We start from the raw sequence: 121,896 nt of genomic DNA on the forward strand, positions 1-121,896 counted from the left end.
AGCTATTCATTTTCTGTTACTGGTGGCAGGGGAAGAGAGGGATTCAATGAACAGGGCCAAAACAGCCTTTCTGCAGTACCACAGTGTCAGTTCATTTTGGGCATCAGGGAATGCCAGCAGAGGTAAAGCTTCATGCAAGTTCTCACTAGTAGTTTAGAATAATATTGCTAATGCAATCAAATATTTGTTAAGATTAACTCCAGAAGGAAGTGAGCAGTAACCTTTGGAATAATTAAATTATCACCTGAAAATTAATATGACATTTTTTTCTGCTTGATTTTACCAACTGTAAAAAGCATGAATCCAGCTTGCCTAATACGACCAAAGTTCTCTATGTGCTTCCTAGAGATGGTATGTGACATTGGCTAAAATTCAGCAGGAAGCAGTGCTACGTTCTTCATAATTTCCAAACACAACTACAACCCCATCAGACAGATCCAGCCAATTCAGCTCATATTCTATCAATCTTATCCACATAAAGTGTAAGTTTATGAAATATTTACCATACCATAGCACAGGTTAGCTGAGCTATCCACCACAAGGCAAGTTCTGCTGGACAAGACTTTGTGTATGCTAGTTTGGTGTGACTGAAAGCTTCTTGCTCCTACAGTAACAACAATATAGGAAATAAAAAAGGTATAGCTGATTCAAGACAGATTGCAGTGGTTACCACAGCCATTTAATATAATTTCTCACAAGTAGTAATGCAAAAAAAACTGAGAACATGACAACGAGGACTTGACATTGTTCAAGGAATCTAAACAGTTAAAGTTCCATTTTTGCCATATAGAAGAGCAAAGAAGTTACCAAATCTTATACAGGAGAAGAATGACAGCTTTTAAGAGGTTCTAAATTTAACAACAACAGAAAAAAATCTTTGAGAAGTGGGACAGCTAAGCCCAGGCGTGCCACTGCTTGTCCCCCTTCCTCAACATTTGCTCTCAAAAGAAGCAAGCTGGCCTTGAAAAAGTGGTTCAGTGCTGAGTGCTTCCGTGACCTAACATGAAACTGGGGCAGTTAAATTTGACAGCAGTTCCCTTCCTCGCATTTGGCTTCATAAGCAAAATCCTTTTCCCTTTCAAAGATGTTTTTGACTTACCTCGGTATGTTGCCCCAGTCAATATCATGACTGTCTGCTGTAGCCCTTTGGACTCTGCACCCTATTCACATGATGTTCTCACATTCCTCCTCGTGGAGGCAGAAGTGCAAGTTCCTGCTGCTAGGGAGTGGAAACTCACTGATTGTACAGAGGTTGGCAGCAACTCCCAGCTGCAGTAGCTCTTGTTCCAGCCTTCTAGCAGAAGCAGAAACACAGGCTGCATTTTTGTAAGTGCTAGGCCAGTAAAAACCTTCCTATCTCCACAAGATGTTTCTTATCTTGCTGTCTGTCCCTTCCTCCGTAGTGATGCCAAGTATGGAAAGCAAGAAGGCTCCACGTTCCTGTGTCTGGCCAGTGACACTGAGGCAAGGTTTGGAGCGAATGGAGTCCAGTCCCGTTATAGTAACATTTCTGCTAGAGCCCCGCAAGTGGAGCTGTCAACAGCAAGTGTGCAGATTACATTTAATGTCTGGCATGTCCATTTACATTAACATATTACAGCAGAAGATGGAACTGTTCCTGAGAAGAAGTCCCCAAACGAAATAGCAGTGCAAGCTGGTTTTCTAGTGCTTGGAGCTGTGTGCTTGGAGCACTCCACGTTTTAACCCCGTGTTAGCCTCAGCCCAGGCCATGGAGACAATTGCAGTGATTCTGTGAAGTGGCTGCTCTCTACTGTTACGGTTCAATGTTTGCAGATGCTATTGTTTTTATTGTAATATCCATTTACTTAAGCTATCGTCTGAAATGGAAGTAGGTACCTGGGTATTGCAAAAGCTCTATCGGTGTCTGGCTGTTTTGGAAGAGAATAGCTCAATGCACAGGACATAGCCCCCTTGTTTTTAAAGCATTCCCACAAGCAAACTTCAAGAAGATAGCTGAAACACACCCACTGACCTAAAAGCCATAACTGTAATTAAGCTATGCAGATGCTTTTGGGGAAGGCTTGGTGAGGTATTCCTGGAGGTTCAGAGCAGAGTCAGCCAGTTTCCACCTTTTCTTTCTATTGCTTGATGTCTTTTTTAATTAAAAGAGGTCCTTTAGGTAGTAATTGCCTGACAGGACTTCTTAATAAAGTCCTATAAAACATGCATTATGCATGAGACCAATTATGGGAAGAGACATGCACGATGATCAGCCTTAAAGGTTTATCTCCAAACTTTCATCAAAATATCCAACGTTAGCTTTTCAGCCAGGTTGTTAAACCTTTATTTTTGCAGGCATGCATTTGCGTCTGGTATGCCTGCATTTATGATATATATAAACCAAGCAAAGCAAAACCTTTGTGATCTGCAAATGTGCTATTCAAACTGCCGATCAGATACTTAGAAATTTAAATCTGAAACCAGACTTTTTTCTTAAAATAATTCTTGCAGAATAGTAAGAAATACTAAAGAACTAGGTCTTTTGAGTTTGGCTAAGTTGTAGCGCAGGGCTGAATGTAAATATACTGTCAATAAATCTCTGATGGGTATGAATGCCAAGGGAGAGGAGAATTGGTGTTGTACTAGTAGTTATGTTGAGGTGTACTTTGATGAAGTAAGAATGTGAAAAACTATTTTTGTTATCAGCAAAATCCATAAAGTTGAGGTTCAGTTAAAAGGTTCTGCTTTCTCAAGAAATATTTAAAAATCCAGATTTGGAAAAAAGCCCTACTGAACATAAGGGCCTGGCTTTCACTTCCAGGAAGATAAGGCAGATGAGCTAAGGCACTTTCCCTCCCTCTCCTTTTATGGCTTTATCTCCTCTGCTTGGCTGCTGGCTGTGGCCGTGGGGTGACTCACAAGCCACCCTCCACCCTGAGCAGAGGAGGTGGCAGGGAGCGCAGGGCAGCTGGATAGGGAGACCCTGGCCCCCCTCTTGGCAGGGAAGAGTACGTGGCACCGAGGGAGCGGTCACTGCTGGGCGGGCAGAATAGTTACAGTTCAGCCCTCTATTAATTCAGAGAAAGAAGGTACTGAACTTGCTAGGTTTTGCAGCACAGCATGGATAAAAGATTGGTAAATTTGTTCTTTTTTCCCTACCCTTGCCACTGTCTCCCCTTCCTAGCTGCACACGGTCATTGCCACGATGTCGAGGCAGATTTGTTGTCTACCATCCGTGCTGCATCACCTTCCTAAGACGCAGGTTTCCCCTGGAAGTGCTACCTTGGCCGAGAAGCCTGAACCTGTACAGGTCATAGTTATTTCTAAATGGCAGAATAACACATGACAGTGAAGAGGATAGCTTGGCTAGATGTAGGTAGCCTCTGGTTATAACCTCTATAGCACAAGCAGGGGGGAGATAAAGTGTCAAATAGTGGATGGACAGACAGACAGCTTGAAGTCCAAGATCTTGCATTATTGTTTGGGATTTTGATCATAAGCAGTGAGTATTTCCATTTTCTTTCAGCTGTTTATTATGTGCTGGCAAGTGGTTCTTGCACTGTTTACTTTTTTCAAAATACAAAATATTTTTTATGGAGAGCGCTGGGAGAACTTAAAAAATTAAAAACAAAAAGAATTTATTTTATGGAGCTAGGGCCAGTATGAGACATTAGATATTACACAATTCATTAGCTTAAGAAAGTATTTTCCTTAGTTAAAAATTTTGAGAGCAAGTGAAACTGAGAAAAATGGAGAGCTTCTCAATGCATTGAGTGATTAGAGGCCTTGTTTTGGACAACTTGGTTGATTTTAAGAAGGAACAGGAATTTACAAAGAAATACAATGCTATGGAGACAATTGTTTGAACTTCGGATTTGCTAATGCTAACAGCCTGCTGATATCCTTGAGAGGAAATCCTTGGTAATAGGGCAAAACAAACCCCAGTGCTTTGCTGGCAACAGCTGTGCTGAAAACATCACTGCTGTGAATAAAAGAGGAAAGAGAAAGAGTTACTGTCTGATCTGCCTAGAAGAATAACAGAGATGAAGGAAGCAGTGTTCTGAGTTTGATATGGATGAAGTTAAGATTAAGCACTTGGATTTGGTTGTCCATCAGCGTGGTGAACAGTTCTCTTGAGAGTTTGATTGTGTTTTAGGGGAAAGGTGGTGTTTTATTTTGAAGTTAGATTGCACATTTATCAGTAGGAGATATATCTATAAGCTTATCTAGGAACAGCACTTAGGGGCTTAGCATCTTTGGGGACGGTGTAGAGAATCTCCAAAAATGTTGCAAAATAAGAATCCAGAAATTCTGGTTTAGACCAGAAGTAATATTCAAGCCATAATGTAGGCTTCTCCTCCTTTTAATGTGTGACAGGATTTAGATCTGGCCTTTACATACTGCCTCCTATCTGATGTGCTACAGCTCTGTGGGAAATTGCTGTGTCGAGAACTCCTGATAAGGCCAAGCAGAACTCATGCTGAAAATGTTAGCTTTTTCGCTCAGCTATCAAAGTCCTTGCAGCTCCCCGTCAAAGCAAGCAAATCCACAACAACACGTACTGAACACGGTAGTTAATCCTAATGCTTAAAAACAAACTAACACAAGGCATCCACATAATCTCCTTGACTGATGCCAACCATTATTTAATCGCTATGTGCGTTTCCCACCCATCACCTGTTTCACTTGCTTGTCTTCCATCTTGCTTGGAAGTTAGCATCTGCCAAGCTTTGAACTGTGCTTAACAACTCTCTTTTGAACACAACTTCAGCTGAAAGCAGTCCCAACCTGTGGTAGGAAGGTCCTAAAACTGTCTAATTTGTTATAGTAGAGATATATTTGACCGGAAGTTACAAGGATGTGCTTTATTAAGTGTTACACTTTCGTTCTTCCTTCCAGCAAATCAGAGCTGAAAACTGAAGCCCTTTTAAAAGCGGTAATATTACGTCTTTTATAAATGCTTTAAAAAACATTTACTGAAAAACAGCCAGTTCTGTTACAGCAGCATTGCTGCAGAAGGCAGTGTAAAAGCACAAGCTGTCACATTTCAAGAATTGTCCACACAGGACAACTGGATAACGCAACTGGAAACACCACCACCAAGATTGGTGTATAAGGCACATACTGGACAGATACCCCCAAAAGCATGATAATAGTACCTTCTAGTTACTAAATGTGCATCACCTATTAAAAACTTATTGCTACTACTACTACTGAGCAGATCTTTCTTAAGGACCTAACAACAGTGTAGCTTTTGGAAAGCCACTGCTGGTTTCCACTGATGAGCACAGGGACAGGCACAAAATATTTCACGGCGTATTTTATCAAGACATAATGCGTGTTATAATTTGAGAAAACAACAGTTTCATCTACATTCCTTCTTTGCTCCAGCAAAACTCCATTTGAAAAGACTTGAAAACTATGCTCTCTAAAGTCCATCTGGAGCCCATGTTGTTGACAGAATTGTTCCTACTGACTTCATGGGGATCTGATCTAAGTGTATGTATGTAATGGAATTTGTATGTTTTATAAGAGTTAGATACCAAAATAGCCTTACAAGGAATTTGAAAAAAAATATACTCCTTCTGTTACAGTCTACACTAACAGATTATTGTTTATGTAAAGATGGCAACAAGCATTTTTTTTAATAATCCCACAGTTCGTCATTTCTAATATTAGTAACAAATTATATAATTCCTGCTGTGTGAGTCATAATGAAATCTGGATCAGAGACGTCATTTCCCAAATGATGACTATTCAGAAAGCTTCAGTTCATATGATTCTGTGGATTTTTGCTCTAACAGTGTGAACATAATATCACAATAATCAGATGCCACATAGAGATTCAAACAGCAAATAGATTTAATAGTGGCCAGGATGAGATGAAGCTTATTTTTTTGGCAAGAGAAGAAAAGGGACAAATGAATGATGTGCAGCTTCATGGATGCTGTTCTGAAGCCTAGGGCTGGTTCATATTCCCTGGGGTTGAAGGCATGTACTTCACTTACTCCAGCCTCTTTATTTCACCAAATCACCATATTGTTTGGCTTGTCGATGCCCCTACGCAGACAAGACAGCCCCTACGTGCCCCGACGAGATAAGACAACGGCAGCAGGGTTGCTGCATTCTAATAGTGAGGTGCGTTGGCACAGAGGTCTGGAGTAGCTGTCTGTAAGACTGTCTGTCTCCCACGGTGCCAAATTCAGCACGCACCCAAGCAAATTCTCTTTAATTAAACTTCAGAACTCAGTTTCTCAAATGCTCCTCAAATATTCGAAGTGCAGATGGCAGCACAGGAGAAAAAGGCTGTATCAATTCAACTGACCAAGCTTATTTTAGTCATTAGGCAGGGAAAGAAGCAGTTCATAAGAGAGCAGTGCCTCAGGCAAATACAGATGCTATTCTATGCATGTATAAGGTTTCCTTTTTGAAGCTACCATCACATATCCTGGTTCTTTTGCCTGTACAAGTGAAAGGTGGTCTCATATATCCCCTCATTACACGGGGCATGCACACAGCACTTCATCAATAGTGTTTGGTGTAACTTTAATGGCTATTCTGATCCCTTCCTTCATCACCTCTTCCCATTTGAAAAGCCTGTGTGATAACTCTGCTGGCAGGAAGGGATTCAGTTTCCTCAGAGACATAAGACAAATGAATAAACCAATCTGAGCATGAATCACAGCTGAAAGGGGCTGGGTCTTGCATTCAGCTCCCACTGCAGTAATTATACACATAGATGCATTTTTATGTCTATATCTTAAAGTGTTGTGCAAGGATTATCAGCATCGAACATGCAACATCTGCATCAGAGATGGAAGTTCATAATCTCTTAGAAATCAGAATGACAACGGTCATGGAGAACAGAATTATTTCCGGTAGAATTTGGGACGCAGAAGAATCCCTAGTCTCTGGAAAACGTGGGCTGAGCAAAAATCACAATGGTAGTGCTTAGGAGAATGCGGAGACGAATGATCTCCCGCAGATGTTTGCTGCATCTCAGGAGGTGGGGGTTGGATTGAAGCTTAGGAGGCTCCATTACCAGAGGGGACTGCATATACAGGGTTGGAGGAGGTGAAATAAGGGGAATATGTTGGCCCACATCCTGGGTTACCTCATGGGGCAGCTTTGTGCTGCTCCACACGACGCTACACTAAAGCAGATCAGCCATGCTCACAGTTGAGCGGACCAAGAATGCTTCAGGGCAAACATAATTGGTAAGACTGTGTAGGCTCAACCTGTTTATTCGTCCTATCATAGAGGATGAATTGCAGCTACATAAATTGAATTACTTTTAACTGCTTGCAAAAACTTAGCTCCCCTTTCTACAAAACAGCGTAGTCTGCAAGAAACATTTGAAATCAGATATTCATAGAAATTACATTTACTGACTTCTGACTTAAAACATGCCTCACAGCGCGAAAGAGTCTCAAGATGTCTGGAAAGCATAAAGCAAAAACTGCATAAATGATTTGTTTGCCTTCACTAGGATTAACATCAGCATTTACAAGTTAGATATTATTACAGTTGTTTACCTGGAGGCATATGAACTAAAGTAGACTGAACCGCTTATCAGAAACATTCCCTTGCCTTTCAGATTGAGATCTGACTGACTTGCTCAGGGGCCAGAACAGGAAAATAGCAAGGCAAGGAAAAAGATCCATTTTGGTGGCTCAGAGATCACTATTCTTTAACGGTTGCATTATTTCCCTTCTGCTCTATGAGCGATAGGCGGAGAGGTAGAGGTAGGCAGTGATGTTGACATAGGCAGCCAGTGAAAGCATCAGCAGTGCATGTGATGGCATTGGTTACTGACCAAAAGGGGAAGGCAAGGTAGTAGCGTAGCTGGCTTTCAAAGAGTTAACAAGATAAGAGCCATGCTTCGCTGATCCTACAGGCACACTGAAGTTGCTCTGACAACAGCTTTTCTGCTTCCTGGTGTAATCTGCTCTCACCCCTACCTAGTTTTATTCATATCACAGAGGTACTTTGCGCACAAAATATGCTACTGCGATGGCTTTACCTGGCCACCAGATTGGGGAAAAAAAGTGACCTTTGGTATAAAGTAGGTGTGGGGAGAATGGTATTATTTCAGTTCTGCTTTGAAGAGAAACTTTTCAATTTAGTTCCCCGATTGAGTCCGCTATAAATCAGAAAGTGTGTGTAGTTTTGGGACAAATTCTGTTTTCACTTGCTCTGACTTAACAGGTCTCATTCCCGAATAGGTACATACAGTGGCATAACTGATACAAATAGAAGCAACCACCAAGCTTTAGACTTTGAGATGTGTGTGCAACCCTTGGACCACTACTTGACTTCATTTGCAATAGTTCCCAGGGTCCCCAGATGCTGAGTGCGTGATGTTCAGCTACTGCACCAGTGAAGCTAGCCTCACAGCGCTGCTAAGGAGAGAAAACTTGGTTTTAATTTTGTGTGCTGAGAAACAGAAAAAATAAAGGTAGTCTGTGCTGTCCTTTTAGATACATTTGCAAAGCATAAAACAATTATTGGCAGAGATATTGCTACCTGAAAGCAAGTCTGTTTGGTCATCAAAAATAGCAAAGTCCTGTTAGCGCAGTTTTCTGACTGGCTGGATTAGCACTGTTGCAACACCAGGCCACAGTGGCCAGCATGTATTTAGCAGCCCATGCAATGATGTTCACTGAAATGACTTGCTTAATTCACATGCGATGCCCAGTTCTTTATACTGAGCACAAACTCTATCCTTTCTCTTGCGCGCCCGTTGCTTACAAAGCTTTCAGAACACCACAGCAGTGCTGCAGTGTGGAAACACTTTCGTCTCAAATTAAGGTCAGTGTTGGTCCTCCTCCCATAAGGGAGGGAAAGCTAACGTGTTAGAAAAACAAAAGGTGGGAAGTTGGTTTTTCAAGATGTTGTCAGGTCTATTCTATAACATTAGTTTAAGTTAACAGAGAGTTGGTGAGCAACTTTTTCAGCTGTTGCAAATGTCCATTGACTTTGGAAGAGTTATGCCCAATGTACAGTGCTGAATTTGGCCCACTCGTTTAACACATATTTGTGCATATGAATGATACTGTTGAAGGGGAAGCTTAAAAGTGAAGTCACTGGAATTAATCAATCCAATAGGGAGGATGAATATTCAAAAAGGTAGAGTAATTTTATGGTCAATTCTTTGGACCTTGCAAGCTCAGAGTAGTTAGATTTCATGCTTCACTTCTTGCACCTGAGCTGTTGCCTAAGGGACAGCAGAATTTTCTCTAGTGTTGAGAAATCCAGTCCTGGCTGGAGAATCTTTGGACAATTCACATGACAACTTTCCAGCATATTGTTTTCCTACTGCAATGGTGCAAGTCCCAAATGCTTACAAATAATTTATTGTAATAACCACTTTTGCTCAAGAAAATCAGATATATGACCTTCAGAAGCAATCAGAAGGCCTATCCTGGATCTCAGAAACTTTCCTGTTTTTTTTTTTTTTTGAAGAGTAAAATAGAAATGTCTTTGAGAAAGGCAGAACAGTTCCCTTCTGTGAAAAGCATTCATCACTGAAGGGTTCACGCCAGCTCTGGAAATCGCCATGCAGTTGGGTGCGGTATGGAAGAAGGGAAACAGCAGCTCATAATGCTGCAACTGGGAGGCACTGGTAAAGTCTTGGAACTGGATGTCAAACTTAACTAGACAATATCCAGCTCTGTGCAGGTAGATCTTTGATTTCTTCTTTCCGTCTTGAAAACAGAGCCGGATTTCCTCTAATGTGCAGAAAAATGCAAAGTGTATGCTCTAGACAAAGTGAGGGCAAGTCTATTCAAAATCGAATCAGCGACACCTAGCACCACTTCTGTGTGAGTGGCTCTCAGTCAAGCCAGTGGTGGTGTTCTCTCCTTCTTGGATCCAAGTCAGTTAATATCAGATACCTGTAATTCATTTGGAAATAGAAACAAAAGGAACGCTGTTGTTTCGGGAAGAAAATGACATCTCCCTAACATTTTCTTTACCTCTATATGAAGGCAGAATAAATTATATGAATTAGAACCAACAGTCTAAGCTTTCAGTTTATTTACTTTGCATATTTGGAAGAACTATGTATAGTCAACTTCTGTTTATTTTGCTTGTATTTTTCCACAAAGAAATAAGAAGCACAATTTTGGAAGCACGTACCCCTCAACTTCCCCAGAAGAGAGAATATTCTCAGGAAGACTCAAGGGCAGCTGATTTAGAACCTAAACTTTTAGCACACGCCATGCTCTTTTTAATTAAGTTAAGCTAGTAAGAAGATACAGTTTTCATGAAATAACCACACAGGTTTGGAACATTCACAGGCAGACGTTTATCAGTCTCCATTCTTAGAGATAGGCCACCTTAGGAAAAACACATAAGAACAAATAGGACAGAGAAAAGAAAGGAATTAGCAAAGTTAAGATGTAGAGTAAATCATATGCTAATAGGAATATGTTCCTTAATTTTGGTAAACCTATAAAGTAGTAAAACCCCCTCCAACACTCACACTACGCTATTAAAGAACAGAAGGGTGTGCTTTTGGTACAATTATGAGAGCTGTAGGTGAACTACGTAGTTCTAGGAAATGAGGTACATCTAGGAAACAGCACTGAAATCCTTGTGTTCACAGAATGAAAGGGCCATCAGCAAGCATTTTACTGCTGTGACTAATATCTGGCTGTCAGTTATCTGCTGACATGTGGTTTAGTGTATATGCTCTGCTTGGCTGGAAATTGGAAGCAAAATAATCCAGAACTATATTTTTAAGGAACACAAGATAAGCAGTTCAGTTCTGAAACTTGCTACATGAGTACCACTCACAAGTTATTACATATGAATTAAAGAATTTCTGTAAAGATAGAACTTCACCACTTCTGTACAGTCCAAAGGCTGGATAAAACTTCTTTTACTGATTAAATAAATTTACACCTTCAGGTAAAAAAGCTACTTCTGATATATTGAATTTCCAAACTGTTTAACCCAAGGAGAAAAAATCCCAAGAGCAAGCAGAGAACTAAAGTAAGAAGTGTCACGCTGATGTTTGCAGTTACTGCATATCTTGATTTTGTTTCAAAACCTGATTTTTAAGAAGTGTAATAGAACTGGGCTCACTGGTGTTTAATTTCAGTTGTAACAAAACACGAAGATTTAAAACCGTAAGAAATACCCTACTAGGTCAGAGTAACAGTCCGTCTGGGCCAGTATTCTCTCTCAAACTGTGGAGAAAGGACATGCTTTTTAGGGAGGCTGCAGCAGCCTGGCTGCCACACATCCCTGTGAGTGCTCCCAGCCTCCACAGTTTCATTAGGGATGCCAGAGGATACATCCCCGCCCGCTCTCTTCAGCATCCATTAATGGAGCTGTTGTCCAAGGATTACTGAATTCCTTTCTGAACCTGCTGATACCATCTGCCTCTAGGAACGCCAGTGACAGCAGGCTCCAGAAGTTTATCACCCATGGTGTGAAGAAATATTTTCTTTTTTGGCTGTTCTAAACCAATCAACCAATCTCCTACTAGATTCAGTGAATGCCAGTTATATGCCAGTGAATGCTAGCTAGAGTACTGCAGAATTTGATGAATAGTTCTGCGTTCATAGCTGCACAACCTTCCATAACCTTCAGGATTTCGTAAACCTCAATCGTATCCTTCCTCAGCCGCCTTCTCTCTGAACTGAACAGTCCCAGCCTTTTAGTCTGTCTTTATATGGCAGCTGCACATCCTTGTGATGTGTTTAGTTGCCCTTTTCTTTATCTTTTCTAACTCCTCTCTGTCCTCGAGGTGCAGAGACCAGAACGCATATTGTACTTTGGATGTGTGCAAAGCAAGGTTTTATGTAGTGGCAAAATTTTATATAATAGTGCTTTCAAAATGTTTTTTTCCAGAACAGAATATTTTGCACCTTATACCCCTTTATAGTCCATTCAGAAATCAGAGTCCTAGAAAAGCAGTTATTTACACAGCTTTTTTTCCTCTGACTCAGTCATATGAAGTACAGATTGAATTAGGCGGCAGCTACGCACCTTTAGCCTAAGCCTTTTACATCAGTGATTGGAAGGAGGAGGTGAGATGGCAGCAGCTGCATTGCTTCTGTGCTTGAAGTCACTGGATCCTCATGTGTGCCAGCGGTGAGACAAATTTGCTGTCTCACTATTTCCCTGCAGGACAACCCATCTGATAAGGTATCTGGAAGATATTAGATGTCTTTTAGTGCAAGTATCCCACATAAACAGGAAATCTCAATTTATGGCCGTTTTGTGGCGCTGGAGTGGCATCCAGCAGTCTCGGCGTAAAGAACCGGACCCTGGACAATTAAAGCTGCACGTCACCTCTGTTTGCACAGTTTGTCTTGATGGAGCTGTGGATCAATTATCTCTCCTTTCTAGCTATAAATAATATACTAGAGAGGAGCTTATTGCCAGTAGTTACTGAGAGATCTGGCAGTGAATTATAAAAAAAAAAAAGTTTAATTAAAAGATTTATTCAACCTCATGGCCAGACAAGCTCAGAGTAGGCCGTCTGAACGAGGGAGAACCTGTTAAGACCAGTTTGTTCGGAGCACCACTCACAAAAGCATTGGCAAGGGAATTATTTTAAGAACACTGCTTCATAAGGAAGAAAAAAATTCCCATTTGTTCTTATCAGTGCAGGGTCTGTTTAGCAGCTTCTGAAAACTGCTTAACCCTTTCGTGGAGGTAACATACATTTATTGTTACAGCTGCATTTTATTTATTTTTTAACGTTACTGTTGGCAAACACTTTTAATGGAAAACTTTACTAAGTAGGATTAAATAGGACTTCATCTAGGTCCAGTCCTCCTTCTCCCTGTATTTCTCATAGCTAAAAGTTCATTCTAACTCAGCAACACTCCCTAGGTTTCTTCCAGAGCTCCAGGATTTCTGGAGCTTGGTTTGCTCATCATTAGATGCTAGAATATAAACAATCTTGTTTATTCCAGTCTTCTGCCAAATATCCTTCTCATGTCTCCTTCAAACATTTGTTCAGAAAAAATTATCTTCCCTTTTGCTGATGATTCATGATTCTATGATCTTTCTTACGTTTGTTTGTTTGTCTTGTCATGTCTTAATTTCTCAGAAAAGTAACATTTTACTGGTCCTGTATGCTTTAATCTTCCTTGAGACCTCTGTGTGGTATCTTCTGTCTGCAGCCCAATTCTGTCTGCTCAGGAAGCACAAATTTCAGAACAGAAACGCCTTTGGACGTTCGAACAACTTCTTAACTGAAGGGCTTGATATAATGCTCAAAATCTTTAGGTTCGGATTCTCTGAACAACCTTGTATTCCCTCTCTTGCTCAGTCTTTGAGACTGAGAGTCTTAAAGCCTCTGTTGAGTTACCCTTTTCTTTATCTTTTCTACCTCCTCTATGTCACTGAGATGCAGAGACCAGAACTGCGTGCTATACTTAAGATGTGTGCAAAGCGAGGATTTATATAGGGGCAAAATGATGCTTTCAAAATGTTTTTTTCCAAAACCTGCTATTAATTTATAATCAGTACACCCTTCTGTCAGGCACATTCACTGCCTACTTTGGATAGACTCTATGATGAATCTTTTAGAACCAAAACAGGAAAAAAATCCCTCTTGTACACTAGGAGTGCAGAATCTGCTCCAGCAATCAACACTTTAGACAAAGAGATTGCCTGTGCAGAAGAGCAAATTTTACCCTGTACGCCATGAATTGTATTAGACCATACCCACTGTAGTTTTCCAATATTTAAAAATATTACTCAGGGACAGAGTTAAGAAGATGTAGAACCAACCCTGTCCTAGAATAACTAAAATATTCAGTCTCGGTTGGGCAGAATGGCCAAGATGGCACAGAACCACAAAGATACTTCCAGCTTTTCTTGAAGCCTTTCAGAAGGGCTTCTTCCCCCTTCCATTTGATGATCCAACACAGCATCCTGGCATCTCGCATCCTTACACTTAGCACAAGGCCTCCTGCCCTTCTACTCGCCCTACAGCAAAGCAGAAAAGTTTCTGGTACGTCTAAAACCTGGCCATGTTCTCAGCCTCAAGGAGGCTTCTTTTTCTGGGTATACTAAATTCCTGCAAAAAGCAGACAGATGTTTTTCTCATCAAGGTGCAATATTTTTCTGTTATTTGTTATTACCTTTGTCCTTGGTATGGCTGAAAATATGTTACTGTCATATTCAGTAATTGTTTGACTATCATCTCCTGCTCTCCCTTCTAAAAAACTTAGGTCATGCTCATTGTGAGCCTTATTACTTTATAATTTCTATCTAATTGTTATATTTGAGCATTCTTCACTGTATTCAAGCAGTTTTCAGGGTTCTCCTTACCTTTTTGTGCTTTATTCTATATTCCTTGCTATCTGATATCTGTCCCTTTCACCTTTGAGAGTAAATGCCTTTAAAATTCTCCTTTGATATATATATTTTTCTGCCAAACTTTTGAATTTATTACTTAGCTCGATATTTAATTCTGTGGAGTTTTTAAAAATTATCATTTCTTCTTTCAACACTTGTCTAGAAGGATTTTATATCATCTCTGTCTTTCTGATCTGAATCAAAGTAGTTGTTCATTTTTGTTATGTCTTGATGCCTGAATTTTTAGGCCTATTCTTTGTGCATGTGGTCTTTATGCTGTGCACTGGTTACTTATTAGTGAACTCTCATCAGTGCAAGCCCTACATTTTACACAAGCTGACTGCCCGGTAAAGATACGATGAAGCATCTGTACCAATTCCAGGTCACTTTCTGTTGAGCAGAAATGAATGTATATCTCTTGAAAGTGTTGCTTCACTTTCTAATTCTTGATACAAATCTGGAGAATCAATCATTGCTTCCTCCATTCCAAAGATACTTGTTCCATGTGATGACATTAATCATGACTAACTTGATCTTTCAGCATTTGAGCTAGGTCTCTATTCTGTCCACACTGATTCCGGTAAGGATTGCACAATTGCAAGCCACCGATTCACAGAGAAAGAGTTTTCCGCAGCAGCAACATTTCCACTGAAAGGATATTGGAGGATTTACTTGAAAAACTGGTAATGCCACCCCTTTTTGTTTGACTGAGTGAAAACTAGTAGATATTTATTTATCTTTGGCCCTAAGATAGTCCCTCTGATGGCTGTTATTTACAGTTATTTTACTGCTATAGATTTACTATTCTTCTATCATTTTTCCAGATACTGCATGTTTATTTATGTTAGAACTCCTCCTGCTGTTCTTTTTCCAGATTTTAGGATAGAGCATACCAGAAATGGAGAAAGCTTGCACTTAATCCACAGCTCTGGATTTAGTTTTGCACGTTCAAAGGCTATGTTGAACTTCATGTGCGGGCACGGAGAAATTGAAAGTTTAAGACGAGAAATTCAGAGTATTGATTAAAATCCTCCTATTGTTCTTACACCAATTATAGAAAAGGAACAAACGCTAATAAAGTATTCGCTGAGGACTCAGGCCTTAGGACCATGGAAAGTCTTATTAGGCAAGTAACACACTTACTCCATTAGGCTTCTCAACAGCAATATTTATCACAGTGATTTGGGGTGATTTGAATCCACTCGAGTCCAGCAGAATTCAAGGGAGAAACTAGCTTCTCAGAGGTCCAATGCTTCATGGAGAGCTGGCAGCCCACTCCTCACATGGTTTGTGTGCCTTCAGAAAACAGAGGACTGGCCTGGGAAGGTTTGTGGCCCTTTGGGATATGCTGTGGGAAGAGCTCCTGCTCTTCTCTGTCTATTCTGAGTTACCCACACAAGGATGGAGAACTTCCTGGCCTCAGTATGAGATGTTGGATGAACCCTGTTCGTTTCGTGTGCCTGTTATAATTTAAAACTTGCTCTTAGAATAAGCCATTTTTTGCATCTGTCTGTTACAAAGTACCCAATATAATTTCTTACATGTGCATAGCTGCTGGCTGGATATAAATTGTAGCAGCAAGGCGTTGCAAACTTCTTTTCACTTGCCACAGGTACTAATCTTATGCTGAAAAGGTATGTTTTATCATTACCAATGATGTATGCCTACACATTGTGGGAAGAAGAGAGCTTTAAAAAAAAAAAAGGCAAGTAGATTCTGCGGAGACACATTTGTGGAGAAGACTCCTGAAACTAGTGTTCTATGTGTTCGCGGTTCCACATGAAATCCAAAAACTGATTGTTTTGCTCCTTTTGTGTATTGATTGATTTTAATTAGGAAAGCCAAACTTTTTAGTTATAATAGATTTACAAGACTTTGCCTTACACGAGTCTATGAGTGTGTATTTAAGACTTCTGTTACATAAGTTCAAAAATCAAACACATTTGAAAAACAGATGTTAAGTTTGCAAGGATTTCATCTTCTGCCTTCAGCAGTTATAGCTGAACGATTAAAATAATATTTCTTACTCTACAACATGGTACATACCTCTGACTGCTAAAAACGCTCAGGATCATAGATGACTTGTGGATGAGCTAGAAATTTTGAATGCTTTTATCACCTTGGCAGAAGAGAGAGAAGAACAAGTTGACAGATGCTTTGGCTGCGGTATTTCTTATGTTTTTTCCTCATCCAGGTCTTGCTTTCATTTCCCAGCCCTCATTGCCAAGCTCGCAGCCCCATTGGTGGTTTCAGCAAAATGCTGTCACACGTCACTGAATGTCAAGGCAGGAGAGCACATGCTTTCCACTCCTTGTTTCTATTTATGTCTTTCCCTGTCATTCCCCTAAGCAAGTGTCTACTCCCAGTTGCACCACCTATACTGATACAGCTGGTCCTACACAGAAAGCCTATTTGATTTGTTTTTCTACTAGTTACAGAAAGTGGCTAAGGAGTATGCACTGATATTTTAATACCTTAACCAGGTCTTCAAGCGCCTATACAAAACACTGAAGCAGAACCGTGCTTTTGCTTGGTTATGAGATAGTCTCACATTATAAACTGTTTGGGGGTGGCTCTTCAAATGGTGTCCTTATTTATTTTGAATTGTGTCATTTGAAGACACATCCTGAGATCCTTATACTTTACATTATTTCTCAGTCTTTACTCTCATTTTCCACTTCCCAGTTCAGGTTAACACATGTAAGTGTAGGTGAAATATGTAAACGAATGGTAGGAATTGATTGTTTTGCTCCTAGGGAAAGCAGACTCTAGAAGGTAGATTCGCCACTGAGACCTGTCAGATTTAAGTTAAGTGTTTCGTGTCTCTCTGTTCTATTGCAGCTCCTAGTATGCTCCTTGCTATGAGCTCTAAGCCCTGTTATTTCGTGGTGATCGGTCACTTCCTAGGAAATTATTAAGAAGTCCTAAAAAGATAAATATTGTCGCTTTATGATTTTTTAGTCAAAACAAACTCAAAACTGATCAGTGTTGGAGGTAATGTAAGTAAAAATGCCATATTTTGCCAAGCATACTCATTTCTTATTTAGTTGTAGAAGAGCTGTTCAAGAAAGACATTGCTGTGTGAGCTAATGTTTCTTAAGGTTAAAAAAATGTTTTGCTTTTTACAGCATTTTTGAGTGCCGTCTAGTACTTACCTAGAATGTTGTGAAAGCACATATATCAGTTTTCTCCAGGAACTATATGTATGATTAATTCACAGAACTGAGATAAAAGTCCCCAAAACATTGCTGTTTGGGCAGGTTCATCAATGGGAGAGAGAGAGAGAGAGACACCCGTAACAGAAAGCATCCACCATGCTAAGTGTCCTCTGAAAACAGATGCTGGCGGGAAGAAAAACCCTTTCTTCATTTAATGTTGCCTTTAAGAGGAAGCCTAATTAAGTATATAGGGGGGAAAAAATTACCCTTAAAGCTGTGCCGATCTACTTTTGAATCATTACGCTGCCCTAAGCAGTGAGAGGATGGTGCCTTGTAGATCTGTGTATTTGTGACCAATTGAAATTGTGGGCATCAATTCATTAGCAAAGCGCAGAAATAGTTTACTAAGCTATTTTGCTGAAGCTGAGACACAGACATACGTCCTACGGGGTATTTTTGTTTAGCCGTAGTTATAGAACAATTTCGTTCCGGTTTGATAACTCCAGAATCGTTGACAAATGCCAACGGCAGAATCTCAGGCTACAGCGGAGATGGCGGCGTCTCCCGCGGTCCGTTCCTTCTCTCTGGTGCTTTGCAGGCTTTTCAATATTGCCTAAGTTTTGGGGACCCGATTTATCCTTTCCTTCTCTTATTTAGGTGATCCTAATTGTTTTCAGGAAACTTTGTGTACTTTTAAAATGAACAGTTTGGATACATTTTTTACTTGTTCTTTTCTTAAGCAGTTATATGGGCGCATCTTGCCCTCTAGTGGTGAAGAAAAATCAGACCTTGGAAGAGCTGTTAAAAAAGATTAAATCCAGCTGCACTGGGAAACCAAGGGCAGAGAACACCACACTGTATGGGAGCTATGCTTCAGGGGTCAGTGAGCCAGCAGGATTAATGAGTTGTGAAAATGCCCTCAATGCAAGTGATTATTTTATGCAAATAATGAAAGTTGTTCTAAAGTGTCCAAGCTAAGCTGTTTCGGTATTAATAATAATTTGGTTAAGGTGATCTTTGTTGTACAACAAAGAGAAAGGCTAATAATGATAAACACCTTTTAAGCTATTCCAAAAAGCAAACAAGCATGCTACATCAGTGTTATGATCAGCCCTTGGACTGGAAAGAGACAAGTTTAACCAAATTCTAGCCTAGAGAAACGCCTCTGGAAAAGCCTTACCTCTGAAATTACTTTGTCCAGTTAGAACAATTTTAATCCTCAGAGTTTTGCCGATTTGCACTAGAAGCTGCCTTTTTTTAGTTGGTATTTTTGAGTATATTTTCTTATCAGAGAGAAATCAGAGAAGCGTCAGGATTACTGGCATGTTGTTTTGCCTCTGGTGATGCTTGTGGCTTCTACAGTGCACACAATTTCCTTTTGCCTAATCTCGAGATATTTTTGGGCAGGAATGAGTCAGAGAACTGAGTTGGCAAGCTGCTTGTGGGCCGACCACGGCCAGTCCCTGGGCAGGGCCGTGCCAGCCTGGAGGCAGGCGCTGTGGCTGCAGAGCTTGCTACACGGTGGAGACGTGGAGACGGTTGTTTGTTTTATGCATGGCTGAGCACTGGCTGGGGTGGGAAGGAAAGGATGCATGAAGTGGTTACAGGGGACCACATACGTGGTCACTGAAGTACTTTCCGCTCACAGGTATTGCAGCTATTTTGCTGGTCTCAGTGTCTGCCTTTTGAAGATCAACAGGCTATTTGTTTTGGACAAGTTCTCTCCTTCCGGCACGGGATCTCACTAACCCAGCGCTCCCTAACAGGAGTCCACAAAGAAATCATGGGCCGTTTGCACAGAGCACAGCACATAAAACTCCCACCTTTTAAAAAAGGTTGGTAAGTAGCAGGAGCGTGGAGGGAGTGTGGGAAGGAGGTGTGCAGCTGGCAGCAGGAGAGCCCGCAGCTGCCCTGGCGGGAGGGCTTGTGCGATGCTCTCTCCCTTTGGGCCTGGGGTCCCTGACGCCTTGTTCCCTTCAGCCCAGCAGTGTGCTGCGGAGGGCACTAACCACTGGGAGGCAGAGCAGGCAGCCTTTAGTTATTAGGCAAAATTTTCAGCATGCTAAAAGTTACTGAACTTAATACATTCAAAAAAATGCAAAAAGGTTGCCCCTAACTCCTATTAATGGGCTATCATGCTTGTGCACTAATTAAGACACAGAAAAAGAACATAGGCAAATGATCAGAGAATTGTGTTCACTGAAACAGTGAGAGATAGGGTGGAGTTGCTTGATTTTTTTAAACATAGCGGAACATTAGCTGGTGTGCAAAGGAAACGACACAGATGAAACAACGGTGATGAATGAAGTGGCTTTTAGGAGACCACGTAGGCAGTCACATTTAGTAATTTCTATGCCGTAACCTTCAACAGGCATTTTAAAATTCACATGCAGTGATAGCCAATTACAAAGGAAGTTGGAGGGTGGAGGGAGATTCCCACATATTGTTTCGTTTCTAAAACTCACTGTTCAATGCAATTGAAGCAAACAACAGGGTTCCACCGGCATCAAATGAGAAAAAAACCAACTATTTTTAGAAGTCACACTGTTTCCTCTAGCTTCCCCTTAGCTAAATTAAATTATAGTCTTTGCATTTCCAGTGTTAAAGTGGTCGCTGGTCGCTGGCCAAGATTTGCAACACATTCCTCTCACAGCACTACATCAGGTGCCATAAACGCAACAGCTTCTTCCAGAGCGGCCTCCCTCAATCTATCGTGAAATGACAGCCCCATCCAACATTTCTGAAGACAGTTCAGTTCATTTCTAGACTGTCTCTGCTGCACTAATCATTTTATTCCAGAAATGCTTCTTCTCAGTTAGCTTTGCTTACAGCACAGAACATAAAATAGAGTTGTTGAGTGAATGGCATTTCTTTTACTGCAGTGAAATCACGATGGATTTCAGAGGAACTCAGAAACTACTGTTTTTTCTTCACCCTTCCTTGTCTGATGACTGTGTACTCTGTTGAGTGCCCACAGATTTGCCAACTCTTAAAGTTTTTTACTGCTTCAGAGAAATTAAATGGAATGCTGTGGAAAACGGACAGAAATCTGGTTCTCACTTCCTTTTCTGTCTTGCTAGCTATCCGGACCAGTCTCATTAAGGAAGAGATCGAACTATTGTATTTCCCTTTCATCCGGACTTTGGTGGAGTATTCAGAAGACAGATAACAATTAAGCATAACAAATAGTAACATAGATCTCAGTTTACTGTAATCACATTAATATCAAGGGGTTTAAGAAACCCAGGTAGTATTAGAACTGTGAAGACACCCGGATGATCTGCTAAAAGAAGGATGTCAAGTTTTATTAGGGTCCAAGGAGCCACAAGAAGCATCAATTAGCTGAAGCCTGCTAACTTGTTACAGTGCAGCCTGCACTAGGGACCACATCCAGTAAACTTTGAATTCTCTGCAAGTGACCACTTTTAAGGGAAACTTTTCGGGATGGTTTTTATTCAAACTTTATGTGGTGATTTAAATGTTAGCACCTACTAATCCCCTAACCTACTGCTTAAGACAATTGTTTGAAACAGCAGACTATCAGTTCATCACTATAAAGGTGCCAGTTGCCCAGCAGATAAATCATCTGAGAATCTCAGAGCTCTAAAATGTCTTTGATCATACACATGCACTTTAAATAGCAGCAGTAGCCTTAACCATAGCCACTGCTATTCTTAAACTTCATAGCATCCTATAATTTTATCAGCTTTTTCTAAGCTTTCTTGAGCACAGAAAAGCACTGGTGTACATAATCTTTTAAACAGAAACTGCACTGTGCTGCAAAGAGACATTCATTACCTGCCTTGAAAAAGTGCAAGTTATCACTTCATCTGTTCTTTTTTCTTGAAGGAAAAGGACAATTGTGCCATTGTGTTCTTAAGAAAAGTACCAGTATGCCCCATCTAATTTATTCTGACATCTCTTTTATAGACATATAATACAGCTCATTAAAATATCCACAGTGCAATAGGACATTTCTACATCTATCTTCCAGAGCTGGCGTCTTCACAAAGACCTGGCTCCCTCCTCCATCGGGGTATGACAAAAAAAAACTATCCTCACCTTCCTGAGAAACTTCTTAGTTGAAACTAAAAAAAGGAGCAGGGCAGTTTACACTTTTGGGGAGGAGTTATCAGACTGAGTAATTTATCACTTTGCCAGTTTGGAGTACTACCAAAGAAGTGGGCAGTGCAGGGTGGCGGGAGATGGCATCCCTTACCTTTGCTGAAGGAGAATGGGATTAGCCCAAACTGAGGAGACAATCCTTGTCTCTGCTGAAGGAGAGGGAGAGGTACTGGGGAGCACTTTGGGACACGGGGCGGAAGTATGCCTCCTAGCCCCATTTCCTCCTCAGCCTACAAAGCAAGCCCCAGCTCCTCTCAGGCCAGTGCTGGTGGAGAGTGGGAGTTGTTCCTCACAGAGCTGGCAGTGAATAGAAGGGAACCCAGACCTCCAGGCGTGAGAAAGAAATTAACTTTTCCAAGTCTTTCAAAGCCTTCTACAAAGTCCCAGACCTTGCTGTTGTGAGAGCTCTTGTCTGAAACGTCACTGACTGACTCTTTGCAGTTCACACCTGTCCTCAGACTTCCCCCAAGATCATGCTGACTCCTTATAGTGTCTTCTCCTCCCAAACCCTATTGACCATTTTTGTTCCACAAAGCACCATTGGCCTTGTCCCCCTGCCACCTCAAACGTGCTGCACCTCAGCAAGGTTCTTGGGATAGCAAAATTCAGTTTGATCTGTTTTTGTGGGGATCTTTGAACCTGCTCTGACCTATCAGAACTGGAGTGGCATTACATTGTGTCTTGGAATAACCCATCTCTGCCTAGATAGCTATTTAGGCTGTTAAACGAGATAAGGGTCATCAGCTGATGAAATGCGATTTGCATTTTATACAGTAGCATGTTTTATACTGTCTCCCTGTGAGTATTTCCTCTACTCCTTGCTTAGCTTAGCATTCGCGTGGAGGAAGCTCTGGTTCACGCTTTTCCCCATCAGTGGTGTGGCAGGGAAGTAGCAGTCTGTGCAGTCCATCCACCTCTGCACATTACTAGAAATGTATTATCTTCTCTGACTTTCACACAGCCTCTACTCCCCTCTCAAAGAAAGACATGATAAACAAGGAAAGGAACTTTACAGAGTTTTCTTCTGCTTCTCTTTCCACCCCGCTACTCTCAGAGCAGTTCTCCTTTAGAAGAACAATTTGCTCAAATTGTGAGTTCCTGTTTTCTACTCTATTGGTCCTTTGAGGGGTTATGAGAAAAGAAAATTGTCATTTGTACTCATTTCCTGCATAAGTTACCAGGATCTTTCAGAGTCAATATTCACATTTGCCTAAAGTCATTACTGAATCTGCTAAGTAGTGAGTAATGAGTTTGCCAATAGAGCAGCACTTTATTCATTTCATGAGGGAAATAGGCACTGACACTTGGATAGGAGTCTATTTTGAATTTTTCTGAATATTGATCTACATCCTGAAGCGCACCTCAGACCTACTGTCTCTTGACCCAGTCATAACTTTTAGCCCTTCATTTACCATGAATTAAAGAATCATTTCCAGTAAAACCAAGCACAGCCCTGGAATGTTGCCTAATTTGCTGGGAAGTACTGTAACTGCTGTTTTCAGAAAGACGTTTGTACTTACATTCTTAAAACAGAGGCTTAGGGCCAAATACTGACTTCATTTGTGCCAAGGTAAGGCTCGAGAAATTGCTTGGTTTCCAGTGGAATCCTTCTCTCTCACCATCCTCTCTGTGTTTGTGATTTGCAGAACACTTCTCAGGAGTAGTAACAAATTCCCATGAAAATGTCTCTCGGAAATGGTCAAAAGACCACTTGCACCAGGAGCGGCAAATCTCATGTGATTTCCCTAGATTAGTCAAATAAAAGATAGATATATCGAGTAAGTTATTGCTCGGCCTATAGTACCTTGTGTCTCAAGATCTGTGCTTGTATAGCATTTCTCAGAAACTAGAGAAATATTGAGAGCCTACCTAGCTCCGTTGTTAGCAAAGAGGTTCTTTCACCATCCTCACTGGATTAGTCTAATTCTTCCTTCCAGGAATGAAATTCTGTCTGCTCAGAGAACAGAGGAGAAGGGGGAGCTGTAGATACATGGTTGGGGTATAATAAAGCACCAAGTCTCAGCTGAACTGTGATGACTTAGCCATATTTGCAAGCACGAGGTAAATGACTTAGAGTGTGAAGGGAAATAGGTGCCAGTGTAGAGGGCACTGAGAAGTCAATACACGCATTAGGATTCAGAGCACTGCTGTGTGCTTTCTGTCCCCCGAGACCCAGGTCACAGCTGGCTTGCAAAATGTGCCTCCGACTTTCAAACATGAACTTAGAGCTGCCAGCTGATGTCCCATTTCCTGCTGCTGGTTGTAGAGGCTGCCTGCTAGAGATAAGACAATATTACAATTTAGAATTGCCTGATACAGCTCCACCACATGATTACTGTTTAAAATATACCCTCAAAAGCTCTAACGTAAAAGCACAACCACATACTCCTCGGGCTAAATCACAGCAGTTAGTGAGCATGTGTAAGGGAGACCAACTTCTAGGATTTTGCTTTCCGTGTCACAAATACCATTTTAATTACACCTCTGCTGGCCAAGCAGCACCTAGAATACTGACTCTAAACATAAAAATGTCACTTGATAATTTAAGAAATGACTGCATATAGGTCCATTTTGGCTTGCTCCCTTGCTTTTAAGCATAAGATTTGCTCTGATAACATTTCCAAATTTTCCTCTGAATCTGTTAAAACTTGAAAAGTTGATAAATGCATCACCTAACACCTAAATACATAACCTAACTGAAGGCCCCGGAGCTAGGAGACCAGCAGTTTAAATTCAGAACACTAACCATGGATGAAATAGTCAGTGTCTTCCAGGGAAATCAAACTTACAGAATCAGACACGGAAATTTAGTCTCTCTAATGAGCGGAAGCAAAAATTGGATTGAAAGAGAAAGACATGTGGCAGCAAGAATAAAACAAAGGAAAACGAGCTATTTATATATGACATGATAGTGGTCTAAGGGAAAGGACTTGCTCTAGGAAGGGAGCTATACGGAAGAGGAAGGAAGTACCCGGGGGGGCAGAGGAGCCTTCGTTATAGCCTTATGTCCTAGGAACAGACCTAGCCAAATACTAGTCTGTCCTTTGTAGTTCTGGTAACAGCACAGAGATAGAAAGATAAGGCTGCCTTAAATCTAGCTCTGTTGTAGTTTACCCCAACTTGGAGCAGGAACAAAACTGGTTATTTACAATCTCTGCATGTATACGCACAAAGCAGGTTGTCAGGCAGGCAAATTTATGAGTTGAAATGCGTTTTGAACAACACTGACAAAAACTGGCAAAAAAATCCTTGTTCTCTTTCTACAGGCAATTAAACAGGCCACACAAAGCCTCTTGTTCCCTCCAAGGGCGGTGCAGCAGCCCTGAACAGCCTCAGTCCTCATGGAGGCTCCAGAGGCCCAGCTGTGCCCAGTCACCTCACGGATGCTAACGTGGGCCTGAAAAGCCCAAAGCGCCTTGCAGGACTCTCTGCTGCCGTCTCTTCAGCTGGTAAGGCAGGGCAGTTGTATCGCGTCTGAACAAACAATATTCTTCAGGTTTGGTTCAAGCCTTAAGGGGAGTTTTGGAAAATTCAGAAAAACCTGTTCAGCTGTTCTTGAGTTGCATGAAGGAAGAGGGAGGAGGCCATGCCAAGCCAGTAACTGGACTTCAGTATTTGGATTTCAGTGTTCAGCCAAAGCAGCTGGGAAACAGTCGTCTGAAAAACTCCAGACCTACAAACCGATCTTATTTGTGCTTTGTTTGTTAGAAATGTCTAGTAATTTTGACATCTACAGTTTTAAGAGCAGCGCTGTGTGTGGACCCAGACGGCCTGTCTCTTCAATGCAGGTTACCTAAAGCCTCTACTCTATACAGTCACAGCTCTTGGGCTTTCTTTCTCTGTATTTTCTCCCTCATCCCCCCCGCCCCCAAAAAGGCATATAGGATCCCAGTGGAAACGAGGAGTAATAACAAAGTAGGAGACTTTTCTAGTTGAGCTGTTCCCATGTTGCGGTGTGGGATCCAAGGTAATTTAGACAATTAAAATAGAGCCTGCACTTGCTGTCAGTAGCAAAGTTTAAAACAAACTGGCCAGGCAGTCCTGAATGGACTATGTCACATAAACACACTTTTGTCCTTTTTTGTTACTTCTAGAAGTAACAAAAGTACTTTTGTTTACTTTCTAGAAGAAGTAAAATCAATGCAATTTTAGGATACAAAACTAAAGAGCTGCATCTGGCAATTAGGAGAATTGGAGGAATGGAGCAGGATCCGAAAGCCAGAGTCTGATTGTCGTATTCTTTACTGCCTTCATTATGTTGCTGCTGTGGAGATGGGGGCACGTTTGTGCTTAGTGCTTGTTTACAACTCAGATGCAGCTGGGAAAATGCAATCAGTGCTTCCTTAAATGAAAGGGGAAGATTCTGCATTTTATGCATGTGCTGTTTGCTCTAAAATTCCACCCCTCTGAGGTGTTTTCTGTTTTTCAGGAGAATTACGCTGAAGAATTCTGACATCCTGTTGAAGGCTTCCTGCAGGAAAGGTGAAGTTTCAAACCCGTGTGTTGCCTGAACCTTGATCACACCTTGTCTGCTATTGAAATATATCACCCAGAAGTGCTTCCTTATGAATCAGGCACTCATCATGCTTTTTAACTCCCTTGGAGAAAATTATGCAGTGCTGAGTTGCCTGCGTGAGTTATCTTTTATTCATTAGAATCCTAAATGTTATTGAAATGTATTCTTAATTATTCCCTGCTGAAAACAGTAGTGTTCTTGAACAAGTATTTTGCATTTGTTATGTCCTGCTGCTAACATAGTTAATAACCTATATAATAATAAAATAAGAAACTCTCAGTGCAGAAGTAATAGAACTTATTAATATGATGCAATTTAAGAAAATTGTTACTTCTGGCTTTCATGGCTTGTGACCAACATTTGTTGAATATTTCAAGCATGCAGAATCTTTGCTGTAGGTCTAGCATAGAAATACCAACATTGCTGAAAGGGAAGCTGGTAAAACATTACCTACCATCCCTACAGTCATATCCTCTAAATCATTTACTGTAGCAGCACGGTACCTACTGCTGTTGCTGAAAGCTTTCAAAGGCAGAATTTGGACATATTTCTGGAATTAATGGCTCTTTATCCAAATAGAAAATAACATCCCCCAAATTTACATTGTTGCTTCAGGGTTTCCATTGTCTTTCCTCTCTTTTCATTGCTCACCCTCTGGGCACACACAAACACTTTTCATGTGCTGTTACCTGTATAGGAAAGAAAAAGGGATGTACAAACTCAAGAGCTGATTCTGAGGAACTGTAGACTATTCAGGTCTCTCTCTGGTAACAGATAGAGAAATATCAAAAGAGTCCCTAAAAATTATGGTCTTTTATTGAGCTGTATTTCTTGTGCAGCTGCATCACACCCCTTTGCTATACATTACACAGTGCCTGTGATTTGCCAGCATGGCCAGATCCTTCCCCTTAGTCATTTCCAGCTGTTTGCAAGTCCTTAAATGCATGGCTTTGCATGCTTTGCTATTACGTATCATCAAGTTTCTATGCTGTCATCCCCAAGATCTTTCATTTCATTCTGTGGGTTATTTCAGTCCTCTCTGATATTGATAATACGTCCTGTCTTTGGCAAATGTTACCTCCCTCTTCTTTTTACTGGAACTGGCACAATTAAATATTAAAGGGAGAGCTAGTCCCAGTTCAAGGCCCTGAAAAGAGCGGCTAAGAACCTCATTTCAGCCTCCACCTTTTGGCATGAATTATCAATTCCTTAGTTTAGTCACTTCCTTAGCTGGGTTATACTTACTGTACTAAACGTTTTCCTCATACTGAAGAATTTCCAGCATAAAGTGCTGTTTAAACACAGCAGGTCTCAACTCCCTGGTATTTCTAGTCAAAGAAGACGCTAGGATAATCTGAAGGATGTGCTGCTGGTAATCGGATGTCGAATATTATCTCAGTGTCCGTTCACCCCTTGGTCTTCTGTATTTATTGCCTGTAAGATGTATCCTGAATCTTTCAGCTTACTAAAGACAGACTAATAGACTCATAGTCTTCCTCTTATTCTCCAGCTCTATGCAGGTTAGCTGTCAACAGTTCCCTGTAGCATTTCTTCCTGTATCTAGGAATCATAGCATCATAGAATAATTTGGGTTGGAAGTTCCTGCAGAGGTCATCTAGTCTAGCCCCCTGCTCAAAGCAGGTCTAATACATAGTAATGAAGGACACATCAGTTCCTCTACCTGTCCTAGAAGTAGAATCCCAAACAAAGTGGCTACTGAAACTTGACAGCTGCTGATCAAATTATCCATTTCTTTTAATAATGGCATAAAGGTTGAGAGTCCAAGATGCTTTAGTCAATCAGTAGAAAACAAACAAAATCAACCACTTGCGGGTGTGGAAAGGATCTTTGCCATGATTATGGTTTTGATCTGCTTGTTTCAAGTCATAAGCACAAATTCTGTCATACGCGTCACTTATTCACAACACAGCAGTCCATTTCCTTACCTCAGATGTTACTCACCTCTTAGGATTTCTCTCCAGACACACCAGAAACCAGCAGATGTGAGAGAGATTCATATATCTTATTCAGACTTGTAACAAGATGACCAATGAATAAGACAGATACAGTCTGTAAAAAGTATTGATTACTTTACTAATAATTTCCATGGTGGAGCTTAGTTTGAGAGCAGTTTCTGGGAACACCGTTCAGATTATATGATGCAGTTTAAGTATGCTGGAAATCCAAAACATTGTCTAAGAGTAAAGAACTGAACTCCCTGTAGTACCCTACTACTAGCAGTACTACTGCTGCCTTGTTCCTGCGGAACATGCACCTTTCATCACGATCTAAATACTTGGGTCTTCATTGCTGCATCTGAAGATCGGCATGTTGTTTGCGGGTCCTGACTGCCTTACATCTTTTTACATCTCCTCCGCCTACTTCGAGAGCAGGTCTCTGTGGTGCCGTGAAGGTTTTGCCATTTTGACAGAATGACCAGGAAGCAGCCTGTGCAGTAACGTCCATCCAGGAGCTAATGCTGTTCCTGGTAGCATGCCTTCTCACAGTCATGACAGTCAAGGCTTGGCTTTTAAGAAAATTATTACGGCTTTCTCTACTTTGCCCTGAGGAGAATTTCTTCTTCCCTATATTTCACTACAGGGCTTTTCATTTCCCAAGTTAGCTTCCTGCCAATTTTTGTGAATGTACAACTCAACTTTTGATGCTTGAAGAGATACATCCCACAGAGACTGCTCAGAGGCAAAAGTGTCAGTGCCCAGCGGGTGTTACCTGCAGTGGTATGAACATGAAAACAAACTGAAGGCCGCTGGCACTAGTTTCATCGTTAGATGTGTAGTAACAACAAAAGCAAAGACAGCAAACCTGGCAAAAGCTTGAAGAGGGGGCATTACAGCATCATGGAGAGACGGTGGCTGGAGTCCCAGAAGCAAATGAGCTGCTTTAGAAGGATATTCTGCCCAGTTAGGTGTGCTAGGACTGGAACAAAACTTAGTAGTCACTTTGCTGCATAAGGAAGCTAAGCCCACAGCAGAGTTAATTTCATGTTTGAAGCAACAAGATATTATTGGCTCTGTAAGAAGGCTCTGCTTCCTTAAATATTAACCATCAAGTTTTACAGCGTACGGTCAAAACTAGGTGAAGAGAAGCCAAAGCAGAGTGGTTAGTTGTTGCTAAAGCTCCAGTGAAATTTTTATGCTAGGGAAAAAAAAGCCACCACCAAATTATGTTGTTCTCTGTTTGCTTACAGTAAGTGCAATCCTTTGCATTGAGACTTCCTGGAACAGTTTTACACTTACAGGTTTGGTCAGACTCTTGGCTGATTCCACACAGTCAGAAGGAAGAAGATGTATCAGCAGGAACTGTTACATTTTAAAAAAACAAATAGGGCAATTAGTCTGTTATATTAAAGAGCAAAAAAAATGCCAAGAAGAAAAAGATATGGAACTCTTTCCAGTAATGACGATACTCCACCTATTCATATTTTTTAACCAAAATGGATACAATTAAAAACATTTTAGCAGAATCCATCTGGAGATAATTGAAAAGGCCAGCAAAATAAAAGGCAGCAGTGGACTGAAAACAAAATATTTTTGTAATCAGTGATAGTAAATGATCCCTTATAATGTTGTCTCATGAAGGAAACCAAAAGACAAAAAGCAAGAAGCAAAACTGAAAGCAGAGTATATCGTATCATTCTGGACCCTTATGTAGACTTTTCAGAGTTATTCACAGCCAGAATAACTGGCTGATGCTGAAGCAGTTGTTTGCCAAGAGTAACAAGAATCACTAGCCTAAAAAAAATATTTTGACACTGCATTTGATTATAAGCATGACTAGATATGGGACTAGTGTTCTGTCACCAGTTTTGACAAAAAAGAGGAAGCAATTATAGAGCTGAAACATGTTTGCCATCATTTGTATTTGAAAAGCCTTCAAGTTAAAAGTCTTTATTACACCCCTGAAGGAAAGAGATAAGGTAATGTGTTAAAAGGTGCTTAAAATGTACAGGAATAAAGATTGAGTTAAATTCTTTCCTTATAATGCTCGTTAACTTAAAGATATAGGTAAATAAAGGAATAGCTGATGGACCATGTGTTAACTAGTATTTCTGCTCTTCAGCAGCTTACAAATGACCTGAAGCTGGAGCTCTGCAAGAGGCCGTAGGTGCGGGAGTCTGCTAACCCCTGCAGAATTCTGCGTTGCCAGATTAATCTCTCAGCTACATGTGTAAGCTGTGTCAGAGGAGAGGAACACGCAAAAGAAACTGAAATAATTAGAGACAAGGCTGAAATGCTAAGCGCAGTCTTTTGTTATGCTGCATTTTTGGAGAGAAACTTTGTTGGACAGATGTTTCAGAGGCATTACCTGGGATCGTGTAAGATAAAATCACCCTTGCAGGCAAATCTGTCTGATCTGAACATTTTCAGACTTTTTAAAGCAGGCAAGCAATGAAATTGTCTCATTCAGTTCAGGCAAGTAAATTCTCAGCATGCAGCCACAGTTTTAGCTCATTTGAGTCTCAGGTCTCATCCCTGTTTTATCAGGGTGCTGAGTTACGAATGCCTTTGTGTCTATGTTCTGTTGACTTTGAGGGTGAGCGCAGGGCATAATCACATGTGCCATATGGGCTGCAATCCCCAACAGGAGGAGGCTGGTCCTGTAGTAACAATAGTATGTGCTGAGAAAAGGCAGAGACGTTGTAATTCCGACTCCTTTTATGTTTGGTGGATTAAGGTCTGATCCTTCTTCCATTTCTCTTAGGTTTTTTTTTTTTTTGGTGCTGGTTTATTCTAAACTGTGCAAATTTAAACCCACTCTGCCAGACTGTTATTCTAATCTTCATGTGCTGCTGCCAACTGACACATAGCAAAGTCTTTCAGGGGATGAGATTAAACACACCATGAGTCTTCATTTCTAATGCAAGCTCCATGGGAACACTACTGGGAACCCTGCTACTTTGCCGCAGTCAGAGCTGTATGAGCCCGTGTGCCATCCCTTTGTGTATTAGTGAGACAGCAGTGTCATAGCTACAATGCAAACTATTCTGCTTTCAGTCTTTGGGACATTCATTGTCCAGAATAGCAATGTTTTCCTCTTGTCCTCAAAGCTACTTGCTTACCTACCTCCTTCTGTTCAGAACTGAAACATTTAACTTTAAAACCAGAGAGGAAAACTGTCGTTCTGCATTTATCGGGAGTAGGAAAGACACACAGAATCTCTGACTGTTCCTTATTAAGCATTTATCTGAGCAACTGGAGTGTTAAATTAGCTTTCTCACTTACATGTTGTATAAGACCCCATCCACCTATTGGCTTAGAACAAAACAGGCGTAAACACAATATTGTCTACTGTGACAAATGCTATGATAAATTAGATCTTAAAATGTCACATAATGAGAGCCAGGATCACAAGGGCGTAAAGTCTACCAAATCCTGCAGTGACTGGATTGTGAATTGCACATTTATGATGAGAAGAAGTAATTAAGTACATGAGAGAAAGGAAAACATCTGTTTACTACTGCCCAAGACTGCTGGTGCTGCTTTTTTGGGCTAAAGATATATTTTATCGAATCTGCTGCCTAGTTACCATTTTAAATGAGAAAGCTATTAAGAGGCTGAAAGCTACTACACTTAATCAACAAATTAATCAGTGCAGGATTTTGAAGACTTACTAAAAGTCTGCTATTAAATATCCCCTGCCCCTAAGGGATTTTCTAATTCGTTAGAGTAGCACCATCTAAAAGAAAAAGTACTTTTAATGCATTATAAATAGGGGCTTCTAAAAGTTAGACACAATACCCTTAGGGAAACGTGTTTTGTCTCACAATCTGTTTTAAAAAAAGCATTTGCTCCTCACATGCAAAATATCCAATAAACACATACAAACAATGCAATCTCACTTTACTCACGGAAGGTTCAGTGCACAAACCTGACCAGGGCCTAAACAATAATTTTACTTTTTTAAGTATAGGCAGCCAGAAGAAGACGTTTGAGTTTCATAGCATGCCCTGCGTAGGTCTGATTTTAGTTGTTATTTTTCCCAATTGCATATGGTCGCTCCCTTGAAGGCTTTACCAGAAAAAAAAGCTGTACCAGAATTTACCTGAAAAAGCTGACACAGTTGGGCTCTCTGGTGCTAACTTCCTTTGAGATACTTCAGATCATCTTCATAATTCCCATTTGGCTTTGCATTTAAGAGCTAACTTGCTTTGGATTCATGCCAATTGAGAGCAAGTTGTTTTTAAAATAACCTTTAAACATGTACGTAATTTAGCAGAAGTTCAGTGGAACTCAAATATATATTTAAATGTAAAAATGCTTTCCTCAGTCAGAACTGGTACGTTTTTTATGGGAAACATGCATTGCTGTCTATCTTTTAAAAGGAGGGCTAGTTCTCCTTCTGCTAGTCATGCTGATGTAAACCTGAAATAACCCCGCTGAGGGCACTGGGGGACACGGCAGAGGCCTGCCTGCGTATCGGAAATCAGCCCACAAAATAAGCACAACCAATACACGCTACTTTAAAAGCTCAAAGAATCTACTAAGACTACCATTGCATACTGGAAAATATACACTTATATGCTATTTCAATTTCAAATTTAGTTTTAAAACATCAGTGTCTGACAAAAATGAAGGACAAACTTCAGTGGTTAATCTTATTTTCAAGCTGCTGGAGAGGAATATCAAACTATTGGAAATGGAGAATGGTAATGAAAATCTCAAAACAGAAAACGCTATTCACTTCAGTGCTGTCAGGGAAATAGCCCCCCGGTTTCCCGCAGCTGTGCAAGCACTGGGAGCTCGCTTAAATGACTGCCAGCGAGATAGAGTCAGGCAGCTCCAGTTTCTCTGCACTTGGGCTGCAGCTCTCATTGTGTATAAATGTGTAGTGCTGGGACCCGGACCCAAACCCCAGCTTTTCCACAGCACAAACGTGGGGAGGAGGTTCCACATCAGGAGCTGTTTGTAGCCCTTTGCACGCGGCAGTGGCAGCCTGAAAGGAGAGTGCACGCGCTCTGCCTGCCTGCCGGGTTGGGAAGGTCTGCGGCGTGTACGCCTTATTGCGCTGCGCCGAGACAAGCAGTTTGATGGATCCCTCAGGCCTTGATCCCTGGGTAGGTGCTGCGATAGCTCAGGTACGAGCCCTAATGCATATTTAAAGGGGCCTGCAGATTTTTTCTGCCTAGCAGCAATAACGTTCTCCCTCTCTCTCTTCTGTATCTGAAAACAAATCTATTAAGGCTGCTGCAGCTGGGTCACTCTTCATTTGAGGTTGTGGGATTAATCAGTTTCTTACTGCCAGCTCCATTCATATGAATATGTTTGTTTTCAGACACATCCTTGAGCTAATAAGCATTTGGGCAATTGCTTGGTTGATTCTTTTCATTACGGGCAATATGACGCTCATGCTTGCAATTTGTGTTATGTAGCTATTCTCTGCGGTGACTGTTATTAAATATTCTTTTTTTTAATCGACACACACTGCATAATTCATTTCTCTCTCTCACATTCTTGACTCAGTACCATCTTGACTCAGTACCATCCCATTTTTTCTTGATCTCGTCCTGCCCTTGAATCATGCTAGTTAGCTGTATGTAAAAACTAACCAAAGAAAGAAGTCACATTTTTCTCTGAAAAAAATTGTGAGTTCTCCAAATGACAATGACAAATGATTTATACTAGCAGGCACTCTTCATGGACATTGACTGCTGACACACTCTATGTTCATGCCAGACATTGGTGATTTCTACCACTGTTATTTGATCTATTATTAGTTCTTTTGCCTAAAAATTATGCTATCCTTAACATACTAAAAATATTATAAAAATAAAAATAAAATATAAATATGAATATAATATTTATAAATATAATATTATATGTATATAATATATATAATATAATATATAAATATAAATATAATATTTATAAATATAAATATAAAATAAAAGTATTACATTTCCCTTTTTGACATATGCAATAAAGGACAATCTCCAAGTAGCCTTCTTAGCATCTATGATTTTATAGAGCACTTCAAAAGTTACAGATTTTTTTCAAGCAATTGTCAGCTGCATCAAAGCAGATTTTGTTGCCACCCTATTGCATGTAGGGGCTCCTCAGCTGCGGGGAGGCATCGTTCTCCTGAAGTAGTGAAGCATTTCAGCTTTGTATCCTGGTGCTTTGCCTTTTTGCTTTTTGTTTGCACTCTTCACACGTATTTGAACTGACGGTGGAAATCTCTTAAGAGCTGCTTGTTGAGAGCCAGTGATGCTATTTGGAGAATATTAAAAGAACTGATTAATATGCAGCACGATTCACTGAGGAAGAAGCCATTGGACACTGCCACAAACAAGAAATATTGCCAGAGGTTCACATGGGAAAGAAGTATGTGTCAGGGCCCCGAGGGCACTCAGAGGCCTTAATGGCCCTGATCAGCCTCAGCTGAGATCCCCACCCTACCCTCCCCCCCCGGGGCCTGTGGGCCCAGGAGCCTATTTAAGCTCAGCCCATGGTCCTCACTCCCTTCCTGTGCTAAGCTGGAGAGGGCTGGTCCACCATGGGTCTTCCCCTGCTGGTCACCAGGCCTGACCTTGACTTGTAGATTGGCCTTCTGGCTTGATGTCAAACCTGCCTCAGCACCAGGAACTTTCCTTAGGATTTGGGCACTTGGTTGAACCTGGCTACCGCTGCTTGGCCTGCCCTGCTTGGGGGGGGGCAATGGGATGGGACACAGGCTGGTGAGGTTCTGTCCTGCTGGCTGGTTTGTTGCCCTCCACTCCCTGTCCCCTAGGGACCAGCTGGTCCTGCTGTACTCTGACAGTCTGCAGCTGCAGTATAAGAGCATGGTGAATGGGGTATGCACTAAACAAGTCACCAATAACAGAGGGTTTGATAACCGGATTTCAAAACCCTGAGGTCAGTACACCTCTTTCTAATCTGGATTATGCTGCTATAAATCTTCAGTAGTGGTACTGAAGGTAGTAGAATTGTCCCTGTATGTAATATGTGGTGCTAAATGGTATTTCAATAACAAAGAAGAGGAGTCTTAAGCAAGGGTTATGGAGGCAGCTTTGAGAGGTAGCTAGATTTCAGGAAAGCAATGATTCTTATGATGTGAGGATCTAGTAACATGCTACTGAGTTCTTACCAAAATCTGAATGGAAACTTTCCAACTGAAAACATCTTTCCAAATTATGATCCTTGGATTTGCCTGGTTCATCTTCTGGTGAGAAAAAAAAAAAAAGCCTACCTAGGGCTTTACCTGCTAGGATTGGACTGGCTATTTTCTCTACTAGGAAAAATGATACTGGGAATGGTCTTAGGAGTTTCCCTCTTCTGGGAGAGGTCCTGCTTGCTAGCATCCCGGCTTCTCTGAGCTGCCTAAGCAATGCAAAATGCCTAATATAGAAGGTCCAGGGTCTGGTCCATCACCTCTGTTTAAACTTACTGTGATCTAGAACTTATTTCCTAAACGTCCATGTGTCTGAATGAGTGTGTGTTTACTTTCACTTCCTATTTTTGTTTAACAGTCTTTGTTCTCTTTCAGTTAAACTGTCAAAACCTAATGCTGATGAAGATCTGGCTTGGATCCCTGAGATTTCAGCTGTGCAGTATATGAAAAGCATGTGTGGAAAAGCCAAGTACTCTGGTCTTGTGAAAAAAAGGAAAGGATTAGGAATTGGCTGGCTACAGAATCCTTATGAATGGGATTTTTCCCAGACTGTACTGTGTAAGGATCTGTAGGAGAACAGGAGAGGCTGGAATGATCTGAAATGAATTGGGCACTGTTGCAATTGCGTTTTCCTTGTCTGTAACTTCCTGGAATACTATACTTTGCCTGCTCATCACTGGTGTTAACAGTAGGCTCATCTGGGCTAGATGGAATATCAACGCGTTTTTACTTTTCCTTGTTTGAAAGCAAGTTTTGTTAGAGTTTGAACAGCACCTAAGGTTGTTGGCTTTGTTCATTTGCTTAGCATCCTAAAAAAGGAATGAGGAAACTAGTATTTAAAATGTTCACCCTACATAGGAATAGAAACAGAAACCCATCTTAACCATACTCTGCCACTTCCTCTCTCACTATGAGAAAATGCTACACTACTCATTCACATTCTGTGTGTGAAACCCTAGTTTTTTTACCCCTACAACTCTGGAGAGATGCCTTATGTTTATTAATAGTGAAGGAGACTGCAGAATGAACATATGTGTTCAGGCTGCAGGAGCAAGGCCTTAAAGAGGTGTACTTCTGACCTGGATGTTCTTAAATAGGATTTAAAAAAATTATGTTGAAGTGACTGGCTTTCTGTTTAATACACTGCTACTCTTACCTGGGTACAATTGTAAGTGTTTGTGTTCATGCTGAAAGCTTACCTGATGCAACAGTATGTACATGTGTAGGAGAAGCCTTTCATTGATTCACAATATATCACAGCCAGTGTTAATTTTAAGGTGTAAGGATTAAGTCTGAGAAGGTGAGTCTTAACTGTGCTATTCATCTTTACTTAAACTAGGATACAGCTCCAGGCTATACATGTCCTGTATCCTCAGCCAATTGATTTCTTCACAGAAATAGGAAGAGAGCTCCTCATCAAATTATTTGGTGTTCCTTATATTTCAAGTAATACAATGATTTATTATCTTCATTCAAATGGTGTCTTTACGACACATTCACATATCTATATTTATTTACATTCCTGTATGATGGAATATCAGGTCAGTATGCCAAATGCATCTATACCTACCGGGTTTAATGCAAACCAGTGTTCCTGACTATAGGCTAAGGAGACCAACAGGAAACATTTGCTGTTCTATGTGAGGTTTTTATGGTGCCAGAGGTATGGAATGAGTAGTAGTTGTATGTCAACATGAACTTATCTGTATCTCCATTAAGTGTCCTAAGGTATTTCTTACATTTTAATAGAAATACGTTAGTGTGGCACAGATATTTTGCTATGGGGCGTCCTTGGTGTTGACTTTAACAGAAGGACAATGATTGGAAGGAACAGCCACCTCTTCCCATATCTCATTGGGGCCTCTCATGAGCAGGGCTGAAGTGTATCAGAGAATGCGGAAACTGAGTAGTTGATAGTTATAATTCCAGTGCTGAGGTCCTCCCTTGCCCTGAGTGTGTAGAATCCCTAATGTGTTTAAAATTCACTTGGTTTCATGGACAAATTTTCAGTTCTGTCTACCAGAGGGGTCAGATATCTTCCCCAACAAGGCATCCAAGAGTTCCTCTACTGCAGGAAAACAGGCAGATACTTTAAAGCCAGCTTTGCTAGCATCTGACCGTCCACTTCCATATCTTCCAGTGGTGGAAGGCTAGAAAGCCGTTGCTCTGAGTAACTTCGCCTACCACTTTAGCAAGTTGAGTCTGAATTTAACAAAACAATCGCAGCTTGCAGGAAGAACTCATGAACTAGGAAACCCTCACGTGAATGTACAAGGGCATTTTCATCTCCTTCTCCTGTGTGCGGCCCCCCCCCCAATGTCACTATGTAAATAACGAAGCATGTGGCTGCTGTGGTTGCCTAGGAAGCCGATTGCTGCTCCCAAGGGATCTGTTAAAATTTGCAATCCTGATTCTAGTCAGGTTTGTGAGACCCTGGGAATGGAGCTCTTGAGTGGGGCATGTTGCATTTTTTTCTTCTCTCCTTAGCTCCTTTGGACTGAGTGAAGGCAGCTGTGCTGCTTTGCTAGACAGAGCAGCTGGACCTTGGCTACTCTTAGAAACTAATGAAGTGTTACAAGAATGGCTTGTCCTATTCCAGGGAGACAGAAGGAGCTGGTTCGGTCTCATAAATGATACTGGAGAGTAGTTGTGTATGTATGCAGTTATTCTGAGGGCTGTTTTTGAGGTCTTTGCTTGTTTTAAGCACCTGCTTACTTATAGGGCATTTGTACTTTCATCTGAGTTGTCTGAATATATATCATTGCTTTTATTTGCACTTCAAACAATTCCTGAGACCTGTGTTTTGGAGGACTATTAAGCCCTTTGGTAGAATTTCTTTTCAGAGGTTAATGCTAGTGGAAAACTACTGAATGGAGCTTTAAATCAGTGAAATAACAAACTAGCAAAACAGCACACCTACTAAAGAGGCAAACATGGGTGCTCTCTCTGCCTCTGTTTCCATCACATGGCCCTGTGCTGCTGGCTGCTATGTGGGGAGGCAAAGCAGGGCAAACCTGGTGATTTATAAGGGCAGTCAAAGAGCCTTAATATTTAACACTGCTTTAAGGCTGTTTGAGAAGTTGTCTGGGTCTCATATGTGCTCTTCAAACTTGAAATTGAATTTGGAATAAACCTGGATGGGAATCTATTATTAATGTAATAGCTGATTATCAACATAATCAGTACTCGGTAGAAGAGATTTTAGATTGTGATAACAGAAGCTAGAGTTTAAGTCATTTATTTATGCTCCTAAGTAAGTGTAGGATCTTCTTATTCATAGCTACTTTAAAATGTAGATTATGAACAGAAACTTTGTTCAGAACTGATGCATGATGTGTCATAAGACATTAAGTCAATGTCATTCAAGCACCCTTTCCAGTGGTGCTGAGCAAAATGAGTTACGGGTCACATTGGGTCTTGTGCGAACATGTCTATGATGAAGCAATTTGGCTACAAAGAAGATTGCTAAACCTCTGCAAAGTGGAAATGGGAAACTTAGTTTTCTGCTGGGGAAAAATCAGCAGTGCATGATATGGGTATTTTTTAGCATACTTACAAAGTCTATTTATATTGCATGCATTCCTGAGTGTGGTCCCATGCAGACTTCCTCTTTCAAAAATTTCAGCTGCAAACTTATATATGTGGTTTCTGCTGCTTTCAGTGATTTCTCTGTTTAAAAAATGACTGTACAAACTTCTTTCTCTTCAAAATACAACCCCTTGTCTGCACATTCAGAAAAAGCGCAAGCAGCTGGTGTACCAACCCTACAAGTACTACAGCTACCTTTGTAGGTAACTAACTACAATGTTGTTAAACAGTGATTCTTTCCTATTGGAGAGACTATAATTACAGAATAAATTGTTACATTTAAGTAAATTAGGTACTTCTGAGGTGAACAGCATCTTTGTCCTTCTGTAAAGGTTTCCCACTCCATTGAAACTGGTTAAAAACTATGGTTTACTTGCTTAGAGAGAGCTAACTGCCTTTTATTTAGCCTTCCCACCAGTTGATGTCACATGGACGTTGTTTTTGATGTGCCTTGGTCTTTGACTGTATGGCTGTAGATAACAAATATTCAGCAATCCTTGCTAAATTACTGCAGAGATTAACTGGTCTTTTTTATTCTGACACGCACTCACACACCTCTTGTGACCATGCAGGGCCTTGTTGAGACAAAATGTGGCCCTGCTGGGGTGAGATGCCCATATTTTAATCCTATGATTGGTACACTTCCGGTTGTATGGCGGTGGGGCTTGGAAAAGGAGGGAAGAGGGAGTAATGGGCCAAAGTAACTGTTGAAGCTGCAGAAGCTGTATTTGTTCAGAGGTTCAAATCTATTTTAGAAAATCCTGCAACTAAGCCAGCTGAAGTTCCAAATGAAAGATTAGTTATTTACTAGCAGATATCACATATGTCTATATTCAGGAAGTTCGAGCCATGCACAAATAGCAATCCTCTGCACTCAGAAAAATAAACAAAGGAAGGTTTTTATGATGCTAGGCAAAGGAAAGGGGAATATTGGCAAGTACAGGTGAATAAGGCATCTTCTGCCATGTCCATTTAATACCCCCTTGAAACAACATAGGGACTTATGTGGGGTTTAATCAACCAGTAAAAGAGTAGAGGGGGAAAAATAATGAAATACATGATAATGTTCCTAGAGACCATATACTTTAATTACTGATTGCTTGATTATTGCTGAAACGGATGAGGCTGAGTGGGATATCATCAGGAAGCTACGCCTGAGAACAAAAGGTGAAAACATGACATTTAACTTGAACATGATACGCTACAAAATAGCGTATTTGAGGGCTGAACTGAGTGACTCCCTGCAGAGATAAATTTAAATGCTGTGAAGCTGTATATATAGCAATGATGAATAAGATAATAGGCATCCTCCTATTATCAAACAGAAAATGCTGTAATGCAGTAGAACAAGTGCAGAAATCTAGGTGAGTAGCTTTGACGTTGTATTCACACCAATGGTTATGATATTATTAAAAGATATCAAAAGACCTGATGAATCTCACATTGAGGTAATCTGGTGAGTGACAACACTAGCATCCCAGGAGGTTGTAGGAATGTAATGTTAAAATACACATGTGAGTCATCAAGATACTCAAAACTGTAAAGCGAGAGCTAATTTTGCCAGGCATTGGCTAGATGCATCACATGGCATTTGGAATGAAGCAGAAACATGCACACAGCAGCTGAGAAAAAGGCGACATCACGCTTCAGGTATGTGGTGGCAAAAAGCAGGCATAAGTAACTGATTTCAAAGGGTTTTCTTCCAGAACTGTCAGCAGTTTCTTTAAATACTTAAAAGCACTGAGAATGAGACACAAAGTATCTTGCCTGTGATTAGCAAACTGAAAGTCGTACTTTCTAGGAACGGGCATCTCCTTTTGCTAGATGGAGAGTAAAGACGTTGTAAGGCAGCCAGGAAGGTAGCCGAGAAACCCAGCTGCAGCCGCAGTCTGACAATGGCATGGAAAGAATGATTCAGACTGCTAAAACTCTTGTCTGTTTAAAAAAAAAAAAAATACAGCCTCAAACTGTTAAATTGGAGAAGTAGCCCTAGAAGTAATATATCGTATTTTTATGCTTATTCAAATATTACTTCAAATAGAAGTCAATAGGTTTTCACATAGTTTGACTCTGCTATAGCTTAGAAGTGACTGAAACACTCTTCTAAGGACAAGACTGCAGCCTTGTGTGTAAGGACAATGACAGCCTTCTCTCTCTTTCCACTCACTTGCGCTTAGGCAGTAAAATGATGTGAGACTGAAACCCAAGTTTCAATGTGCCTTCCTTTGATAGATGTCACTGGCTGAATTAACCTGAGTTGTTACATGTTAAAATTCCTGACGATGCAATGCTGTTGAAGGAGGTACAAATACAGGACACTACAAATCCTGAGAAACTGGACTCGAGTTGTGCAAACATGAAAATGGATGGTGCACTAACTATCTAAATTGCAAGAATGGAGATAGCTGTAACACAGGAATCTCTCTTCTGGAAAAAAAATCAAAAGCTATTCTGCAAATCTTGTAAAGACTCTGTCTCGGTAGAGAGAGATGCTAATAATCCATGGCTGATTTAAAGATAAGAGAAACACGGTGCTGAGCTAAGGCAGGGATGATTAAGGATAAGAAAGGAAAACCCAAGATGTAAAGCTCTCAGTGCTATGAGACTTAAAGTATTTTTGTCTTGAATCTGTTGTTGCTAGAAAGAGTTTTGGCAGTGTGAAACAGCCGTTTTTTCTGTTTTGCTCTTTCCTTCATTTGTTCCCTTTCGTTACTTTAACTGGTTCCTATGTCAGAAACTCCTTACAGTTAAAAGCTCCAGCTCAGAGTTCTTGCTAATCATCATCAAAGAGCACTACTAAACTGTATCTGCAGCCTAAGCTTTAAAAATTTTAAAGGGACGCAGAGCATGAAATGTTAGTATAGAGGTACAATTGCTTGAGTGATTTCAAAGAACAAGTCAGCTTCCTGTCTGTGATTTTTAATTAGGACAGTGACATGAATCAGTCGTTTCTCAGCAAACTTTGTTACTTAGTTTGCAATGTGCTTTGCACCTTTCTAGGAAACCCAAGTATTCTTAAATCTTGGATATGAGAGGTACATGAGGACAAATTTCCTATCTGGTACAGTCTAACAGTATGTAGTTATGGTAAAATGATCCTCAAATAAATATCCATTATGTTTACTATTTCCTCTTAAATATATGGTATGAAATTTGGTATAGCACTTATTTTTTGTTTTTATCTTAGCTTCTTATTTACCAGTAAAATTCAGATATAGTGTAATCCCCCTGCTGTAAAGTGCGAAGACTATCAATTAAGATGTCTTTCCTAAGGAGTATCTGTATTGAATAAACATGTAGACTGGTAAAATATGAAGCCCTAAGGGACGGATATCTAGCTGATATGCTGCCATTAGTTTTTTCTCTTTATCTCTTCTATTTTTCAGGCTATCCACTGGAAGACAGCAGAGTAATACAGAAACCGTTAGCAGAGTTGAAAACATCATACCCCCTCTTCTCCTCCTATGTTATCCAAAAAAAAAAAACCTCCTTAAATCTGTCCTTTCTTTCTCTTCTCAGCTGGGACAGTGGAGCCACACGAAGTCCTTTTCAGGCAAACACTTTGTGCTGTAGCTTCCGACCAAGTTGGGTGTCCAGAGCCACGATGCAGAGGCACTGTAGAAACTCCACTGTTGTCATAACATTTAAAAGTAGTACCTGGGATCAATTTGTTATTTTGGGTAAAGTCTTTGGCTTTACTTCCTGATTAATTCTTATACTTTTCTTGAAAAAAGAAATGTATTGTATACTGTGAAATATAACTGATTGTGCACTGTGTGTGTTACCATTTGTCTGTTGGACAGCCCTGAGCCAAACTCTCTCTACAGAATTTCCCACTGGAGAATGCAGCCTGTCTCTGGAAAACTGAAGGATGTGTCATTGCTCTGACTCTGTGACTAGGGAATGAAGACGAACACATTAAAAGGTCTTCTAATTGCTCTGACTCGCTGAAAGGGTCATATGAGAGATGAAGAATCAGTTTTAAGAACAAATTCAATAGTTGCTTATTAGTTGCTGAGGCCTTTCCTAAAAGACAAGAGATGTTCTTCAGAGCGATAACTAGATGCTGTTTCTTTGTGAATTCACTCTCAGGAAGAGACTGGTAACACCTCTTATCATCATTGGAAAAAAGCCTGATAATCCTAGTTTAAAAAAAGAGGGATGGGGTGTTTATGCCTTTTTTCTTAATGTCTTTGATTTTTGTATTCATCGTTTATTCCTTTATAGATCATCCCTCTTGCACAATAACATTATATTTGTCGACAAACGTCTGTTTTCCCAAGCCCCTGCTCATAACAGGGGCAAAGAGAAGCTCAGTGAGATACCAAAGAACAAGGGGACAGAGTTTGCCCACAACACACATACGAGCAGAACAGTTGGAATATACTTTATCCTTCTTAAAGTAATGTAGAATTAGGATCAGCAACTTAAAGTCTAACTAAACCATAAAATTGATACTAGTCTCCCTGGGTAGGGATGCATTTTACAGCGACCTGTCTTCTGTAATCTGGGTTACTAGCTTATCTCTTTGGATTGAGGTCAGATAGAGGAACATTACAGTGTTCTGACCACATATAATAGCGGATTGTCTCAGAAGCAGTTGGTGGAGGTTAGTGAGCTTGCTTACCGCTTTAGCATCCATACATCCTCACAGCTAAAGTTTGGTTAGTGCACCAAAATCTTTATTAATTTGTAGTCAGTGAAATTCACTCTACTGTAAGGACAGCTGAAGATGTTGCCAGAAGAGCAAGTTCTGTTGATATGAAATAGTATTTCTGCTATTCAGAGAACTATGAATTCATAATGGTGTGTACAGGAGGAAGTAGATCCAGCTGATGAAAATATCAGGTGAAGTGATATGGTGGGACTGTCCATAAGCCCAAAGACAGTAGTGATTGTTGCAGCCTGAGTGCTCTGCCTTGTGAGTACTCAGTTTGTCTCCTCTAATTCATCTTCATAAAATACAGATAGATGGGGTTTATGCAGAGGAATTTTCAGGATATTAATAGCTTTGAATGCATATGTTGTTGTTTATGTTATAAATAGCATGATTTTATCTCTAACAAAGTTTAAATGTCTTTTGTGTATACAGACAGCTGTATTTTACTTTCCGAAGCAAAAAGATTCTGTGAAGAAAATTAAATCCTTTTATTACATGGAGAACAGATTGGAAGTTCCTGAATTCCAAATCCTTTGTGAATTGCACTTTGTTCTGGATGCAGATGGAAGTGTAACTGTCCTGGTGAGCATTTGCCATCATCATAAATCATTGTTCCCATATGGAGGTGATTTTTCTCTGAAGTATATATTCAGCTTTGTGGGTAGTGATAGGCCAGATTTTTTGTGCTACTACTGTTGGGCTTAATGCAATCTTACAATGCCCCGAAGCAACCTAGGTAAGAGCAATCAGAAGTCTCGTTGTTCTCTATCTGGGGGTCCCATAATTTGTCTTTTACTCTTCTGTAAAACATTCTTTTTCAGATGATTGGCACTGCTTTTTTTTTTTAAAAAATCTTTATGATAAATTAGCTGTAATCTAATGTAATGCTGGTAGCTGGGAAGAACAGCAGCTTCTGTGTATTTGGTGTGCAGCTGTCAGTCAGGAGGCCACTCACCATGCTACTGAGCATCTCTAGCTATGTGTCTTAAAGATCAGCAGCGGGTTAAGGCTCCCACTTTCTGCCCTGCAGATGGACCACCACTCTCCACACCACGAGGATGATATCGTCACACACCCGGGACTCTCTCAGGCAAAACTATGTGAATTCCTACTTCTTTTCTCAGAAGGCAAGAAGATGATGGGCTTCAGCGCACATCCAACTGCAATCACACCAGTCGGACAAGAGTACTAGTCTAGCTAGGAAAACTATGCCCAATCTTTTTGCTAGGCATGTGGGCTCTGGGAATACGCAGTATCAAGGAAAGCAAATTTGGCTGCCAGCCATTACTAACAGAACAGTGATCTCTGGTCATCATGACCCCAGGACAGCACAGGCCATGCAGATAAGGCGACTGGGTGGTAGAGGGGTGTGATAGTGCAGGTGGGAGCTGGCTGAAATAGCTGGGACTGTAAACGAAACCGCACTGAAATGACTTGTAATCGCAGCAAAAGCTCGAGCAGTTCGTGATGAACACTGGTGAGAGTTGTCTGGTGTCACCGCATCTTTCTACTTTGATGGCCCCTGCTTGCAGAGGTCCTGCACAGACATGTCAAAGTAGGAGTGAAAAAGGAGCTGAGTTTCAGCACTCCACCAAGCTGCAGGATTAGTTTTAAACTCTGTTTTAGGGATATGTGAAAAATAGGGATGTTCAAAAGATGATCAGCTGTAGGATTAAACATGCCATCCTGACGGCAGAGACGGGTCAGGTTCATCAGGGAAAAGACTTTGTGTTGTCAGATAAATGTTGCCAAATGTTTTGGTGTGAGTTACAAAATGACTTAGCTTGCATTAACTGTACGAGGCGGCACGGTTATTTTATCTTTTAATTTAAATTACACAGACTGCTCCTTTGACAGGAAGAGGAAAGTGGCATTTCTTAAAATGGCAGTTGGCATCAACCTCCAGCTGCTCTCCTCAGTCAGCTGAGGCGACCTCACTAGTGCTTTTGCATGTGGTCATTAGCAGTAGTAATCATTTTTCTCAGACTTTTGTCCCATATCCACAGGGAATTCACTGCCACCTACTTAAACCCTGGGACTGGCGGGGGGATGTCGCAAAACGGCACAGATCTGCGGGAACTCACTCAAAAGGAGTGTTACTACAGCCGAAGCGTCCCTTTGGGGTCTCACAAACGTAGTCAAGAGAAAGAGGGGGAAGGGGGGAGGAATTACAAAAGAAGAGGCGCTCCGAGGGCGGCCGGACCGACCGGCGCGACGGGGCCGGGGCCGTTAACGGTCACCTCGGCGGCGCCCAGCCCCGGGGGGGGAGGGGGCGGGGGAGGGGGGCGGCCCGCGCTGGCTGAGGAGGCGGCGCCGACCCCCGCGCGCCGGGGCGGGGCAGGGCGCCCACCGCTGCAGGGCGCGGCGGCGGGCGGCAGGGGGCGCCGAAGGGCAGCGCGGCCGCGCGGGGGCGGCGCTCGCCACAGCGCGGGGCGCTCCGCGGGCTCCCCAAGCCGGAGCCGTGGCTGTGGCTGTGGCTGTGGCTGTGGCGTGGCGGGTCCTGCTGCCGCTCCGGTCGCAGCCCCGGGAGGAGGCGCTGAGCGCGGCGGGGCAGGTAGGAGGTGCCGCGGGCGGGCGGGCCGGTGGGACGGCACCGCGGGTGTCGCGAGCCCCCCCCCCCCCGTTAAACCCGCGGCGGCTCCGGCGGGCGGTTGCTGCGAGCGGGGGCGTTGGGGGCGCGCGGCGGGGGCGGCGGCCGTTGGCGGCGGCCGTTGGCGGCGGCCGAGCCGGGCGCCCCTGGAAGCGGGGCGGCGGCGGCCCGGGAGAGGCCAGCGGGGCCCGCGCCGCTCTCTCCGGCTGCTCGGCCAGAAACTTGGCGGCCGCGGGCTTCACCGCCGGTCGGTGCGGGCCGGCGGCGCCAGGCAGCCGCCGCCGCGGGGGGGTGCGCGGGACGCGCCGCGCCGCTGCCGGGCTCCGCGCCTCGCCGCGGACCGCGTGGCCGCGGCTCGCGGGGGTTTCTCTCTTGTTGTCGCTTCTTGTCTTGAGCGTGTGGGAGAGCAGCCCCTTCCACGGCACGTATTTTAACCTAAAGTTTTTTTTTTTGAATGTATTTCTTTACTCCAGGTTCCTGGAGCATATTTCTGGACTGTTTGAGAAGCGTTTATTTTATATATATATATATATATATATATATACATGAAATACACACACACATTATATACGCATACATATCTATTCGCTGGGAATGCATTCTGACATGCAGATATTCTCAGCCTTCACGCAGGATATTACATTAAAAATATTAAAGTTTTTTTTTTTTAGTGTTAGAAAGTAAGAGGTTAATGAATGCGTTTGTGAGTATTGCAATATGAATTTCTGGGCGGCTGGCATTACGTAAAGGCAGGGACAAGGCGGGTGATGAGTGTGGGGAGAGGAGTATGTGCGGTGACCTGATGTGCCTTGTGTTTTGTCTGGCACTGAAGTCCACAGTGAGCATCTTGTTCTGATCTTAATTCTTCTCTTTTACAAATTATGCATGCAGAGTTCTGTGTGGATGAAAAAAACTACAGAGTAAGTGGATCTATCTTTGAGTAACTGCAAAAGCTGTCACGTATAATAAGTTATTGTGCTAGTATTACAACAGTAATGGGATATTAAGGCAACACACTTTAGTAATAAGTAGCTGTAACACTTATGCCCTGTTTTGACGTCTGTAGAAGGAGGATTAGCTCAGACAGAATTTGTAGTGGGAGGGTGTGAGTGGGATGAAAAGCAAAAGCTGCTTAATTTTAATCTTCTCAAAAAGGTAACTAAGAGTAGTGCATATGGTTAAAACACATACGCTTCTCACACTAACGTCTTTTAATTGTAGTTTCTTAAATATTTTATGTTAACTCAGCAGTGCTGAGACATAAATTTTCATAAGATTCAGTGCATACTGAGGCAGCTCCATGCTCAGCAAAAAAGGAAGTATTGAGAATAGCTGGGACTTGTGTGAAGCTCTGACAGCAGAATTATAAAACTGCTTTGGTACAATATTGTACAGAAATTATCTGTTTATTTAGACTTTAGACGGTTATATTGTTTCAGTTTTATAATTGTGAATTTGCTTTTCATTACTAGCATTCATCTGTCTTTTGGGCTTTTTTAGCTTAAAAAATGGATGTCTTGGAATGAACGCACAAAAAAGCAATGCTTCAGGGTGTGCGGTAGAGCTGTCCCCCATCAAGTGTGTGCTCTCCAGTGATTTTGCAATGGAGTCTTGCCTGCTTCTCTTCCCCTGCAACCTCCCCGGACAAAAGAAACCCTAAATGTCTGGCAAGGCTTCTTATGTAGGTCTTTGTTGCTTTCCATGATCTCATAGGAGATGTTTGCAGTTAGATTTCAATTGAATTTTTCTGGACAGTGCCTTTCTTGCTGAAGTTGCAGGTCCATTTTTATTATGAAAGCATTTGATCTGGAGTGTATCTGCATATCATTGCCCAGGAGATGAATGCCAAAACAGTGTAGTCCTAAGAGTGGCATCTATTTGGATTTGTGGTTAGTTCTAGTTACATGTTCTCTTCCTTTCTCCAAGGTTCTCGTTCTGTGTTTAAGTAATACAAAAAATCCTGGCAATTAATATGAGAAAAATATTGAGAGATTTGTGTTGCTCCCAACATTCCCATGCTCAAGGGAGCACAGGAATGAAACGTAAAGCCACCTATGTTATGTATGCTTTGTATTCCTCCACCTAGAGGAGTGTGGCTTGTGGTGGATGCTGCAAATGAGAGGGTGGCACCCTAACTCTTCAGTTGTGCATACAAAGCATGCAGATATTGCTTTAAGTGTTAAAGGTGTTTGATAGATGGAGTGTGAGAGGACTTCAGAAGATGGAGTTTGTTACAGATAATACAGGTAGATTTCAGGGCGTTACTGATAGGTGCACTAACTGGTCGCGGATAGGATGGGAAAAAACACAGCAGGGCGGCGTTGGCCTGCAGTGGACTAGTACATACAAATGCCGCAAGGCAGCGGCCTCAGAGGTGAGGAAGGGTTTGTTCAAAGAGAACCTCGCTGGTGCAGACCAGACACTGGCCAAACAATGTGGTGTGGTTGTGTTCAAAACTGTTAAAGCAGCGGGCTGCATTTGAATGGCATTTGAACACAGCTTTTATATCATGACTCACGGTGAGAGAGAGCAGAGTCAGTAAGCGAGCTGTGTGTTGATTCACGTTCAGAAGGTTGTCTTTAAAAATACTCAAGCTTGGCTGAAAAATTTAGTTTTAAATAAAAGCTTAAATTGTGTGGAAAAATGGGAAGAAATGCCAAGTGCCTGGTGGGAGACTTTAAATGTAGATTTCCTGCAAGATTTCTACTTGCATGATTTCTAGAGTTGTGGTAGTTTTGCTGAAATTGTACTAAAATATTTCAGTACAGATAAAAAGACTGTGCTGCAAAATACACTTTCTTTTGCAGTGCTTTTCCAGAATGCTTTCCATAATAAATGCAGGCTGATGTATGGTATAAATTACACAGAAGTAGAAATGTAAATGGAAACAGTTGTTCATAAAGCTACATGCGGGATGATGATGATGACGACCGCAGTTTTACATAGGAACTTTCCAGAAGGATGCCAAAAATGTTGAACAGGCCATGACTTGCTGCCTTTGCTGCTAAAATCAGGCTACACTGTGGTGAAACCCAGGTGGTGTCTCCTTAAACAACCACTTAGCTTTGTAAACAGTTTAGGGCTGAAAGTTAAGGAAATCTTATCCTCTAAAAATTGCAGTGGAAGATACGTGAATCTTGACTCACGGACTTTGCCCATGTGCTCCTGCACAGACACATGACTTGCTTTGTGGCATCAAGATTCAGTTTAGAATTCAAAATTAATGTTCTTGTTCATCTTGAAAGTGCACGTGGTCTTTCGTTACAGCTGGGTGTGACACTTTCTCAGTGACAAATTAAGGAGTGGGAAAAGGTACTGTTGGAATCACTGTTTTGCTATGTATTTTTTTTATCGGATAATGATATTTTACTGTGTTCAGATAGTACCAGTGTTACAAGTGTAAAGCTTAATCCTAAATAGCAAAAATGAACAAACATGCTTTCGTTGTACAGTGTTATATTAAGGAACGTTTGCCAGGAGAACTGCATAGGTGGATGATAAACATGGTTGTCTGCTAGATGATTTAGATGACAGGGAAGGGATTCAGAGCAAGATTGATGGACAGTTTCATATTGATTAAAAAGGGAGGGAAAAAATGGACATTGAAAAGCTAGATTATTCATAGGCATTTTTTTAAAAAACAACTGGTTTGGAAGGCTGAAATAATTAGGCTTATTTATTCATGCCACTCAGAAAAGACACCATTCAGAAATACTAGCCAGTAACTGATTTGCAGCTGTTTTGTCCATACCTCTTGCAGCGTCCTTACCATTTCATGTAATAAGAATGAAGTCAATGCTCACAGAAAGTTGTCATAGGATTAATGTTTTCTGCTTTGAAAATAAACCTGGTAAATTTGTCTCAATGCCTGCTATGATAAATTTCACCATGCTTATGCAATGGGAGACTACTATACGCTATTCTCTACTGCTGATACTCTCTGGTTATTAGAATAGAAGCACCATGAATATTCTGTACGGTCTGTTGTTAATGGTTATTTTGAAAGCACAGACTAGAGCTGGCATTGTATCTTACGTCTTTCTGTATTTTTCATACTTTGTTCCCCTTCCTCACGTTTCTGGTTGCTGAGCCGGCTTACTAATTGTTCACGAATTAGCAGCCTGAACACAGGCTTGCATTTTTCTGCATGCTTTTGGTTACCTTCATGAGGAGCTTCTCTCTGGCCTGTCAATTGCTAATAAATGTAATTGCTAATAAAATCAATATCAGTCCTCCCATCCCTTTCTCACAAGCATTTCTCATATCAGGTTGTTGCAATGCTGTTTTTCATGTATATATGAAGTAGGGGGTAACTTAGCAAAATTGTGCTTTACCTTATGGTAAACTTTCAGTAATGGCCAAGTCAGCAGATATAAAATGCTACATCATCAGGTAAGCTGAAATCCTGGCTAGCTAGTGGTTACAGCTAGTCTGGGGTGAATTGCCAAGGGAACATAGTGGGTTCAGATTCTGGAAGTTTTCCAGAGGGCGAAGGGCCTGAAGAGGGGACACAAGGTGGGATGGTGAGTAAGCTGAAGAGCTTGGAGTGTTGAGTCAGCTAGACCTTAGATCTTAACTAGACTCTCCCAGAGTTTGTTGAATTCGAGTCATGGGAGCAAATGAGCCCAGTTGTGTGAACCTGTGAGAGCCACGGGCATGGGACCTTTCAGCAGCAGAGTATGCATGCGTGTGGGCAGGTGATAAACAGACCCAGTGTAAGAATAGGAGTAAATTTGGGAGCTTAGGTCCTATCTTCAAACTGACCTTACTTGATCTCAAGGCAGACATGTGGATAAAAGTATTGTCCTTCATGCTAACATCAACTTAACTGTTGGGTAGGATATATTTAGCCTGATTTAGGAAAATAAACTATTTAATATATTTATGAGTTTTCTAACCAAAACCTCTGTACTCATCTGTTTGTTCTGCCTGACCTTGTGAATTGATTGCAGTTAGTTCTGAATGAATCTCTGCAACGTTTGCTTTCTAAGTTAATGCCAGGAAAGGGTATTTGCAGCAGAAAACAACCCCTGACACTGGAGCAGGGGGAGGCAGGTTCATGATCGGAGGCATGTTCAAAGATTAGTTTTGGAGATGCAGCCATGGCGGAGTGTTATAGGAGGAGGAGTCATTCAAAAAATTTAAAGTGGAAAATACGAAAGCTTAACTAAATACCCTATAACAACTCAAGCACGCTAACTGCTTTGCCTTTATACAGATTTTGGAGCTATAACTATCTGACCAGCCACTGACTGTGATCTGTATGTGATTATAATCTATGTGTGTACAATTATGAGCACATGGGATGTTATTTTAAATTTAAAGTTTAACATAAATATTTACATGCTTAAAATAAAATAATTATCTTCTAGTGCTGTTTTTTAAAGAATTATTTAATTGTTTGTATGTTCTAGAATGGTTTTTCTGCCAGTTAAGATTCAATTCATTTCTGGCCTGGAGCCATCAAAAATCTTAAGGTTTCCTCCAAGTTCTTTATTATTGTCGAAAAAGAGTTGATCTGTTTCCTTTAAGGAAGTAAAAGCACTTCCTTTGTTGTTGTTTTTACTTTCCCTGCGGTTCAGAGAAGTGGAAGTATATGACCTATCATGGGTTAGGAAAAGGAGTAGGAATATGGTGATGCTCCCGAAGCTGAGGGCAAAGAATTGGACTCATGATAAATTCCTAAGTATTAAAATTTTGTTACCACAGGGCCTCCAAAGTGAAGTGCTATCACTGATACATATTTTCAAACTTCTGCAGAGTAACTTGTCTGCGGCTGTTAAGCTGTAGGATGCTGACCTTATTTCCAACCTAAAAATACTAGTCAAGGCTAGGCCAAAGCGCTTGTCAAAAGAGCTCCAAAAGCTGGGTCAAAAGAAACCTGAACTAAGGATTCCTACTTTTAAAAATATTTCATACTTTCAGACATTTGCTATTGAAACAAGTAACTCATACAAGACCTGTGAATTTATCACAGTTGGAAAAACAAAGCTTGGAAAATTTCAACAACTTTTAAAAGGAATGTGAAAATGAGAGCAGAGGCATTAAGCTAGCAAAGCAGTTAAAGTAGTCATTTCTGACGTAGCTACTGTACTTGTGGCTTGGGTACACCATGAAGTCAGATTTAAAAAAAAAAAAAAAAAAAGAACAGTTTATGGTCCAAAGTTATGTAAAGACTGTTTAAGGCTTTGCAATTTGCTTTGATTGTAGACTGGATTGTATTGGTAGCATTTTGCTACAACAGTGAACCTTCCCTGTAACGTGAAAGAAAGTAGTCCATGTAGTCCATCATGTGCTGTTAAGATGTGAATTTTAAGCTACACTGGAAGCTTAAAACCGTATCCATCTTAACAGTAACTGCTACGCTTGGAGAGCTCTTACAGCAGCAGTAGATATGTGGGTTTTCTTCTGTTGAATAACATGATTTTTCTCAGTCTTCATTTTGGTAACCTAAAATGTGTACGTTCCTCAGACTTATTTTTTTTTTTATTCATTTAGGCAGGTTTGTAACTGGCATAGCATAAAATGAGTAGGCCCTAAAAGGACAAGGGAGGGAAAAGAGGGTCTGGGAAGGGAACTGCAAGGGAAATTCTGAAGTGTTAAACAAATGCAAATAGCAGCAGCATGTGCTTCTATCTAATGCCATCATTGGTAGGGGTTTTTCTGTGTGGTTTTTTTTTTTTTCCTTGTCTTAGTTAGATGCAAAGACAATATTCTAAAATCTTTTCTTCCTATAGCAAAGAATTAATGTGCTGCAGATATGTTTCTGTATAAAACCTATCCTCAAAATAGCGGTCAAAGGAAGAATAGTGTGCCCTGCAAAATGTGAAGTTTTATACCTATATGTAGTTTATCTGTGCATTGGTACAGAGAAAACAATTTGTTTAAAATACTCAACTTTGTTTTCCAAATCTTTTTTTTTTTTTTGCCCTCCCTATGGAGGAATATGCCAGTGATGCTACTTATTTCTGCTACTGAGTAGTCTTTATGTCCTTTCTGTTAACTAATAGGAGTAAACCAAATCTTGATTTTTGTGCTCAGAATTAGGAAAACAAAAAGATATTGCATATTTAGTTTAGATTTTTTCTATGTTGGAGAAATGCATAGGCATGAAACCCAAGAGTGTGTGAAAGCCCACATTTTGCTCTCATGTTTATATAAGTTGGTACTACAGCCAACTTAAAAAACCCTGAAAACAGCCGTGTAAATTGATTGTAACAAGAACTGTAATATTTGGGCTTATCACCTATCTCTGTAAACTCTGAAGTAGAAAAGCCCAAGAAAAATCTGTTGTAGCATATTTTCACTCTTATGTTTAGGTGGTTTTCTTGGGAGTGTACTGATTTAGAAACAAGCCCAGTAAGCTAACCTAGATAAGTCATGTGGCATCATAGCATCCGTTGCTATTCCTTTTGTGGATGATTCCTATTCATAACCAGCAGGTGTAAAGTTAAAACTTTAATCATATTTAGTACTTGCACTAAAAAAAATGTTGCTGACCAGAAGATAATAAGTAATCTCATAAGAGCTTCTTCGGGTTTGTGTATCTACAGGTTTTTTGACATATAACCAATGAAAGAGAAATATTGCATACAAACAGTATATTATGTATACCTTTGGTATAGGGAAGTGTTGCATATATAAGCTACGTTCTCTGTTGTTGTTGTGTGTTTTTTTGATATACATGTGCTGATAGAATTAAGATTGGCCAAATCCTACTAGAAGGAATGAGAAAGATAGGTGGTTGGGACTTGAGACTACCTAGAGGGACAAATTTTGCAAAAGGGACCAGATAAAAGGGTAAAGAGATAGTTCACGGTGGTATATGGCAGAATGAGGGCCTCTGGAAAACAGCGACTAGGGAGAGAACTCACTGGCACATATTCAAGGAAATATATTTGCCTTGTGACACCTGATGAAAAGTGGGATCAGCACGATTGAAACTTGGAGTCGATTTGGAAATCCAGAACCCTTGTGGAAGGGCAGACATTCGTAGAGAAGTCAGTACTCTGGTAGAACTCTACCGCTGTGAGTGCAGTGTGCAGCTTTGCCTGTTCTCCATAGTGCAGAGCAGAATTCTGCAGGAGGCGGCTCCTGTCCTGGCCCTGAGCCCCCCACAGTGAGGTGATGTGACTGAGTGTCACCAACCAACAAGCATGACTAGAAGTGCTGATGCAGAGGGAGCAAATGCACCAGCATCAATTTTGGTACTGACCATCAGTTTGTCCTTTGGTCTAAACATATGTCCAAATTTGGCGCATGAACATACAGGAGAATAATGACAAACTGCAATAAATGTTTCGTAATTGCTTCTTTGTGCAATCTTTTTTTTGTTTATTTCTTACTGTCAGAGCTAATGTAGACTCTTGTAACTTCCTCCAGGCGAGAGCACATCATCTCTGTGCTGTGGCTGACAGGAGCACTTGATGTTCTTTATAAATACAATAGTGGAGTCGGTGGGAGGAAAAATTCCTGCCATCAGGATGCTGTCAGAGTTGAGGCGCAAGGCAGCAAGTTGACTCCAAGTTGAACCTCTTCAGTGGGGAGTATTCTGGGAAGGAAGGAAAGGAGACTAAATTCAAATTGAGATTTTTTTCTTTCTTTCTTAGGGAAGGACATGCAGGACGTAGAAATGGTGTTTGAAGTGCAACTATTCAGAACTGCTGTGGTATATCCTGATTATAGTTTTATGAAGAGTGAAAAGATTAGAGAAGGATAAGTGGTCTAGGACAATAGCATGCTCCTAGAGGAACTGGATGTTTATGGTATCGTATGTATTGGCACTATACTTGCCTTCATCCTTGAGAGTTAGTTCATGCGTTTACTTATTTTCTCTTAGTAGTGCTGCTGTCTCTAAGAACTATTGATATTCTTTAATGACTTCATAAACTAAAAATTAGTTAGTTTGACAAAATACTGTTTCAGTGTTCAAGTGCTTCTTAAGTGCAATTTTGAAATGTTACTCAATAAAAAGCATATAGTTACAGGTTAGGCAGAGATTATTTTTCTTTTAAGAAAAAAAAAAGGTGCTATTTGAATTGCCAAAAAAATTTAGTTTTGGAAATAGTCCCTTGCAAGGTGATACGTGGTCAGAGTACAGGTGAAGTAACCTGTTACATCTAAATGCTATTCTGTGGAAGTGTGAGAGAGATAAAAGAATCAAATTATGTAATGATCTCCTCATTTCCTTTAACAATTTTCACACTTTTTCCATTTTTTTTTTTTTCAAAAAAACATAAGCATAATTTCTTCAGAAAACTGATGCAATTCTAAGGAAATTCCAGGAACAGGAGCTCTCTGGCTCCAAAATAAGTCAACTTTAAATACAGAGCAAGCCGTAAAGGAGACTTGTAATGTTATAACATTGATGAGCACTAAAAATAACTCAAATATAGACATCTCTGTATGGCTGTATTTAAGACCAGTTTTAATAAACATTCCATACTCTTGGTTTACATTAAAAACAAGCTTACATAAAAAAACTAGTTTACATTAAAAACAAATATTCTAAAGGACTTAGACTAACAAAAATCAAGTGCAAAATTAAATTGTATGTAGAACTTGTCCCGCTCGCATCTGTTAGCAGCTGATCTGCCAAAGAAAGCAAATCATCATAATGATTTCTGAGTAGCACAGAACTGAAAATCTGGAAACTGCTGTTTGAAAGATGTACTTTGGTTGCAAGCTGAAAATTGCTTTCCCAGAATTTGCAATACAAAATTGGTGTCAGTCCTGCCCAAACCTGAAAGCTGGTTGAACTAAACAGATGGTTAAAATGTTTATCATGGTATCTGTTTGCATACCTCGAAATTTAAAAGCTAAGGTGTGAGAGTTAAGTGGACCTTTTCTTTGAGCATAGAGGATCATCTTTACGGTGTGATCAAATTTTAGTAGGACTAATGGTTCCCTTCATCACTTTTGAAGGCTAAGCAACTCTTCACCTTTACATGTAACTCAGTGCTAGCGTTGTTAATACAGGATGTCACGTGTCAAATCTTAAAAGGTTACTTTATTAGCCTACAGCGTTGTTTGTTTTTTGTTTTTTTTTTCTTCTTGAGTTTCCTAGGATATTTTTCAGCTCGGAGTTTGCTAGGATTTTTTTTTTTTTATATATAGTGATGATGAATTGTCTTTAAACTTTCTCTTCCATCCATTCTTCTTTCCCTCCCAATGTTTTTATGGTTAAAGCATTGAAACTAAATTCTGAACAAGCTTATGCATGAAGATTACTATATGTCTCAGAAAAGCATCAACCTCTTCCTTCCCTCCAAGTCCTTAATGTCAGTTGGACTACTGGTGGGGAGAGAGGCCTTAAGAGTATTTTTTCCAGCCTCTTCAAATTTGGCTGTTGCAGCAGTACCAACCTTGTCTAGTCTTTTGACCTTTGAGGTCAAAATACAATATGCTTGTATTCGACCTTTGAGGTTGAACATTGAAAGTGGTTTATTGCACTGAGGATATTGGGAACAGGAAATTGTGATTCCTTGGGCTGCCTTTCTCCCACCTGCTTCTCCTTCAAAGACTTTTGCTGCTGCACTCGAGTAGTTCTTGATCTCTTCCGGCTGAACTTAAGGTGCTTGCTCGGATGGATTCTCCCGCAGGGGCCTACTGTGCTCTTTCCAGCAAACAGAAAGCTTTGAAACAGGTGTATATTTGCTGCCTAGTCCAAATGATGAGCACTGCAAAGAGGGACAAAACTTGAGTAAGAGCTCTATTTAATTCCTTCATGTTTATGAGGTGAGAACTTGTGTGTGTTTTTTGTGGCTGTGCCAGTATGAGGATTCTAGAAGTAACTAGATAAGACATTTGGAGCAGGAGAAAACGGAAGTGTAGATGTGGGTATTTAAATATTTCAAATAGCAAATATATATTAAACTTGAGTAATTTAAACAGCTGTTCAAGGTTTTTTTGTCAGATTCTTGCTGCTAGAATGTTAAGTCAGGTAATTTGAAAAAAAAATTAAATCTTTTATAAATAGCTATTACTTTCTACATATTAAAATGTAATTATGCTTGGTTACATATGAACTGCCTTCTGTCCTTTGTGTACATGATTACTGTAGAGTCATCTGTTGTCTTTTCTTATCATGGCTTTCCCTATCTTCTCGTATGCTTTCTCATATGCCTCATCACCTGTTTATATTTTCAGTCAAGTTCTGGGTTTTCTATAAATACTAATATACTTCCAGATTAAGCCATGGGGTGGACTAACATGAGTAATATTACTGAGCAGATTTTATTTACTGACTTAGATAAACAGGTTTTACTCTTCTAGAAATTTGTTTTTTATCTCAAGAGATGTGATCTGTTTCACATTAAAGAAAAAAGCTTTAAAAAAAATTGAACGCTCGTTTTCCAACGAGAAGATGAAGACATTGAGAACTGCGATTAACAACATTACAGGTGCTAGCTTCATTGCATCATGATGCTATGCAAAGTGCAAATCCAGCATAGCAGGAATAGCATGTCCACTTTAAATGACAGAAGTTATAATTAGCTGCTGGGGTTTTATAAGGGTTCTCTCAATGTGACAATTACAGGTATGAGTAACTCAGCAGGTTATGCTGGCCTCAGAATCAGTTGTTGTGTGTGTTCCTGTTTCTTTTCTAGTACTTGCCTTAGGTTTTTGTAGCAGTGGTGGATTTGGTCGTAACTGCAAGAAGCCAGACGTTATTTTTTATTCCAGCAGGAATATTGCCTGGTAGGGAAAAAAACAAACAAGCCCTTATTTGAAGCACCAAAGAAAATGTTAGCTTGCTCCACTTGCTGACACTGTTATTTTCTGTAATTTCCAATTTAAGAGTATGGAGTTCTTTAGCTGTCTGAAACTGTCTAGATGCTGGACTCGTGGATGGATATTAGGAAATAGGAAAAAAAATACTGCCTAGTAGTCAGCTGCCAAATGACTGGGGAATAATTGATGGAGTGTCACTAGTTAACATGAAAGTAAAAGCAAGAAGTCTTTCTTAAAAATCATATCAGAAGCTGTCACCTTCATTTCAAATGCCTTCAAAACAGGGCTTTTGTGGGGAAATAATCCTGCGTATGTAGAAGAAAAAAGAAAGATGCATCTAAAAGCATTTCTAATTAAAAACTCTCAAGCTGATGGATTTGTCGTCTGCAGTGTAGAGACATCAGGTTATTAAGTGGGTCCCTGTGTTCTTCTATGACTGTATCTGTGAATGTTAGTCCAGATAACCCTTAACATACTGTGTATAGGCTTTTTACCCTCTGTCATAGGCTCTGTGAACTTGCTGCAAAATAGACTAATCTTTCACCTGTAGTCAAGTACAGACTTAATGCTTCCTTTCTTTTTGGAGAAAGTCACCATTTCTCTCTGACGTTTCATTGTGACCCTTTTTGCCTGCTTGTATTTCAGCAGTCTGTGTCATTTTAATGTGCCATATCAGATAAATGAAGTAATTTTATTGAAGCAGACTTTGAAGAGTACTATTGATTATTTATGGAGACATGCTATTTTAATCAAAGTTAATTCATTTAAGCTGTCATGGTGATTCAGTGTAGTAATGTGCTTACGCTTCATGCTGGATAGTAGGTTTGTATTCTAGATGGATACAACCAATTCAGAGGCTGTCATATCAGTCAGTTGGCATAGAAGTTTGATGGCAGTGGTGGTTTAACGTCGTGACTGACTCTGCAAGAGACTTGAAAGCATTCATGTCAAGTTATTTAAAAAAAAAAAAAAAAAAAAAGGAATAGTTTGGCTAATAACAACCCTGCGAAACTAGAGTGTTTTCTCTACCCTTTGCGCACAAGGGGGTGCGGAGTTGCATGTGGAGCATTAGCTAGAAATACCCGGCTCCTTCTGAACAAGTAGGTTAGCTGTGCACTGGGGAGCCCTATGCTTGGTCTAGAGTTTCTGCACTCTGTGTGTGTGTGTGTGTGTGTGGTTTAGATGTGCTGCTTTTGCAGCATTTCTAGGTAGTTATTAACTTTTCCAGTCAAATGACCTAAAGGCGAGGATGTGGCTTGACTGAATTGTTCCAAGAGCCTGGCAGAGGCATGGGAGAGTCTCCCGACTCCCTGGCCTGGCCTTTTAATGGAAGACCATTTTTACCCTTGTGTGAGCGTGCAGTAGTCTAGCAGCTTACACTAGTTTGTGTTGGCATCATCTTGCGTGATTAGGTAAGAGCTGAGGGTACTTCAAATGCTATAAGTCATTCTGGCTTGTGATGAGTTGAATCTTCTGGACTGTTTTTAAAAGAAAAAGACAAATTAGGTAGATGTACCACAGTAAGTGACTCAATAAATAGCCTTTAAATTATCTGCATTTAGGTATAGGATGCTTTAATAACAACTATCCTTCAGATCATCTTGGCTGCTTATGTGTGTCACTCCTAGAATTAATGTTGTCTAAATAAGTTTCTGGTCCTACAGGTCTTTATCCAGTCCTGTGTTCTGTCTGGAGTAAAAGAGCCATTATCAGCACTGTGCTAGGAAAGCAGTGACTTAGGTTTGCTTCTGAAGTGAGTGACAGAGCCCTAGTACTCAAATGCTGACTTCTGACTGTTTTGCAGCACAGTGGTCCTTATTGATCTTTGGAGTTAGCAACTACTTACTTATCTGTGAGGAAAAGACCCAAAACCCAGACCTGGACATTTGTGATGCAGTGTTGTCAGTTGCTGATAAAACTGACCTTTGGGCATACCGAGAGCTTACAAGTGGAGATGATGAGGCTAGGACGTGACCTGCACTCTGGCCTGTCCACAAGTTAAACAGATAAAGATCAGTATTCTCTGAATGTCATGTTAGCAGCAGACGCTCTGCAACACTGCAGCCTCTTATGTAGTAGTAATTTCTGAATACCCAAAATGTGTTTTGCTGTATGTTCTTTTTGTCACTGTATGTAGGCAGATGGGTTTTATGGGGAGGTAAGGTCATTTTGTTTTGTGTGTGTGTGTGTGTGTTTATTTTTCCCCCCTTCTTAAGTTCCCCACTTAGGGTATGCTCCTAAGTGCTCGCTTTGCTGAGTGCTCACAATGCTTATTGTATCGTGTCCACTTAATGTTTGCTGAGTGCTGCTTTCTCCTTGGAGCCCAATGGGTGCCAGCACTGAGGAGCAGTGGCGTCAGTTCTCAGCCTTACACAGGCTCCCTGGATCCCAGGATGTTTACTAGCCTGACGAATTGTGTTGACAGGCTCTTATTTATCAGTTGCTCAATGGGAACTTTTCCTACTCCTAATCAGATATGATACAGCAACTTTGGTTTGTTGACAGGCAAAAGTGTATCTAAAAGAAAAATCTTTCCACCTGGTTTATAATGTCTTTAACTATTTGTACCTGAACGTCTTAAAACTTTTGATCTTACTATTAAGGTTTAAACTTGATTAAACTTTTTTCTAAAATGATTAGCTAATTTAAGGTGTGCATTGTCTTCTCATTCTTAGATCTTGTCATCTTTCTTCTTATATGGTAACTTTTATTTATGCAACAGCACTGTTAATGAATGTAGACTGCACACAAGAACTCTTGTTCCTGAGAGTTTTTAATATATTTTACCTTTTTCTCCCTGCTGAGTCTAATTTAGTTTTTCCTTTGGTTTCCCTTCTGTTATTCCATCTGTTTGGCTTAACTGTTTCATTCTCTCCTAAGTGTTCTGTGTTCACTAATCCTTGTACGTACTTCCCTTCACAGCTTAGTTCAGTTTCAGCAGTGAGGTTGGCATATCTTTCATTAAGATGTTCCAGGAAGAGCTTTGGTTTTGAGTAGTCAAGACTGTTAAGTCAAAATCCTTCCTTCTGTCTCTCTCTCTTTTTTTTTTTTTTTAAATTTATTTTTATTACTACTTGCTCATGCCATCTATGAAGCTATTGGCATTTTGGAAAAATGCTGTAACAGGTCTGGTTTCTTGCTTCTCAGCATGTCTTGTTCTTTCCATTATTCCATAGTTTCCAAAGGCTATAAATATGGTTCTCCGAGTAAAATGAATGAAGTAAAATGAGACAGGTGGACCTCAGTCCTGCAAAATGTGCATGTATTCTTTATTTCATGTGCTGGAAGTCCCACTGATTGCATTACTGGAAGATCGCCATTTATGCTTTGAGTCACATTACTTGAAACTTGGGAAATCACATTGGGAAATGGCCAGTTCACAAATCAAACAGCTCTTAAGACTAACCACAATAGATGTAATAAGAAATTCAGTGGTTCATAATACTTTTTAGGAGAATTTTCTCGTTAGCATTTGAAAATAATTGTTTAAATTTTGAAATTTTGAGTCTTATTGGGTTATTAGGTTAGTACTCAGAGATCGAGATCAATATCTTAGTAAGGTCATTAGTTCTTTGAGCCCAGAAGGATTTTGGTAAACAGATATTTCTTAACTGTATACATATATAAGCTTTTTCATTCTCAAAAGCAGGAAAGAAGCAAGAGAGGTCACTTTCCATGAGCAAGTGTTAGAGCAAACAGAAACACTGGTGGGGAAAAAAGTTCTTTTCTGTCAAAATGCTTGGATGTGCTGTCATAAGCAGAACCCTGTTCAAAGCACATGGGAATCTCAGAAGATTTCTTTCAAGACCAACCAATTTCCTGCAGCATTCTCTCAGTGCTAGAAAAAGGCCTCTCGCATATAACAGCAGCTGGCTGTTTGGGGGGGGGGGGGGAGGAGAGGGGGAGAGGGGGCAACAAAACGCCCAAATTCCTTCTATGGAACCATTTTCCATCAGAAAATGGACGTTTGTTAAAACAGTGCGCTTCAAATTCTATGTACTTTTGTGGTATCGTTTTGCAAGGAGGAAGGGAAACATTTTTACTAGCAGTGGTACTTTTTCAGGTATTGTAAAAAGATATATATATTTTTTTAACTCTTGTAACACCTTATATGAGTTTTGAAGTTCCTATAAATATATGTTATTTGAAATACGTCTTTGTGGTCTTTGTCAGAACAGTTATTTAAAAATACTTTAATACAAAATTATTCCAGGCATTACTCCTTATTTGATACGCTGTTCCATTCTCTGCACAGTGGTACCAGTAATTTAAAAAAAAAAATCTATATTTTCTCAAATAAGAACTTAAACTTAAGTAAGTCTGTATTAGTAGAAGGGCTGCCTTTTAGAGAAACTACTTTTTAGCTAATATTTAATGGAGAGGGGGAAGTAACTTTTTCAGCACGTTATCGAATTATGGGTTTTTTTTTTTCATTTACTTGAAAAGTTCCTGTGTTGTGGAAATACAGTTAACCTTGTAACTGCTGTTACAAGATGATTCAAGCAGCATCAAGCAGTCATCTCATGTGCTTGCCTTTAAGCAATACATTTACACTGTCAGAATGATGCTTGAATTTATTTTGATGGTTCTGCCTCTGAAATATATTTGCCTATATTTTGTTGTTCACAGGAACCATCCATACACAGAGATGAAACGATGAAGAGAAAGCAGAACGAATAATAATGCTTTTCCGAAACCGGTTTCTGTTTTTGCTGGCTTTGGCAGCCTTATTAGCCTTTTTGAGCCTCAGTCTACAATTCTGTAAGTGTATCCTCCTGTGTTTTCTGTTTATGGGGGTATATAGGTGTGGTTAAGAATGGTCAGGCTTACTCTGTTGTTATTTAAACATTCAGTTTGTATTTAAATATTCATAATTTTTTCAATAATAAAAAAGTAAATGCAAAAATAAAAAGTGTGATGTGCCATATAGAAAGCTACAAACCGGAGTGTGTTCAAATAAGGCCACTTCAGAAAAAGTCTTAATTTTGTAGTAACAGTGTAATTAAGTAACTGAATATAGTTGAGTCCTTCAGTGAAACTAAACAAAAAATGTTTGAGTAAAAACTACAGCAATTCCTGTTTTATGTTGCATCAAACTAAATGGGACTGAGAAAAAGCAGTGAGGGGACTGAGTGTTGGAACGTCCCCTTATTTGTGCGTTTGCATTAGGAAACTTTAAAGGGTTGAATTGGCTCAGTTTGGTTGGCCACTGGCTTGTTTGAGAAAAGGTAAATTACGTTCTGCTTCAAGTCAATTAGTCACGGGTAAACCCAGAGGCCTATCACTTACGGACGAATAGGAGAACGATAGTGCTGAACAGCATGTTTGTTTATGCTGACAAATAAGCATTGTGCGAAATGACTCCTTACTGCCTAGTTCATGAATGATAGTGTTTGCTAAAGTGGTGTTGTGTGCAAACCTAGTATGTGCCAATGTAATTAATTGCTGATAGAAGGCAAAGAAAAATACGTGTATGAAATATAAGCGAACACTTTTTGTCTTGCATCCTTATTTTACCGTAGGTTTTAGCATGGTTTAACTCCCTGTGGCCCTCCCACTGGTTTTGTGTGTGTGGTGGTTTTTGTTTTTGTTTTTAAGTTTTGGTAGAATGAGTTATTTTCTGGTCTGACGCTAAAAAAGATAGAGAACTAATTTGGATTTAGAAAATGTCTTTTGTATATATTGAACAGTTGTTTGGGGTTTTTTATTTTTAAACCTTGTGGGTTATGTTACATTCTTTGTGTTTAAACTAATCTGCATGTAACACAGAAACCCTTAGCTTCAGATTGCTTTATCTGGGCTCCCATGGGTACTTGCCAAGTTCATGTGACTGCAGCTTACTTTGCTCTTTGGGTTCTTTATGGGTCTGCCCTGATGTTATATGCTTGGTTATGAATTCTGTACAGGGTGAAGGTGCTAGAGGAACCTCAGCAGAAATGTAAAACTGAATTGCTCACAAAAATGAGCTTTTCTTAAAGAAGAAGAGGTAGGCATGTAGGAGAGTCAATCACCTGTCTTCAAAAATGCAAGTTAATTTCCTGCTTATTTAAAAGGTAACGTTTCTGCAAGAGGGATTCCTGGAGATCAAGAAGTTTGAAGGGGTGCTTTAAAAAGCACTTATGCTGCAGCAAGCAGCCATCGTGAAGGTTAGTGCCAATACTGAGATACATGTGGAGATTTTTACATGAGAACGACAATACACGCTGGCAGGAACCAAGTAGTTTAAAATGTACAGATGGCCTGATATTTCAACATCTACCAGCTTCAGCTTGTAGAGAGATTAGTTCAAAATCAGAACAAAGACTGTCTCCAAAACAGGCAAAACTTGCTTCTGTCACCATATAAAACTGTTAGGGGAACAAGCTGGAGTCTGCAGAACTTAACCAAACCAAAGTCCTAAAACTGAAGACAAGTCCTCCCATGCTGAAAATGCTGTTTCAGCACCTTTCTTCTTTCCTTGTTGTGAATCTGTTGCACCATCACACAGTTCAGAGGTGTGCTTCCCCCTCTGCTCGTTTGGTTCTCACTGTTGCACGAAGTAGCAGTAATATAACCTCTTGTTTCATATATAAAGTCTTTTTTTGAAAGTGTTAAATGCTCATTTGCTCTTTCAACAGACCATAAAATCTGATTTCCAAATATTAATCGTTTCCTTGCGGCCCAGAGCAAGTTTTAGTTTTATTGCTTTATAATTTGTGTCAGATCATAGGAAAAAAATGAGTTTATATATAGAGAGAGATATATAGAGAGATATATGTGTGTTATATATGCCCACACACACATATAAAAATCAGTATATATCTTTTTATATATAAACATATTTAGACTCTAGAAAATGCCCAAGCCACTAATTTTTACTTATATTTGAAGGGAGGTATCTCCTGGAAATTTTGGAGTGGAAATGGATCTTTTATGCTGTTGTGAAACTGAATCTGGTAGCTAGCAGCACAAAGCTTTGGGGAGGAGAGCTGGTCATTTCAAAACATACCGCTGCTTTTCTAAGCAGTGAACGTTGAAAATGTCTCTCTGTGCTAAATATGTTTAGACACGTGAAAGAGGGACATAAATGCATAATTATATAAATTATATGTATCTTCCTTTTCCTAAAATTCTGCTTTAGGGCAGAGCATCGCTCCAGTGTCCATCATGTGTCCAGAAGCTTGACACATTTCTCTTCTTGTCCCTGTGTGGAACTGCAGCAGTCTGAAGCCAGACCTGTGAGAGTTGTAGCTGATTCTGAAGTGAAGGGGGCAGTGATGGCAGAGTTCAGAGGGTTTTCCGTAGGTTCTGACTTGATAGTGTGAGCAGCTCAGGCTGGGATGGCTGGCAAGGTTACGGTCTGTCCCATGCTCGAACTGTGAGGGTGCAGGAATTGCTTGCACCAGTTTACAGCCTAGTATTTCAAATCAAGCGGAAACTGGTGCTGGTTTATTTTGATAGGTTATGCTGTGAAGGGTCTGGAACTGCTTTAAGAGCAGTGATTTCTGCAGCCATGATGAAGTGGAGTTGATGGGTGTCATAAGGGTCTGCAGTCTCAGTTCAAGTCCGTTCTTCCTTGTAAAACAAAGTCCCAAGGCAACTGTTTCAGAGTTAACAATTGCCACGTCTGAGGTTTAGAAATAAGGAAGAGAAACAATGGGGGCGAAACAGCCAGTGTCCTCTGTGTACAGATCTGTATTTGTAGACTGGGGACAGACCCAGAATTGATGGATCACTTTATCTCCCACTTTGATGTATGTCTTGGTCTCTTTGAATGGAAAGCATGAGCTCCATTCCTGAAGGGAACTGGAAACGTTCCAGTGGTGGGAAAGGGTTCCCCAGCAAGGACTGAGAGCAGGAGAGCCCTGTTGTGGGGGAGGGGAGAGGGAGGGAAGGCTGCCATTGCTATGGGTCTTTTCCTTCTACCTGTTTCCATCTCTCTTAGGGCTGCTAATGGAAAAAATTCATTAATTCTTTGCCTTTCAGTTAGAAAAAGGAAAATTCTGGAATGGTATTTCCATGTTCCTGACAACAACATATGTCACTGTGCTTTGACACAGTCTTTGTATTACTCATGTTTACTATCTCATTCTCCAAACAATATTTCTACTACCCAGTATCTTTTATGTAGAAGAACGGGCCTCAGAGTTGTGAGACGTCTACCCTGCACATCATCTTTCTGAGGCAGAGGTGGCACTGAAGTGTCTCTTAAGATTATCTTCTAAAGTGGCTTCTGAGTTCTGATTTAAACTAGTCTGCTTTTCTGTGTTTTTCCCAAAGCTAGTACCCTACACAGAGGATAGAGCATGCTCTTTAATGCTATTTAACTTGCAAGGTGAATCATTGGGAAAGCTCCCCCCTCCCACCTCCAACCTGTTTTGGCAACAGCTGACTGCTTTGAGTGCCAGAAGTGCTGAAATCATCCCAACAGCAGTTAAAATGGATTGACATGGACAAATTGGCAAGGACCACTTCTACCCGAGCAGAAGCTGTCATCCACCTTGTCTGGAATGTCATGATACCAGAAATAGAGAAGGCAGCCTTGTGGAGCGTTCGGTTTGCATTTGTCAAACATTGCATGCGGGACTGCGTTGCTGGACCAGATGCCGGATCTGGAATACTGGTCTCTTAATTTCTCATCCGTACAACTAAAACTTCCTCATGTGCACTCTCCTGAGGAGAGGGAGGTATATAAGCAGACTCCACCTTGCCAAATAGTTGGAAAAAGTGTAGGTTTTTTGTTTGCTTGTTTGTTTTTAATTCTATTATTACTCATTCTTCAGAGTAGTGTAGTTGTGGATCCCACAGCATACCTTCATTCCGGCTGCTCGAGTCCTCTGTTACTTAGGCTTTGGGCAGTGAGGGAGTTGAACAGTTCTTTATGCCCTGATGTGTAGGAATTAAAGGCGTAGAGTATGTGTACGGTCTTCATATGTGGAACAGATTCGAAGCTTAGGTGCCTGAGGTGTATGCCTACTTTCTGGGTATTTTGGTTGTTTTCAAGCTATGGGTATTTATTTACATACATGCATATTTCTTGAGTGTTCAAAAACTTATTAAAATATTCCAAAATTTATTAATGATTTTCCCAAGATTGTCTACAATTTCTAGCAAACGCACAGAAGACTTCTTTAAAAGAAACTTATACCATATGCTTGATGAAAAATGTACTAACAAGTCCTACAGTTCTAGGCATCTTCTATATAATGTTGTGGCTTAGCTTTTGAGGCAAAGGACTGGAAGTGAAATGTATTTTCAAATTCAGTTTGGCTATTAACAAGTTGTGCAGCATGAAGCCTGGATCAGATGAGCAAAAGAGACTACTTTAATGGCAAATGCCTCAACATTTGATGGTATTTTTTAATTTTTCAATAGCATAGAAAAATAGAAATATTAAACCCAGATTACGAAAATGTTCCACTGCTGACTGAAAGCATACTGCAACATCTCTCTAACTGGTAGATAACTGCAATGAGAGTTTATGTTTGGGGATCCCATTGGATAGGGTGTCTGGTTGACGTCCAAACCAAATACAACTGACAGCTTAAAGTTTTGTTAGCATTTGTGATTGCTTCCCTATTGTTTTATGTTTGAATTCATATCTGTGTGAAAGACTGAAGAAATACGTTTCTCATGGTATTTATCACTGCACGTGTGCCTTTTTTTGCCTGTTTATGTAAGTGGTCATGACTCTAAAACAAATTAAAATGCTTTCCCAGTGTAGACAGAGAAGGAAAACTGTTTTTGGTGGACTTTTAATTTAGACTATTCTAAAATGGAATTTGGGATGTTTGTTTTAAAGACTTTATTGTAAGTGTCATGCTTTGTCAAACCCCACCAAAACTGCAGAATGGAAGAATGACCTGTCCCAGATTGTGAACTGTCTTTTGTCTCTGTAGATCTTTTCTATAATGCTGTTGAGTAAATCTGGATGTCTGTCTTCTGCAGAAACAGAGCAAATGCAGGTTGTTGTATCTTACTGTTTTTGCCAGAAAGAGAGGGTGCGTGACTCAGGCCATGCTTGGTAAAATGGTCAGAGCAGCACAAGGAGATTGTAAATGCAATGGCTAGGGGAGTTCCCCCAGTACAGAAATGGAAGATGGCAGCTCTGTTAGATTCAAGTTTGATGTAAGGGATGTGTCCGAGTCAGACTGTGGCTCATCCAGGTGGTCCAGCAGCCTCGGAGGTAAGTCTCAGTCAGAGGTAAGGCATAATTTAGGCCCTTATCGATGTTAACTATGTTGCTTAGGCCTCAGATCAGCTCAGGGACAGAAGATTGCAAATATGCCTTAGGACTTGCTTCCCCCTCCTGAGACTGGTGTAATACACAAGAACTCAAGTATTGGGCATGCACACGTCATACACTATACTGAAACATCTGTGACTGACTGCAGAAGTTGAAGGTGGGTCTTGTCAGGATACTTAAACTATTTTTCTTTGATCTTGCTCTGAATAAACCAAACCAAAAGGAAATTAAAAGCTAGCTGTTAATGACTATGGATTTTTATTTTTTAATCAGATGCTTGTAAACACATTTTTTAAAAATAAAATTGAGTAAATTTTTTTTGTTTGTTTCAATTTCCTGAAGTCCTAAAGAAAGAGACAGTCAACAGAAGAGAACTAAAAGTATAGTGGGAAAGCGTCTCTTTCTACTAGGTATTTATCCCTGTGGCAGACATAAATTATACACTTTCCTTTCGGGTCTGTTTGTTTCAGGCACTTGGAGAATCTTTTAAGTCCCTGGCTCTCAGGCATATATAGATCTTACATGTATAGATTCGCTTTTTTTTTTTTTTTTGAAGGTTGCTTCCCTAAATGCTTCAGTACTTTGATCAGTGTTTCAAGCCTGTCTTTCCATAAATAGAACTTTGTTTTTTACAGCTGATTTTTGGGATATCAGTGTGTTCCCTGGCAGAGCACTAGTTCTGTATGAATTGTGAGATTTCTTTCTTTTTAGAGTACTTTGTCTGCCTTGATGGTCCAGACTTGGATGTTGGCGCTTCAGCGCCTCTGGATATGGCATTTTGCTTTTTCAGTAAATTTTATTTCACTCTGCATTCTGTCATCTTGTTTTGCACTGAAGGTCTTGGTTTTACAGATGAGGTTGTACAAAAAAAAAATTGGGCTTCTCCATAAGGAAAGGTAGCAGAGGTTGGTTGGTTTGTTTGTGTTTTGCCTTGAGCACTGCAAACAGCTCTTATTTTACAGGGATTGGAAAGAGCACCAAATGCAATCCCACCGATATGCTTGCCTGAAGATGACTGCTGTGTTGCTGCACAACCCCTCTTGGAAGACTGTTCACTTCAGTAATCTCAGCCCCTCTGATGCATTTGCTGCTGTTTGTATTCCATATAGCAGAATTTAAGAGTAATGTGGCAATCTTTTGAGTTTAGCTTGGTATCCTTGCCAGTGCTTCCTTCAGGTCCTACTGTGAGACAAGCCTCAGTGCAGTAGATGCTCTCATAGTCAGGGGAGGAGGCACCAGGGCAGCATGTGCCAGTGCCAAACACTCAGCCAGGACTTACAGGTGTGAACGTGCATGGAAACTGAGGGGCTGTAGCATCACTCTTCTGCCTTTCCATTTGCAACACAGGATATGCTTCTCTAATTTGTGAAGCTGCAGCTGTGGGACTGCAGAGCTGCCCTCTTCCCCGTTTTGGTGTGGAGCTGTGTCCACCCTGGGCACGACTGGAGTTGTGGGCTGCCCCAGCAGCCCCTTGCCCAGGGCATGCTAGTGGGGCTCTGAGAAGAGTGCAAAGTCTGTGAATATTGGATGAGTTGGCTTTTTCCACATTTTAATATCTGAAGGGGAAAGGGACAAGGTGAAAGGTAGCCTATATTAGCTTTTTACTGAATAGTTTATCTGACAGTTTCCAGACAGAATCCATTTCCAGAAGTGGGTTCCTTATCACCTCTTACCATTTCTTACCACTTCCCTACCCGTAAACAGTAACTACTAATGTTCCTTATCTTAAAGTTACTTGCTCAGTGAAAGAGAAAATTACAGCATCACGTATTGCTGATTTTATAAAATTAACTATATTTAGAAACCTACAACTTTGGAACTCTTGGTGCAGAGAACTTGTTTTTGTTTTGTGTTGCCAGCATAATAAATTTTGAATTTTGCCTGCAAGCTCATAAGCATGGCAGCTTTTCTGCTAATGAGAAGTTTCTCTGGGGTTTTTTTGAAAGTACTAATTTAATCTAAATTTAAGATTAAAGGGGAAAAACAGCCCACAAATAATATATCCAAGGCTGTATATTTTAGCAGTGAATGAAGACAACTCACTGTAGATGTACAGTTTTTTGTTAAAGTTGCTTTGTATGTCATAACTGGAGATTTCAATAACATTTTCATGATTCTCAAAGGTGATGATATAACATACTGTTCAGGACAGACGGTGCATGTTTATGTTTTCCAGAAATTCCCTCTTTAAGGGGGAGAAGACACTATGAATATTTGGGAGTGATATTATGGGACGTTTCCCTTGCAAAAATAGTGGTCGCTGCTTGAACTATAGCTCAGGTTAAGTTGGTTTAGACAAGGTTTGACCAGTGGAAAATGAAAGCATGGAAGTTACTTAGCAGGCTAAAAAAATTTATAAGTTGTCTTTAAATATATGTTTTGGCATCATCCGTGGTGGCCAGCTGAACTGTATTTGGATAGAGATTAGTATGAGCTGCTAAAACTTAGAGTTGACAGCTACAGTAAATAAAGCCTATTACTTCACAAAAACTAACTGCAAGTCAGTAGTTGGGCTTCTGCAGATCCTTACTACATTGGTTGTGTTAATTCCTCAAGGGAAAGAGATGAGACTGGAAAATAATGACCATTTTTAACATAATTTCTCAAAACTCAACTCAAATCTCAACTAGCAATTGCATGAATGTTTGAAAGTGTTGAATTTTGCATTTAAGCCTTTTAATAATTATAGTAGTATGTATTGCAATTATTTTAAACTTATAAGGGGGTTGGCAACTTTTTGTAGGGATTTTGTACAGGTGCATTCCTATTAATTGCCTAAATTTTGAATGAACTGTAAACAGCGGAGGGAAAATGAACATTGACAGTAGGTGAAAAATTTTATACTTAATAATTAATATTTCTATCAGTCTTTACATAAATTAATGCATTGAGGTTAATTCTCTCTATATGGATTTATCCTTGAGCTGAACTCTTTTGTTACCAATAGTTAAGCCATCTTTGTAAAAATACTGCTATGCTGTACTTAAATCCTTCCTGTGCCTGGTTCCAGTCAAATTGGACTCTTACACTAGTTGCAAATATAATACAAACAGAGTCCACCAGAAGATGACTTGTATGTTTTTTATAGCTATATATTGTATTTTAAGTGTCACCCTGTATCCCCGTCAAAGACGTGAGTAGTACCTTTGTTCTTGTACATAGAATGGAGTCTTGTCATCTAGAGATACTGTGGTTTTACAACCCAAATTTGGCTGTAACACAAATGGGAGGTAAAATATGAAATGAGGAAGGATATGAATTGTGTTCGTTATGACTATGTGAACTAGACCTACAGATTTGTTTCCTGAAGATATGGATCAGGCCTTCGTTTCTCCTGAGGTACTCTGTAGAATAAACAACAGAACTACATACAGTGGCCCTCCTGTAGTCTGCTCCTGCAGAGGACCAAAATGTGGAACTGGCTGTAGTCTAGGAAGGTCCCCAAGGGTATGGGTGAATTCCTCAGTGAACTGGACAACTCATTTTTCTGTGAATCAGTGATGCACCAGTGCAATGGCAGACTCTGTTGCAGCTGAAGTCTTGCAACAAATGCTGGAACAACCACATGCATAGCTAGTTTCTGTGCATAGAGTTCTGCGCAAGTGTAGGAGACTGCGGGGGAGTGGGGAGAAGGTAATTGCATAGTGTTTTCTTCTGGTGACTCACGTTTTTTGTAATTTGGTTTTCCTATTTCTTAAGTATTGCAGTCATTTCACAGTCCTGTGACCTTGTTTGCATTGTATAGTCTGTCATGAATTCAGTAGCACTTGGCGGTTTTCTGGAACAATTGCTTGGGATTTTAATGGCATAATTGCAGTTGTAGGCAATTGGAGGCAAGTAGCTCAGATCTTCTGTGGAGCTTAAAAAACTTTTTTTTTTATATGAAGCATGTAAGTATGTTTCTTCTTTTTATGCTGCTCAGGTTTTGTGTGTGTGTGGTTTTTTTTTTTTTTCCTTCTTTTCCTGGCCATTAGTTGCCTGCCTTGTATGAGTTGTATCTTTTCTCAAAAAAAAGGTCAGTTTGTATTTTAATGTCTGTCAACTTGGTGATGACCATTACAGTTAGGACATGGGACAGTAAGGAAATTGGAATTGAACAGGTCTGTAGTCATAACTAAGCCTTATGGATGTTTGTCTGTCATGCTTCCAATTGGTAGTTGGTTTTAGCCTGCTGGTTTAGCTTTTAAATCATTTATATTCAAACTTGACTGGAGGAGGCCTTGAGCCTGATTTGAATTGAGCCCTTTGCTTTGAGTGCTGGGCTGGACCAGATGACCTGCAGAGGTTCTGCAATCTAGATGAGCTGCGATGAAATGAGCAGAGTTCTTGAGACTCTTAAGCAGGAATAGTGAGTCAGTGTTGGCCATAGTAGAGAAGGCAAAGTCCCCTGCTTTTAGGGAGCTGTACAATGCTTTCTCTCAAGTACTTTACTGTTTTGATGTTCCACTATAGCGCTCCAGATAGACAGTGAAGTGGCGCCATGTGATACACTCAGTTAAGGAAGGAGTCTTCACTCTTTGCATGGTATAAAATACATGATGGGCTTAGAGATCTAGTGACTTAGACAGCTAAACAGCCTCTGTACCCATGGTTGTCCCTCCTGTGTGTACAGACAAAGGAGGTACAGGATAACTACATCAAGCCTGATTAATGACAGATATGCTGGCTGGAGAAAGCATTGCAGCCCTTGCGCTTGCCAAAAGATATCTGTGGTTCGTGATCGGATACAGTACAATACGCTTTCAACGTCAGCAAAGCCCTGAAGAGAAGCTGTGTAAGACTAGGGCTGTGCTTTACTGTAACTTCACCTCGACCACATCAGAGACTGTTGTAGATATTGAGTACCTCAGAGCTAAGCCGATCTGCCAGTCAACACTGGTTAAGCCAAACCATGCAGTAAACACACAGTTGGCTTTTCATAATCAAAACAGTTGAAAATATTTATTAGAGGTTTCTACTGCAAGCTAGATTATCCTTTTATTCTGTAGCAGTAGATCAGAGGGAAATTCTTTTGAGTGAATTCTCTTTCATTGTTGTTGTGTAAAATTTCAGGAGTGTTACCCTGATCCACTCAACAAAAGCTCCTTAATGCAGTTACCTGCGCCCCTTCCGTTTTACAAGCTCTCTGCTGCTGCATCGTGGTGCCTAACAAATAACTGCAAATGTGTTTTGGAGTGGCATGTCTTTTTTTAAATGCCAAAAAGTGTTTGCAGGATTTTTCTGTAGGCTTGTTGTATACTGACCTAAGCTGTTTTATTTTTTTTACAACCATTATTTTATTTATTCTGAAATTCACCTTATTTTGCTTACAGATAAAATAAAGGACAATTTGGTTTCTAATATGCAGTTATATCCTTTATAAATGTTAAATTCAGTTTGGTGATTCAGGATTAGTTCAGGTAGGTGAGGTCTGTATTATGTGAGCTCTTGCCTCTCCTTAGACCGTGGCCCCTCTGTGTGGAGTTTACAGTCAAGCTCTTGGCTGAGATTTTTGAGATGGACTTTCTAGTTGCAGCTGTGAGGAAACAGTGCCCACAACCACCATCTGTCAAGGACTGTCCTGTTTTGGGCAGCTCTGCTCTTTTTGAGAGCCTATGGGCTAGGCAGCAAAGGCAGAGATCACCTGCCTTGGATTCTGCTGCTCTCAGCGTCTTCCCTCCCCAGCGAGCCTTTCCCTTCTTGCTGGCAGGGCTGTGGAGGTGATTCTTGTCCCTGAGGATTTTTTTTTTTTTTTAGCTCTTTTCCACATACAGTTTCTCAGCATGTCCCCGTGCTGCCTGCTGCCTTCCTGGATACCTTCGTTTATTCTGTGTTTTACAGAGATGAGGTGATCGAATCAAAACCTGAATGCCTTAAGCTAAGGAGGTAGCAAGAGCCTTCTTACCTGCTGCGTTTTAATACAAGCCTTTTGTTAGTCACTTGCTGCCACCCTGGTGTTAGAGCAGTTTGTGAGAGTTCACAAACAATTCAGAATGTATTAGCTTTATCCTTCTGGTTTTATTTTCATCAGAGTTTTTAGGACAATGCTATCTGTTAACTACAAACCAATTCCTCACACAGTCATTGTTCACTGTGCTTTTGAGATTTGTGTTCTGCATCTTCATTAAAGGCATGTTCTGACCCGAATACCCCTTCCCCTGGGGGTTAGAGCGCAGACACATTGGTTCAGTTGGAGAGAGCAGGGAAAACTACCTTAACATCGAAGGGCATGACAGAATCCCCTGCCCCACAGCTTACAAGCCATGTGCTGTCTTCAGGAAAGCGTGGACTACTTAAATTTTAGACTTAGCAGTAGGTTTGTGTTTCTGAGTTTTGCCTTGTGCCTTCCTTAATCCCTGCTGTGTTTCTGTACCATGAGCTGAAGACCCATCAGCTTTGTGGATGTGTTAGTTCTCCTGTACATATCCGTTTCAGAAGTATGTAATATTCTTCAGATGGTTGTTCATATTTCTTTTTGGTCCTCTTAATTTTCCTCTTTGCAACTTTCCTGCCAGGCAGTTTTGTGTCTTTTATCTGTGCTTTTGCTGGGCTTTCACTTTTGAAATGACACAGTGGCTTACTCAATCCAAAGTATTTTGTTATTTGGCCATGCAGATTTCTAAAAAACTTACTGTGTGTTGTAGGGCTTGCATGTCTTCTGTGACTCATGAGGCTTCTCAGCTGCTTCTATACTGATTTTGTGGATTTGGATGCTTTGAATGCCAGCAGGCAGTTCTTGATTATTCTTTTAAAAAAAGTAATTTATGCTCCTGAAGTTACTTCCCTTTAAATTTTTAAAGTTCATCCACTGGGGGAAAAACAGTGCTTGCATATGCTAGTGGGCATTGTGGTTTGTTTGTTAATGAGGCAGGGGGTCTAAGCGGTTGTATTTAAAAGAGCTCACATAGAGTTGCTACAGTGAAATATGGAGCCTTGGTAAGGGGAAGTGATCTCCCTTTGATTTTTTTGCGAGGTTTTGGAGTTCAAAGAGAAAGAAACCCTAGGTACATACTGCAATTTTGGGATTACCAGCTGTGCTCACTCAAGTTGGATGGACGTAAAGACGAACCATCACCTTCCTCTAAGTTGGTTTCCTGCAAGTGTCTGAAAGACATCAGTAACTCAGTTCCAGGCAACGCTATTCTGAATCTTTGTGCTCTAGCGACTGTGCCTCTCGTTGCAAACTTCACCAGCAAAAAACTCTCTGGGGCGCTGCTCTACTGAATACACTGTATTGGGGGTTCACTGTTAGCAAATCCATAGCAGCTTTCTGTACTCTGGTGTTTACTGGGACCAGCAGTGAGCGGGGCATGGAAGGCCAGCTTGGGAATGTACTGGCATATGGTGTGAGAGCGCTTTCTTGAGCAGATCAGTTCTTGGACGTGAGAGTTGAGATTAGATATGAAGAAGGTGCTAATTTAATGCAGAAATTAAAATACTGATTAGCATGCATAAAGTTTTTTTTATCTTAGAAGGACATTGATGTAGGGAAGTGCCAGATACCTATGGAATGAACTTGACTGATGGCATAAACTGTTTAATATGTTAATATATCCTTTGCCTTTGCATGGCTGAACCGTAGACATTATATTTTATCCTGACTGTTGGGTACAACTCCCTGAGAGAAAGGGAGATAACCATACCTGACCCAGGTGTGCTGAAACAGCGATACTGCTGAGAAATGCAGCCAGCAGCTCTGTTGAGAAGTGACAGCAAGATACTTTTGCTAGTGAGCTGCTGTACGGTTTGTGCAGCCCAGAACAACTGACTTACTATCCTGAAACCAAGGGAGAAACATGTCTGAAAAACATAGTGGTCAGGGCAAAGGTGTGCTTATAAGTCTCTCTATTTTTTTGTTTTACCTGAGTACTTTGTGTTTTCCATTTTAATAGTTGGATGTTCCTAGTTCACACTGTAATGCAAGTTGACTCTAGAGTTTGAAAAGCCGTTTTGAGATTTTTGGGGATGTTCTCTAAGGCAGTCCCTAAGGAGGAGAAGCCAACATATCCCCTTACGCTCTAGGTGACTAGCAGCTCCTATCATTTGGTCTTTCAAATAAAAAAAAGCATTTTATCTAGGCTGATAGGTAACAATTCTACATGCTTCTTGCTCATATCTGTTTGAGGGAGAACTCACAGTAGCAGCAGCTCTCTGCTATTGATATGTGAATTCCTTAAAGAATAGACATAAGGGCATACGCACATGTCAATAGCAGAGAGCCCCTGCTACTGTCAAACAGGTAGAGCATTAGCAACATATTGCTAAATAGCAGAACAGGAGCAACCACTGCTTTAGAATCTTGCTGTAGTGCCCCTGAATTTTGTTAGATAAGCAACAGTGGCTGGATCTACAGTATTTACAAAATAATGCTTTTGGTCCATAAAAAAGTATTTGGTTGTAGCATCCCAAGCCTTGTTTGGTAGCATTTAGGGCATGAATTAAGTATAATCATAGTGCTTTTCATAGTGCTCCTAGCCTGATGAGAGGTGGCAGCTATGCAGATAGATTGATAGGAATGACTGCATTTATAGCATCGTGTTGCAGTTTATGTAACACTTCTTGTTTGTGAATCCCAGACAAGCTGGTGGTAGGCAAGGGACTAACAACTGCTACCATAAGCAATGGTGGGTATTTTTATTTTATTTTATTTATTTACTTATTGCATCTTGTCACTGATTAGCCTAGAGTACCAGCAATACCTGACTTCAGTAATGCTTTCAAAGAGCAGGAAATCTGTCCAGGTAGGGGATCCATACCCTTTCAAATTGGCTGCAGAGCCAAGCACTGAGGTAATTAAAGGAAAGCATGTAAGGGAAAGCTTTATTATGTATATATCTTTGTGTGTGTGTGTTTTTGTGGGTTTTTTTTTTTTTTTTAAGAGACTGTATTTAATAGAAATATAAGTCCTTTCCTTGTTGAACACTAGATTGCGGTGTAATAGGAAAATAGAATGTAGAATATAGAGAACTTTGGTAGCAGAAGTAGAAAATAACTTTCCTCTTTGGAACTTAAAAAGGCTAGCACTTACAGTCAGCATTGCTATTTTATTTCTGTCAAGCTGAAAATTCTGGAAGCTATTTAAGTAATGCCATATGCCCTTCTGAATTGTCAATTAAAAAACAATTGGAAAGAAACTTAAAACTATAAAGCCATTTCAGAATCACATCTGGACTGAACAAATACAAGCACCCATTGTATAATTTAACAAGTCTGATTGAATTTGGCCCCAAAACATGATGCTTCTGGCCCTTCCTTGTACTGTGGTGCAGGAATAATTTTCTTAGCGTATTCATTTTCCTAGTGTAAGCTAAGTTGGGACCCTGTTAATTTAAAAAAAAAAAAAAATCAGTGAAGTATACAGATAATGCAACTGGAAATAGGAAACTTATTCACAAAAATTCCTGATGTAACTTGAGTGAAGTTGATGGAGCTACCGTGCATGGAGGTCATCTGTGGTAGGTTTGTTTTATTTATTTATTGTTGAACATGAGCACATGGTCAAAGCAACCTCTGCCCCCCCTCACCCCCAGCTTCTGAAAAAGGAGGTGGCCCTGAGTCAATACCTGCCAGCTATGGCTTCGTGGGATCTTGGCAAATATCCTGAAATGAGGGAAAGCTCTAGAGAACTTCCTAACTCGTGACCCAGAAAATAGCCAGACTAATAGACCTTGATCCACTCCTGGAAGTTAGTAGGGGATTTGGACTCTTTCTAAGCCTATGGAAAAGCAGGTAAGAAAAGCGACCAATTTACAGTAGTTCTGAATTTCCCATATAGAGATTCGAGTCTCCAGCAGAAAGCTTTAGGAATCTGAGAATAAAGAATGTTGAAAATTATTGGTCTAGAGTTAGACTGAAGAATAAGCTTTCAAAGTTACATTCCATGCAACAAAATTAAGTCAATGTTGATTAATAAAATTAAGATGCACTTACAAGTTGCAGCTACAATCATATCTGTTACAGGGGAGGAGGAGGAACTGTGCTGTGAAAACTAATACTGAGGCATACGTATACATCTGCAGTAACAGGACTATGCTTGTAGCACTCTGAAGCATATGAATAGAAATCATGGTTCGTCTTCCCCTCCTTGAGAAGTCTTCTCTACCATGCCAGTTTGCTCAACTGAAATTTGGCTTACTTTGTATTTGAGCTTGTGCATGGCAGGAGACCACTGTGAAGTCATTAGTTTCATCTCACATAGCCTAGTAAAAATGAGATTTTCTAAAAATGCCTAAGTTAAAGAAAATGAACACTTTAGTGCTCGCTCTTCTTTCAGCTCAGCCGGCTCTGATTTCTACCAGATTAGTTAAGGCACATCTGCATCCTACTGTCCTTGCTAAGGTCTCATTTTCTGTCGTGTAGTGGGCGGGCTGCTTCTGAAAACTGATTTTCCTACCCTTTAAATAGAGAAACAGCATTTTTATTTACTTAGATGATTAAAAATCCCTCAGACTTCTTGAGGGAAAATTGCTTTGTAGCACAGATGAGTTACTGTAAAAATTTAATGAAAGCTTAAAGAACTGAGGAGAAAAAAAAATAGGACACCTGAGGCAGTGTTTACTTAGATTTCATATTTCTGATAAGCATGTGCCTCTCAGCCTTGGAACAGGCAATTTTCCTCAGGTTACAAAGAATATCAGAGAAAATCTAACAAGCAAACCGAAAAGGTGTTTAGTTTGCTTTATTTTCACCCTGAGCTGAAAAATGTTGAGCTGCTATACCTCTTCTTCTGGTAGTTATATCATCTGCTGCAATTTTTTTCTCTAACCTTGTCTTTGGCCCCCTTCTTCGAAAGATAGCTGAAACACCTTTACTTTTGAGTATTCATGGACAGCAAATGTGGCGTAAGCTGACGGTTGCCAGCTGTTGTCTTGACAGTAACTTAATGCTGAAATTGAGTAGTGTTAGCACAATGATGTGAAGTTCGGAGGGGCAAGGCTGCCATCTGAGTCTTTGCTGTTCGCGAGATGTGCGCATGGCTCCTTAGCAAGACTGTCTTCAGCGGGGACCCTCCTGTGACTGCTGCTTGTCTGTTGGGTGGTGAAAGCTAAGGCAGCAGCAGTTGAGGTGAGGTATTGGGGAAAAGATAGGCATTACCTGTGTACTTTAATTTGAATGGCACTGCCGCTTTCATAGCCAAAATGTTGTTATGTCAATAGGTGTCAACCATAAAAAATGTGTCTTGTGTGTGGTGGTGGGCTGAGCTTCCTGCTAGGGACTGTAAAAGAATAGCTTTCGAATGAATAGTTATGGCAATGTTGAGTTCTCTCTTTGGCTGTGAAAAAACAAAATCTGTTTACCCGACATTTTAATTCGGATTCCCATGAGTATTTTTCCAGCTGGAGCAGAGTGATCTCTCCCTCTTTCCCCTCCCAGCCCATCCCTCTGTGTTTGTAGTCTTTCATTGCTTGGGGTTGAAGGGCGCTGTAGCTGAATATCCGAGCTGGGGGGGACTGAGACTTCAGGCTCTGCAGTGACTAGTTCTTTAACTACTTTAACTACTGGTGTCACTCTACTATAGTGAAAAGTATTGCAGAAATCTGTGGGTTCTGCAGTATGAAATGCATGTATTCAAGGCTGCCATAGCAAGCATGTTTCAGCACTTTTGATTAGAAGTACTGGTTTGACAAGAATGTTTATTCAATGATATCTGCTGCTTGGTCGCTACACTTTTAAATATTTGCATGAATATCTGTAAAACAGTCTCTCCTTGAATTTGTGACATAGGATGCTGGCAATAGGATTGTGCTAAGTCAACAGACTCCATGAAAATTGCCTGAACTACTGTGATCTCTCATATGGGAGAAAAAACAACAGTGACAATCCAAAAAGGTAAAATATATCAGTGGTATACGTCTCAACATATCTCGATCCAGAATTCGCTCCCTGCTGGTGCTGACTCTTTCCAAGTGCTGGGGCACTCAAGGGAAGAGATCTGCAGTCTCTGCTCACTGTGGCTCCCGTCTGACTCTTCCGTGGGTGCCATGAGGCTGGAAAGTCCTGCCCGCTTCTGTGACAAGGTTGATGAATTTCTGCTTTGGGTCATCCCTTTTCAGAGTTTTATTTTGATAGCATTTTTAAATGTGTAAGAAGGGAAGTGCTTACCTCTGTTGCCCAGCTACAGTTGCAGTCTGGAAGCTGCACATATGTGACCTTGAAACACATACTTGCTATTGCTGGGATGAAGTACTGTGGAGAAATTGCACTCCTAGCAACCTCCTTTGGCTTGTCAGGGATTTGTCAAAGCGGGCTTTTTGTTATTGCTATTCTAGGTTAAATTTGGAATTTTTTTTTCCATGCTGTTATTGCCCTCCCCCATAGCTCTTTTCACTCTTTTTCTTTGGAGGGGTGCAGAGAGAAGTTAGCAGCACTGTGGGAAGAAAGCCTTGAAGCTTGGAGCCCACAGTATGGTAGAAAGGGCAGCACTCTCCCAGGGAGCTTTCTGCAGAGAAAACATCTGTGCCTCAGGGCCTCCCGGCTGTGCTTCCTCCCACCATGGGCAGAAAACGTGGTAGAAGAGGAGGAGAAAATGGAAGAGCAGACGCTACGGGGAGTAGAGATTTGGAGGAAGAAGCACATTCAGATGTGGATGACTAGGAAGGAATAGAGACTTCAGAGATACTGTCACTTCCTCAGAAGTTCACTGTGGACAGACTGTCTACTTTTTTATTTCTGATTCTGGGCCGTATGTTCAGAGGTTTTACAAAGCCTTTTTAAAGGTTTTTATGCTTGTTTTTCTTAATGGTACTCGATCGCTTTACCAGTGTGGGGCTAATAAGCCTTTTCTGTGCATGTGATTATACTCAGCATTCACATGGAGCCCATTAGTAGTTGTGCAGTTGTGCATTATGGATAAAGGCAGTCACTGTTAATACAGCTTGTACCGTTAGACTTGCAAAGCCTGTGTTCATCTGTAAGAAAGAATAAAATGAGAAGGGTGGATTGTGTGTCGCACCGACATATTTGAGCTTCACTGATGTTCAAATATGTGTTTGTAGTTTGAAGCAGAGCTCTAAAAGTGACCCTAGGGACTTGCTCCTCAGGCACGAAAGCGGGATGGCAGGAATCAAACTCAGTGCGGCTGAGCGTCAGAGCTCCTGCTGTGCTGTTCCTGCTCTTAAACTGACAGCCTTTTACATCCTGGTTTGTACTATGTGCTTTTCAGCCCGTAGGTACTTCACCTTTTTTCTTTTTTCCCTAGATTGTTTTTGTTCCTATATAAATCTTCACCTGTTTCTTTTTTCCATCTCAGTTGTTTTGAAGCACTCCTCCCTTTTCTAATTATTCTTTACACCCTCTTCATCTACTTTTCCTTTTCTATCTTCCAATATTTCAGAGAGGAAAAAAAACTAAAAGGAAAGTCTGCATTCATCAGCAGAATTTCAGAAGCCTGACTTTTCCCTTCTGTGCTAGGCAAGCTTGTTAGTGCCCTATTAGGAACAAAAAAGAAGGGGGTGGGGGAAAGATGGAAGAGGGATAAATAACTTTTTGTGTTCTCTGACATGCGCATTTGTATTTTTTTTATTTTTTATTTTTATAGCATTAGCATATGGTTACCTACAGTGGGGTGTTCTTGCATTTCTGCTGTGCGGCTTCCTTTCCATGTGACTGTTTTAAATAGTATGTTTGCGTGGAGCTGAAAGAACCTTCTGTTTTATAAATGATGAAAACTTTAGGTCTCTGTTTAGTTGGGAAAACTGAGGCTAACATGGCTACTTGTGCTGCTGCGTCTCAGGCTCGTTGGAGTTACAAGGGAGAACAGAAATGGAAAATCATTTTGTTGCCTATCTTTCTGCTTTTAGGTAAACGTTAAAGTGTTTTTTTTTTCTTCATGGATAAGTCTTTCTATTATGTAAACAGTGGCAAAACGTTTTGTGTTTTTCAAACTGAAACTAGGATTGCAGGAGGGAGAAAAATCGGTAATGGACTGATTTAGCATTTCGTTTTGTGTTCTTCTACCTGAATTTGCACTTTGCCTTATGTTTGTTTTTCTGCTGTACTGAATTCTGTTCATTTCATGTCAGGTTTTTGTAGCCCCAGTCCAGACTGGGCTGGCTCCCACTTACTTATCCGGGTGTGGTAGTTGATAATGATAAACTTGACGTTCTTTTGTGTGGTCATTGTAATGAAAGCACTTCTGAATGATTCTTTTTCTCACGTAGAAATTTCTTTTCTAGCTTTTGTCTTTTTCTGGTATATTTGCTGGCATTCAGGAACTGTGGTAGAGAGGAAAAAAAACCTGATAAATTAGCCATAACCTCTTAAAATAGGTCATATTTAATATACACTGAAAATAAAACTGTACATAATAACTTTTCAGGTACCACTATCTTTATTCATGAGTAAATTTCTTAGCCAAAGCGTTAACTTCATTTAAAACTTTGTTTAGGTCAGTTGGTTTGATTAAAAATAAAAAAATTGCTGCAGGTTGTTTTGTTTGATTACACTGTACACAGCTAATAAATTGAAAGAAAGTGAACATTAAAGGCAAATTTATGTAAAATCTTGTACCTCCATTAAGTTAGTAGCTGAGTTTAGACTTTTTCCTCTAATTTTGTCGACTTAAACAAGCAAAACACATTTGAACTTGGAGATATAAAAAATCCCTAAAGGAATGATTCTGCTGCAGTACTTAGCCATTGTATTGGGTGACCAGCGCCTGTCTGGCTCTCAGGGGACTGTTTGCTCTCTGTATATTCTCGGGTGTTACTTTTGTCGGCTATCAGCCTGTGTGTTTAGGTTATTTCATGCTTCAAATTTTTCTGGCGTGGTGGGACACCACTCAGAGCTGCTCTGAGGTCTCTTTCATTTCAGTGTTTCTGTGAGTCTTGTATTTTTTGTCCTTAATTAAAAAAAAAAAAAGTTTCAAAGTAGTTGTTGTGTAGCTTTATTTTTAAAAATAAGCATATGAATGTTGGGAAAGAAAATGTTTTCTTTCCCTCTTTGTCATCAACCTATCTCTATAATAATATGTACATATTCCTTGTAGTTTCAGTGTTGGCAAAGTTTCCAGAAATATCACCAAATAAGTTTCAAATATTTTATTAACTGCCCTGACTGTGGGAAATACACATAGGTAAAAATCATCTGTTATATTTGTTTTACATTGTTATATTCCTGGCATAGTAAAAGGAGAGCCTTGAAAGTCAGCATTGTGAGGATCTTGTTCAAAAACACCCTTAATCAAAGATTTAAGGATGGCTGTATGTTCACTGGCAGACTTGTGTTTTGTGCAGCGCATGTTACTGTGAACTCATAGACCAATTCATATAAAATAGTATTAGGCTATAAAAAATTATGTAAAAGTTACATAATAGAATTCTAATCTTACAGTGATTTACAGCTGAAAGCAGCACAGAGTTAGGAAAAAAGATGAATTTCAACTCTGTGTAAGTGACTTGTTTTTCCAGCTCTGAGCTGCATCACTGGTGTTACTCATGGGTATACTGGTCACGTTTGGATCAAAAACCCCACTTGGGAGACAGAGGTGGGACTCATAGTGCAGAGGAGGACTTTCACTAATGAGATGCTGGGATACAGGGGGAAATGGATGGTCTTCAAAGAGCTTTAAAATAGCTGCTCCTCGTGGTGTACGAGGTACCTCAATGGAGGAACGAACTGAGCCTGCTACACGGTAGGGAGCTGGAGAGGATGAAGCGTGAGGCAGCTGGGAAATGGGATAAGTGAAGGCAGCCAGGGAGCGCAGAGCTCAAGCACTGCGGGAAACGGAGAGAGGAAGGAATAGACATTATAAAGAGGTGAGGCACTAACAATGTCCAGGGAACGGCAGAAAATGAGAGGCTGAAAACAACTGAGGGAGACAACTGAGACTTCAGCTGTCCATGTGGAAAATACACGTGTCGTTATTTGGAACAAGCAGAAGGAGCAAGAGGGGCCGACTCTTTGGGGTCCTTGTTCAGGCTCCTGGCTGCCCACGAGGAGCTGTGATGTGGGGGCACGAGAAGCAGCCGTCCTGTATGGGGCGTTTGTGGTCACCGTGCTGGTGAGGCTGAGCAAACGGAACAGCTTTCCTGCTGCAAGTCCTACCTCCTTGGGCTGCTGAAATACTTACTATTTTAATATGTATGTGTTCAGTAGAGAATTTCACTGAACTGCCTAGACTGGTGTCCAGATCATGCTTTTTTTTTTTCTTTTTTCTTAATATATACAGCTGAATTGAAAACCAGATATTTGCATATGTAGTTTGGATGATTTCTTCCAATATGTGTTATTTCACATATGTTAAAAGTAAATGCTACCTGTTGTGGCAATGCCTGCTTAGGTGACTGGAGTTCTTTGACCTTGCTGATAATTTTCTTTACTACTCTATAGACAATTTGTACCACACAAGTCAAATATCTTTGGAAATCCAGACATGTTTATGCCCTAGGAGGGTTCAAAGTCAGAAGCTCCTTTAACCCATCCTTATCCGAGATACTTGGAAGCAGACGAGGTGGTAGCTGTTTGTGCATCTGTTGACTACGGTACTTAATAGTCTTTGTGTAAAAATCAGATGTGTTCAGCTGACTGGGTACGTTTTTGTGAAATTAAGTTAGTAGCAATAGTGTTGTGGGGTGCTCTAGAGAAAATTGTTTACAGAAAGCTGGTAGTAGTTACTCTTAACACATTTCTGGCTAGGAAACTTGACCAATATAATAGAGCTGCTGTAAGCTCCCGTTTGTGCTCTTTTATTAGACATGGCAACTACTTGTAATTCTATTTTTTCACAGGGGCCAGTAGTTACTAACATAACACATTCCTTGGGATATATATCCCAGATACAAATTCTCTGTAGGTCCTCTTCGGGCCAGAGTCACCTACCTCTTAAAAAAAAAAAAATGTTCCCCAGGTTCCCTGTTATTAAATAGAATTTCTTCATCAGTTGCTGGCACCGTTTTACAACGTACAGTTGTAAGTCTTAGCATGGGACGAGCTGAAGAATGAGTCTGATAAGTAAATCGGCATGGGAACGGCAGCTGAGCCCTGCAGTTTAAATAGCCAAAGTCAAAATTGCAGTTTCATGTTCTTGTCAAGCGCAGTCCTATGGAAAATTTTATGCAAAATGTGAAATATCTTGTGGAAAGGTTTGAAGCCATTGCTCTGACAGTATTTGCCGTGTCAGCAGTTATAGCAATCGTATGGAAAATACTTCAGTTCTGGTTTTGGCAGGCAGAGAGAAACCACATAAATGTTTAAAACTGTGTCTTGTACTGTAAGAATGAAGAGTCTGCGTTACATTAACGACTGTGAGCTTTTAAAAATCTTTCCATGTGTTTCACCTCAGTTTGCTGAATTTGTTGTTCTTTGTGCGCGCAGCTCTAGTCCAGAACAAATTTGCCTCTAAAATTAGGACTAGGAGTCAAGGTGCAACTGAGGAACTGGCCCAGAAGAATCAAAACCCTGTTTGAAATTTTTTATTTTTATTCTCATTTTTTTTACCATAGGAGACTGATAGTGGGAACAATAGGAACAGTTTTCCGTCTCATTTTCATTCTGAATTATCCAGAGTTCAAATACCAGAAAATACTGGCAGGAAGAGAATTGCGAGCATTAATTATTGCAAGTGTAGTCTTGTAAGGCTTGCAAATTAACTGGTGTTTTCATATCAAGACAAGCTAAAGAGACATTGTCGGTAAAACTCTGACCTTAAATTCAGATGTCCTGGAAGCATGCTTTTACATGTCTAACAACTGGTAATGGTATTTCTGTTAATTTCCCTGCTATATCTGAGTGTTGGCTACATTTCATTCTAATTACAATTTTTTTCATGATCGCTTCAGTTACATTTCAACAATATATTAAAATTTGTGCGCGTTTGCTTTAGTCAGTCTATTTAAGGCTGGCAAGGTAGCCGAAGGAGGGGAATTAGTGAGAAAAGCAATGGGCAATCTAGCCCCTTCAATCTCCATTACTTTTTTTCCCAAAGGTTCCTAGTAAAGTGGTCTTAACTATGCTGTGTTGCTGATATCACTGTTGTGGGAGGTTCAAACGGTGTCACCAATCACCAGTTAAAATGAAATGTCTGAGTTCTGCCCATTTAAGAAAATAATTGGGAGCAAGGAGAAGTAATCTTAGTCTAATGAGTCCTGTCCCATTAACGTTTTCTGTGTTGCAGCATGTGATGTTGCTATGTAGAGTGTTTTTGTCTACCTTTCAACACAGGTGTCTGATAGTTGTGAGTATCTAGTGCTACTCTTTCCTTCCATCTCTAGCTTTATTTCTTTCATCTCTTCCTCCTTCAGTCTCTTGGTTTCCTTTTGTCTTTCTTCTTCCCTTCTCCTTCCCTCTACACTCGCAGCATTTTTGGGTTATTCTCGTTTTTGCGATAGCTCTCTCCAAGAGAGACTGACTGGCATTGGCTGATGTTTGATAGTTCAGTGTCAATTTTTAAGTGAAAATGATGAGGGACACCTGGGCCTCTTATGGCTTGTTCCACATGACACGTGTTTTAGAGAGCCTGTTTGAAGCAGTCATTGGTTAGTGGCCTTCCAGTCAAGATGCAAACATGCAGGCAACGGACTTATTGCCTCCCTGTGAAGGGGGGAATCACGTATGACCTGTGATTGTGCAATATATATATATATATATATATATATTTTAAGGCTTTTTTTAAAGCTCTTGCAGGAAAGTATTCATTCACGTAAAATATTTCAACTGACTCTTTTTCTGGCATTCATTCGCCTCTGCCATTCTAATCTAATTAGACTTTCTACTTTTATTGTCTTATTGGTTGTACCTTATGTGTTAGGTGATGAATTAGAATTAAAATGCTTTACTTTCTTCATAAACTGTATTTTCCAAGGGTACTAGTTATTACTGTATGATAAAATTTGTGACCTTTTGTACTGAGCAATTCCCTTTTGTTAAATTATCTAAATGGTTAAATAAGAACGACCAATACGCGTGCACACAAAAGGATGAAATTTTGCAAGAATGACAGGGTGCTCTCAGTCTGCCCACTGGCTACTAAGTTAGTGCTGAGGTGCTGAGTACCTCACGTTTCTGAGGAGGTGATAAGACATAAAGCAAACTATTTATTATTTTTGCTGAGGAAGTGCCCAGGTGGACAGGCAGTTGGCATCTGTAAAGCACTGCCTGGAGTCCGGTTCCTGGTGTAAGTGCTTGTGATGCTTGCCCTTGAGATCAGGCAGCAAACGGGTGCAGGCCTTCCGTCTTCCAGCTGGAGTAAGGCAGCGGAAGTTCATCGCTTGGATAGATCAGGCTAAAGCAGAACAGGATTTTTCTTCTCTGTAAAGGAAAGTCTCACTTTTAATCTAGTTGCATTTTCTCAGGTGTTAAAGTCATATGAAGTCTCTCTGTTTTCAAGAGGGGTCTGTCTGCCTGACTTGAGCAGTATTTAAACTGAAGAGTCACAGCACTGGCAGTCAATGCAGGGTAGTAGATAATGGTTGGTGTGTTGTCTGTGAACTATCTAAAAGTTCCTTTTTTTTTTCCTTCCCTTTTCTTCCTATTCATGCATGCTCTTACAGCTTCATGAGAGACTAACAGAAAAAGCAGCTTCAAAGACCACACAAGGCAAAGCAAAGTAGTTCTATATCCAGATGGATTTCTGCAGTGTTAGCTAAGCATTGACTTTGCTAAAGAGCTCTCTGGGCTTGCCTTGTTTGCTGTAAAAACATTAAAAATTCACAACAAAGATCTGTATTGTAGAGTGGCATCCTTTCATAACAAACGTAATCTTTGTGTATAATTTTTTTCTTTAAAAAAAAAAAAGTCCTAATCCTTTATGTCCTTCAACCATCCTGAAGATTTATGGTTAATAACTAATGTTAATTTATTGCGTGCATATTTTGTATCTTTCAGTGCATTTAATCCCAGTAAACCCCATCCGGGAAGATGGGCTGAATCCCAAGAGCCGGAAGAGAATAATGCCTGATTTGCTAACTGAACCCCCTGCAATAGATCCTGTTTATGAAGCTCACATTTACTGTAATATTCCCACCATTGCTGAACGCAGCATGGAAGGTAAACTTTGTGCGTGCAGGTGACAGTTTCATTGCTTGTTTCTACATGCTGACATTGGAGACGATTACTTTGTGCATTGTCAGTTCTTCAGTGCTTGGAGCAAGGTACAGCAATGCCAGCTGGTTGCTGAATTATATCGAATCACTTAAAATGCTTCACTCTTCTTTCCTTCCCTTTGTATCCCTGCTGGTGTCTTAATTTTTGGAAATGATCTAATGCAAAGGTACTGTTGCCAGTTAAAAATGAGCGGGAAGTCCATAATGGGAAGGGGTGGGAAGTGGTATAGTGAATATTCGACTAATAACGTTTATTACAAGTGAGCTGTATTGAAAATTGTTAGTAATGTCTGAGACACAGTTAATTTCTAATTCTAAAAAAACCAGAACTGACTCATGTTAGAACTCCAGACTGTTAGACATGGTCAACTGGAAAACACTTTTGTGTTGCTTACCCTGTAGCAGCTGCAGCAGCAAGTTAGCCTGAACAAATTCCTTCATTAATGTATCCCACTAGTGCACAGAAAATAAATCAGAAACTCTTATATCGAAAAGCTCTAAACTGGGCATGCTGCAAAGTATGTCTTTGCAGTAGGGGCCTGGAAGTGACATCACAAATGTGGAGGGAGTGTTATTGTGTTAGCAGAGACCACTACTGAATAATTGCTTGTATGGTTATTGGACTTTAGATGCGCTATGGAGAAAGCGGTAGGCACCTGAACCTTGTATAAGTCCTCTTGCAAATTACAGTGAAATGTTCATTGAGACAGGAAGTTGTTATCCTTGTGTGGGGTCCCCCCCGCATTGCAACACCAACATTATCAAATCTACTAGTGCTGTAAAAAAAGCAGGTATAGTGTTCAGGGGAAAGATTTAGGTAACATTCCTTTTTTTTTTTTTTTTTTTCCCTCTCCCCCCACATAGGTCATGCACCTCATTATTTTAAACTGGTATCGGTTCAAGTGTTGATTCGACATGGCGATAGATACCCACTGTATGCCATTCCCAAGACAAAAAGACCTGACATTGACTGTACATTGGTGCCTAACAGGTAAAATTCGTGGCTTCTGTCATTGCTGGGTGCATGCATTCTTTCATATTTCTTTTGTAAGCTCTTCAGGGTGTGTGGCTTCTGATTTTTGTGTACTGTGGTGAATGAAAATAGCCTTATGATGGGAGTACAACATTTCCTTTGAAACATTACATTTTGCTACCAGTTCAGACCAGGAGAATTCTAGGTATTTCTATTTAAAAAAATTAGGACTGTATCTGCTCTATGTAAAAAGCGAAAGCTGTTTAATTGAATATTTAGGTTACCATTCCCCATAGATAAGCTTCTTCATGTTTTCAAAATGCGATACTTGTGTTCTGTGTTGTCTTTGGATTATTTCTTTTAACTTTTCAGAAATATAGGCTATCAGAGTTTTCCCTTAAATTAATGATTTATATCAAATTTATTTCAGGAAGAAAGCATGAAGGTTGTACGTTTAGTTATTAGAGTATAGGCTAAACAGTGCATACAGCTGTTTGCTATTTGAAAGCTACCCTTTTCTGTAGTTACCACTGACTTCTTGAAACTGTCACTCATCAGTTTTCGGTCTCTGACTGCCATTAAAATGTCATTTACTTTTCTATTTCAAAATATTATGCTTCTATCTAACATCATATTGTTGTTTTTGTAGTTTCCTGATGCTTGTCTTGATATCATGATCAGATTGAGCTACAGATGTGCTCTGAGTGCTTCTCCTTCTAGAAGAAACAATTCTTTCTTCTTTAGGTTTTACGCATTGATAAAGATGAAGTACAGTGTAGAGCAGTAGAAATAAACAGGGTGATGCAAGTCCCAAAACCTTTGTCCTGGCTTGCTTGATTACGCGTTCTTTTTAAGTAGAATCTGTGTGGTTTTTTTTGGTTTTCCTCCTCCCCAAAAAAGAACTTTTCCAGTGAACTTTCTGAATGTTTACTGTTAAAAGAAAAATAGTAGGGAACAAGAATGCACATGTTAGCAAAACCTTCTGGCAAATGTACAGCTTTGTACTGCTAATCCACTTGGCAGGGCAGGAGTGAAGTGTGGGGATTTCAGTGTTGAGTGATGCCTTTACTTTGTGTACATGCATGTATTACTCAGGGAAAGAGGTATAATGGGTCTCCTGATCTACTGGCATACGAAGCTGTGCAAGTAATACCTTCTTCTGGAGTAGCATGGAATCTCTTCCATCTTTAAAGAGATGATGCTCTGGCTTTCCTGGTGCAGAAGAATCCTTCAGAGGTGGCTTTGTGCTCTCACGCTGAAAAAGCAACAGTGGTGAAAGTGTGTTTCTGACTATGAGATATATCAAACGTGTGTTTCCTGTCTTGGTAGATTCATGGGCCACGTTCCTTAGACTTTTAGCAGTCTCCCGTTGTCAGTAGCGTTTGTGATCTTTATCTTTCATATCTGAAATGCTCTGACCTTTCAGCTTTTCCTCGGTGAGTTTTTAACAAAAGAATTTCCCTGTAGGAGAATGTGGACTATAGTAAGCTTTATGTTCATGATTAGCTAGTTTGCGTCAGTTCCATTGAGGAAGCTGAGTCAATTTTCATATCTGGTCCAGAGTCGGTTTTGAGTTTGAGTATATTAAAAACCAAAAGCTGTAGTAGTATTACACAGTAGGAATGCTGCTAAAACATGCAGAACCAAGACGAAAGATACCTGAAATTAATCATTAAGTACAGCTTCATCTTGTAGTCATAAAGCTAATGGGAACTTTGATTAAGGAGGCTTACTAAATAGGTGCATACAGGAGTGGGGAAAAAAAGGCTCACAGAAAATGATCAGCATGATCAAATGATTCAGCTGAAATACCTTGACTTTCTGTTCAGATATCTGGCTGCGTAAGAGCAGTTGCCCATGCTGGGAGTAGAAGTCCTGAAACCTGCAACGCTTGGAGTGTTGTCCTTTAGGTTGTAGCCAGTGTTGTAATCTGGCATGAGTAGTTGGAAAGTAACTATATTGTTGACCACGCTATGGTTATTGGTGAGTGACTCCGCAAGAGCTTGAAACTGTGAGCAGCTTTGCCCTATTAGTGGTTCCTATGAATGGCTACAGCAGACACAGGCTTAAGAGGTCCTGAGTTTTATTCAAGTTACCCTAAGTTTTGTATGAGGGTCTAAACAGAGAGAATATGTGGGTGTGTGCATGAGTGTGTACAAAAGTCTCAGTACCACCTTAACTGCAATATTATCTTCATTTTATTAGTGAAATTAAGGCTCTGTTGAAGATCTGTGCTTTTTAAGGAAAAATGTTAAATCTTTTGTATTTTTTTAATCTTATACAGTATTTATAGATATTTATAAATATATACATTTTGTATATAATGTATACAAATATACATAGGAAAACCTATACATATTTTTAAGAGTAAAACAGAGGAAAAATTAGACATGAGAAATCTGCTTATTATAGCTGACATTGGACTGGAGTTGCAGATTTAAATAGTTTGTTTTCACTATTTTGGGGTATGTATATACTCATATCTTAGCTGCTTGATGCAAGTATCAAAATTAGAAATTGAGTAAAATTTTTTTTTTTTTTCTGTTAAAGGAGACTGCTCATTTTTTGGAGTGCTTGTCTGTGAACACCAACCCAAATACCTGATTTTCCAACTGTATTGAAAAAGCTTTTATAGCGGTCTGGGACTTCTTACATAGTGCACTTTTTTTTTCTTTTTTTTTAAACTTTTCATCTACTCTCTTTTTGGCCACTTCTTCTCTTTATTCATGCTTAGGCTTCCACTAAAATGCTTTTTTTGTACAGAAGTGGCGTCTTCTGGCATGAAGTTAGGACATGCAACACTGAAATTGCAGACAGGAAGCCCAATTGCAGATATCTTTACCAAAGAGTTGAGTAGGCAATTAATTTCTGTAACAAGATGAAGAATGAGCAATTTGCTAATAGCTATGATAGTATTTTTAATGAACCGCCTCTAAGGGGTGAGATTATTTTCAGAATGAAGCACTAAGTAAAGAAACATGATCTGAATTCTTCTGGAGTTCTTAAAGGCTCTGATCTAGCTCGGTGTCTGCCACATTAGGATGTATGGGAGAACTTTTTTTTATTGCAAAGATGTTAACTGGAAGTGATCGTGGTGGAGGTGCAGCTGAATTTCTCAATATTACAATGGCAATTGACCTCAGTTTTGTGTTTGTCAGAAAAGCTTTTCTAACCATTTCCACTTTAGTTTTGGGCAAGGAATATAATATGAAGGCCCTGGAATCAGGGGAAAAACTATCCAAAAAATGCAAGTGCTTAGTACTACCTTTGACACTGCCAACAGAATGGCCATGTCAAGCAGTTGCAGGGTGTAAAGCCAGGCTGTAGTGAGGAGGCCAGCAGCATAGCTCCCCTGGCCTGTTACTAATTTGTGGGGCATTAGAACATCAGTGAATAGATGGTATGTCCATTACAATTTACAGAGTTGTCTTTGTGTCGTGGTGCCCAGAAGTGTTAGAGCTGATATTCCTAAATAAAGCTAAAATTTTTAATGTTTCTACCACTCTTTCAAATAGTATATTTATTATTTTACCATCAGGAAGCTATTTGCTGTGTTTGGCTATCAAGCTTATATTCCTTTGATTTAAATTTAGTGCTTGATTGTAAATGTATTTGTATTGAGAGTATTACAAGGCATATAATTGCTACCTTTTAACCGAAGGTTTCTTGATGCTGTATAATTAAGTTGAGATGTCTGATTAAAAGTCTGACTCGTTTAAGCTCTCTGGACTTCAGCTTCAGATGAGTATGCTGCTCATATTCCGTCTGCTCTTTATTTGACTTGGCATTTGGCTGATGGAATTCATTAATTATGCAGATTATGCTACAGCCCCATGGACTTCTAATGGGTATGGAAAATAGTCTTGAGGTCATGCTTTGGATTTGTGAATTATGGATTGTGACATAAAAGTGTGAAATGAATATAAGCAAATGGATTAAATGCTTTAGAGATTGCTTCCATCTAAAACTTTAGTTAGCATTATTATTTTCATTGTTCTGGATGCATATTTCCAAAAGGAACTGATGCTTTTTTCCCTAAGAAATTTAATTGAATGATATTAGTGAAAATCCTTTCATTGTAGTATTTGCTTTTGAGGGAATAAATTAATCTTCCACTTTTTTCCCCTTTGTACCTTGCTTGTATAGTGTCAAAATTAACGAATATGCCGTGTTTCTTCATTGAAGTTATATTTGAGATAGAGAAGAAATACTTTTTTTTGGAAAATATTAAAATGATTTCAGAAGACTGCTATACTTTAATAGCATGCTAGGTTAATTGGCATGTGCTTGAAGGCATTTTGAGAGGTGCTGATGTTAATCATGAGAAGCTTAGTAACAAATATTTGAGTTTTAGTTTCAATATACCTGTCTTGAAACTACTATGAAAAAGAGAGAGAAAAGTGCGGGAGTGGGAAGTATTACATTATGAGTTAAAGGAGGTGTGGATTTGACTTCACTGAAGGTCCGAGTATGATCCAGACCAGAATTAGGTGAAGAAGGGTCTCTTAAGACCTCTTATGACTTCTCTAAGGACTCAGAAGACGAGTGAAGAATACCAAATCACTGGAGAGTTTGTTGCAAGGCCGAAAAAGCTGTAACATTTTCTTGAATAAATAAGCCCTAATGGTCCCTTAAAGATCCTTTCTGTAGACTAGGATAATTTGTTGTTTTTAATGGTTCTTTCCATTCATTTGTCTTCTGAAAAGGAAACCGATCCTTTGATCTAAAGCTTTTTTGACTACCTGGACTTCATGGAAAAAACATGTTCTTTTTGCTTGGAGTTATAAAATCATTTTCTGCATTTTAAGTAGGAGAGAAAATAGACTTGCTTTTTGGTGCAGATGGAATCTGGCATGATATGATTACAAAAAGGTGTAGTTCATTTGTCAGACGCTTGGTACAGCATCTTAACGTTTGGCATGGTCACATTTACTTACCTGCGGTGGGCTCTGTCAGAGGTTTGGTCCTCTTAGTTTTTGCAAATTCTACTTTTCGTAACAAAAGTGACATTTGCATAGATAAATGCAGTTTAAAAAACAAAATAAAAAAAAAAACACCCAAACCAGTGTCTTGTTTGATATCCCTATCCACTTCTGCAAGTTCTTTCCTGAGGCACATAGATCTCCTGCAGCACTCAAGAGTCTAGTGCTGTGAGTGGATGCGAGTTTGTCAGGATAACAGCTTTTCACATCAGTTTCTGAGTGCTTTACTTCATACTAATTAGCTTAACCTTGCAGTCTTTATAGATATGCAAACTCAAGTTAGTAGGTAGTTCTAAGGAGTATTCAGTTTAATGAGTTGGAAGACCAATTGAATGGTGTAGTTGGAACATCAGGTTTGAAGAAACAAAACTTATACTCTATACTTCATTTCACAGTGTACGTAATAGAAATAAGGCCGGTTCAGTGATCGCATAACTTTGGTAGGAAAACCTGTTAAAGGAATCTTTAATAGGCTATTCCTATGCTGTGCTGCTGCTACACTGGTGATGGCAGCACAGTTTTTGAGACAACACCAATCCAGATCAGGGAATTGACTTTGAAAATACTACTAAAATTAAAAACCACAAGGATTGAGGGGTTGGGAATTTTAACCAAAAATTGGCTCTGTTGGGGCCTAACTTGCAGCTGAGTCTAAAAGAGGAAGAAAACTGTGCTCTAAAACCTAATTTACTTTTTTATTTATTTAATTCTTTAATGAAAACAATTTTTGCTCACAGAGATCACAAGGGAAGCAAATCTTTCACAAGTAGACAATATAAATCGATAGCAGTATTTTCCTGAGTGGTCCTGATAAGCACAGACCATTTGTGGTATGGGCTACAATTAGCCCTGATAAGTGTGGACCATTTTATTCCTGCCCTCTGAATTAATTCTAAAAGCTAACAACGGTGATGTAACATCAGGCATGTGTCTTCATGCTATGATTTTTAACAAAGGTATCTAGTTCAAAGAGCTATTCCTTCCAAAAGAGGCTTCCGCGCAGTTGAGCATACTGAGCAATGCTTTATCCGAAGGCAAAAAGCCTGTCTCCCATAGCAGTTCTTAAATACTGACTTTAAAGTCTTACACACGCACACGCACTCTTTACACGCACATGCACTCTTTACACGCACTCTTTACACGCACACACTCCTGTGTAACAAAGTTTCTGTGCTGTTACTCAAGAAATGAGGTCTTGCTGTATCATATGTATGAACTTAATGTTGAGAGCTGCATGAGTTGTATTTCTTATCCTTGTACATATGTAATAATGCAATAAATACCTAAAATGTAGTAGCAGATATTCTGAGGTGTCATGTGCATATTCTTACTCTAATACTGTATTTCTCACTTTTCTGTGCTAATTCAGAACAACCATCAAGTTAGGGTTCACTTCTCATCAAAAAGTGAAATACCTCTAGGCTTTTATATCTAAATTCCTCAAGGAAGAAGAAAAAGGAAAATGTTGTTAAAGGATGTCAGCTCAGTTGTTGGCAGAAATAGGCATATGGTTCAAATAGTTGTGCAGAATTTCTTTCCATGCTACACTGATTACAGTGTAGCAGTGAAGAGACAATGTCATTTTTCAGTATTAAAGCTTGTTAAAACTTTTCCAAATAAGACACTTAAATGTTGATCCCTTTTGATGCTAGTGCACGAAAACTGCATTATTAAATTTGGGATCTATTATCCTATGTTGAGTTCTTAAAGAAAAAAGTCAAGTTGAATTTATTATTGGGGGGAAGTGTCCTCAAGTTTGTTAGATGCACATTATTTTACCATAATAAAAGTAATGAACGTGCAAATTGACAGACCCTAAAAAAGGGAAATGAATGTTCAAGATCAGTTAAAAAAAAAAAAAGTCTATCAGTGGTAATGAGCCTTTTTGCTTACTGATAGAATTTGAAATATTTATTATATCAACAAATTTCCCAAATACTGTAGCTTACTGTCACAATGTCAAACAAATTACAGAGTAAATATCTTTTAAGTCCATTTTTATTTTCTGGTTACTTTTATGGAAACAAAATTTTGAGGATATTTCAGTCTTTTCACCTATACAACTGAGTAATTTTCTTTGCTTCCTGCTCGGACAGTCCCAGCAGTCTTAGCTGTGTTGCTTAGATACTCCATCTCCTGCGGCATCTGTAAATTGGCCAATTCAACAGGAGGATTTGTAATATAAGTAAATAAAAAAAAAATCCTGGGGGAGGGGTATAATAATTTGTGAGATAATAGCCTAAATGGTGCTGTAAAAACTATTTTTGTTCAATAACAAAATTTCTGTTTTGTTAATGAGTATGGGGTTAAGCAGGAGAATTGCTACATACAATGCATTTGCTACATACATACATTTTTGTTACATACACCAGGTTTACATTAAGGATATAAGTATATTGTAGTCTGAGATGTCTGTCCCCTTTAGGCAGAATAGCTCTCACTTCCGTTGTTTGATTCCCCCCCCCCCCCCCTCTTCTTCCCAAAATACACTCAAAAAGTAGTAAGCTTTCAATTAAAGGTCTGAAATTCATGTTCAGAAATGTGTCCAATGGAGTCGTGGTTCATTGTTCGCTTCTGTGGGCACATGCTTAACTTGTGATCACTTTAAAAACCATTTAATGAAAAGTTAAATAATTGACATCTATATCGACATATGAAAAACTATATTAACACATTGGAGTGCAAGTTTTATCACGTCCTGCATATTAGCTTGCCTTGTCTGCCATTTTTTAGATGTATCTTTTTACATTGTACTCGACCAGTTCTAATAGTACTACCTGACAGGTGCTTTTCTTCCTTCTTTCCTTCCCACTCGGGATTGCTGGTAGTTTCATCAGCGCAAGTTTGGTTCCATTAGAATTCAGGTTTTGTAACCAAAGCGGCAGAGCAAGCAGAATGGATAGCGCAGTTCTTTCCTAGTGTTTTTGTATGTTGTATTTGCAAAACTTGCTAATGATGTAAACATGATTTAAGGAAAATTATGATTTACAATCTATTAAGAATTAGTGTGAAGTTTAGAAAATTGGTAGTTCAGACTGCTACATCTGTAACAAGCTTAAAAGCTATTTGTAAACACCGTTCATTTAATTCCCTTAACTTAAATCTTTCATTTTAGATTGTACTGCTGGGCTATGGAAAATACAAAAATATACAAGAAGTTCTGGAGCTGGATTAGGCTCTCAAAGGAACAGGAAGCCTTAACTGATCTAGATAGGAAAAAGCCATTTACATGCCTTTGCTTCTCAAATATTAATCTCTCTTTGAGTTGTTAAAATTATTATATATGGAAGAAACTATGGATTTAAGATACCATAAATTGGCTGGTTTTCCTTTCGGTTTGAAGTAAAAATGAAAAAAAGATTTGAATATTTTTCTCTCATTTTGCTGCTGTCTAGCATTTTTCTTGCTGGCATTTGTACTATAGTTTATAGTAATATTTTCCTCCTAAGAATTTTTTCCTGAAGGTAAATTAAATACTGGCAAAAACAGGTTTTAGAAAATATAACAATGCAATTCCAAAAAACTAGCTTTCTATCAAAGGAGGGGGCTAATGTCATATGAGACCTACTATGCCTGCATGCTGTGAGCACAGCTTTGAGACAGGGGCTTTCTTATTTCAAAGAGCCTCTCTGTTGGCTCCCCTATGTAAGTATAAGGGTCTTTGTCCTAGGGAAAATTGATTCCAGACTTAAATTCATACTTTAGCTGTGTTGTGGCTCCCTCTTGTGGTTCTTGTAATTTGGGAAGTAAATTTTTTTTTTTTTGGTATAAAAGACCTGAGGTTTTGGTGCCAAAACAGTATGTTCTTTTGGCAAGCATTAAACATGAACATTAAATAAACAATATAGACTATTCTGTGAATCTTCTCTGACCAACTTTATCTCCATAAAATCTTTTTGAATAGTGTTTTGTTTTGTTGTTGGGTTTTTTTATGATCAGCATCAAAAAATAGACTACTGTGTTCAGGCTGAAAGTCCTATTAAGATGATTACTATCTGACAGAGCAGGATTGCTGAACAGCTCTACTTCCAAAAAAGTAGATGTGACTGTGTTTGTGCTTTTGTGTAAATAATAGCAAAGAACACTTCCTCACAGAAGAGGGGCAAAGAAGAAATGAAGCAGTGTTGAATCAAATGGGGCAGAAAAAGAAAGCCTTAAAGTGCATTTTATATGCAGTGATATCTAGGAACTTAAGTAGTGGGGTGATGGTTTTCAAAGCATTTATCAAATGGAAGTGTTAACAAATAAAGTATTATTTAAAGTATTATTTATATAGTCTGATTGTGGAAGTGTGAGCACAGATTTTTAAGGTTTAAATTCCTTTGTATTCCATTGTTTGTGGACTTCTGTTTCTGTAATTTTCAGCATACCAATAAAACGGTGGGCTAAGTCCATTTGTATTTGAAATTTGCAGAACAGTTTAAGAAATGCAAGTATTCTTTCACTGACTTAAATTCAGTTTGACTGAGTTAACCTAGACTCCTTTGATTGCATCTTTTTCCAGTTGTGTTCATGACTTGTAACTGGCTGAGAATATATCCATAATACTATTATTGCATCTGCTTTAGAATCAATAAACTTAAGTACAGAAAGAGATGGCTTTCTCGGGGAAAGATTAAGCAGCAGCTCTTCAATAGTCCTTTTCTCCCAGTGTCCATCAGCCTGGCCTGGGCTAGCCAGCTTTCTGTAATAATTATCTGTACATGAGCAAAAAGGGGCAAAATCTAGTGACCACGTTGCTGCGTTCCGCTGCCAAGAGCATTTGGATCGTTACCTGTCTTGTTGCTCAGGGCATTTTGAAAGGTCCAGAGGCTTATTGGGACTGTGTGTTCTCACATGAGCAAAGAACGCAACTACTCCAGAATTAGAAGCTCTGTATCTCTTATTACGGTGACAAGGAAGCAGTTTTAAAGTGGCAAATATTTTTTTTTTCTCATAGCTTTCTTGTAATAAATACTGTATTTGTGAAACAAGGCTAAAATGCAAGTCTCTTACACGATAAGACTGCAGAAGGGTGGTTCTGCCTAAACTGTGCTTTGCTCAGAGATAGTACTGACTTTATAGGAAAGGTGCTAAAAGTTTAGGTAGAGCTTGGTGCAGTGCCTTGCAGCTAACTTTGAATTGAAAGGTTTTATTGTCACTAGTGAAGTGGTATTCACACCTGCAGTCAGGGCTTTGAGTGTCTTTGCTAGACGCTAATCATGTGGGCTATTCTAGGTGCTTCTTTTGAAACATGGAATATTGAGCAAGGTTGAATAAAATGGACAATTTGTGTGGATGTTCACTCAGATACACCACTGTGTATAATATTTTTCTAGTCTTTGATGTTTTCTTAAGTGTAGAGCTTTCATAGATGGTATATTAATTGTGTCATTTATATTTTTTTCTTAACCTAAGATGCCACATAATTTGGTTTCATCCATGATAAGTGTGGGGCAGCATAGGACTCTTTCTTCCTAGCTATAGTGCAGTACCCAAAACTATGGGCTGCAGCTTTCATTAGGCCACTGGACACTGCTTTGCAGGTACTACTTAACTGAGGTTACATGTGCTATTTGATTTGAAGCCTGAAGAAATTTGAAATAAAGTTTGAGATTGCAGTCAGCATTTTATATTACAAAACTTGAGATTTCCCCAATATCTTCTACTTCTAGTATTGGTTACTTTAACCCCTTTAGATTGTTGGTGTCATTGGTCATGTTGCTGAAGCGCAGTAGTATTTCAGAAACTGGAAAAAGTCATTTTTACAGGGATTTAAAATTACACAAAATTTTTTTTAAAAAAAGGCGTTAACTGCAAGCAAATATTTTTCCAAAGTGCTTACCAAAAGGATCGCAGCTTTCACATGCCAACACATCCCACAAATATCCTTTAGTCTCCCTGTAGCTCTTTGCTAGAGATGGCAACTAAGTAGTTAGAATTCTTTTGCGTGCTTGCAAAAGTCCTGAGTAAGAGCAGATGCTGTGTTGGTGGGAGATAACCTTTCGCCATGAAATTTTTTGAGCTGACATACTTAGAATACTTGATTTTCTTGAGCTGTTTTCCCATATACTTTTGGAAGTTTTCACATTTTTGTTGTTTACCTCTCTAGGAAACCTTCTCATCCCCAGCTTGAAGCTTTCATTAAGCATATGTCCAAAGGGTCTGCAGCCCAAATGGATGGTACCCTAGGCAGCCTGCCTCGGTACCCTAGTCATTCTTTGTGTGAAATGGGAGAGCTTACACAGACAGGTAAGTTTCTGTAGCAAATTTATCTATCTTCTCCTCTACTCTATTAAGTATAGCCTGCTTGAAAAGGGATCTTCTATTTCTCTCTATATAAAAATGTGTGTGTATGTATATCTATGTATTGAATTTTATGTAAGCTTATAATGTTGGTCGTAGCTTAGGTCATACAGGAATATGAATAATATAAGAAATGCTGTATGCCACAAAAGTGGTAACAGTTCTAGGTAACTGTACTTTATTCTACAGCCTGCCTGCATTCTCTTATAGATCGATTACTTTTGACATCTCTCTCAACTTTATTTTTAACAAGTTACAGCACCACACCATGAAACTGCTTTGTCCCTCCTCCTCAGAAAATGACATTGCTCATTCCCTCCTGAGGAAGAATTCATATTCTGTTACTTACTGATTTGAAACTCAGAACAGCCCTGGTACCAAAGAACGGTCACTTAATTGCCAGTTTTCACCTGCAGTATAAGTAGTGTGTTTAGTGCAAGAGATCCAGGTGTAACAGATGAGTTTGATGCTTGTATTATGGAAGTAGAAAAGCTCTTTTAAATATGTAGTGCTTTTTTCCCTCCCACTTTGTTTTGTTTTAAGCTTTACAAAGTGTCAAGAGTATTAAAAAAAGCTATGCTGAAAGGTGTTGGATTCCTATTTTCTAGTGTGTTTATTTATGTGTATTTTTACCACAAGGAAATGAAGCTTATTCGTATATTCTGTGTCAGTTCTGTTGAGCTTAGGTATTGGGAGAAAAGGTGGAAATACCAGCACTTAAATTCCAAACAATATCTTTAAAAAAAAAAAAAAAAGAGTGTAGAAGAGACACTTTGGTAATTCTATCCCTAAGAGAAAGGCTGCTGAACTCTCCTAGTGAACATATGCTTTAGTTTATCCATACTAAATAGGTCGGGAAGATGGGTGGCAACTGGAAATGTTGCAGCGGGGAATATGGGTATGTAGAAGAAAGAATGTGGAGAGCTGGGAGTATTGTGTTGCTGGGGTCATTGGGAGTATCTGAAGGAGCTGAAGGGCTTGGGATTAGAGAGGGAAGCTGGTGGTGGTGTTGGGTCCAAAGAGTGATGAAAGGGCCATTTGGAAAGGATCTGGACTGTTGGCAACAGGGGATAGTAAATATGAACAAAGAGTAAGAGGAGAGAAACATAGAAACAAGTTGCAAACTTGTAAGAAAGAGCTTTTCACTGATTCCACAGTTCATAGAATAGTTTGTATTTTCTGCCTCAGAATACTAGCTGAACTGATGTGAACTTAAGTCAGTGTACTTGTTTGCTGCCGTTCCTTTTCTGCGTGTATTCATATTGGTGTTTCAAAAATAAAAAACACATGAGTACCTACCTATCCATAACTATGGGGAAACATAGCTGTTGCACAGCTGTTATGTGCATTGTGAAAAAGGTTGGTCACATGTAGATTTTTCTTTTCGATATTAATTTCATTTGAAAATTCACATTCATGGCACCCTTCTGTTTTCCTGTGCCTTTTCAAATTTTAACGATCTATTCTATTTTTTTCCCACACTACAGGCAATCACTTTTAGTGGTATGTTATCCTTTTCCTAAATATCAGTGACTAAAGGAGCACGTTGCAATGTGTCTGGATAGTCAATAGATTTGGAGACTGCCTAGAGAGAGTTAAGAACATGTAAATTTGGGGGTTAGTGCCACTTCTGTCTTGCCAACTGTTTCTGAGAATTTCCTTCTGTATTTGTGAATCCATAAATTGCCTGTCAAATCATCATACCTTCTGGACACTCATCCGAAGGATGACTTGCATTAGGCAAGTGACTGCAAGCCTTGCAGAGTCACCTCAGGAGAAATGGAGTCAGCTTACCAAGGAACCTTGCGTGGGAAATTGAATTCGTTGTTGCACACAGCTTGTAATTGAGCTAGTATTTGGGACTTGTTGTCTATAACAAGGTATACAAATGTGCTGATGCACACAGGGTTCATGCCTGTTATTTGGCTGCTGTAGGAGGATAATATAAGGAATATTGATTCTGAAGTAAAGGTATTGGCGGGGGAGAAGGACGCATGCCCTCTTCCTTTCCCGCTGAGGGCTAGTGTGAGAATTATCAAGCAATTTGAGTAGAGGATAGGAAAGGAAATCTGATGATGTGATTCTCGTACCTTCCCACTCTGTTTTGTGAGTTTGCACGTGAGTTTACACTCTCTGTATTCATTCGAGAGCCGGTACTTTTACCAGCTACCATAAATTTGCAGGGAGCACCAGCATTCACTGCCGCTCTCTGGAAACTTGACTCAGGTGCGGTCTGGATCCACACTCATAGCCATTATATTTTTATAGTTGTATTAGATTTTCTATTGAGGCTTGTCTCTACTCCAAAGAACAAACATTAAGCTACTAAGGTTTAAATGAATTTTACAAAACCAGCTTTTTGTCTGTGTATCTTAATTTAACTCCCAGAATCTGAGAGATACTTGAGAGAAAGTATTTTGTTTCATGCATTTTCCCTGATAGCCAAGCATAGGTGAGGTTCAGCTTTGAAGTTCCTAACTTTTTAACTAGTTTGTGCATTTATCAGCAAGACTGCTAGCTATGATTTTCTTATTTCTTCTCCGAAACTAAGAAGGTTCTAATCACATGCTATAACTTATTTTAAAAATCTGTTCTAGGGATTGTACAGCACTTGCGAAACGGACAGCTATTACGAGAAATTTATATAAACAAACATAAACTGCTCCAGAGTGACTGGACAGCAAAACAGCTCTACTTGGAGACAACAGGAAAAAGTCGAACCCTGCAGAGTGCACTGGCACTGCTCTACACATTTTTACCAGATTTTGACTGGAAGAAAATTAACATGAGACATCAGTGGAGCACCATTTTTTGCTCTGGAAGCTGTGACTGCCCAATGCGAAACCACTACCTAGAAGAGGAACAGCGCCGACAGTACAGCTTACGGGTGAAGAACAACAATTTGGAGAAAATATATGTGGATATGGCAAAGATTGTAGGCATTCCCACCAGGCAGTTGAGAGCTTCTAACCCGATAGATTCTCTCTTGTGCTACTTTTGCCATAATGTCAGTTTTCCATGTACTAACACCGGCTGCATTGGTATGGAACACTTCAAAGTAATCAAGAGACATCAGTTAGAGGATGAAAGAGAAAGACAGGAGAAGAAACTTTACTTCTTGTATGCACTATTGGCTACTCATCCTCTCCTCAACCAGACTGTTAACCGGCTGCAGCGTATTGCAGAAGGCAAGAAAGAAGAAGTATTTGTTCTTTATTCTGCACATGATGTCACGTTGTCACCTGTTCTTAGTGCCTTGGGCATTACTGAAGCCAGATTTCCAAGATTTGCAGCCAGATTAGTCTTTGAGCTGTGGCAGGATGGAAAGAGACCCAAAGAACACTTTATACGCATCCTCTATAATGGTGCTGATGTCACATTCCAGACCTCGTTCTGCAAGGATTATTACAAACGTTCTAGCAAGCCCATGTGCCCTCTAGAAAAATTTGTTAACTTTGTCAGAAGGGATATGTTCTTAGTTTTTAATAGCACTAGTTACTATGATGCATGTCGTAGGAGACCGCTGTAGGGGAGGGAAGTGAAAAGGAAACAATGTTAACTTGTGTATCAGTGAAAGTCTCTGTATCTATTCTGGTGAAGGGGCAGTTCAGGCTGGTTAGTTCTTGTACCTTTTTGTGTAACTACAAAAGAATATTGCTTGAAACAGTTTTCAGATAATTTTATTTTCATTCAAAAACCACAGATGGTCTTCAGTAGAAAAATAAATAACTGAGGGAGTATTACAGATATATGTGTATGCTCACATATGCTGTGTTAACTGTAATGAATTGATAAACCACGTGGGCTACTGTAACCTGGATGTTGCTTGATTTAAAAAAAAAAAAAAAAAAAAAAAGTGAAAGAGCATAGATTTGATTTCTCTAAATTCCAGAGCAATACTTGTATACCATGAACTTAAAAAGAACACCCCCCCCACATCATGTCACAATCATTTTAAGTGACTGTATCAAGGTATTTATAAATTCCAGACATCTGTATGAAACCCTTTGTAAAGAGTTCTTGAAACTCTCCTCACAGAGGGAAGCATTTTAGTATTTAAAGGACAGATCTTTAAGAAGAGCATATGTGTATCTGTGTATACTTTACCTAGGCATGCACAAATGAATACATGTCTTTTTGCTCACAGTTCTCTAAATATTTGGCTTCTGTTGCCTGTGCCAGAAAAGGGTGTCCTGGAAAATAGATACAAAACTCTATTCTTTGATTGCACTTTCAGCACTTTGAATAGTTCAAACACAATTTAGAAATATGTAGAGGTCTTGTGACTACCTTTAAAACAGATAGATAGTGAACACTAACATTACCACTAAATCTGAGTAAGAAATTAGGATGATGAATCAGTTTTATGGTGAAGTGTTGCATTCTTTCCCATTATGAACGCTCTCGGGCTGCTGCATTGTGGAACAAATCAATGTTTTAGGAATTTGATATAGCGGCTGCTTGAGATAGCTTGACTAAACACTTAAGAAATTTTGTAGTTCAGTTAGCATTTTTATGGACTAGGAAGCTCTTATTTTGTAAGACCAGACTTGTACATATTGTACTGTGTATATTTATCACACAGTAAATCTTTCGTATTTGTTTAGTTTGTGAAGAGCTGTGAAAAGCTGACTTTTAGACATTTTTCCCCTCGATTGGGATTTATAGATTTAAGAATAAATGATCTTTTATGGGTAATTTGAACAACCCCAGTAGATACAAAAACTTGTATTTTAAACTGCTTTCATCTTCTTTAGGAGTAGCAGATTGAGAATTTTTAATATAAGTGTTTGAAAAAGTTTTTCATTACTAGAATGATAAATTTTATAATGGTGGAGTTTTTTTACATGTCTAGAAATAATTTAGTCTGTGACTTGTGATTTGATGGTGCTAGTTTATCAAAGGAGATATAACTGAACATAACTTCTCTAACTTTATTGGCATTCCAGTCTTTCTCCCCCTCCTCTCTCTCTCTCTGTGTTTGCAAATGCTGCATTTGAACATCTTTCTTTAAATAAAATTTTGGGGACTCTTTGTATACTTGTGTTACACTTTTTTCTGACTTTAACAGTTTGCAGTAGCAAGTTTGTGCATCTTGTAAGCTGCTTGTCACATTTTTAACTTTCATGTTGACTCACAATAGCACTTCATACAGTCTGGTTCCAAGTCTGAGTAGAAGAAGGTAAATACTTCATGAATGCTAAAAAAGGAATGATGATGAAAAATTTGGAGCTTTTGCAGCATATTAGAGTGTAGCTGCTAGAAAGGCTTTCTTTGTCGAAGAGACTAGCTGTGTTAGTTGGCATACATATTTTTGTGTTGGAGAGCAAACAGGAAGAGGGAATCTGAAAATCTGAACTCTCTTAGAGTAAAACTTTTTTTGTATACATGATGTGAAATGGATCATTTGTCCAAAATAAGCACCGAATATTCTGAAGAGTTCTTAAGTTATCTGGGAAATGCTTCTATAATTCTTCAGTGTTATCTCTTGGAGATTTGAAGCTGATTTTGTGACCATTTGCAGGAATGATGCTGAAGTACAGAAAACTACCATAGGCATATCATTGGATTTTATTGTGGTGTTTAGAAGCTTTCAGCCCTTAACTACTTTTGCAAATTTCAGAGTTGGTATATTGAAAAGCTTATGCTAGGAATAGCATCTAACCTTGCACCTTTCTGCAAAGATAGCCCATATAAGTGTTTTCTTTGGATTAGCCACTGCAGGAAGATCTCCTTTGTTGTGGGGATTTTGTGATATGGCTATAAATTGGCATGGACGTGAGTTTGGATGGCTTTCTAATTTGTTGAGCTCAAAGAATCCTTGAGGTCCCAGATGTTGATGGATATTGCAGCTGCTCTCTAAACTTCTAACTTAACTTTATTATAGAGTAGCAAAGATGTACTGATTTTTATGGGCCTTTGGTCCCATAAACTGGGATTTGGTCAACTAATAAGTGCTTTACTTGAAATCTTAAGTAGATTTTGGGGCTGATACCCTAGGTGAATCAGTCATGTTGGGTGCTAGGAAATATATGCTTGGCCTGCACAGTAAAGAAGAAAGTGGTGAGACAGGTGCAGAAAATCTGATGCTATTAGGGACTGTAGTTCCTCAGATTTCCCCAGATGTCAAATGCTCGTCCTTTTCGGACGTCTAATCCCAATCAGTGCTGCTATGGAGAAGCGTGTCCCTAATAGTGCTGCTGTTGTGAATATGAAGTACTCCTATCCTCTAGCCAGAGTTCTCTTTTTCCTTGGAGTGGTATGGGAAGTGGTATTTCATTCCTCGTTTCCCTCCTGTCTTCTTCAGTCTTTGCTTTAGCGCTATCTGTAAAATTGCTGCCTCGTTTAAGAAATCGGAAGACTGGGTAGAGAAACAAGCTCTTTTTCTAGCATTGTGCGGGCCAAGCACTCCCCCTGCTGTCAGTACTTATCGCACAGCCTCTGAATAAAGGGATGATGCTTCTCCTCAAGTTTTTAAGAGTGTCACTGTAGTGCCAAGTATTTAAATGTAGGAGCGCAGGCTGAATGTAACTCTTTCACCTAGGGAAATGTATATGGAAAACTTCTTAATGTTCTATATAAGAAAAGAAGCTGTGTGGCCAGAATGGAATGCAAGATGGTGAAAGAAGCAATGAAGTAAATAGCAGTTCAATAGCAGTTCAAGCTTTTTTTTTTTTTTTTTTTTTTTTCTGTTTTCCATCTAGGATCTAGTCCATAAGTTTGTACTATCAGGGCCATATGCATGCCTTATAGTAAAAGGCACTTAAGTTATTTTTATCATTTCCATTTGCTGCTCTTCCTGCATGCTCTTGTGCTTATTTTGAAAAAGAAATAGGGGTACATGAAAATTAACAGATAAGTAACTTTCTTTGTTTCTAGGGGAAACACAGATCATTGCAGTGCATTATTATGGTTTGCTTATTTTATCCAGGTATGATTTTCCTAAAAATGGAACTTCTCCAAAATTCAAACAAGAATTAATACCTTTTATATAATATTGTAGTGTCTCTGAAAAGGCTCTTCAGATTGTCCAAGTCACTTGAGAATGTAGCAAATGCAACGCATCAATATCTCTTTTTATTGTCCAGTTTTCAGCTGCATTCATAAAACTAGGATTGCATGTGCCACTACTGTGGGGTGAATGGACTTTGAGTCTGAATCTGCTTGAAAAAAAAATCCGACTTTGCTTTATGCCTAAGAAAAGGCTAAACCCATGCAGAGCACTTGCTGCAAACGTGACATTGGACTGGAGTCACCTCCATGATTGGCATATGATGATGATGAACAGAATAACAGGACAGAATCCAGAAGACTGAGGGAAGGAGAGTTAGGGTTAGACTCCAAGTCCAAGCTTTGACTTAAACTTTTTTTCATTAAGATATCTAAGTCAAAGTGTAACTTCCTGATTTATCAAGGATATCATGATTATAGGAGGGTTATTTGATAGCAATTCTTAACCTGACCTGTCATTTTTTTTGTATTTTAATTACACGTTCTGCATTAGAATATGACCAAGTAACTGTCTGCAGTTATTAATGGCTTGTCTATGACCTTAGCACCTGATGCAAACATCAGATTATACATTACAACTGATCTTGTGTGTACTACTTAAAATTTAGCAGCTCTATTTTACTTCCTAATGCTAATTAGCCATTGCTATGTCTCGGTCCTTTCATTTGGCTATACTGTTAGTCTGAAACCTTTTGATATGTGTATTAGGCATACTAGCACTCGTTGGCTGTGAACTTGTTTGTAGAAAATAAAACCATATTAAAAAGTATAATAGTTGTTTCAGCCAAAATGGGCCTTGCACTAAAGTAAGGATGGTAGTAAGAAATCTGGACTGGGAATACGTGAGAAGCAAAAATCAAGAGGAAAATCTGGAGCAAAACTTTCAAAGCTGCATAAGGGCTAGATTCTTTATATTGTTTAGATGACTTAAGATGTAGATCAATTGCAACAAAAGGTGTCTTTGTGCATCTGAGAATAAGACTCTCAAAACATTGTTATTCTTGTATGTGACAAAGTTAAGAACAGCCTGTAAGAATATTTCTTTACTTAACTCTTAGAAATAATTACCTCCGCAAAATAACTGGACTACTTGTGAGGTTTACCCTCCTCTTAGTCATGATTGCTCCTGCCAGAATGATGTTTGTATCCTCATTCAGTAACATTTTAATACCACTATAGGCAAGTTCATTCAGCAAAGGCCAAAGTTGTTCCCGCTTTCAGGAGAGGAGGAGCAGTGTTCTGGAAGACAGCTAACAATGTGAATGGAGGCTGAAAGCAGTCTTGGTGCTGTGGTGGCTGTGTGGGTAACGATAATCCTCAGATTGATTCTGGGTTTATTAATGGGTATCTGAAGACAGCTGCGTTATGTCCAGTTGTGCTGTTCCCATTTGTAAAAGGGAGAGAGGAGGAAGTCTTCAGAGAAAGAGCAGCAGGAGTGGTCAGAAGTTTTTTAAAATTGAGCCTTGCAGAAGGGGTGGAGCCCCTTGTGAACCTTGTATTTTCCTCATCACTGGGTTAAAATGTGACTTGGCCACAGTATGAAGTCAAGGTCTTCTAGCAGAGATTTGGCAGATGGCATGGCAAGATGTGAGGGCTGAGCCTGGAACAAAAAACAAGGAAACTGCAATTCTTAAAAAGTGGCAGGGTAATTAACGGGATGTAATTCATTCACTAACCATTTGAGTCTTAAATTCTAGACAAGATGTTTCATTCAAAAGACGTCTTACTGGGCTAACAGCGTTTGGATTTCTGGGCTTTGTGTTATACGAAAGGCAGAGTAGATTATGTTAATAGTCTTGCCTTGATTTAAAATATGTTATTCAGCTGGTTTATGTTTTGTTTTTTGACCCAAATATAGCAGAGTGTAAAACCAGCTATTCTTTCAGTATATCAGATGCCTTTCCAGAGTCTTGAGATTTTTAATGATGTTACAGCTCGTTTCTATTTCACATTTTTGTGCTAACGTCAGAATTTGTTTTCCTTCTTTTCCTGCAGCAATGGATGTGTGAACAAGAAAACTAACTTACTGTGCCATTACTACCTACTTACTGCATGTCTAAGAGTTAGTGGATGGGCGTTACCAAATCTCTAAGGGGCAGGGGAGGCAGCTAGTGGCTAATTGTTCTTCTGTATATGTGTATTTCAAGACGATGTGCTCATCTGCCATCTCTTCTGAGCAGCATGCTCAGAGGAGGCATAGCAATGAAAGACTTGATGTGTCTTCAGTGCTGCTGGAGGGGTTAAAAGAAAGAGCTGCAGCGCTGAGATCCTTCTCACATACCTCTGAGTTAGCTATGGAAATGAAATGACGAGCAACCTGAATTACTGAACCGAATTCACTGTAAGAATTTAAAGTTTGAATGACTTTATAGTTCAATTAGCAATTGCGAGTGGATTTGTATTTGGACTAAGGCCATAAATTTAACTACCTGAACAATGGAAAGAGGAATTTGTGGGAATTTACCACCAAATTGATGAATGATCTCTCTACTGGGATGGAATTTCCCTTCTAATTGGGAAACCTTGACTTGAGCAGTTGCATAGTTTCATTGAATGATAGAGCCAGAAATAAAACCTGTTGCTGCTGAAGGAATACTCTTTGAGATCCTATTGCTTCCTTGAAGTTGAGGTAGTAGTGGGATGCTTTGTGTGTTAAACATGCTATTTAGAAATCAAAGCTTAAAAATGTTGAGTACTTTCAGCTGAGGTGAGATGTCTTAATGTTCCCTCATGTAATTCAGATTCTTCTTCACTGCAGTGGTGATGTGCATTTTTTTTCCTCCTATACTCGTTTCATTTCTGGTAGGTACAATAGTTTTAAAACTAAAACTATTCCTTAAACATGATGAAGGCCAAATGGTTTGCCTTGAGCTCTCATATTTTGGATTTGTATTTAGGAAATGTGGAGAAGGCATGTAAATGCAAAATATTTGGGTGCAAGGTAGTAAAGGAAGAAGATTCTTTTTGAAATATTGTCCAAGACTGAGAAGGGGAGGCAGGGGGGAGAGAGAAGGAAATGGGCAGTTGTATTTACAATAGAAAAAAAGGGAGGCCCTCTTGTGGTGGTTTGCTTTGGGGGAGGGCAGGGAAGGTTTTGTGTGAATTAACTATGGGAAAAAAACATGCCTTTGCTCCGAAATTGCAATGTTGTGGAAAATCGTAGTCAAAAACAAGTAAGTTGCAGATGGTTTTCATCCTGGGGTCTGAAAAATAGGCTTCTTTTTCCATGTATTAAGTCAATGCTTACTTATTTATAAAAGATGCTCACTACCTGGTGTGAAGTAGGAATGATAATGACAATTGTAACAGCTATATTGAAGTGACCGGTTCATATTGCTGAACATAGGTGTGTCCTGCAGGCCCGGAGGTGCATCCTATAGCTTTGCTTTCCTGTGTGCCTCATTCAGTTCTACTCTTTATCAGGAGAGCAAGATTTGAAGTTAATAAAGCCTATAGTGTATGGAGTTATAAACCAGAGCATAACTTCGACATTTCCCTTCCAGTTTTCTGGTCTGGTCTCTGGTGGCTTGCTTGCCTTGTAATTTGGTTTATTCCCCTTTTCCACACTGTACCTATGAAAGGAGCTGTGCCTTGTTCTATGTATTATGTCATTTTTCAAGTAGTTGAGCTACGACAGGCTCTAAACTTTGCACAGTTGGTATCAGACAGTTCAATTATTGTCTTCAAAGTACACCTGGTCTTGATAACACTTGACTCTTCCTGTAGAGAAACTAGGTTTAAAATAGCAACAAAAAACTTCCGACTTCACAGTTAATCCCTGATACCGCAGAACTGTTATAACACTACAATATTTCCAAGTATTGTGGGTCATACTTTTGATGAGGTATGCTTTTCCTTACAGTTCCATTCCATGGAGAATGATCAATGTGAAGGCTTTACCTTTCAGTATTATCCTTTTCTTAATGCATTGTAATTAGTTTTGTATTCATGCATCACCTGTTACAGACTACCCATAGGTTTATTAATAGCAGTGTGCTCCAACTAGTGGCTTTCCCTCCAGCCCACCTCTCCCCTTGGATAAATAGGAAATAGCTGTTCCTTTATCCACGCCTTACTTTCTAAGAAGTTTGTGATTTGTGTCACAAAATAATAGGGAGATTAGCAGCTGCATTCATAGAGAGTCTTGCATCGGGTCCTATGTCTTAAGACTATGAAGTGAGGCTGTTCCTGTGCTCACCCACAGCCCGGCAGAGACTGCCAAGCTTCTGAGGCAGAGAGAACTGCTGCAGAGAAAAGGAGGGAAAAAGAAGAAAAGAAAAAAAAAAACCCTCCACAAACAGCAGCTCTCGCCTTTGTGTTATGCAGCAACTCCTGCAGGTCACCCAGCTGGCCCATTCCCATGCAACTGTAGACTCCTGCTGATGGTGATTCCCCTGCACGGTTCTTAAAACTGAAAACTTAAAAGGTACATTCGAACAGCTATTTAAACCAGTGGCTAGCGCCTCTCAGTTTACTCTCATTGGAGGTTGTGCAATATATTCAGGAGACAAACCACTTACCATCGACCTTTGGTTGTTTCTGTAAATTCTTCACTTCTAATGGCATAGGAAGTCTATTTCTCCTCAAATGCTGGCACTGCCCCTCGGAAGGGCTGCTGCTTACCCCAGAGCTCCACGCACAGCAGAGATGCTGAGGACTGTTTGGGAAGCTGTTCCTTCAAACTGAAAACAAAGAAATGCCACTGAGCACTTTGCTCCAGAAGTCCTGGACAGCTATGTTCAAAAGTAATCTAGAACCATTTTAAGCTATTTCTTTAGGATGCCCTGATCATCATTAAAAGTTTTTTGTTGTTTTTTTGGGGTTTTTTTTTTCAAATCTTCTACTGAAATCACAGAAAGAGAGTCAAAAAAGTAGTGATGTCATTTGAAAAGTAAAGCTGTCCAGATTTCATTCTAAGAACAGGCTTCACGGTAGAGAAAACATAATACATCTATTTGTCAGTCTTTAACATACCATTGAAAGATGATCACTGGAGAACGTGAGGGAGAAAAGTTTAACTGAGAAAGGCTGAAGCTATTGCAGCTGAAGGCCCTTGCAGAACAGCACACACAAGATACAAAGCAGAAATTGACAGCAGAAATAGAAATATGGCCTCTGTCTCTGTTGCTAGTTTTTGCATGCAGCTTCCCTGGAGCAGGTAAAACAGGCACGCCAAAACCTTGTCTAATACAAGGCCAGCTTAGATACTGTTTTTGTTGTTTCTTTGTGTTCGTGCTGGTGTTCCCAAAGAAGCAATGGCTGTCAATGAAGAAAAAAAAAAAAAAAAGAAAGGAAAGGAATGGAGGAGGTAACAGGAGGAACTAAAATGCAGGTTCCAGATGTTCAGTTGGATGCTGTGCCAAGATGCACTATCTCACTGCAGTCAAGGTATTTTTGTTAAGATATGGGATAAAAGGCTCATCTCCAGGAACACAAAGGAGCACAGAGAAACGATGACAGGTGGAAGAACCCCAGTAACCTACTCAGAGAGACAGAGCACCCTGACCTGGCTTCTGCCAGGGCTGGCATAGGAGAGTAATCAACCCTGTTGTCCAAGTGTGAAACCCATGAAGATGAGTCAATGGGAGAGGCTCTCTGGAGCTCCAGCGGTGGGACTTGGGCTCGCATGCAGGTGCCAGCAACCGGGGAGACTGAGGAGTCGGGACCATCTACTGGATAGACTGAGTGTCCAAGGTGAGTTACCGGTGAACCCATACTGTACGTGTGTGGGTGCTGGTGTGCATGCAGGTGTGCAAGGCAACTGGAAGGCTGGGGAGTCCGGGGACTGTTAGCAGACAGATTGACCGTCTAACGCCAGTTACTGGAGGAAGCCACAGTGCATATATTTCCCACTTACCCACCTTCATCCTGATCAGGCAGAGAGGGGAACAGGATGCAAGCACTGGTGCTGTTCATGTTTGCATGAGTGCTGCGTTTTCTGATTGTGTCACTCTGTGTGACTGATCCTGCGTATATGTATATGCATATTGTATGAGTGTGTTTGTGTATGTGCCCACTGGGAGTACATGCTCGGTCTCGCTACTGGATGGGTATGGGACATGGAGCTACAGTAGCCTCACCTCTACATTGCTACCAGACTTGGCAACTCCAGACAATTTTGTAATCACAAATATAGTGATCTAGTAAAGGGATTCAGCAGGCTTAGATGGGAGGATGACAGTAATAGTGATAAATTTTTCTCCTCTTTGAAAAGTTTTATCTGCCCCAAAAAAAGTGATCAAGCCTAGTTTCTGACGAGCTGTTATCGGTCCACTACTAGCTAATTTCATTTTCCTTTGAACTGGTCAAATATTTAAGATTTGCCTTGCACAAAACTGGTTACAACAAGCTTTTGACCAATTCGGTGTCTCCTTAATATATACAAAAAAAAAAAAAAAAGAATGTATGTAACAGGTTACAGAGGTCTTCCGCTACATTCATACATACATAGTTCAGGCATCAGAAAGATGATTAATGACTAGTGACATTACCAGCTGCCAAGAAGGCTATGATAATAGCTTGAGTGTGTTCTTATCCCTACCTCAAGTGCCAGAGAGGTACCTTTTTGCTGAAACCTTCCTCAGAGAAGTTTAAATGATGTCTATTACTATGTAATAGAACTGGTGTAAGATGACATTTGTCAGCAATTACCATGCTCTCAGCTGTGTCCCCTACCCCTTAGACCTGAACTCACAGTTAAGTAGGTTTATGGAAAGTTTTACCTGTTAATTATTAACTTCTCCTTCAGTCTCTGATGTGGTAGTTGGGTTTTTGGTGAAAAAGAACACGGCAATGCGTTAGCTTGCAGACGTGTGTTAAAAAAATATTTTTGTTTTCAGTAGGTGGATGGAACCAGCCAATCCTGCTCTGAAGCAGAAGCTGGTGGCTGTAAGGAGGTAGGCAGCCAGCTTAAACACGTGCACATAGACAGTGTCTCATGAACTGTAAAGGCTTGTTATGCATTTGTGATACTCCTGACAGTGTTCATTCAGACTGGCATAAAACGTAAATGAATTGTCATGGCAGTACCCATGTATGCTGATACCCATGTGAAACAGGAATCACCAGACTGGATTGAATTTTCCCTTTTCATGAGGGACTGGTTGCCATACTTAATCTTCGTAAAGCACTCTGGCAGCCTTAATTTCTGCCTGTTGGGCCAGCAGCCTGCTAAGAAAAGAAATGGCTATAAATCCCAAGAGCGTGCAGCAGGAGGTAAAATGGCATTTTTCTCTCCTTGATAGCTCCTTTCCTTGAAATCAGCGAAATTACGCTGATTTGCAGCAGCTGCGGGGGATCTAGCCCTGCATCGTCGTTAGCGTGCATCCTGTTGCCACGTCCCTGCTGGTGGGTGACACGGTTAAAGCCCAGCCTACTTGCTCCTGCTTGTTCTTCTCCCTCCAGTTGTGTCCTCCCCTGATGGCCGTGTGGGTTCTTGCCAAACGGCAGCTGCGGACCTTGCGAGCGCTCCCGACACGGGCGTGCTCTGGGCTTCTCCACGGCGGTTGCCTCTGCGGCACCGGTGTCCGCTCAGGTGCTACAGCCCCACCGCTGTCTCTGGGGTCGCAGGGGCTGCGGGGCCGTGCGAGGTGCCGGGCTCCTCGGTCACGCACAGCCCGGCGGCCGCCGCGGCCAGCGGGCGCCTTGCCGCTGCTGAGGAGAAGCCGGAGCGGCGCGCGCCGGGAGGCGAGGCCCCGCCGCCCCCTCGCGACCAACGGCCGTAACGGCCGTAACGGCCGCCGCGCCAGGCGCGTGCCGCCCGGCCCCGCCGCCGGGGAGCCGCCTCCCCAAGGGGCGCTCAAAGGCTGTCTAGAAAGTAAGGTACGACAACAAAATAAAACCCTTTCCTTACGGTTTTGGTCAGGGCATGTGCAAGCAGCCGGACGGCCATCCGAAAGGGGGTAGCCACCGCGTGAGGGCGTGAAGCGGGGGCTGCCTGCCGGGCTGCCTCAAGGCATGCACGGAGCTTTGTCGAAGAAGATATTCAGCATAAAAGCTAAGATCAGCCAGGGTTTAATCTTTAGGTATGAAAGTGCTAGTAAAATAATATTTTGCTTGCAAATTAAAATCACATTAAATAATGAAAAAAGCTAAAATTTTAAAAATCACAGTGAAAAGTTGCCAGCATTAAATTTCTGACAGTAACGAAAAGTCACTGGTATGTTGTTTGCAACCCTTTGTATTTGGTTTTCCTCACTTACTGCGTGAGTAAAATCTTGGCAGAATCTGCAGTGAAATACATCAATCTTTCTGAGATTTATTTGGAGAGAGAAAGGATCTCATCTCCCTAAAGGCAAGCTCCTAGAAAATATTTCCTTGCTTGAATGCCACCCCAGTCAAGCTTTTGGTTTGTCGGAAAAATCTGGATTTGAGTTCATGCCCCATTTTGATGTTGCACCCCAGCTCTGAATGACATTTGATTTCCAGAGAGCATTTTTGCTGTAGAGGGGGTAAGCTAGTTCTGGCACACTATGATATAAAGTGTCTTCAGCTCTTGTAAAAATGTGTATTTCCCTGTCAGTATAGATACAGATTTCATCCAGCTGCGGCCATCATGAGAGTGCCGAGGCAATTGTTGGGTAGGTTTGGAAATCGTCTCGTCAGGAGACAGAAATACTACCAATACCGTGTGAATGAGATGAAACAGATACAGAACAACAAATGCTAAGAACTGGAAACAACAGGCGCAGGGAACAGTTTGTATGGAAGCCCTAAAGCAAAAGATGTCATGTAGTTCATTTGAATACTTCTGGACGTTACATTTCAAAAAAACTGAGGTTTTGTTGTGGTTAGTATGTGAATAGAAAGTTGAACTTTGTTAATAAATGGTTCATTGTGAACCTATTCAGAACTAGAATGAACTAGGCCTAAATATACTGTGGAGCAACTATGTACTGCCCTGGAATGGGAGATGTAGTGTTGCTTCAGTTTGTTTTAAAATTGCATTCTGCTTCATCAATACAGAATACAGGAGTCATGTTTTCTCAGTCCTATGTGTCTTTAAATAACGAATATAGAAAGGAGGAAACATGGCTCCAATTTCAATCTCTTTCTCACTTTCTTTTACCTTTCAATTTACCATTGAAACATTGTAATTTCTCTCTGCCCTTCAAGCTCCTGAGTTGAAATGTAGTATTTTATCAGTATAAGGTGGCATTAAAAGAGGAAACTAACTTGCATAGTCTTTGAAGATTTCCTTCTGTTCTTTCTATTTATTAAAAGAAAAAATGCTATGCAGTTGATACCAGTTAAGGCAAAATGTAAATATCTAGTAACAAAATTATATCAGTTATTACAACAAATTCATAGTTACTCTGCTTAAGAGTAAACAGGCAGCTAGTATGAATAAATACATCTCCCTTGATTTCTATACGATTACAGCACTTTCCATGTCAAGGGAATGTTTTCAAACTGATGAAACACGGTATGTGAATTTGACAAAATATCTTGCTATAAATTAGCAGCCTGTGGCAATGGTCTTTTGGTGAATGTGATTAGTATAAGGGACTCCAGAAACTCTCCTCTCTCCTTACCTCAGGAATATCTGGCCAAAGCATGTTTTTTTTGAAGTACGATGAAACAGAGTAGATCCTGCTGTTTTCCCAAGTTGTTGACTTAGGATGGTTGGTTGTCTTATTTTGGGAGAGGTGAAAGAGAAGACGGGATACAGGAAGGACAATTTGGGGGAAAACTCCTTTAGCAGGGCAGGGATGGGGCTGTACAGGACCTTGAGAGATATGCCAGAGAAAGAGAACCAGTGCTAGGTGATGTTACTGCCTGTGGACTGCATGAGTGAGAGGCAGAGGGAGGAAAGGACAGTATACTGAAGAAAAAGTGTGGCTTGCAAAACGCACAGAGTAGTCTTTTTACTTTTCTCAGTGCTGGTACAGACTTCAAGTGATACATTCAGTTTTGGACATGAAACCTCAAGAACAATGAGAAGGCTCAAAAATACATTTGAACAGCCTGAAATGAGACAGACTACGGAAGAAAAAACTGAAAGGGGAGAAGGATTTAATGGAATGCAAAATGGTTACTGCGAAAAGGGAGAAAATAATCTCTTCATATCTGTCATGGTTAGGGCAAGAGGTAACTGTAGCAAAGAAGATTCAAGCTGGATATTAAGAAAAAATTCCAGGAGTAAGTCTAGCAAAGTGATGGGAGGGGACTGGGAGGTCACCAGTTTTCAATGCTTTTGGGAACAGGGGATACAGACATCTCCCCGTGAAATGAATAGGTGACTTCAGAGACTTTTTCATCTTTATTTTTCTTTGATTCTGTGGAACTCTTTTATTTTTTCAGTATGGTAGTCATTCAACTTGTATGTTCCTAATATCTATTGCATAAAGTACTGTTGGCATATATTCATGACAATCTCCTGGCACGCCACTTGGAAATTTGAAAGTTGTACACTTCTTCAAAGTTTTCAAGTAATGTACAGTTATATGATGACTTTTCATCCATCAAAATGAAGCCATAGAATTTGGCAGGGCTGGGGTTTCTCTCAGTTCCCACGGGAGCGTGCAAATGTAGATTTCCTCCCTGGGTTCCTGCCAAAAACCTCCTCAGGGAAATATCTGTACTATTACCTTTCATTGCTTCATTTTCCCTCCTTTTCTCTCTTTCTAAAGTGGTTGAAGCATTTTCTGTTAAAGCAGTGAGAGCTCGGGCCACTTTATCAAAATATCAGTGTATGTATTAGAGCTCTTTTTCCAGACAGAGTTTAGTTGGGCTTGTTGCATCTCTGACCACCGTTTTGAGTACATTTTTAAAGCATCTTATTTTTAGCATGTATATGAATATAGCAAAGTTTACCTCTTCCAGAACCTGAATGGTGCCTGTGAGTTAGTGTGTATTTGCATGCATGTCCACATATAAATACAAACTTTTGGAATGTAAATCTCATAATAAGTACATGGGGGGAAAAAAACCTCTATATCCAGCTCTTAGATCTGTTCAACATGTCAAGTTAGAAGCTTTCATCGGGTTCCTCCTAAATGTGAATTTTCAAAATTCCTTTATGCAATTGTGCAGCTATGTTCCCTCTAGGGAAGGTAGTTTTTGTAATGAAGACATTTCCCTGCAAGAGGAGATTGCAATCTCTGTCCTGTTAAACACAGATCTAAATTTTCAGAGCAACACAGCATTCACCAGTTCAGTTCCTATGAAAACTACTGGGAGTTGTGTAGTTTACTTGCCCAAAGTTAGGCAAAGGTGCTGGTTATTATCTCCTTCAGACGTTAGGATCAGAAGATAACTTTTGACAGTAGAGAAGAATTAGGTGCCTCTTCTGAAATGCTTTCTGGCAGCCATCTTTCCTATTTAAGAGTTTTCCTCAGTCTGATGGAGTGTTGGTATGCTACTTTTTGTTGGGCACATGGGAGAAAGAACATACAGCTTTGGTGCTTTAATCTGGTACTCAACTGAATCTAGTCCGTTGTTAGTATTTTAGCTTGGATATGAGGTTTATATAATCACACTCTGTACTGGAGTATGGGGAAATCTTCCCTCACTAACTTTTGAACCTGGGATGATTTCAATGGCATTAAACATGAGGTTAGGAGTCTCCAATTTTCTACGGATGTAGACAGATGGAGGACAGAGACCTTCCATGTGTCTCAGCTGTAGGAAAAAGTTCAGTTAGAGCCTCTTCTGGAAAGACTGAAGTCAGTCAGAGATGAGATACAAATCTGCAGATATCTAAATCCTAAATAAATCCGAATCCTAAATCCTCAATAAATATGTTTCTTACTCATTCTCTATCAATAAGCTTTTGTTCATAAATGTAGTACAACTAAGCATTTCCAAAACCCCTCCCTTAGCTGATTTGCTGTGAAAAGTGTCGGTAGGGAGAGTGGTAAATTCTGAATTTTTTTTTTTTGACATGGTAGTCTGCTTTGTTAGTGTCAAGTGAAAGAGCAGTTCCAGGGGAATCTTTCTGGAAGCTTTAGCATAGTATTTGATTAAAAAGACCATACATACCATCTGCTTGATGGAAGTTGAAATTAGGTGGCTGAACCTGGCCCCTTCAAAACTGTATTCTGCTACGAAACTTTGAAAAAGCTAGCCTACACCCAGATTGAAAAATGTGAACTGTATTCCAACATGGAGCATTAGCAGGCTCAAACTGGGAATAAGATTCCACTAGGACCTTACTGACCACTCACATTGCCTGTCAAGTGAAGAAATGTCAATTGAAAATAAAAAGTTGCTAAGGGGAGTGTTATGTTAATTCAGGTTTTACTGATTTTTACAGGAGTAGTGAATGGAATGTTAACCCTAGTGTTCTGGTGAAATTCCAGACTCTGTAATTACATTGGCTCTGAACTGCACCTGCAGTTTTAATACAAAAGCTGTTCTGCTTCCAGCTGTAACCTGTCATGCAGTTATGCTGCTCAGTGTCAAACAGGTGCTAGAGTTCATCTAAGAGGTAAATTATAATATTAAGCGTATAGTTTGTACAATGCTTTGTTGCATTTTTCAAAGCCCTTTTGGGATTCCTCAGGCTAAAATACACACCAGAAAAGACAGTCTGAAATGAGAGATGCTTCATCAACCTGCTTTGAGTTAACTTTTTGGGGATGCTAAGCTTTTATGTTTAATTGTGTGTTTTGCTAAAACTTGAAACATGAATACACTATACAAATGAACAGCATATCAATCCAGTATGCTGGAACTCAGATATACTCTATCTATAAAATAATGTTGATCAGGAAAAAGGTCTTATATAGTGATTGAATAGAAAATCTCAGTGCTGTTAATTTAAGAACATTTTCTAAGTTTTGTTTGCTGGGCTGGTCAGATGTGTACAAGCTCTGAAATAACGTGCTCCTAATGCATCTTGAATAGTAGAAGGGTTTTAATCCTCTAATTTGAGGAAAAGGGAGGAAAAAAGGAGTAATCTGCAGCTGAGTGATGTCAAGGATGTGCAATCTCTCTACAGTAAGTATATAAAAATGGGGAGTATTTTTGTAAATGCAGGCATTTACCCAGTGTCATTCTGTAAGTGATGGTGTTAGAGGACTGGTCTGCACTGCGGGTTGCTGACAGGCTGTTGGGCTTTGCCAGAATTTTGCAATTTCTTTTGAGATTTTTTTTTCAAGGAGTCAGTTGTAACTTACAGTTAAGAGACTTAACATCACTTTCTTTTTAAGTAAATGTTCACTGTTCTGTTGATAGTGATTTACAAATAGAACACCTCCTAATGTAGCAGTGCACAGTACTTTCAACATCTGTAGTCTGAATTTTGGCTTTATACTGGGTGAATGACATTACAGACTGCATTACAATTCTTTCGTGTAACTCAAAAATTTCACTGTTGTAGTGCCCTAGACTGATGATAATTTATTCCATGGGTTATTCCCCATTAATCCAACTCATATGATGATTAAAATGTTAATTTGAGTTCCCCACTTCTGATAGCTTTTTAAAATAAGTATTCTTATATTTAGTAGTGAAGGTGCCAGATGAGATTTAAAAAAAAAAAAAAAAACACTACTTTAATACCAGTAAATGCATTCAGTGAGAAGTAACCTTTTCAGCAAAATAGACTAGACAAAGTGCTTTGACTAGACAGTCAAAGCCAAAAAGAAGTCTTAACCTCTGATTCTCAGAACCCCAGCTACTTCCCTTAGTGCCAGTTTGGTGCTATAAACTCTACAATACAGGAGCATCTTTGAGATGATTGTATTTAATTTTCATCTTGCCTGTCTTCAGTTCTTCCACCAGCAGTACCACATCACTAAGCTCCATTCCTACTGTTTACAGACCAAACCTCTCTTTCTCAGGTTAGCACTTAGATAAGGAAATGCTCAAAACCTCCTTTTTCTTTTCTTTTCTTTCGTTTTTTTTTTTTAAATAAATCCCAAACTGTAATTGAATATGGAGCTATATGAAGTCAGTGCAAGGCAACTATTGAATTTAATCAGGACCTTAATATATGTTACATATCCATGTAAATCTCAGTCCTTCCTTAAAGAGATTAATTGTTCTGTTTATGCTTGTGTAAGAAACCAGTGGGAGGTGAAGATAATGACTGGGGCAAGGGTGGGGCGAGAGTAGATGATTTGAGTTGAACTACTGGCAGAGTAAGCTGCTAGTCAGTGTGAAGTGGCAGGCTGAGCCCTCAGGCAACTATTTAGTGTCTGAGTAACTCGAGGGATGGAATATTTTCCAGTTTGTCTTGGGCAATGGGAACCTTTGTGCCCAACAGGACTTAGGAAGACTGCAGGGAGAATTTCTAGAAGCTGCACTGCTTACCTTTGCTATTCCTTCCAGTGCTGAGGTAAACAGTGACTGAACGCTCCTTAAGCAGCGAGAAATAAACTCCCTCTGATCAGAGATAGATCTCAGATCCCTCTGATCCCTCTGAGTGGTGTGCTACTGCTCTGTGCCTCTGCTGACTGTTTTTAAATTGGGTTGTAACCTGAGAGAGGTAACCGAAGTTTGATCATTTTTATCTTATTAGAGGTTTGTCATAGCACATGAAGGCTCTAGTTAGAATAGGAGTTTCCTAAATGAGAGAAATATACTACCAATGTCAAATGAAATTCACATCAGCAGCCACACTGGGCTGTGACTCCTCTCTCCCTCCTCTCATTCTTTCACAAAGTAG

The 121,896-nt window shown here is 39.9% G+C and overlaps 1 protein-coding gene and 2 long non-coding RNA genes across 8 annotated transcripts; 2 read left to right on the forward strand and 1 right to left on the reverse strand.

Annotated features, from left to right (window-relative positions):
* Window positions 1–9,093: 9,093 nt before the first annotated feature.
* Window positions 9,094–16,431, reverse strand: LOC138068178 (uncharacterized). Its single transcript, XR_011142842.1, has 3 exons — window positions 16,336–16,431; window positions 11,962–12,124; window positions 9,094–9,857 (listed from the first exon to the last, which is right to left on the reverse strand). It is a non-coding gene; the product is annotated as an uncharacterized lncRNA (long non-coding RNA).
* Window positions 16,432–18,869: 2,438 nt separating this feature from the next.
* On the forward strand, window positions 18,870–45,197 carry LOC138068177 (uncharacterized). The gene is made up of 7 exons (XR_011142841.1): window positions 18,870–18,985; window positions 19,096–19,282; window positions 24,839–25,021; window positions 26,002–33,163; window positions 42,325–42,730; window positions 43,898–44,047; window positions 44,496–45,197. It is a non-coding gene; the product is annotated as an uncharacterized lncRNA (long non-coding RNA).
* A 619-nt stretch (window positions 45,198–45,816) lies between these two features.
* Window positions 45,817–105,309, forward strand: PXYLP1 (2-phosphoxylose phosphatase 1). 6 transcript variants are annotated; one of them, XM_068954140.1, is made up of 9 exons: window positions 45,922–46,019; window positions 62,418–62,549; window positions 63,842–63,934; window positions 79,717–79,821; window positions 80,336–81,791; window positions 87,814–87,975; window positions 88,896–89,022; window positions 100,078–100,217; window positions 102,869–105,309. In XM_068954140.1, the coding sequence occupies exons 5-9, from the start codon at window positions 81,650–81,652 to the stop codon at window positions 103,798–103,800; spliced, it is 1,503 nt and encodes a 500-aa protein (XP_068810241.1). In that variant the 5' UTR covers window positions 45,922–46,019; window positions 62,418–62,549; window positions 63,842–63,934; window positions 79,717–79,821; window positions 80,336–81,649; the 3' UTR covers window positions 103,801–105,309. The 6 variants fall into 6 exon arrangements, with proteins under 6 accessions (XP_068810242.1, XP_068810244.1, XP_068810241.1 ...); XM_068954143.1 differs by lacking the exons at window positions 79,717–79,821; window positions 80,336–81,791 and having other exon boundaries at window positions 45,849–46,019; XM_068954141.1 differs by lacking the exons at window positions 63,842–63,934; window positions 79,717–79,821; window positions 80,336–81,791 and having other exon boundaries at window positions 45,817–46,019.
* The last annotated feature ends 16,587 nt before the right edge of the window (window positions 105,310–121,896 follow it).

This window comes from Struthio camelus, chromosome 9 (assembly GCF_040807025.1).
Source record: "Struthio camelus isolate bStrCam1 chromosome 9, bStrCam1.hap1, whole genome shotgun sequence".
In the NCBI taxonomy this organism is placed as follows: Eukaryota; Metazoa; Chordata; class Aves; order Struthioniformes; family Struthionidae; genus Struthio; species Struthio camelus.

What these genes read in the sequence shown, in the direction of transcription:
- PXYLP1 (XM_068954140.1), top strand. Translation starts at nt 81,650, where the DNA reads ATGATGAAAACTTTAGGTCTCTGTTTAGTTGGGAAAACTGAGGCTAAC. An exon ending in TGCTGAACGCAGCATGGAAG is followed by an intron (nt 87,976 to 88,895) that starts GTAAACTTTGTG and finishes CCCCCCACATAG; the next exon opens with GTCATGCACCTCATTATTTT. An exon ending in TGTACATTGGTGCCTAACAG is followed by an intron (nt 89,023 to 100,077) that starts GTAAAATTCGTG and finishes TTACCTCTCTAG; the next exon opens with GAAACCTTCTCATCCCCAGC.